Raw genomic sequence first — 122,867 nt, 5'->3', positions numbered from 1 at the left:
CTCATTTAGTCTCTTTTTCTTCCAACATTACCAAATTTCTCACCTTTGATTTCCCTTTTTCTTCACAATTGTCCTATGACTAAAATCCTCTTAATTAATCGATAGGAATACTAAAGCCATCGTGGTGGGGTTTCTGTGACACAAATTCAAATTAATCAAATAAGTTGAATCGGAAAATTGAATAATTATAAATATATAGTCAATCAAATTTACTATTTATTTTTTCGATATACATAAATTAAACACAAGTATACATATTTTTTAAATGAATAATACACATATTATATGTTTGTCGATTATTTTTAGTTTAAATGTTTTTTTTAAGGGATAATTTTGAGAAAAAAAAATGTGTGTATGTGTTCACATATGTTAGTCCAAATTGGTAACCAGCAATGCAGTCAATATCTAAGTTGAAATGTGAATGTGTAGAGAAAGAATTGGCACAGCTTGCAATGACCAAATTATGAAGCACATAGAAATTGTGCCATTTGTAGAAAAAGGAGTTAGGTGTTTTTTATTCATATTTTTCAGTATTCATATTAGAAGCTCGATTAATTCAAATCTAAAAAAGCCTATTTGGTGGGTAATACGCTCCTTATCAAGAAATTTTTTTTATTTAAAACTCAAATCGATCGAAATATACTATTAAGATAAAAAACACAACATCATTTACTATATCATATTCTTTAGTACGTGTAGCTTCATATCTTTTACATTAGTTTAGGATAACATATTCTTTGGTAAGTATAGTAATTGGCACAACTTCATATTAATTTTTTTAATTTTCTATCCAATATTCAATATCGTATCAAAAGAACTTAAATTCAAAATCTCTTTATCAAAAAAGAAAAACTCTAGTACCTCTTATATCAAAACAATGCATAGATGAATATTATTTAAATACAAATCAAAAGGACAGTTTTTTTTTTTTTAAAATAAATTAGGTAATGAATTTGAGTGTAGATTTTCAGTGGTAGTTGCACTGCCACTCTTTGACGGCACGTAATTTAATTAACTACTAACCATAGTCAACCACGTTCTCTATAAAAGTCTCCCAACTCAAAAAATATTGAAATTGGAAAAAAAAAAAAGTAATCTAAATCTTAAAATATTTTAAATTGAAATGTGTGTTCAGTATTTATCTCATAGTTGATTATTTTTTATATTTTTTTTGGATTAAAGTTAAATCGAATAGTTATAACTTTATTTATCTATCCATATATATTATAGTTGTCTTGTGCAAGGTGTTGATTCTATGAGCGTCAAAAGCAATAATAAATTTGATTTCCTGACAACAAGATAATATTAGATCAGAAGCTTACATATTTGGTTTTATTAACAACAGTATGAAAATTCAAAATATTGTGTTTTTGATAAATAAAAATATTTTATCGTAGAAATTATGAATGATCAATGCGAATATAGTAACATAAACAATCACTTTTTAAACACGTAGCTATAAACCGTGTGATGTACGAATTAATATTAGGAATAACTACATTAAATAATCTTCCATCAATGTAATAATCAATAAAAATAGTATTGATTTTTTTTTTATGTTTTATAATTATTTTATTCAATCAACCAAATACATATTATTTTATTAGTACCAAAAGAACACTATAAAGTAATTGCTATAATTCAAACACTAAAATAAGAAATTGTCAAACTACCCATAAAAGCAGGGGAAAAAGGTCTAAAGAAAGTAAAATTTCCATAATGCTCCAATTTTGAGAAAATTACAATTGGGAGTCATTATCAACTTCTATTGTTAATTTAGCTTTTAGATCCACCACAATGGGGTTTATTTAATTAATTGTTTATAATGCTTCTTTTGTTTAACCTAATAATAAGACCACCAAATATAATTATGATGGAGTATTACTATAGGCTTTAGTGGTAATGATATTATTATCTTTATGTTATATTCAACGTCGATAATAAATATAGTTATTTATATATTGGATTTTATATAAATATCACTAAAGAATTTTGCGACACTAAATGCAAAGAAATTAACTCAATTATCGCTATGTGATTTCACAATGATAGATATTACTGCGAAAATAAAATATATTACCTCTAAATATCACTTTTGTTGTACCGTTTAAGTATATATTCATATTTAATAAAAGGACTCGAGTTTAAATTCTAGAAATAAATAAATTTCAATAAAAACATTTTGCCCCAAAATGATTTTCTTCTACATAAATTCATATTATTCATATAGACTCCCAAATTTTATTTCAAACAACGAATAAAAAAGAATAAATACACTTATAAAACATATATACGTATTAGATAATGCCTCCCCCAAATACTACACTCTCTTGGATGTACAAAATCCATGAACTTATATAATTCATGTATTTTTTTATTTTTAAAAAAAAAATTAATATTCGATATCTATTTTGAGCGTTGATTAATTAAATATCGATAAAGTAATTTGTTAGATATAATATACTAGTATGATTTATTGATGCACTATCATCATATAATATAAAACATATTGCCATTTTATAATTTCATTAGTTATTGTTGAGTTAGGAAGTCAACTCACTAGCTTTGATTCTAAGATTCTTTGGTCTGCCACTGTGCTATACATGAGTTGGTGTCAACTCTATTTATTATTTTCAACATAGTGGAATATAATTTAATTACTTTTTTTTTCCTTAATTGCTTTTTTTTTTTTTTTGACAAAAAAATGCATCTTATGGAACAGTTTAAATGTTCTGTTAGATCCTAATCCATTTAGTTGGTAAGAGAGAATAATGTCAGGATTTAAAAATTTGCTAATATTGAAAAATATTTTTTACTTTTTAAATAAGTATTATTTGATGAATTTTTTTTAATTAAACTTACTTGTATTCAATTGAAATTTAAAAATATTAAGTTTATTAGTTAATAAAAATATAATATAATGAAAAAGGAAGAGGATAAACAAATTGTATTAATATTTTAGAGGTATATGAGTTAAATTTATGAGAGGTGATTTAGTAATATAATTTTTTTGTAAGAATATTTTTCTCGAAAAAAATAATAATTCTCTTGTTTTGATTGTTAATAGAAGAAGAAATTTGTAATTGTCAAAGCGCGAAGGAAAGACTTTCACTATTTGAGTCATATGCATAGAACTCACGGTGATACAAGGTTAAAATTCTCTTTTTCCATATGATATTCTCTCTGTCCGTATTTAGTTGTCCACTTTAGAAGTGACATACATATTAAGAGATCAATTATTATCGTAGGTTAGTTACAATTTTACCCTTAACTTAAAAGATTATACAGCTCCCCAAGTATAATAAATGTATTCTCTGGTTCAAAAAAGCATGCATTACAACTTATTGGTACTAGAAATTTTCTAGAATTAAATAAGAGCGTATTAGAAAAAAAATTATTGTCCTTTCTTGATTTGTTAAAATGACAAGTAAACAGGGACAAATATAAAAAGAAATATATACAAGTAAAATAGGAACAGAGAAAGTATCTCACTAATGGCTCGAGCCCCCTCGAAAGGAGGTCTGGTTCACCTTCACCCCACCCACCCCACACACACAAAAAAAAAAGTGTTAATAGCTTTCTAATATATCATTAGTATACATCTAAGGGTGATTAATTTTTATTTGTGTGGAAGATCCATTAATTTAGTCACTTGTTCCTTTGATATTTCTATTTTTAGTCCACTTAGCAAATCTAAAATACCTACTCTTAAGTTTGCATTTAATGCTTTAAAGTGATTTTATGGTAAGTTAAAGTTTTCAGCTAATATAGTAAAAGGAGTGGGTGTAAATATATATACTATCTCTTAATTGGGAAAGCAAAATATTTCCTCCATTTTAATTTTTCTCGAGCTTATATACGAAAAATAAATACTTTTATTTTAGCATATAAAGATAAATTTTATTATTTTCTTTTATTTTTATTTATCTAAGTTTGTCCACTATACATAAATGGTTATGTATTTATTATTTTTTGAAGAGTGCGTCAAACTTTTTTTTTTAAAGGAAATGACCAATCAATACAGGTTAGACGTTTGAAATCTATTGAAACGTCGAATAAATTCGAATCCATTACAAGGCTCATTCAAAAATCGAAATCTCTAAATATGAGTAAAATAATCACATCACCACATCATAATGCATATTAATATATAATAATTCAATCGTAAGACTCGTTCTAAAATTAAATAAAAACACAAAAATTCTCACCAAAATGACTTGATAAAATCTAAACTAAAGCCAATTCCCAACAATTATTATGATTTGATTAAACACGGAGATAAACAATTATAATTATTAATAAGCTAGTACCAACCAAAAGATTCTAATGGATTTTATCACCAAACGATTCTTTTTCTTGATAATTGCACAATAATTTCCTTATCATTAAGGAGATACTAATAACATGAAAGATCATATTCTATGGTTCACGAATTATTTATCGTAATTTTTTAAATATAATTATTTCAAATTATCTTTTCATAATATTTTTTTAAAAAAAAATTGACTTAGATAATTTTCTCAAATTATTTTTCAGTTAAAAAGTTTAAGGATTAAACTAAAAAAATTTAATCTTTAATAGTAATTATTCTTAAAGCTTACAAATATCTCAATAAAATTCGATCACTTTTTATTATAACATAAATAAGGGTAATTTAATCGATATTTTGTAATTTTAAAGGTAGGGAAAAGGGTCTGATATACCCCTCAACTTTGTTATTTGGAGCTGATATATCCCTCGTTATAAAAGTGGCTCATATATGCCTTTATCGTTATATAAACGGCTCACATATACCCTTGCCATTACAAAATGGCTCACATATACCCTTCATTTAACGGAAGTTAAAAAATTAGTTTTAAGTTTATATTATTACTTCTAATGTCTTTAAAAAAATTATTTAGGGGTATATATGATTCTTCTATCAAAGTTCAAGGTATATTTTAATTTTTTTTCATACATAAATTATTTTTTGACTTCTTTTATTATAATTATTTGAATTTCTTATTCTTATTTTTTTTTCTCTCATTCCTTAGTTTAAAGAAAAAGAAATTAAACTTTTTTTGTGTGTATTGTAATTTAATTTCGTATTCGAAGAAAAAATTTGGTCATCTACAATAAGTTTTACAAGAATATTAGTGAAATATAAATAAATTTGATTATCAAAATAATAATTATAAATTAGTCATTGAAACAAAAAAAAAGTAAAAAAAAAATATGTTTGACGAGGATTAAATTTACTCAAATGGGATTATATTTTTCAGGAAAAAAAAATTTAGATTAAAATTGTTTACAAATAGGAATATATATGAGTCACTTTCATAACAAGGAGTATATCAGCTCTAAATGACAAAGTTGAGGAATATATCATATCATTTTTCCTTAAAAGGTATAAGGTTAAAAATAATATGATAAATAATTTAATATGATCAACTTATTTTAAACCACTACACTGATTTAGATGATGGTTAGAGAAAACAATTTAACGACAAAAAGAAATGAGGAAAAAAAAAAAAGACATAACTTTGTCTAATTTCTGAATTGACAATGTGACGTTACATTATCAAAGAAAAAATAATTAAAAAAAATCCGACAAAGATGAGATTATTTCAAACTTTAAAAATAAATAAAAAAATTGAAGGGGACCAATTCAATATTAAAAATCATAAATTATTTGTCAAATTGACCCCACAAGTTTAGACTCTTTTCATCAGTTCGTTGACCAACAGATGCATTATGGACCCCATTATTAAATCATCTTTCAATATTTGATATTCCTAATGTACGTGCACTATCCAACATGACATAATGAACTAATCTTTAAAACTCAATAACACTTTCGACATCTATATTAAAAAATTCGATAGTTAAAAATAAAAATTCACGTTAAATCAGGCATAATTTGAAAAATAGTATTTTCGATTAAGGATACATGATAAGATTTAAATTTAAGATCTCTAGTGAAGGAAGAAACAATTTCATCTACTGTATTATATTCTTTTCGTGGAAAAGCGATGATAATTTTTATAATTCTTTTTACCTTTTTTTTTTTATGATAAAAAGAATGAAGAAAATTGTTGGAATATTAATGGCAAAGAAGTAGAATTTAAAAAAGACCCCCTTTCAATGAGGAATACGCATTTTAATTTTATTATTATTCTAATAATCGATACTTAGGTAAGTTTACTATTCCTATCCTCTTATTTAGGTAAGTTTTCAATCAATAGATCAAAATTAATTTTTTTTATTAATGAAGCGAAATACATATTTTCAAGGGTAAAATAAAGAACAATAGTTTCTGCGGTTGTTTTGTAAAATGATAAGTACTTCATTCCTTTATTCTTACTTGTCATTGTTTTATTTAATAGTTGACACTTTCATTAAGAAAATAATTATTGATATAAATATTTTATCAAATTATCTCGTATTAAATGATGTTTAGTGATTTGGAGAATAAGTATTAGGTCTTTAATAGTGATTTGGAGAATAGTATTTAATGCTAAAGTAAAATACGGAAAAATATTACTTATTGTCTTTTATTGATATGTCAAAACTCAAATGTGATAATTAAAAATAAAAATTTATTTTAATAATAAATGACAAGTAAAAATGAACGAATGAAGTATAAAAGGACATCTATGTTAAGTAAACACAACCAACATACAAATAAAAATAGAAAAACTGTTAATAAATAATATTTTACGAAATGACTAATGAATGATACATTAATATGTGGGAAGCAAAATCTTAATAAGAATAACGTTTAGCTAATTCTTTTCGCTTAATCATAAAATACTTAATTAGTAGAGGTTTGTAATTACCTCATTGACAATGTAATGTCTATCCCCCTTGTTTATATTTATCTTTGTTGAGAATTCTTTATATTTAATTATTAATTTGGTCTTGCCGTTTCCAAATTGTCTACATCTAACTAAGGTAGATTTTATTGTGCATGCTATTGACTAAAATTAGAAAGGCATAAAAACTCAATTAGTGAAAATATCACCAACCTATCCTTCGTGATTTATTTAAGGTCAAATACATAAACAGATTTTTAAATTGTTGAATTTTTATTCTTGGATATCTCAACTATGTCATTTTTCTATTGAATCATTGAACCATCGATAATTTGTTCCTTTAAAATATTGTTGGTTGATTTTGATCGGCTTTTCTATTGTAAATATCTTCAATTGTGTTCGAATTGTAATAATTTTGATTGAAGGAATGAAGACAAACCGTGTTAGTCTCATTTGTTTTCTAATTTCTAATGTGTTCAAATGACTTAAGTAAAATACGATTATTCTCGAACATTTTCATTATCAATTGGATTAATGAGTTCTGGAACAATATATTTATCCTCTATGAATACCCCTTACAAATCTGGTTCCACATCAGACAACAATGTTTGTTTAAACGAAATAAATTATGGGGTTCAATGATTTAATAAGAAAATGACGTAGTTGAGATACCTGAAAAAAAAAATCCAACAAATTTAAGAATCTGCTCATGTATTTGACCTTTATTTAATCTCTATCTTATTATATGTTAGTTTAATTTGTTGAAAGAATAATTCAAATACCAATAGAGGTAGAGTATTGTTTTGCCAGGAAAAAATGTAGTATCTTTCTTAGAATTAGTTGTGTTACTTTGTGAGATTTTACTTGGATATGTTATTGTTATTGTACTAAATTATATTTCGAAAAAGTAAAAACAGACAACTTTTCAAATTTCAAATACAACTTTCATATTATATTTGAATATTTTGTAATCTAATTCAAATATAGTGATTTTTTCTTTTTGAAAAATTGTGTCTTCTAATTTTTATTTTTTTTTAAAAAAATGAATTTATAAAAAAAGGGGTAACTAGCTTCCAAATTTAACAAAATTTTGGTTCACACAAAGCTTGTGACAATAAGATGCTGCCTTGTCCTTTTTTACCCTTAAAAAGAAATTCCTTGCTACCAACAAACTCATTTGACTTTCTCTGCACACATTTTTTATTTTATTTTATTTTTTGATCAAAAAATTTTTTTTTAAAAAAAATTCTTCTAATTTATTACCCTTTTTTTCCCGCCTTCACATGCAAACTTTACCTTTTCTTCTCATTTATTTAAATAAAATAAATAAAAAATATATTAGTCTATTAAAATTATTAATTAAAGTGTGTTTGTTTGACTACTATTCCCTAAAGTCCTTGGTGGGACTTCCCAATATTATACAAACCCCCAAAACAAACATTTGTTTTAGTAATATTTCAATAATTAATTCTCTTTTATCTTAATTTAGTAATATTCCTCGTATTTCTAAAGTTAAAAAAATTACTTGTGATCTTTAACTAAAGTACTAGTTTCAACGATTTATACATTATCATTTTATTTTTTTTATAACAATAAATTTATAATTTAATTTTACTAATATCATAGATGATATCGATTAAAAACAATATGAATTTGGACTTGACATTTGAGATTTATTATTATTATTATTTTTATAAAACAAAAAAAAAAGAAAAACCAATAGTCAGATTCAGTCACCCAAAAAACAACGATAAAGACAAAAGCACTCCATAAATGTCCCTCAATTCCCCACCTTGACCCTACTCCTCCTTTCTTTAAACTCACACATTCTCCTGTCTACATCCGTTATTCTTCCATTTTCACATACCCTTTATCGTCATTTCACCTTAAAATTTCCTACATGGCTACCTACGTGGACTCCATTTGCCAGGTCACCTCTAACTTTTTCCTAATAATAATAAAGAAAACATAAAATATATAGCCCTCTATTCTCATTTTTTTTGTTCCACTATGTAATCATCTAGGCGGAGCTCGGTGTGATGAAGACTGGTTAGAGTTGCGGTTGAGTTGAAGACGACGGTAGATGTTCTTGTGATGATGACTTTCAGATTTTGGGGATAATGATAAGTTTTGAGTTTTAGAAGTTAATTATTGACTTCGTTAATGAGTTTTAAGTCTTCCGCATTATATTCTGTCTATTATGTTTTGAAATGTTGGGATTTAGATGGGTTGGTTCGCTCACATAGTAGGATAAGTGTGAGTGCCATTCAAGCCTCATTTTTGGATCGTAACAAACTTGAACGATTTATTTATATTTAATTATGATAAAAAGTTTATAAAAAAAAAAAAGAAATATCAAACACACTCTTATATTTGATGTGAATTTCTATTAATTTTATCTTATACTATTGACAACTAACTGAGCATACGTACACTCTTTATCTCCTTATTCTCATCAATTTTACGAATGTTTTTAATATTTTTTTGATATTTTATTACTCCTATAATGTAATGACACATATTAAAGCGTATCTAAATACTTAATTAATTATCTTGAAAAAAGTTATTTTTAAAATTATTATTAATTTAGAGGCAAATCAATAATTTACGTTATGAAAATTCTGATCCGTCCCGAGAAAACAGAGGTGTCTTCATCTTCTTCTCTATTTTTTTTCAAATAATATTCGTTTTTTAACTTCGTCAGCCCGCAAAAACAGTAGTACAAAAAAAAACTACTCCTCTCTCTTTCTCTCTCTAAAACTTTGCATACATGTAATTTTCTCTCACTATATATCTCTCTCTTTCAAAAACCAAAACCCAAGAACTTAAACAATTCTTGTACCCTTTAGCTAGTTCTACAAAACCCAGATTTTTTTTTTCTTTTTGGTTTCTGGGGTTGGAATATCGGTTGTCAAAGTTTGGAACACTTTGACAGATATTGATAAATTTGTGTGTGTAGAGTTTCGGGGGTGGGGGGAGGGGAAATGAATCGAATGTGATGGGAGGGGGGTTTTCGCAGCTGTTTCCGTGTTTTAACCCGGCGGTGAACCGGGGTGAGACGGAGGTGATCTTCACCGCCGGTGAACCGCTTGATGAAACCCTCGGCCATTCCTTCTGTTATGTGAGGTCATCTGCGAGGTTTGTATCTCCCACTCACTCAGATCGATTTGTTTCACCTTCTCAGTCGTTACGGTTTGATGAACCAGCTCCTCTGAGGTCGAGGCAGCTTGGTCCATCGGAAACTGGGTTTCGTGCCATTTCTGGAGCTTCTGTCAGTGCGAACACTTCTACTCCCAGAACTGTCCTTCAACTTGACAATTTTTACGATGATGCCACTGGCTGTGATGCTGCTGGTGGTCTTGTGGGTTTTAATGGTGGTAATAATGTTAGGGGCAGTGTTGTAAATGGTTTCGAGAGTACGTCGTCGTTTAGTGCTTTGCCGCTTCAGCCGGTGCCTCGAGGTGGAGTTACCGGCGAACCGTCCGGTCCAATGGAGAGGGCCTTCTTCATGTCTGGTCCGATCGAGCGTGGGGCACTATCTGGACCGCTTGATGCTACCGCCGGCTCAGACGGCGGCGGCGTAGGTAACCGGGTTCCGTTCTCTGCTCCACTGGGTGGAGTTTATGTTAAAAAGAAGAGGAAAAAGGGCATTTCGGGAATTAAAAAAGCTTTCTACCGGAATTTCTCCGAGAAGAAACGGCCGTGGGTAGTACCGGTGAGAAACTTTGTCAGCGGAAGAAAGGACATTCCGGCCGCCGGGGACTGCACACATGATTCGGATATGGGCAGCGAATGTAATGTTCAATGGGCATTGGGTAAAGCGGGGGAGGATCGTGTGCATGTGGTTGTATCGGAAGAACACGGATGGCTATTTGTTGGAATTTATGATGGTTTTAATGGCCCTGATGCCCCGGAGTTTTTGATGAGTAATCTATACAAAGCTATGTATAAAGAATTGGAGGGTTTATTTTGGGATAGTGAAGATACTAGTAATCCGGAAGGGGCAAATCCAAGTTCAGAAAGCGAAGTGATTGCTGCGAATTCTAGCATACCTGATTCTAATTTAGTACTGGGGGCAACTAATAGCGGGGTTGGAGTAGAAGAAGGTGAAAGTGAGGTGAACTTGCAGCAGGTGGATAGAAGGCCGTCAAAGAAGGTGACTTTTGAATCAGGGGAGATAGAAGTTAGGAGGAGGAGATTGTGGGAATTTTTAGCAGAAGAGGATCCAGAAGATGGTCTTGATCTTTCGGGTTCAGATAGATTTGCATTTTCAGTAGACGATGCATTAAGTGTAAATAATGCTGGTTCGGCAGTGAATAGGAGGTCATTGCTGTTGTCGAAATTGAAACACGGTTTGTTAAGTAAGCACAAAGAGAGTAAGAAACTGTTCCCATGGAAATTTGGATTGGAATCTAAGGAGAAAGTTGAAGAGGAGGAGAATAGAGTTGAGGAGGAAAGTACTAGTAGAAATGAGAAGAGACGAAAGACGGGTCCAGTTGATCATGATTTGGTTTTGAGGGCAATGTCCAGGGCTCTTGAAGTTACTGAGTTAGCGTACCTGGATATGACAGATAGAGTTCTTGATCGATATCCGGAGCTAGCACTTATGGGGTCTTGTTTGTTGGTTGCTTTAATGAGAGACGAAGATGTGTATGTAATGAACGTAGGAGATAGTCGTGCTATTGTGGCAAAGTATGAGCCTGAGGAGGTTAGTTCTACTTCAGAATCCAAAGGTCCACGTAATGCTGGGTTGACTGTTGAGGGCATTGTTGAAGAAACAAGTGCCTGCAATGAGGAGAATAAGGTGACAAATGAGGCACCTGTTCAGGGTATGAAGCTGACTGCATTGCAATTATCCACTGATCACAGCACTAATATTGAAGAAGTAAGGTTCCTTAGTCCCTTATCAGTTACTTATGATGCTTGATTAAATGTCTGAAATTTAATGTGCAGTTGTCTTTTGAAGAAATTTGGTTGTTTTAATGTAGTGTGCGATACAATTTCACTTGGATATGTTTCCAAATAGGAACTTTGAAGGCTGGTTTGTCTTGAAGTTGCCACTGTAGAGATATATTATGCATCTCTCTGCCTTATTGTTAATCTTGTCGGTCACTAATTCTTGATCCAAGTGTAATCAACTCTTAAATGTTAGGAAGGTTTGCTGGTATAACCATCTGATAAAGACTTCTGTTGACTTATTCTTCAAGTGCTAGTCACTTTTCTTTTCCAATTAGGTACAATTAAAGTTTCTGCTAACCAACTCAACAGATTGTTTAATGAATTAGTTATTGTAAACCACATCTATCCCACTTGCCTCAAAGATATTGGCCATACCACTTGTTATTAACTGAATCAAGTGATGATCAATTTGAAGTTGTATCATACCAACTCAGCAGATTGTTCAATGAACTAGTTATCATAAACCACATTTATAGTCACTTATCTCAACGATATTTGCTATACCACTTGTTATAAATTACATCCAGTGACCTTCAATCGGAGTTCTGATCACCTTGACTTTGAGATGACCATTACTAGCGACTATTTCTGCAATTTTAGATTATGTGAATATGAGTGTCCAGTTTTATATGGCTAGAACAACTTGCTTGGTGTCAATGTAGGGGAACTTTTTTAATCTGATGCTTATGGTTGGTCTGAATTGCCTGCATAAATAGGGTGGTTTCTTGTCATGTGCTGCCTTTTGATTTATGTCATTCTAATGATAATAAATTGATATTAAAGAAGCCAGTACTTTGCATTTTGAGACCAGCTAATGCCTAGTTTACTTGGAAGAAGAAAAAGGATTTGGGAAGCTGGAAAATTAATAGTATGTGTACATTGACCATGTTAAATTCTGAACAAGAAGTCTAGATACCCTCTTGCGAATTACGAATTGGGTCATGTTTCATTTGTGCGTTTACTGATATAATCTCTATTACCGGCAATTTACTTCAAAGCAGTATGGCTATGTCTTCTGTTGATTTAAGCAATTACATTGAGAGCATAGTTTAGGATTTAGGTTTTCAATCAACTTCTTATCCTTCGAGTCTGAAGATAAACCACTATTTCAAATTTAATGAATTATTTGTGATGGCTTGTAAGCAATGTAAATTAGCTTTAGTCTCTGCAGCTCTCAATGGACGGCCATAGTGAGTTAAAGGGCTCTGCTTCAGGGTTTACTGTTGCCTTAGATTATAGAAATTACTCCTCTATCTAGAATGGAAGCAGTTTGCAGAATGTACCTTCAAGTTTTATGAACAATTTTATGGTGAATCTCTACTGATCTACTTGTGGAACAATACAAATTAACTAATATGAAAACTTAAAGCTACTAAAAAGAGTCTGAAGGACTAAAAGGAGAACTCCTGTTCAAGAAAACCAGCATGTGTTTGTGCAACTTAATTAGAGAGCATCTGTTGTACAATAGTTGTGCTTGAGCGAGATTAGTCACAGAACGGGTTACCCCCGGGAAGTCCTCATCTGCTGTACAGTGTACACAGATGGATAGACCTTTTGATGCGATCTCGTGAAAGTTGGCTTGCATGCTGATCGTGCTAAGAAAGTGATACATCATACAAGGTTTGCAGATAGGGAGCAGGATGGTATGCTTTTATAGACTCTGGTTCTTCAGGCTACCTCTCTTAGTATTATTCACATATATTCAAAAGTGAGTATGATGACTTCTCCCTTTGCCTGCCTGCTATGATGTGTATGTTTTATGTTCGACTGTGTTGTGCGATGTATATTTTATGGTTACAAGACATTAATGATGAAACTAGTCTTCTTATGCTGTTTACTATAATATTACTTGCTATTGCTTATAGCATATGTTCTTCTTCTTATATTTTAACAAGAACTGGTTCTTAAGTTGATATCTTTCTCTGATAATTTCAGGAAGTTATTAGAATCAAGAGTGAGCACCCAGATGACAGCAATTGCATTGTCAATGGTCGGGTAAAAGGTCGTTTGAAGGTCACTCGTGCCTTTGGTGCAGGCTTCCTCAAACAGGTTAGTCTTCACTTCTCATTCTTCATTCTAGCGTCTAATTCCGAAATCTTGTCCTTGGCATCAAATTTCACATTTTGGAGTCTCATTTTTGCTTAAACTTGGATACAGAATTCCCTCTTTGACATACTGCCATCTTGTGCAAACATTCATTTGTCCTGTGTTCTGTATGATACATATCTTTCTATTTTTGACTGCACTTTAATGTGGAGACTTGTATAATTTTTTGCATATTTGATGTACTTCTTTGGACGCACAATTGAAGAGCTACATACATTTTAAAACATTTTTGTTGCTAGTCCCCCTAACATTTTGAATATATGTTCGTGCAGCCTAAATTCAACGATGTATTGCTAGAAATGTTTCGGAATGTGTACATTGGCAATGATCCTTACGTTTCTTGTACACCTTCGTTGCGCCACCATAGACTCTGTCCAGGGGATCAGTTTTTGGTGCTCTCCTCAGATGGCTTATACCAAGACTTGAGCAATGAAGAGGTGGTCTCTCATGTTGAGAATTTCATGGAGAAATTTCCAGATGGGGATCCTGCTCAACACCTGATTGAGGAGCTTCTGTTCCGTGCAGCGAAGAAAGCTGGTAAGTTTTCTGTCTAGTCTTCCTGTTGGGGGTAGAGGTAAACTAGCCTTTCGTTTGGGTAATTCTCCAACCTTGCTATGCATTGGAGGTCGTGATGTTTATATCTTTCTAAGCCACTGGAGTTTTTGCTATGAGAATTTTATCTGCCAATGCAGTCTCTTAATTTTTGGTTCTCATAGACAACTATCTCTATCAATTTTTGCTCCTTATCCCATGGAGAAAAGCCCAAACTCATATCTTCTGCTTAACAATCCAGGCATAGTTAGAAAAGAAATAAATCAATTTCAGGACTGGGAAGTTCAATCCTTTTCCTTTGCACTTGGATTCTGCAACTTTTGCAGTTGTGTACTGGTCTTTTAGGTTGCGTTTTCTTAAGTGTTTAAAAAGATAGTTTGCAACTCAGTTCTTGACTTCTCGGGAAGCGTCGTTGGGCCTGTTTTTACTGAAAAAGAGTTTGATTTTTTCTTCTTTAAAACTGATTGTTAGTGATTACAAGGGATCAAGTAAACTATATTCTTGATTTTGTGTTATTAGTACACTAACTGATCTTATCCTTCCTTCCCTTCTGCTGCGAATGGTTTAGCTGTTTTTGGAAATTTAAGAAGCTTGTGTATTATATTGGCTTTTGTGTCTGTGTTTGCTATGCAGTTGTTTAGAATTCTCTTCTCCTCTGCAATTCTTTTTTGGGTTAAGGAAAGGCATGCTCCTTGCTCACATGTCATGCTATTTCAAGAGCATGCTGTTTGAAATTTCCTTCATCCTTGTCTTTTTTTTTTTTAAAAAAAATGCATGTTTTGAACATATGGCATTGTTGTAAGTTATGTGCAGCTATTTTTACGGGCTTACCATGGTTGTTTATCTTAGTCATCTTTCACGTGCACTCTTGGGTTTCTGGGACACGATCAATGACATGCTTATCTAAGCTTTCTACTAGTGTATGACTGGAATATGAAGACTACTATTTGCTTAGGCTCCGTTTTTCACAATAGTATTCTTGGTAGCTTCATTCTACTTGGTAGGATTTTATAACCAATAAAAAAGAAGTCTGTTTTTTATTGGTTATGACATGCCAGATACCTGTTCTCAAGCAGATTTAATTTCGTCTGCAGGAATGGAATTGCATGAATTGCTGGATATCCCTCAAGGAGACCGCAGGAAGTACCATGACGATGTTACTGTTATGGTGATATCTCTTGAAGGAAGAATTTGGAAGTCGTCAGGGAAATACCTCTGAGTTTTTACAACTGATGGCATCTGTGCAGCAATGATATCCATTTGTTATAATGCTGCTGCCTTTTTGATCCTGAGTTGAGATCTTGGGAGAAGTAGGGAAGCTGGGTAATCTCCCAGTTTCTTGAGAAGTGGATCATCAGGATGGGGATTTTGAGGATCATTTGAAGTCAACATAAGCACAGTGGCCTGCTTATCGTCTTGATAAACAGCCTAAACTAGTGTTACGCGCGTCTGCTACACCGTGGAAGCACTAGCAGAGAACTTACGTAGAAGAAAGAGACAGGATCTTTTATTTTTTATCTTCTTTTCTAGATTTTGCATAGAAGGATACTTTCATTCATTCAAGTTCGTTTTTTCTTCTTCTTTTTGTCCCCCCCTCATTTCTACTTTTTGTAATCACGTTGGTGGCTTAGTTACAGAGCTTTAGGCGAGAATCTATGTATTTTGGTGGTGGATTTCCACTTACAGAAGAGAGAAATGTTGTTTATATCTTTGTGTAAAGTTCATCTTACAAATGGGGCATTGGGAATGAAACACTTAGATAATAACTTCTCATAATTATTCAGTTTACCCAAAGTACAATGATCAATCAAGTTTAATTAAATCCATAATCCTAAAAGTAAAAGAGTATGATCTATGCATTTGCAGCTGCTTTTGAATGAACCCATGACACTACATCTTCACGAGTCGCGATGAAGAAACCGGCCTTCTCTTCACTCTGTTTGAAAGGAGCAGCAAACTTCTCCACATGAGAAGCAAAGGCATTTGCCAAACCCTGTGAGAACTTGTGAGTACCAGCTCCAGTGTTTGCTGATAACACTTCAGGTAAGGGCTCTTCACTCTGCACAATCTTAGCTAGTGTTCTCATCCATTCTTCAAATGCAGTTTGAGCTGCACCAACAGATAGTGCTCGGACGTTTAATCGCCATTCTTCTGGTGTCTTAGTATGTAAACCTGGGTATAGTCCATATACAGTTCCCAAGTATAGAAGCTCGTGAGCCCTCTCTGCGCGATTTCTCTTTCTGCATATATCAATTAGACAATTACAGAAGGGCCTTCTAGCATCATCTGATGTATTAGTCAGTATGGACCTGAACTCTTCTTTCACAATGTCATAGCTAGTGCTCTCATCTTCTAGCATCTTGACAAAGGTTACCAATCGTGGGTTAGCTTGTTGTAGACAAGCAAGGACCTTATCTGCATCGTCGCCCTTGCAGTAGGACACAACTGAGAGTAAGCATCCACAAAGTCTGTCATCTGGCTTGACTCCTCTCTGCACTGAGACTTCAAACACCTTAACCAAATCATCTATCCTCTGTGCTCTACCAAAGCACTGAACCAAACAAGTGCATCCCATAACGTTAAGCTCGATCCCTACTTTAGACATTTCCTCAAACAAAGCCATAGCTTTCTCTGCATTTCCAACGCTTCCATATATGTTAAGCATAGCTGTATAGCTCCAACTATCAAGTCTACAATTCTCCGACCTCCTCATATCATGAAACAACGTCTCGGCCTCTTCCTCTAACCCAAGATCTGCACACATACTCAACAATGTATTGTACAAAATGAAGTCCATAGGCCATCCGTTAGACTTCATTCTTTCCCAAAGATCCAAAGCATCTCTAGCCCACCTTGCCTTCCCATAAATCTTGATCAATGCCGTTAACGTCTTCGCATCCGGGGTAAGCCCTGAATCCACCATTTCCTCAAACAGACTCCTTGCCAAACCAGGCTTCCCAGCCTTACCCATTGCTTCTAACAATGTATTATACACAACCAAATTAGGCTGCACTTCAAGTGCCTTCATCTCTTGCAACACAAACCTAATACCATCATAATCCCCAGCTGCACCAAACACTTTAGCCAACACAGCAAAAGCAACAGGATCTGGAGTCCATCCACTAGCCCTCCCTCTCTCATACAAGCTCATCACCTCCTCAACCTTCCCCAACTGAGCATACACATCCAAAACAGCTGAATAAGTAACCTCATCAGGCATCAAACCAGTCTTATACATCCTCTCAAACCACTCAACTGCCTTATCAAAAAGATTACACCTTTTAGCACAAGTAATAATAGTAGAATAAGTAATGTTGTCCAACTCAACCCCACTATCAATCATCTCAAAAGCTAATTCCTCAATCTGGTGAAACTGCCTCCCAAACCTCAAAGACTTCATAGCAACATTATAAAAGATAGTTTCAAGAGGAAACAAATTCCTAGTCTTGATCCAATTAAAGAAAAAAAGGGTCTTTTGCCATGGCCTCAAACTATTAAGCACCAACAAAGCATTATCTCTAGTGGGTGGATGTGGGATATCTTCAAGAACAGCCAAGAAAGCATCATCAGAGAAATGAGACTCACTTAACCTCCTAGCAAAATTCTTAAGGTCTCTAATTTGAGGATTATAAGAGTAAGAAGACCTTTTCTGCCTCTGTAAAGACAAAACAGAAGGTTTAGGCCTTGTGGGGTTTACCCAAGTAGACTTTGGCTTAGAGAGAATCCTTGCTTGGTTTGGTGGGTCATCAAGAATGGTGTTGGAAAGTGGCTTTAGTTGTTCAGAAAGTGAGGGTTTTTTTCTTGAAGAATCCAAATCAAGATTTGGTTTTGGTGATTTTGAAGTGGAATTGCAAAGAACTGTGAATCTTTTAATGGACAATCTTGATGATTTGGTGGAAGAAGAAGATGAACCATAAAGAAGCTTTGTATCTGAAGTATAAGGTATGCTGCAATGGATGTCTAAACCAGTAGAGAATTTTGCAGCCATGGCCAAAGAGTTTGGATTTGGATTTGGAACTTCAATGAAAATACATCTATAAGGAATTTTGTGGATATTTTGACACCTTATCTGGATTTTTGTTGAGTCTTGGTAAAACCCCTAAAAGGACTAAAACCCTAATTACATTTTTTTTTTAAAAAAATAAAATTTGGAATTAGTAGATTGATTTTCTTATACTAAATGGGCTAGTAGTTTTTCTATTGGGCTCTAAATTAGCCTAGATGGCTGGTTTTGAGATCATCTATTAATATTTTGGCCATTTTGAAATGTAATTACAAGAAAAGAACGAGCAAAAACTACATAATTAGACACATTGCACATGTATACTACTACTATTATATGTACTATAAATAACTACGTATTACGAATTAAGAGTTTTCTATCATATATTTAGAGGGATATATATTTATATTTTTTGCAATCAGATACACTAAAATAGGGAGAAAGGTGAGTGAGATTTGTTATGTAACATGCAAATCATACTGGATACATACTAGATATATGTATTTGTATGTATCAGAGATATAAGATACATAGGAGAGTGACAAGTGAGATTTGTTATGCATTTGGATACATACAAATCCATTTAGATTGCATCTAAAACAAATTAAACCTAATTTTAACCCATGTATTCCGAGGTACATGTGTCTTGACGTATTTGGACGCACCGAAATTTGATAAGATACAAAATATTACAAACTAGAGTGTATCTAAGTAATCTATCCTAAACTAGTGAAATTTATGTAAATTTTCCCCAATTAATCAGTTTATTTGTCGAAAATCATATTTTCATACTAAAAATGACCAAGTCAGAATAGTAATTTTAGCTCATCAAGTATGTTAGCCTTTTCTTTTTTAGAAAAAAAATCACTTATTGATCCATGGATGGATTTGATTTCTTCAAATTTTGTATGATACTTTAAAAATTACTTTGACGATAATATTTTGTCACAACTCTGTTCAATATCACCACATGTATAATGAAAGTTATTAGTATTACCCACCAACTATTAATGTCGTTAATTTTTATCGAACAATCAGCGCTATCGATCATTAACCTTCTCTAATATCTTTTGTGAATATGATATTTAATTTTTTAAATAATTATAAATTATGCACATTTAGATTATAAAAAAAAAAACTATGTTAATTGTGTCCTTCCGGATCAACATTGGTAAAAAAATTTCTTAATAAAGGACAAAAAGATAATCAATCATGATCACTAAAAAAATGGCCATCATATTAATTAATTGGAAGCAACTATAAAAAGTTACATGAATGTGGTGTAATGTTGTCAATTCAAATGATTTAGATATCTCTTGATTTGACAGCCCAAGAGGTTTATTTAAATTCTTATATAATGATTTTTCTCAAAGTATTCTTAATAAAAATTATGACTCCGTCATTAATATTACGAATTGGATCATAGCTTCCTAGGATGATTACAATGAAAATCAAATGGAAACAAGAACCATTGAATTCATGAAATAATTTTATACGGACGTAGGTTTGTAGTGCAATGGTGAAACTGTCTCATTCTTAAATAGAGATTTCAAATTTAAAATTTGGATATGAAAAAAATCTTCTTGAGAGTGTCACCTTCGTATGAGCCATACAATATACAATCTAAATATAATCAAAGCACTAATATGGACTTAAAGCACCAATATGAGTTCTAAACACTGAATATAACTTTTTTAAAAAAATTGGAATGGTTTAGTGAAAATAATGGTAATATAACTACGTTTCATTTTCAAAATGTTTGACAAATCAGGTTATTAAAAAATTTTGGAATGACCTTTGTCGTTATTTTGCTAAAAGCAAAGAGCTTAGAGTCCAACATTATATTCATAATCATATGTAGTTCTTTTTTTTTGCTATTATAATGCTATAAAAATTATCGTTGCAATCTCACGTTTAAATACAAATTCAAAGAAACTAAATAATTAATTAATTAAATAACGTAATAATTAAGGAGGTGATATTTTAGTCAAAGATTTGCATAAACATGATTATTGATTCTGATGACTATATAAGGACAAAACAAATTGCCATTAGACATATCTAATTAATTAATTAATTATAATATTTTCTGATTTTTCTAAAAATTCCATGAAACGACCTCAAAATTGTGTTTATGACTAATCACATTAATTAATTTAATACGTCTTCCGTCCGGTATTATTTGTCATGGTTTCTATTTTTAGAGTCAAATTATAAAAACTTTGACTAACATTTTAAGATATATTTTTCCATCATATTAATATGCAAAAAGTTGTAAGTTATAGTACTTTTCATATAGTTTTAAAATATTGAATTAATTTAATCTAATTTAACTTTGAAAATTAGTCAAATTGATTTTCGAAAAGCACAACATAACAAATAATTTTGAACGAAGGAAAGAGAGTATATAGTATAATGAAGACCGACTTGCCGACAGGAGGCAAACATAGGTGGCCTACATGTAGGATGACGTGTAGGAGATTAGTGATCTAATTAAGTCTTTGGCATTAATAATTACACTTACACTAAACTCTAATTTCACAAGTTGAAATCATAGGGTAAAAAAGATAAACTAATTATTGGTATGATTTTTCAATGAAAGTTGATCTTTTAGATTAGAAACACAAATACAACTTTCAATATAACTTGTAAATTTTAAAAACCTTTTCTTATAATTTTCCATTCGATATTCGATACTTATATTGGAGTTTGATTAAATTTAAATTTGATACATGCACTTTCTTGGATCAGACACATTTCCACCTCATATTGGTACGTGCACATTCATGAATTAGACGTATTTTCACCTTCCAATATTTGAATTTCTTAAAAGCCAGACTCGATAAATTACATCTTAAATCTAACTCATATATTCTAATAGAAAACTTGTCTGAGCCTTAATAAAGGTGCCATAGTTCAATTCATTCACCAATGCGTGGGACAGTCGATTTATCACCTAGCAATAATATAGAGATTTTTAATTTTTTAAAAAAATGACATCTCTAGTTAGTGAAAATAAGAAAAATCAATTTGGACATTTCACATTTCAATTTGTCTACTCTAAAATGTATCCACCAAATATCTATTTAGATCTGTTTACTTATCAAATATTAGAAAATAAATTAAAAAATATTTAGTTTTTTGAGAAAAACATTTTCCTTCGTATCACACGCACCCTAATTATTTCTTAGCTCGACTCATTTATATTAATCATAAGCATTTACCAAATTGCCAACTAATAGTATGTATTTATTACAACATCATCAAAGAGTAATATAGTGTCAACATATTGGAATTTAAAATATTCCAACCACCCAATTTCTTTTAGCTAAGCACAAAAATGACAGCTGAATTTATTTTTTCCAAGGAATTAAATTGTAGCCGTTGGTTTTAGACAATAATTCCCATTTTGGCACAATGAAAATGAGACAAAAATCCAAAATGGCCGAAAGAAGGTGTAGACTTGTAAGAGAATTGAGACAAACATCGACAAGGAAATTAAAAGGCATGTGAATAATAATAATAATAATAGCCATTCTAAAATTTACAATAGATCTTATCACCTCGTCATGCGTTTGACTTATATATGCTGATAATTTTAAATTTTTTCAAAATCATAAATTCATTGTAAACTCTATGCTCGTAACAATTATTTATTTTATTTTCTAGGTTAATTGATCTCAAGACTCGACTTTTAAAAATTGTTGTATTGAAAGCAAAGTTAGATATTTAAAGTTTATAGAATTCTAAATTTTTTAAATAATTTGTGACAATTCAATATGCTAGTGATATTGTTTGTTTTGTCTATAAATTCCACACGACTTTAAAACGTGTCACTAATGGGTAAGACATGCTTACTTATATATCCAAAATGAGTAAGCAGGTCTTACCCACTAGTAACACGTTTTAAAGCCGTGCAAGCTTAAGCCCAAAGTGAACAATATCACTAGCAGACTAATCTGTTACATAATTATTGTTTTTAAATTATGTGCACATATTTTAATCAATTTCTTCAAAAATATAACACAAAATTTGATCTTAAACTATTGAATTCGTCCGAATCTAACACCCTCTACCCTACCATAGCTCCGTCCCCGTGTGCTTCTTCTACTATTGTTGATGCTTTAATATTTTGTTCCAATATGATTTGATGATCAATGACATCACTTCTATCTTGAATTGACCAAACTTTTTCTATTCTACGTTGGATCCCTCATTCACACCAAAATTTCTAATATGAAATTCCAACTCTAAAATATTTTTAGTACAATTTCAAGTGTTCCCTTCTCAATTTTTGTCCCTTGGTTAAAACCAAAAGAGTTGTCTACGTACTACACTTTTAATTTAATTTCTTTTCATTCATTCTTCCTTTTTTTTTCTTCAACTTTTTATCTCTTTAGAATAGTGGAGAAAGCACATAGTATTAAGTTCATTTAAGAAATAGTTAAAACTTGAAGAGTTTGAGGTGAAATATAGTAAATACGATATATCAACTTATGTATATGAATTATTGTAATACAATTTAAACTGTAAAATCAGTCAATAATTAATTCTTGTAAAACACAAAAATAACAAATAGAAAGAAACAAAGAGAGTATTTTAATCAAAGTTCCTATATTAAATAAATGAAAAAAATGCACGAGTATCCTTCTAGATTATGATCGAAATTTCAGAGGCACATCTTAATTAAACTAAGGTCCTATTATGCCCTGAATTTATTGTAATTTTGTGGACCTTTTTGGCTTATGTGACATCCAAATATCTCCCATGCGCTTCAATCGCGTCAGTCACGGAGTGTGCCACGTAAGACAAAAGGTGTATAAAATTACAAAAAAAAAATTAAGACAACTAATAAGACCTTAATATAGTTAAAATATATCTCTGGGATTTCGATCATAATTTGAAAATATTTGTGCATTATAATTCAAGTTTTCATTTTTTAAAAACTTCTTTCTCTTTATTTTTCATTCACGCCAGATAAATTAAACCCAACGATTTTTCCACATAATTATTGCGAGTGGAACCCAACAAATCTCTTTATTTTCCTCGCATCTCTTGTCTTGTGATATGCATGACCAAAATATTATTCTTATATTCATACAAAAAACAAAATGTCCATTGGCTAAACAATTGTAGGCCTATAGTGTCTATTTGTCTGCCTAATAAGAAGTATGTAGTAGCTAATATATTATTATTAAATTACCTCTTTTATAGTCTTTATATAATATATAAATATTATTATTAATTGTTCATGTCACATGTTTTTCATTAGGTATAGTTTACTAGTTAACTATTTAATTTCCACCTTATAGTCATCTTTAATAAAAATAAAAAATGACTAACGAGTTAATTAAAAGTGAGTGGAACAAGTAAACTTAATTTAATTAATAATGGATTACCTATAATAGTGTAAAAGATTATTGTTTGAAATCACTGAGGTCACTTCATAATTATATATATCATGTTTATAATGATTAAAAGATCGAATATACATCGTTCAAAATTTGTATACTTCTTGCCATTTATTTTACATTGATCAAAGAAATTAAACGTGAATGATACAAATAAACTTAAATTAGTTAATAGTGAATTATCTATCTATATAATTTTATTGTTTGATCATTTCATAATTATATTATATTTTTAATGGCTAAAAGAACACATGTTGTTCAAAATTTGTGTGCTTAATTCTATATAAAATTAAGTAGAAGATCTCAATACAAAGCAGCCGTCATTAGTATAACTTTTTTATTAAAAAAAAAAAGAAGAAAAGGTTGTAGACAAGAAAAATATTCGTAACTTGCCAAACTCAGTATTTATGTACTTGCCTTGTCCATATATGGAAACTGAAAAACTAATTTGTTCTTTAAATAAGTAACTTTACCAACAATTAAACGGTTTGCATAGAATATAATTTATATTAATTAATCAATAATATTTGGTTTATTTATTTCTTGGTCTGAAAAGGGTTTTATAACAATTAATACTATATCACATTAATATCATAATCTGAACTATCTTTTTGTGTGTGTTCTTTTTGGATAATGAAATAGATTAGGGGACCTTTATAAAAAGACGTGTTCAAATTATTAAATCTAACAGTTATAGGTTAGTGTTATAATTTGCCCTACATTTTTTTTAATATATTATTTGAATTCTATCATAATTGTATCTTAATTCAAAGCAGTTTTTGTTGGTACACAATGTTTTCTTTTTGAAAAAGAAAATAAAACATTTATGAATAGAAAAATGTTTTTTATACCGAACATTTGAAATTTAGTCGTTTTAAGAGTTTTTAGGAGATCTTTCTCTCAATAATTTTTAATATTTCTTTCTCATATGGAGACAAATTGATCAAATTATATTAAATTATTAAGTTTTTGATATAGATTTTGTTGATCCCAAATCATCACTAATAGTTATTATCCCCAAATTCATTTTTTTTTGTTTTTAATTTAAATAAGTTTGTGAATTTACTACTCCCTCCGTCCGGAAATGTTATTCATGTTGCGCTTATCAAAAGTCAATTTAACTAATTTTTAAAGGCAAATTAGATCATATTAATTTGATATTTTAAACAAAAAAATTAGATATTCTAAAATTATATGAAAAAACACTATAAATAACAATTTTTTTACATATTAATATGATGGAAAAATGCATCTTAAAAATGTTGGTCAAAATTTTATAGTTTGCCTCTAAAAATAGAAACCATGATAAACAATACCCAACGAAGGGAATAATTCTTAATTGAGTAATCATCTAACAAATTAACTCTCATAAGCCACCTAATACATCCCTAACTTTATATTAAAGCCTTAAGCCACCCTTTTATCTCATGCACAAAGTTAAAAACTTCCATTAATAATTGTATGTTAATCTCTCCTTCGGCTAATTAATCCTATTTAGTGTCAATTGTATGCTTATTCTTTTGATATTACTTATATTAATTTGAAATTATCATTGTATCTTAACCAATAGTACGTAGAATACAACTTGTTATAAATAGTTGGAAAAACAAATTCGTTCCATCACATCAACATTATTTTTTTCATCCAACTAAATTCGGATTCATGCCGTAAAGTTTTATTGGAGTAAAACACTCCCAAACAAAAATGATTCTGTATTCTAGCAAGCTCAAATTCGAAATTTCTGAATTATTAAGAATGAAAAATATTTATCACTTTATCACAATCCTGATCGGCAACATTATTGATTTGCTAATTCTTTTGTGGCAATTTAACATGCTAGCTAGGCCTAGGGATTTAAGGTTTCAACTTTACTATAATTGAATGTGAACCCAAAAAAAATCAAAGTAGAGTTTTCCACAAAGTTGCACTATTAAAAAAAAAGTGTGAGTAATCTCATTAAGCTCTTTAAGGACCTTTTTCTTTTTTTAACATTGGGCCATAGCATGACACAATCACTTCCATTAAACAAAGAAAAAAAGTGGTTTTGTCTATTCATGATGATGTGGAAGGTTGTAGAGTGCTTCAATACTTTGGGAAAAAGTGAACAAAATATTTGGAAGAAGACTCTACGGCACAACAAAGAAAATTCAAAAAATAAACATTTACATAACTAATAATGGTCGGTTAGTAGCTGATTTGTTGGTGAGTTATGCGAGTATTAAATTTTATATAGATAATATTACGTCAGTAGCTAGTTAGGAGATAAACTATTCACATATAAATTAATAATACATATTATTTCATCGTTATTAATTCTAACATTACATAATTTGTTACTCTTATCATTTACCAAACGACCTTTCGGAGATAAATGATAATACTTGTGCACACCTTCTATTTACACTAAATTAAATAAATTAACTTTCTGAGTCATAAATTGAAGGACAAATACTTATTCAGCACTAATGTTCACATCAAAACCATTAAGTTTACCTTAATAGAATGATTTGATTTTGTGTTAATTAATGATGATTTAGTCGCAAAAAACTATGTAGATAAACACATATGAGGCATCTATTATCCATTTGCCGCTTGATATTAAAGTGAGAATATATACATCAATTCTAAATTCAAATATAAAAATAAAGGTCTGAAAAATATCTCAATTTTGATCGAATTTATTATTATGAAATTGAACTTTTGTGAGGATCTATTACCTTCCTGAACTATTTAATAGTATATTTATAGGTATATATGTGCCTACGCGAATATTATTATTTATAATTTTGTATTATTTTTTATGTCCACATGGGCAAAATATATATCTTTAAATACAATATTAAATAGTTTAGGAAATTCTCATAAAAGTTTAATATTGCAACAATAAATTTAACCAAAATTGAGATATATTTCAGACGTTTATCCCTATTTTGTATTCATTGATTTAGTAAAAAGCCTCTCAACCTCATTATTTTTAGGCAATTATAAGATCCGCAAACAATCTATTTTCTTTCGATCATATTTTATTGAATTATATTAAATATATTATTATTATATTAATTTAATATAAATATCGAGTAAGACTAAAGTCTTTTTAACTGTCACTAGTGCTTTGCTCAGGTAGGATATAACAGTTTTCCAAGTGTGAACTGAATTCTAGTTTTTTTGTATGTGTGGGGTCATTGTTGTGGAATTTTTGGTACCTTCAGACAAGTTACAATTCTTTCGGTGTTCATATTTTTGTACTGTTGGATTCTCCATAGCCTATAAAAGCATATTCACAATCCTTTGTTATTACTCTACACAACTTCTCTTTCTTCTATAAACTAAAAATATCTCTAATTCTGGTTATCTCGTTCGTACACATCTTTCTCTTGAATACTAGTAAAAATCAAATATTTTTGAACATTTTTTTTTTCAAAGGAAGATGATCTTGTTGTTACAAGAATACATTTTGTGGAAATTTATTGTAAATCTTGAAACAAAGTTCAGTGTTGCAAAAAGTTTTTATTTTTGGATTTTCCAAATTTTCAACAGATATAGCTGTGGTACTTAACTAATATTGTGTTGAAAATCTTGTTTTTGCTCTGTTGTTGTATAGCTAGTTGTTTGTTTTGTTTTGTTTTTTTGGGAGAAAATTCTGTTACTTCATCATGGCAGGAACATCATTGCCTCCGGGATTTCGATTTCATCCTACTGATGAGGAATTAGTTGGATATTACCTGAAAAGGAAAACTGATGGACTTGAAATTGAATTGGAAGTTATTCCAGTGATTGATTTGTACAAATTTGATCCATGGGAACTTCCAGGTATATATTTGTTCAATCTTATTTTGGCTTGATACGGTCACAAAGTTTAAAAATGTAATAAATCTTGTGATGTGAAACGTGTCACGTGGAAAGTTAGAATTGTGTCTGTTTGAAGAAAATGTTGTAATCTGTTGTTTTCATTGGCACTTTGTACTAAAAAATGTGTTGATTCTGCAAAGTTTGTCGCTTTATTTGATTATCTTGTTCTGTGGGGACATATCTCTTTTCACATTTGAGAAAGTTATATGGTTACTTAAATTATCAACGAGAATTAAGAGTTTGGGGGTTCTGATATTCTGTTTTTGAATGTAGAGAAATCTTTCTTGCCTAAACGTGACCTCGAGTGGTTTTTCTTCTGTCCTCGGGACAAGAAGTATCCGAATGGGTCAAGAACTAATCGAGCAACTAAATCTGGATACTGGAAAGCCACAGGGAAAGACAGGAAAGTTGTGTGTCATCCAGCAGTTGTTGGCTATCGAAAAACATTGGTTTTCTATCGTGGAAGAGCTCCGCTTGGGGATAGAACGGATTGGGTAATGCACGAGTATCGTCTTTGTGATGATGTTACTCAGGGTACTCCTAGTTTTCAGGTAAACAGAATCTATCTTATTTCTAAAAAAGGCTCTTCTGGTTTACTAGTAAACAATAAAATGAATCATATTTCGCTCGTCTCTAGGGGCCTTTTGCACTTTGTCGTGTCATAAAGAGAAACGATGTTTCATTGAAGACGAAAGATGTTGGAGGAGTTAAGCAAGTTGGATCTAGTACAAGTACAACAAGTGGAGCATTTACCTTAGTAAACGAACCACCAAATGCTCTTTCTGATGAAACGCCAACTCAAAGTGCATACATGAGCAACGATAGCAACTACTCGACTCCTATTGCTTCTCCATATCAGACAACACAATTCGGGGATTATGAGTCTGCAATAGGGGCTAATTCTGCAAACCTCTGGATGTCCTCCGCTATGATTCTTGATTCATCTAAGGTATCTACATTATATCATTCGTAGTTCATTCAATTCTGTTTCTGTCCTGTTGTTACGTTGAGACTAACAGTCTTAACACTATTTTGTGGATGAATGTAGGAATGTCCTCAGGGACAGAATGTATCTAATTACTGTCCACAGTATGACTTCTCGAGCATGACCCCGTGGCAGCCTAGTGATCAATCTGAGTTCACATCAAATTCAACTTTCCCGAGTTTTAGAGGGGAGGTTGAACTTTCTGGTGACTTAAGTAGCTTTGGCTGCATGTCTCCTTACTCGATTCATGGAAGCTACGTGGGGTTATATGGCAACGAGGACATGACATATGAAGTTTTCAATCAGAACGATTCAAACAGGAATCCAAATCTCTTCTGAAGACGAAATGATCATAGCAAGACAATATGTTATGGTTTGAAATAACTTAAAGAGTTGTGTTCTCTGAGACAATGGTTTTTAATGTTTGTCTTAAGAGTCCTTCGATTTTACAATGTCTCTGAGTCTAGTTCGCGAAGTCAATTTTAAGCATAAACGTTTGACATTGTTACTGAAGAATGAAGTATCTAGTGATTGATCATATTTAAAGATCACACTATAGAACATGGTTTATGTTATAAGCTAATGTAGCTAAAGAAAATGTCTGTTAAAAGTATAAATTACCAGAATATCTCTTGTAAAAGTAATGTTTGAGTTGCTTTAATTTGCAAAGTTGAAATACATTGTGTTGTACCTTGAATTATTTGTCACATCTCTAATGATTGTTTTACACTAAAGTCTCTTATAAAGCAACTATTGATTGGTTAAATGTCAACATATTTAGCCAATGATTTCAACAAAATAAGTACTTTTTTAAGTACCACCAACTACGCGATAACTAACTGTACTGATAAAGTTTATAGTCTAGCGATAGCAGTAAAATGATGAATAAGAGAACACTATAAGTAACTATCAAGCAAAGGATATAAGAAAGTAGGCTAGAAACGTTGTGAGAACTTTACTAGGCTCAACTTTTGAGCTTTAACTTTTAATCTCTCCAATTATAATGTGTTCATTATGCCAAATAGCTCATCATTTGATCAATTATTCACTATCAAACTTTAGTTTAATTAGCTAGCTTTTGACCATAGATTCACTATAAGAAAGCTATAAATTACATTAGATTTTTTTGAAAAATTAGTATGAAAATTCGCAGAAAATTAAATTTCATGCTAATTTTCATACTAATCCCCAGAAAAATCCACATGTAATACACACTGTTTTTATAGTGAGATTTAGTTAAAATCACAATAAAGTGTTTTTTTTAAGTTGGTTGAAAAATAGTCTTTGAAACTTGAAGTTGTGTTTGAAATACATTTTAGGGATAAGGGTCTGAAAAATACCCCAACTTTGGCTGAATTTGTTATTGCAATACTAAACTTTCATAATGACATATTACCTCTCTGAACTATTTAATAGTGTTTTTTAAAGGTATATATGTGCCCACGTGGACACATTACTATTTATAATTTTATATTATTTTTTATGTCCATGTGGATAAATATATATGTTTAAAATACGGTATTAAATAGTCTAAGGAAGTAATAGGTCCTCATGAGAGTTAAGTATCGCAAGAACAAATTCGATCAAAATTGAGATATTTTTCAGACTCTTATCCCTACATTTTCTCTGCAAATAAATTAAAATTCTATGAATGAAACTGATATTTCATGACCAGATTTTGAAGTTTGATTAATTTTTGAAGATATATTTTCAAAAAATCACCAAATTGTTTGACCAAACAATGTGTACTATTTTATTTTATTTTTTGAATACCTACTCTTAGAAAATCTGTAGCCAAACAAAAACTAACATGATCAAATAGCTTCCTACTTTCAAAGGAAGTTTGAGCTTCAAAATGTTTTTTTTGTTCTATTGAGTTAAACATACAAGTCTTTTTTCTTCCTCAAATTAATATTACCCCAAAAAATGTGGATCAAATATACTTGAGCAATTTTCGTAATTATTATTCTTTTTTATAAATCATTTTTATTTTTATATTAATTGTTCAAAAGACGCTTAACTAATTTAAATTAGTTATAGATAGACTGATTAAAAAAAATAAAATTTCTTCTATCTTAAAAATGACGAAGTAAGGAATAACTCAAGAATATTTTATATTTAATAAATGTATACTAGAAAGTGACTATATATGTTTAATATTTCTTGCCATCAATACATATAATAGAATACTAGATGGAATAATCAAGATAACTTTGTGCACTAAATTGCTCAACGAAAACTTTCAAATTCAACTCCCATTACAAAAAAGTGAAGAATTAAAAACTGTTGCTTTTAAAGTTTTTTAAACGCAAAATTCAAAAGTAACATTTTTGTTCTTTGGTGATACAAAGGTAAAATATATCCACGATTTTTTTTTTTATGATAACTCGCAATCGCTATTTTTTGGGTACGTATAAGGTAAAATTTTCGCTCTACTCAATAGAGCGCAAACTAAATAGGCGAGGTAACACTGGACAACCCTGAAGGATAAAATACATCTCCGATCTTGCATCATGAATGCAGTACATCACTAATTTAGGAGTGTTTTCAACACTTCTCTCAGCTTTTTATTATAAGTCTCATATTCATATAAGAGTTTGAGATCGCTTGCTATGTTAGTAGAGAGGTGTTTTCAAGGCTGTTAATAGTTCAGAAATGAATCTAATAATTTGTGTCAAATTTAAAAATATTTTCGCTACTTCTCTCGCTTTTTAACTACAAATCAATAACTAGACAATACTAAATTCTAAATAATTTTGATTTCTTACAACTTTAAACTATTTTTCCGACCAATACAAAACATTTTTTTTAGTTATTGAGTGTAACAAAAAGCTCAAATCCATTTACTGAAAAAGGAGTAATTAAAGAAATGGACTATATTCTTACAAATATTCTTCTTTTCCACCCCCTAATGATACAAATATAACCCAATTAGCATAGGGACTACAAAATATGAGGTTTTTTTTTGGTTAGGGAATAATTAATTTTGCAACAATTCATTTTATTTGATTTTACTCTTTTTGGACTGTGCTTTAAACCTTAAAAAGGTTCTTTTGTCCTACTAGTATTATTATTTTTTACTACGGAAACGAAGATGTGTGCAGAAGAAGTAAATTCATAAAAAAATAATAATAATCTTTTTCGAAGTCAAAAGGGAAATTAGGTTGAAAAGTAATAATTTATAACCATTTTATAATTTACACCAATTAAACGAAACGAGAAATAATAATAAAAAAATGATTGAAAATTCATTGAAAAGTATACTTGTATGGAGTCTATTTATTTATTTTTTTATTTAAATTGATTGATTAGTAACATATAAAAAAATTAAATAGTTAGTAAAGAAAAATATTTATACAATTAAGTAATTATGAAATTAAAAAAGTAAGATTTGTTATAAAGTATTTGTATTATAGTGAATGTCTATCATGTGGAGTACTTTTTAGGATATGGTTAAAGCGTCCTCCTACTTGGGGACCAAGTTAGATTTCTCCTATAAATAGAGTGTTCCTCTTCTTGTAAATTAATTCATAAAGAGAAATAACAAGTTTTCTCTTATTTTCTCTCTAGTTTCTTCTTCTTATTTTATAGTTTTATAACACGTTATCAGCATGATTATTATATTCTTAAATATTATGAAGAAGAGGGGAAAAGTGCAAAAGAGATATTGCATAAGTTATGCTAATGTTCTTATATCTTCAAGGTATGATTTATCTTTATGTTATAATTATTTATGTAACAGATTTGGAGGTACCATCTAAAGTAAGTATTTAAAGAGACCTGTCGACTTTCTATGTTTAATTTTAATCGACTGGGAGGAGAATTTCTTAATTTATTTTAATAATTAAATAAGCACAATTTAGTGAAAGGCATGTTTTCAATCTCTACATGAGGTACGTGATCTTTTAAACTATATCTATTAACTACTAGTGTTGATTATAAGAAATCATAACTCTCAGTTTTGTGTGTAATTATAATAATAATCATATTAATGATCATCAAAAGTGATAAAATTGTAATTATTTTCTAAGGCTTGAGGCTGAGCCTCATTGTGGGTAAGACAATGAATTTAAGTTATATTGCACAAAAAGAATAAAACGATGGATTTATGTCCAATCGCACCAAGAGGGTAAGACATCAGAAGTCTTGATGCTTTGTGATGAAAGATGTTGGATTCAAGTCCCTCATTGATTTATGGCATAAGACGTTGGGTTTGAGTCTCAATGCACCATGTTGATGATATTATGATGACTAAGGGAAATAATGAGTTTTTGATAAAAATTAGTCATGAAATATATCTCGTTAAAGCAGATTCATTCCCCAAAGTGAATGTAGCAATGCATAAATGTCTAAAAGAAGACAATCGATTAAATGATGCGCATGAATATGGAATGAGGTACTAAGTTATCAAAATTTGATGTACTTAGATGATTGTGTTCCATTCATGAAGAATGAGAGCCTTTGATAAATGGTAAAAATACAGATCCATTCTTTAGAGTGAATGAGGTGATTAGCCACCATGCTAGACGTGAATTTTCTTGTAATGATTGTTAGCAAGGCAAGCTAATTGTGAGACCATCATAAACGAAAGTTGAGATTGAATTCTCTGCGTTTTAGGAACTTATACAAATATTTGTGGACCTAGTCATCCACCTAGTGGATTGTTTAGACATTTAATGGTCCTAATAAATGTTTCTTCTATATGGTCTCATGTGTGCCTATTATTATTTCGCAATTTGATGTTTCCAAAAATGTTGACATAAATAATATGTTACATGCACAATTTTCTTCAGATTAGTTCATTCAATGATGGGATCATGACTCACCTAAAGGGTGAAGTAATTGAGAAGAAATAAATCTGAAAATTACTCTTGGATTAATAAAATTGAAATTCACTCATATAATAGTAAATCAGAAATTTACTAAAGCAAAAGGCACATGACGTAGTAAACTTGGAGTTTACGAGTACTAATAATTTTATTAGTTGACATGAGTAATTTGATCATCTCAAAGATGTGCATACTGATTAATGGACATACATTGAAAAATTAGAAGATTCTTCAAGAATTCTTTACGTTGCTTGTTCTCGTGATGAAGTTGATTGGTTCAACTAAAGTTGGGACTGATCCCTAATTTCTGAAAAGTATAAAAGGTGAATTGGGCCCGTTCACCTATCATGTGACATGATAAAAGGATGCATCTATAAGATAATCACATGTGCGTTTGTTGTCAACCAGTAGTTTGACATTCACAAAATTGTTTGTGCAAAAATAATTGAGTTAAGAGCACAATTTTAAAATATGTAATCAAGACAATTTATCTTGATAATGTTGATAAATACTCAAGATGTTGTGACATTAAATGTCTGAGATAGTGAAATCATTATCTGTGAACAAAAGTAATTGTATGCATCAAACCAACAAATTATGATCAGATTTTCTTTCTATTGATTTATGACCAGGGACCAAATATTTTTCATATGATTATTTTGGTATGTAGTATATAAGCAACGAATATACAATGATGCACAAAGATAGATTCTCCAAAAGATTGAGATATATGTTAGTTTGTCTAACATAAGGGGGAGACTAGAAGCAACACAAGAGTTGTAAATACATCTATTGAATGTCTCTTAAGAATAAAGTCTATGATATGCATGAAACATGATAGACTAATCAATTCTAAATAAAATAATCCTTGAAAAAAGGGAAGGATCAAAGAATCAAAATGATCATAATAAGGATACAATGTGCTCTTGGAGAGCCTACGACAACACTTTATGAAACCTCATGAGAGGGGTAGCTACCTAAAAATAATGAAGTGATGAGATTTCAATAAGTTTTGTCGTATTGTGAATCGATACAAAATGGTATATCGCTGACGATATCTTTGATACAATAGCGCGCAATATTGTAAAAGATTATGAGGATATGAATTTTACATCTATTAAAGCATGCGTGTGTAGAAATAATTATCAAGTGAAAAGTGGAATGATGTATCTTGGTAAGTGTAAAGCTTATTTGACTTGCAATTTAGGCACTAGAAGATGTCACACATATATTATTGAATATTGTTACTTGACAAAATTGATATGAAAATATCCAATGGGTTCGAAATCTAAAGCATATACAAGTTTTTGGAAAACTTGTTTATCATCCTCATAAAGATTAAATAGATTCAAAATGCATAGAGCATATTATGCAAGTTGATGACTAGAATTGAAACTCTTGGCAATAGATTATTTGCTTAAAGAAGTTGAAGTAAGGACCTTGCAGAAATCTTTGACCCTGAATTGAAGATTTATAAAAGCAGATAGAAGAAAACATATTTCATCAAGGTTTTTCTACACTCATAAGCTCCCAAGAATGGTGATATCAAATGCAAGAGGTTTGTTCTAGTAATATTATTGTTGATTTATTCACCAAGTCTCTACCAACTACAATTTTCAAGAAGATTGGTGAACGATCTATCAATCCTGAATATACTATGAATAAGAGATCTTTTCTCTTTGCTCTACTTTTTTCTTCTAATTTTATATAGTTTCATAACAAGATTACATTAATCAATGGTCTACTTTATATATTCTAATTAATTTTCAAATGACTTTATTAGTAATACGTAGTATCGTCAATATTTCAATCTTTGTGCTTTATATGATTAAGTGTTTCAAATATATCCGCTTAGCGAATTTCGAACCACCAATTGAAAGATACAAAGGTGGTTCAAAATCGAACTGAAATTGAAAATTCGGATATAAAAAGTTACATGCATGTTAATTGATAATGAGTAATTGGTTAACAAGTTCGATAAAGATTTTGATTTTTCTTTATTATTAGGTTATCGGTTCTTAAAAATTTGAGGTTTTTTCTTAATGGGTTAACCAATAATTCGATAGTAAATTAATTATTTATTTATGTCATTCGATATATAAAGTCTTTGACTTGAGATTTTTCATACTTTTATTTTTGGTTGTCTCAAAATTCTTAGTTACTCATTCGTGTATCGGTGTTTACTTTTGAGCAAAATATAATATGTCAACTCATGCGCATGGTTCATTTGGTTTGTCACCTTGTTTCTAAGTGATCATCAATGATTTTTTTGTTAAAAATCTTAAGAACTAAAATCAATAACAATCAGCAACTAATAAATCAATGACCAATAAACAAATATTTTAATAGTTCTATAATGATTTAACAACATATATAAAAACGTTAACTAATAAGTCGAACTAGTATACTTAAAACCCTAACATAACCGACCGATACGCAACCAGATAGTAATAATTATTAAGTTCATACCAGAAATTCAACATTCAACAAAGACATATGACATATTGTTTAGGATTACAATGTTCAATCTACCATGTTGTTCAAGTCTATAGAGAGAAATAAAACATTATTTTTCTTTTTGTCTTCTTAAGATACAATTCATAAGCATGCCCGCCTCAATAGGATTGGCGAAAACCCTATTTGAGACAGTCTGAAAGATCGATACAATAACCAAAAACCAAAAGCTTCAAAAGTCTAAGGATAAGTTCCCTTTCTACCACATCCGAGCCAATAGGGAGCATAAGGGCCTACGAAGCTGCACCAAAGATTCGGATTCTTCGTTCAATTGGAACCAAACATGAGGGACATTTAGCTTGTTCATTGTTACCATAATTGTCATTGCAGTTTGCACAGATAATCTGATGAGCACAAGGTAAGAAAACAACGGAAACTTCACCTTTCTTGCAAATAACGCATCGCCTATCATTGCTAGCATCCTTCTTAGACGAAGAAACTTCCAATGTATCAAACTCATGTAACAACTTTGCAATATCTCTTTCCGGAGCCTCATTAGATGCTTTAAGCCGAGATAATTCTTGATGAAGACGTTCGAGCTCATCCTTGTACTGCTGGGACTCTATTTCAGAGCTAAGTCGCATATCCATGAGCATTCTTTTGTTAGTAGCTTTAACTTCTTCATTGAGGCGCGTCTCCTCTTTTAATAGCGATAAGGCTTCCGCCTTAGCCCTTTGCTCTTGCTTCCACATTGCCTGTCAAAAGTTGGACTTAGAAACCATTATCTAAAAGGAAGACAAAGATGGCGATTTTATCATAACATAAACAATAATAATGAGCAAAAAATTGAATGTACATTTCAATTGCTATATTATACCTTTGATAAATATTGTGATTTGTGAAGAGAATATATTAAAGAGAAGAAAGTACATCATACCTCAGCTTCCTTTTCAGTTTTCTCACTCTCAACCAATTGTTGCTTCAAATCGAAGATCATCTGTTTTTCTGCAGCGATACTGTCTTGCAACTTCTTTTTCTGTTTTTCCCAAACTTTAAGTTTCTTTAGGCACTTCTTCTCTTTCTTTAGAGCCTCCAATTGAGTAATTTCATATTCTGATGCTCTTAACTTGTAAGCCTCTATCTCTGCCCTTAATTCATCATTTTCCTTCTCAATCTTTTCCTTTATCAGGTTTCCCCTGTCAATTAGACCACTTGTTTTTTCTACGACAGTCTTCATCTTTTCACACTCATAAACGAGTCTTTCTAAGCGACTTCCTTCCTTTAACTGCTTATCATTCTTCAGTTTGCGCGTCTCTTCCATGTTCATCCGTAATATCCTCAGCTCAATTGAGTCATTGCTAACTTTATTTGCAGCCTGCATTACCGTTTGGTGCGCCCAATCTCTGCGCTCCTTCACTTGTCTTTCTAGTTCTTCTGTCTGATGGATCAAGCTCGAATTCATCTCATCCATTTCCCCGTGGACTTGCATTGAATTCTCATTGAAATTCAAATGATGGAACTTACTCGAGCTGGAACTAACCACATTTTGATTTTCCATAATGTCAGATTCATCAGATTTCGCAACTCCACCCTCAGATCTGGATATACCTTCACTAGACAAGTTCCTACAGTCCTCGGAGTATTTTCTTAATTCAGCACTAAATGTTGCGATGTTTCTCTTCAGCAATGTTTTCTTTGAAGGACTGAGATTGAACCTATTTGGAGATCCATGATCGCCAAACTCCATCTAAGAATTTAATAGCAAAAACTCAGATTTTGTTCCAAATTGAGATATAACATTTCTATATAAAACTTGATGTGCATATAATGATAATGAATTCAGTTTTTATATTAGGACTCTATTTTTTTACTCTTATTTCACAATGTTACAATTCATAAAAACCTAAAAATTGGGAGGGGGAAGGGGGGTCAACACCAACAAAATTCTAAATTATTATTGAATATTTTTAACTAAAAAATTAATTTTTTTTTGATGGATTCAAATTGAAAAGAAAGACTTACGACTTTGTAATTATCGCGCTTTCAAAATGCTGAATAGATTGACTTCAAGAGTGAGAGGAACGAGAGTGAGATGGAGAACTGTATGAGGTACGAAATTCTCAAATACAATTCCAATAGAAGGAATTGAACTAACTATTTCGATGTGGGAGAACTGTAGGAGGTACGAAATTCTCAAATACGATTCCAATGGAAGGAATTTAACTAACTTTTTCGATGTGGGAGAACTGTATGAGGTACGAAATTCTCAAATACGACTCCAATTGAAGGAATTGAACTAGCTATTCCAATGTGGGAGAACAGGTCATTCGACATAGAGATTCTGAAAATGCAAATGTTTCTAAAATGAAAGTTATATATTACCTAGTTAGGGATAGAGATGGGTTGAATTCTCAGAATCTGAAAATAATTTTAGATATATCTGAAGTGATACCTAAGTGAATATATTTAGGAGAAATTACATAATTCGACATACTTCACTATCATATATACTATTATTACATATACTTTTAAAATATTACTTATCTTACTACTAAGAATTTCCTTCCATATATTGAGAAAAATATACTTAGATACATGTACTTTTGCTGCCATATACACTAATATAGAAACAAAGGCGAGTGAGATGAGGAGGTAGACAAGCAATATTTGTTATGTATCTGAGATACGTGTGGATCGTACTAGATACACACTATATACATGAATTTGATCGATGTGATTAACATGTATTCGAGAAACTAAATACATAAGAAAGTAGCGAGACAAATGGGAGAAATGCAAGGGAGGCGAGAATGTTTGGTTATGTATCTTAGATATATGTGAATCCGTTTGGATACAATATATCTAAAACAAATTTGACCCCATATACCCTGAGATACATGTACCTGGACATATATGAATGCACCAAAAATGTAGTAAGATAAGTAATATTGCAAACTAGAGTGTATCTAAATAATTAATTTATAAACTATTGAAATTTATTTAAGTTTTCCATATATTACAAAAAATAATTTAACTTTGCTACATCTTAAACAACTATGTGCACTTTGACCTAATGTAAAAAAATGATAGGATAAATTTCTATCTAGTAAAAATTCTAACATAATTAGTGAAATCGTCGGGAACCTTCGCAATAGCTATCATAGTAAACTTAATTATGCTTCATAAGTGGGTTGTTCATGGTTATGGTTAGCAACCAAATCGAAACGCAATTCGAACCAAGTCGATTTAAAAAAACATATATTTGATTTAATTTGGTTAGGTTTGGTTTTTAAATTTTGAAAATCGATATTATTTGGTTCGTTTTTGGTTTTACTAAAAAATAACCAAATCGAACCGATAAATTAGATATATAGATTTTATAATTATTTATATATTATTCATAAATAAATTAAAAATATTTTGTTAAATTTCAATTAATGAAGTCTTTAACTTTACCATTTTCTCAAGCTCAACACTATAACCCAAGTATAACAATCTCAAATTCAAATCCATCAAAATTCATTTTAGTCTTTATTTTACTGTATTTCAGATAAAATAGTCGCATTTTCTCTTAAATGAATCACTTTGTTCGTGTAATGATAACTCTAATATTGCTTAATTGCTTGATTCAACCGACATTAGCTTTTATGTAGATTGTTCACGTACGTGTTGGGTCTATTGAGGTATGTACGTCCTAAAAAAATTATTACTTTCAAACCGAATAAATCATAGAAACTGAACCAAACCGACTATAACCAAACCAATGATTATTTTTTTTGTTTGGTTCTAGAAATTTAAAAAACCGACTAGATTGGTTTGGTTTTGGTTTTAATCAATAACCAAACCAAACCGAACCATAATTATAGTTAACATATTTACGGGTTGTAGCTACATTTTAATTGTGGGTACATTTGTATTATTCATTTAGTTTTGTATAAACTCTAAATAATGTATTTATACAATTACAAATATCAAAAGTGTAAACAGTTATACAAATTCTGAACTACACAAAAATTACACAAATTTAAATTATACAAACGTTCAAATTATACAAAATTAAAAAATTGAGCCGCATAATTATAAAAAGTAGATCCCGAATTGTAATTAAGACAAACTATAGTTATGTTAACTAATTAACTAGTATATGTTTGCTTATACGCGTAATTTCTGTTGATAAATTTTAGTCCATTAAAATTGATTTCATAGGCTGGGCCCTAAACAAATTGGGCTCCAATCCCAACAATTGTTTGGGCTGGCCCAGAATCCCACACTGAACCTTTGAGTTGTTCAGCAGCTTCTTCTTCTTCTTCCAATTTTGTAGTATCAAAATATCAGTCAAACATTGCCATTAACAAAACAGCTAAAATTCTCTGAATTAATTGTAGTTTCGAGTGCTTCAACAGTTCTCTAGCTACTCTTAGGTGCACTATTTCTTGCCATTTATTTTTTCCCAGTTTTTTTTTTTTTTGTTTTTTGGTTAATGGAAGATTCGTCTTGTTGTTATGATTTTCCAGATTTTTTGTTCTCTCTGGGGGATAAAGGGACATGGGTTTTCATATTTACAGTTATTTGTACAGTTTTATGATAAAAATTGAAAAATTTGCCGATGGTTTATTATAGCTAAGGCTCATAGATCCCTTTTAGCTGTTTCTTTTTCTGTTGTTCCTTGATTTATACTTGGAATTTCAAGATGAAATTTTCAACTTTGGACATAATTAAAAATGAATGGAGTTGTTTATCTGTACCATAGAAAAGTAGATAATCATGATTTATCAAAAAAAGTGGATAAATCATTGATTTTTGGCACTACTGTGCATGTGAATGTGTTCAATTTAAAGAATGGTAAAGAATTTGTCTTTGTTGTTGGAAAACTTGATTGTGGTGACTACGAAACGATTAAAGGTTTGGACTAATCAAAATGAAAAAAAGAAATGTTAGTAAAGCTTTGTAGCAAAAGGTTGAGCGACTTCATCATTTACTTTGAGTAACATTTGTGTGCCCAAAGATGATAGAGTACTGTCGATTTTCGTGCGAAGAGCATCTGTGTACTTATTATTGATTTGTCATTTCGTTGAGGCAAATGTGACAATTTACTCTAAACTGTGTATATTGGGGTTTATGCGAATTTCAGACTTGTTGTCTGTGTGATGTTGTTTGTGGCTATACTTTTTTGCTACTTTCATACATTTGTATTTCATATATTCTAAGTAATTTGTCATTTATTAGGTTACACATACATTTGTTTCACCTGTCTCGGGAGATTTGTTAAATTTCATCAATTGGTTTCTGCTGGAACTATATGGATCAGAAAATGAATGTATATATCTGGGACATGGATGAAACCCTCATATTACTAAAGTCATTGATAAATGGGACATATGCTGAGGCATTCAATGGATCCAAGAATGTACAGAGTGGTGTAGAAATTGGGAAGATGTGGGAGAATCATATTCTTCAGATATGTGATGATCACTTCTTTTATGAGCAGGTTAGTTAATCTTCTTATAATATATTGGACCAGAGAACTAATACACAGTCTTCATGAATCCTGCTGATCATGGACTAATGCTTGTTTAACTCTGTTATATGGATTTTCAGGTTGAAAACTGTAATATGCCATATTTAGATGTCTTGAAACAATATGATGATGGTAAAGATCTCGCTGAATATGATTTCAATAAAGATGGCTTTGGTCCGCCAAGTGATGATCTTAATAAAAAGAGATTAGCATACCGTCATCGGGCTGTAGCACAGAAGTACAAAAAGGTACTATTGTATTTTTTGTTTTGACTATTTTTAAAAGGTCCATTTTCTGATTGAAGGAGGCTAATGAATGGTGCCAGACTGAAATATCTACTCTGTTCGGTACTTGGTAGTGAAGATCATTGATATTCCACTCTGATGTTACCAACTTGATAAGCAACCATAATATTGCACCTTTTACGAGATTTTGTGTTAGTTGATGTGGTTCTCTAGTTTTTCTAATGTTCTATGTTCGTTTCATAACTAGGATAAGTGATACATAGCATGGCTACTCATAGAAAAAAGACGTTATAAATAGCATGGCTGAGTCTCTAACTTGGTTTGTTCCTAGTTTTGGCTAAAACAAGAATGCTCATGATTTTGGTGTGTGAAAGTTGCATTCAAGAAAGTTATGCATCTAGATCATATGAACCATTTATCCCTTCCATTACCTGAGGATATGTAGGTAATCTACAAAATAGCTACTCGAATTGACTAAAGAGGGAAGAGTTTTTTCTCCTTCTCAAATTAAATATTCTCGTTTCTACCGACCGGTTGTTCTGAAAAAGACATGACATTGACTGTTATTAATGTTAAGACCATACCAAGAACTTTATAGATCTTAGTACTAAGATGAAGCTTTTAGAGGTTGTATATGATCTCTATTGGTGTTGGGGTCATTAACTTCACACTGGGGCCTGGGCCATACATGATGTATCGATCGTGAAAGAAACTGCTTATGGTATTCCACTCTGCTCAACAGTCTCCCTTTTGACCAAAGGAAAATATATACTGCAGCTTAACTTTGTTACTAGAAGTTGTGCTTCTATTTGAATATTTTGAGTATAACATAACATAACTATAACAACTTTCATTTACCATTTGTTGTAGGGGTTGCATAGTATTCTTGACCAAGACATGATTAAATCGTGGAGCGAGCTTTATGACGTCACTGATAGTTATACTGACATGTGGTTCTCAGCAGGTAGGTTACTCTAGATTCTATCACTATAGTGAATCATCTTGCCGTATGGATTTTAATTTTGGACTGAGGATAGAATATCACTAATGTGGTGGACTGGCATAGAACATATTTTTTTGCTGTGTTTGTGTATTTTGGAGTGACATGTATTCATGTGTTTGTATAGGCACATAATGCTTTAAAAAAAAAAAACTGCGCCGAAGAAGTTAATTTACTATAGGTGAACTGCAGGTCCATAAATATACATCTCTTCCTAATCCGTTTTACAGATATAAATTATTGTAAAAAGCACTTTAATCAATTGCAGTGAAATAAAACTTTTGAATGCACAATTTAACAGATATACCAAACTTTGTATTCTTAAAAGCTGGAAGGACGCCTTCATTGGAAATCATCAAATAAGACCAGATAATTATAAACTACCTCAACTCAACTGAGACTTCCCAGGATACTGTCTATCCTGTTTGCCCCCTTATGTGAAGTGATCGAAAATCTATCTTCTTTCTTCTAGGTTTTCTTCAGTTATGTTAGATCCATGCATTCCTTTCGATGTACTAGAGAAGACCTCAAAAGGGATTCCAGACTCCTAGTTCTCTAGAAATCACAAATCTTAACCTATTTCTAGTATCTTGAATTTCCAAAACTTGCCCTTATTTCAATTTGAGAACTTTAGAGTCCTGTTCTTTTTCTTTTTCTTTTTCATTTCTAAAGCAATTGGGGCATCAAAAACTATAAAACTACTCTACTACTTTTCCATCCACCTTTCAGTTGTCGTGGGAGGAGGTGAGATAATATTGTTGAAGAGAAGAGGATAGAAATATATTAAGAGCAGTTGTACATTCTGATATTCTATATAAGAGTAACAAATAAATACATATAAGAAATATGTAAGTTGGCAAAATGCTAAATTTGCTAGTTAGCAACTTAGAAGTAAACGCATGAGGTTAAAATTCTAAACTAATTTCCTCTTGTTACCTTATTTCTCAAAGCAGCTCCTGCCTTTTTGCGAAGTGCATTAGTATCATTTTCATCTGCCAAATCTTTCTTTTGCCTCTTCTATTGCCTTCTGCTTGCCTTTTTTACTTTTGGCTCACTGTTTTGTTGATGTTGTAAACATACCAGCACTTAGTGCTGTTTTATCATCAATGAAATGCCACTTTCTATTTTTTAAAAAACATTTTCATATGTTGCTTCTAAAAAGAAAAATTTTAATTTGTCTTCTCTCTCTGTCTATTGTGCACACAGGAGACTCGCAAGAGAGATTTGCTTCTCTTGTTTTCTTATTTGGTACTCCCACTTGCGGTGATGTTTCCACTTTCATTTTAGTCAATGCCTTAACATTTGAGCGACTTCACCTGTCTCTGAGGGAAGGCTTATTCTTTGCCTTCTCCACTTGATAGAAATTAGTTATTTCTGCCTGAGATACTCCTCAAGGAAGAAAATAGTTATACATGCCAGAGATACTGGTTAAGGAAGTTATCAGGCAGTAAATATATCTCAGGGGGTCATAGTGGTCTCATCTCGTAGTTAATGGGTCAAACTGCGGCTTGCCCTCTTATTATTTTGATAACTTTGGATATGGACGCATATTTGGAGCCATCATTGTTAGATACAAGTTGGAAATAAGATATTCTTCTCTGAGGCCCTCAGCTTTTCTGATTACAAGCTAGTTTTTAGGCGTTGGCGGTAATTCCAGTTACTTTCTGCACTTTTTTTGTGTTAACACTTTTTGAAGTGTTTTTCTTCTATTCTGGGTTCTCTACAGAAAAATGATGATGCTTTTATGCGTAGGGTGTATGTGATTTGCTTGCTTAAATGCTCTCCTTCTCCTTCCAATGCAGCTAGGGCTTGCTTGGAACAGTGTGCAGTTGGGGATCGAGATTTAGCCTCCTCTACTGTTTCTACCAATGATGCAGGAGATACTTTAATCCAGCATGTGAATATCTTGGTGACCTCGGGATCATTGATACCCAGCTTAATTAAATGCTTGCTCTTTCGCCTGGGTGATTTATTCCCTAGCGAAAATGGTTAGTTTCTTTCGTCATTTTAATATTTAACCTTTCTGACTACTCCTAGTTTAGAATCTTGATTGAGGTATTTTGTTTTTCATTAAATTAACCTTTCACCGTTTGTGCCCTAAACAAAGTTACAATCCGTGGTCGAGTTTTATGACATATAAATTACATGAACTTTTGGAAAATAGCACTGCTGTCTCCAGCTAGTATTTTTGTGTTTAGAACTTGGCATTCTCCCTTCAGAAATAAGGGTGGTCTGCCCCATTATCCCTGAGCTTTGAAGTTACAATAGTGGATTCTCGGTGCCCAAAACAAAGAAAAAACAGCATCTCCCTTTAGGAGCTGAATACATATATGTTTAAAATAAATTATGCCTAAGCTCGCGCATATCCTGTCACAACCACTCATCTAGGTCCCCAATAGTTAATATTCATCCTCTTCCATGTTTATCAGCGTATAATAATGCAACGTGCAACTTCTGGGAGCATGCTCTTACCACATGTATCATCATTTTTTTCAGTTTACAGTTCATGGGAAGTGGGCAAGCTCCAGTGCTTTTCATGGATAAAGGAGCGGTTCAATGGGCCAAACGTGCAATTTTGTGTTATCGGAGATGGATGGGAAGAATGTGAAGCAGCAGAAAGTATGAGATGGCCATTTGTCAAAATTGACCCGCTGCCCAGCAGTTTTCATCGGTTTCCAGGCTTAACACCAAAGGATCTGGGCCACTACTTCTCCGTTGTGTATGGTAATTGTGACGAAAAAGATAACTAATATACTAGCTCCTTCTGGCAATTGATCATGTTAATAGGTAGCTTACTGAGAAACTTCAGTTCATGCATCAATAGCTTTTTCACCAACAAAGTCACTTTGACATAAACTGGTGAAGGCTCTTTATAAAAAAAAATTCATTTTTTGCAATGAGAGAATTCCTCTAAATTATGTCTGTATAGTGAACTTCTCCTTGCTTTTTTAGTCTCTTCTGTTATGGCTCAACGGCTAAGATGTATAATTCATGTATAATCTATGCATATCGGCTAGAAAAAGTAAATAATATGTCTTGCTGGCTATGCTGTAAGGTTTTGTAGGGTTGTAAATGGCCTATAAAACCAATACAATTAGGGGTCGTTTGGTGTGAGGAATATGCATAAATAGTGATGGGATAAGAAAATAATGATGTAATAAAAATTTATGTCTTGTTTGGTTGCCATGTTTGGGATAATTTATCTCACCATTTATACCATAGTGATGGGATAAGCTATCCCATAGGATAATCTTGGGATAACTTGTTTTCAACCAAGCGATTCCGTAGTCCACTGAGATTATATATAAATATTATGATAAAATATCAATAAAATCATCATGAACAAGTAAAAATGAACGGATGACATCTTTATTATCTTTTCTATTCAGGAATGCAGAAACAAGGATCAATGTAAAATCAATCACTTTCAATGAAGTGATACATAGATATTAAAAAGATCATTTTCTAATGTATGTTGATGAAATAAAATCAATCGGCTAGTCTGTTTTCGCAGATCACAATTCCAAATCTAGAGCCGATAATATTTTTGATTGATCCGATAATACCTTACTTGAATAGATATTGTTAAATTAAAATGATTTATAATCTAGTTTGTTCAACTAAAAAAAAAAAAAAGAGGAGTGTTAAATTAAAAAAAACATATAAATCATTCTATTTTGTTTTATTTTCATATCTGAATTATTACTTATTAGTTTGAGAAAAACAGCTATATATTTCAACTTTAGAAAATTTAACAATAAACTATTAATATTAACAGTGCCGTAGTCAATTTTATCAAGGGTGTTCAAACTTATAATTTTTTTTAAAAAAATAAAACGATAATTTAAATTACAAAACAAATAATCAAGTTAAACAATATCTAATTAAATATAAGAATACTTTTAATAGAATTACAAGTGTATAATTCAAAACTAACATAAAGAAAATAAACTACTATTGAACATAATTCAAAAATATTTTTATGATTGTACTCAACGAGGTTTCATATCCTGTTTTCTAATAGACTCATTAGATATAGTACGAGTTACTTTTTTTCTACATAAGACACTATACAAACGTCTAAAAACTCATCGTATATTCGGTTGCGCAAGTCATTTTTAATATACTTCATTGCTGAGAAAGCTCTTTCGACGGTTGTAGCAACAACTGGCAAAAGCAAAACAAATTTCACTAAGCGAAATATAAATAGATAAGTTAAATTTTTCGTTGTCTCTATCAATTTTCTTGAAAATTCACCAAATCCACCTAAATCAGAGAATTTTTTATCAGTATCGCTTACATCGATAATGTAATTGGTAAGTTGATTTTGAATCAATGCTTTGTTTTTTAGAAGAACGTGACAACATTTCTAATTGATTTATCGTTGTTTCTTTATTTGGTTGACTTAGGAAAGTCGAACTTTTTTTTGGTACTCTATTATAATAATTCCTCATGTCCATTGAAACTTGAACTAAAATATTAGGTTGATTATTTTGTTATAAAATAAAAGAACGAGAAAAAAAAGAGAGAATTATTGAGATTTTATTCTTAATAATATGGTGATATAATTTGGATAATTGTGTCTCCTATTTATAGAGATAAAAAACCTTATTTCATAAGATTTTTTCAAAAAATAAATTAAGAAAATCTTATTCTACAATAAAAAGGTATTAAAATTTAAGGAAATAATTCAATTTCAATTGAAAAATCCACAAGTAAATAGTATTAAATTTTAATTGAGAAAATTAATTAGTGTTAGAGGGGATTCGACCTTGGATTTTCGGAGAGATTCATGATACAATTGACCAACATACTACTAAATGTTTATGTTAAGACTAAGCATGTTTTTTTAATAATAAAATTGTCAAAAATAATTAAAGAAAAATGAAACATCCCGCGGGAAATCAAACCCGGACAAAGTGTAGGGATGCCCTAGCTATTGCCAACTCTATTGTGTCTTACTAAATTATTTTAGGAGGTCCAACTTTTATATATACCAATATTAAATTAAAATTTTACGTATACATATATATATATATATATATATATATATAATTTTTTTTTCAACAAAGACTGTCCAATTGGACACCCTGGAGCCTACGTGGCTCCGGCCCTAAATATTAATTAAAAATTAATGATCAAAGAAAAAATTAAAATTTTTTTCTTATCCTACTCCACTAGCTTATAAATATTTTTAACTTCACCCTCCCCCAACCCACTCACTCATCCCCTCTTTCCCCCTTCCTCCACAAAGTTGATATTATTTTATTTTTAAAGAATAAAAATTCTACGTCATCTTATTTAATTCTCAGCTCCTAATTTATTTATTTATTTATTTTATTTACAATTTCTCATTTTATGTTAGATATATACATATATTTTTAAAATTTCTTTTCTACCTATATATCGAATATAACATAAATAATTTTTTTATAAAAATACGTAAATTTTTTTCATACTTATATATCTAACATAAAATGAAAAAAAATTAAAAGCGAAAGGTTAGATGGAGTGGATACAATTAATTTTTTTTTAAAAAAAATATATAAGTTAGTATATAAAGAGGGTGGTTGTGGGGTGTGCGGGGGGGTGGTGGTGTTAAAAAAGTTAAATACTTTTACATTATAAAAGAAAGTGAAACAAAATAAAATAGAAAATGTGTGTAGGGGGGTGGGGGGTGAGTGCAAGTGATGGAAAAGGTTAATTAAAATAAAAGTATTTACATTTTATTTTATAGAAAATATATTATTTTCTTGAATAATGATTTGTTTATTTTAACTTTATTAATAATTTATTTAGTTTTTGTCAACGTGGTATGTTTGTTCATGTGTAGTAGGATGGGATTGTGACAATTTCTTTTAAATTAAAGAGAGAATATTGATGAGAGAGTTATAAAAAAAGAGGTGTGTTTCTCATATTTTCAATAATTTAGGTCTAAAATTAAAAAAAATAAAATAATTTAAATATGTTTTGACGAGAAAAAGTGATATGAGTTTTCCTAAGCCTTCGAGAGAATAAATTTTTCCAGTGAACAGTAAAAACTAATTTTCAGAAGCTAATGTTTTTCTCTTAAAAGTTCTTTTTATATAAAAAAAAGTACAATTAAAAATATTTTTAAAAAACTTGGTCAAATGCTCAAATTTGTTTTTAAAATGTATTGGTCAAATGCAGATTATTTTCAATGAAAAGTACTTTTATGAAAAATATTTTTCAAAATGAATTAATTTTCGAAGTTTGATCAAATATATTATTAATGAGTCCGACTTCAAAACAAATATTTACCAAAAAAATCCTTCCTAAAAGCACAAACCAATCATACCGCTTTGCCTAAATAGTCAAACTATCCCTCACCCATCACCACCATTAACCCCACCAACTTCAACTATAAAATAAAATATAAATATTCTTAAAAGTTAATCATAAATGAATGAGTTGAATTGGCGGAATAAATTATGGTAGATTTCAAGTCATGAAAATGAATTTTTCTTTGATAAGATATATATCTACACGCTTTTTTATAAATTCAAATGAATCGAATTATAAATTAGATATTAAATATTAGGTAAAAATAAAAAAAAATCATGTACGTCTAGTCTACTGAAATAATAAATAATAAATAGAAACACGATAATGTATCCTAACAATATTTTCTTAAATTGGGATATATCAAATCTAGTGACGTACTAATAAACAACTAGTTTAGCCCAAAAGGAAATATGAATATCTCAAGTACAGATTGCAATATCTGTATCTGATATAAACAAACAAATAAAAAAATAGCATTCATAAAAAAAAATGCAATAATTCGATTATTTTGACATCTTTATAAGTCTTGTTCCAATATTCAATAAATTATAATTAAGACTTATCTAATCCTAATTACATCTTTCCTCCTATGTCTTTTTCTAAAATCAAATTATAAGAACTTTGATTAACATTTTATAATGTATGTTTTGATCATATTGATATGCAAAAAGTTATGATTTATATTTTATAATACTTTTTGTATGATTTTTGAATGGTTTAGAACTAATATAATCTAATTATCTTTGAAATTAGTTAAATTAATTTTCAAAAAATGTAATTATGACAAATAAAATTGAATGGAGGAGTATTTTCTTCTTTTGCTCGTCATCTTTTGACAAATTATGAAATAATAATTTTATTTTTATTATACCCTCAACTTACTAATATTGAACTAATATTATAGAAAGTGATGTAATAATATCAATTTAAGATAATATCAATTAAATAAATTATAATTAATTGTGAACAAATAAAAATAAACTGATATAAAATCAATCGCTTTCAATGAAGTGATACATAGATATTCAAAAAAGTCATATTCTAATATATGTTGATGAAGTAAACTCAATTGATTAGTCTGTTTTCTACGGCTGGTGTTACAAATCACAATCCAAATCCAGATCATATATATTGTTAAATAACAACGATATTTATAATGTGTTTGGTCAAAAAATAATTTAAAGTGACGAGTTTTCTTAAGCGTTTTTTTAAAAAAAAGTATAGTTAAATATATTTTTTTAAAACTTGGTCAAATGCTCAAAAGTTATTTTTTAAAGTTATTGGTCAAACATAAATTATATTTCATTAAAAAATATTACTCTATATTTAAAAACGTTCTTCAAAATGAATCAAACTTTGACCAAACATATTTTGATGAATTAAACCTCAGAACAAATATTTATTGAACAAAACATATCAAAAAGAATCCTCATGTAAACACAAAATAAAAAAAATCCAACATAATATTTGATAAATTATCTTTTATCTTAATGAATAATCTTAATAACTCAATTGATAAATTGATCGACTGTTTACGTATGATGTAAACCCTAAATCTCAAACCACTATGAAAACTGGGGTGCTTCACGAAAATCATGTGTATTCCCAAAATACTTCTCTCTGAAAGCACTGACCGATATAGTGCAGTCACTCCCTAATACCAAACTAGTACTCCATCCGTCCTAGATAATTTTTTAAATATTAAAATTCAAATAAATTTAATTTTAATTTTAAATTTTTCTAATAAATTTTAAATAATTAATTGTTGTGAGTTATCTACGTAGTTTATAAATTATATAAATTTTATTTTAAAAATAATAAAAGATTTCATTTATAAATTTTTAATCAAACTTAAATTGTTTGATTCTTAAAATGAAATATGTCAGATAAGTTAGGACAGAAAACTTTGAGTAATAATTGTCATACATTCTATATTTATTTAGCTTTGTAAACTTTTCAAATTGTTTTAAAAATGTAACAGGACAAATAAAAGTGAACGGAGGAGGAAGTAGTATATAGCTATCTTTATGAATTTATAAGTGCAGTTTCATTCAAAATAAACTTCATTTTCTATTGTGGTAGCCATGGATAACGGGAGCAAGCAACTACACATCCTCTTCCTTCCTTACTTCGCCACTGGTCATATCATTCCATTAGTTAACGCCGCCAGGCTATTCGCCTCTCACGGCGGCGTCAAAGTCACCATCCTCACTACCCACCAAAACGCCTCCCTCTTCCGATCTTCTATTCACAACGACGACGACGTAATCTCTATAGAGACACTTATTTTCCCATCCACTGAAGTTGGATTGACCGAAGGGATCGAGAATTTCAGTTCCGCCTCTTCAACTGCAATCGCGGGCAAAGTATTTCACGGAATTTATCTTCTGCAGAAACCAATGGAAGATAAAATTCGTGAAATTCATCCTGATTGTATCTTCTCTGATATGTATTTCCCATGGACCGTCGATATCGCACTGGAACTCAAAATCCCGAGGCTATTGTTCAACCAATCCGGCTACATGTACAATTCCATTCTCTACAATCTTAGGGTTTACAAACCTCATGAAAAACTCATCAATGAAATGGAATCTAATAGTATTAATTTCTCGGTTCCGGGTTTACCTGATAAGATTGAGTTCAAGCTGTCGCAACTTACAGACGATCTGATTAAGCCTGCGGATGAGAAGAATGCTTATGATGAATTGCTTGATCGAATCAGAGAATCTGAGGATCGAAGCTATGGTATCGTTCACGATACTTTTTACGAGCTAGAACCTGCTTACGCTGAGTACTATCAGAAGGTGAAGAAAACCAAATGTTGGCAAATTGGTCCCATTTCCTATTTTTCTTGTGGAAAAAGAAAAGAGCTTTTTAGTTCGGCGGCGGATGAAAGTAACTCATCTGTTGTAGAGTGGTTGAACAAACAAAATCACAAATCGGTTCTCTACGTCTCTTTCGGGAGCATGGTTAGATTCCCAGAGGAGCAACTCGCTGAAATCGCAAAAGCTCTAGAAGCTTCTGCCGTCCCTTTCATTTGGGTAGTGAAGAAGGACCAATCAGCAAGAGCCACGTGGTTGCCGGAGAGTTTGTTGGATGAGAAAAAAGGTCTGATTATTAAAGGGTGGGCGCCGCAACTAACCATCTTGGACCATTCAGCGATAGGAGGATTCATGACACACTGTGGATGGAATTCGGTGCTGGAAGCCATCATCGCCGGGGTGCCGTTGGTGACGTGGCCAGTTTTTGCTGAACAATTCTACAATGAAAAGCTTGTGGAGGTTATGGGGCTAGGAGTGAAAGTAGGGGCAGAAGTCCATAACTCCAACGGAGGTGTTGAGATATCAAGTCCTGTGTTAAGGAGCGAAAAGATAAAAGAAGCCATTGAGAGGTTAATGGAAAATTCGGAAATAAGAGAGAAAGCAGAGAGTATGAGTAAGATGGCTAAAAATGCGGTGGAAGAAGGTGAATCTTCATGGAACAATCTCAGTGCTCTCATTGATGATATCAAGAATTTTACTTGTTGTTGATTGAAGATGATGGATTAACAGTTTAAAGTTTTAGTGTTTCTAATATGCATGCAAGAATGGTAGTCTATCTAATATGTACGTACTAGTTAGTACAACTTAAATAAAGACAAATACTTTTATGGTAAACTGCGGTATGTACTAGGGATCCGACTCCTCTCCATTTCTTTTCTCTTCATTTTCTCTAAGTTTTTATTTGGATTAGTGACACATGACATAGGTTAAAATTTAATTTTCAAAATAAATCTCTAACCATGATTTAATTGATATAATACATTATATATTAAGTATTAAAAATTATTATATTAATAGAACTACCTTAGCAACATATTATCTTGAACATAAATATAGGGGGAAAATTCTCTTCCTAAATTTCTTTTATACGTAAGATTTTTTTAAATTTTCTTTTGAATAATCTTTTTATCTAATTAACTGAATAGAAGTATAGAAACTATAATTAATTATCATATGTACTGGTATCACCGTATTCGTAATCTTATTATGAAATTGAAATTAGTTTGTTAAAATGGCTTGATTATCTCTTGGTAATTTATTAATCACAGATCAATATGCTTTTAACAAAAGATTACAATAAAAATATTATATAAATATATGCAGAATATTATTGTTGGTGGTTTGGGAACAATCGATTTTAAGATTATTTGGTAGAAGTATAATAGTAGTATATTTTGAGATGGTATTTAAAGAGTAAAAAAATAAAAAATTAACTGAATTATATCGATATCAAAGAGAAATCGATATGATTGGGATAATATTAGAAAGTCTTATTTTAATTATATATTATAAAATATCCAAAATAAAAATAGATGGTATAACTTTTAAAAAATAATTGATCGAACCTTACTATATTCCCTTGAAAAGTCATCTTGAAAATTCCTTAAAGAGATCGAAATGTTGAAAATTCCACCACAAATTCATGGAAAATTTCATAATGAGACCAAAATCTCAAATATTTAGTAAATTCATGAAATATTTTTAAAGAAATCAAATCCAAATTATCTTAATTAGAGAAATATGTCACTAACGGTGCTCGAATTATGAAGATCAAACTATAAAATTGTAACGACCTGTTTAGTCGTTTTGAGCAGCAGATTTTATTTTTGGAAAAACAGGCTGAGATGACGGAACCCACGACAGGTCGTCATGGGCACGACGGACCGTCGAGGGTGTCTCGTTTCAAAACACTTAGAAATTCTGAAAAATGGGTACTGAAATCGACTCTCTGAACTTCGTAACGGAATGGCAGGACGGACCGTCACAGACGTGACGGACCGTCACAGACTCTTCAGAGAATTGAGTCTCTGAACTCTGTGACGGAGCAGCAGGACGGACCGTCGCAGGCACGACGGCCCGTCACAGGCTGCGTAATCCCAGGCGGAGTCGAATTTTTTTAATGTTCTAAGGGACGTTTTTGACTATTCCGGCTTATAATTATAAAGTTAGTGATTTAATATTAACAACTCAATTACTTGGGGGCTAAAAGAGGTAACCTTGAGTAAATTAGTGGGTTATTATTGTCATCTTTTATTCTTAATTATATGCTAATTAGGGTAAAAGAAAGAGCGTTTGAATAAGAAAAAGAAAAGAACAGAAAGAGAGAGAGAGGGGGGATCGAACGAGAAAGAGGAGAAACGAGAAGAAGAACAAAGCTTTGGGAACTTGCTTGCTTGATTTCTAATCTTCGATGGAGGTAGGTTATGGTTTTTATACTATTCGTAGTTAACTCTTAATAGCGAATGATATGTGTTGGGTTGTATTGTAAAGTCTTCTATATGCTTAATTGTATTCTTGCATGAATGTGATTATATAATTGTGATGAAATAAGCATGATGAAGCTATTGAATCCCAAATCTTGAAAACCCCTTGTTAATGATGATGCCTTGGTATAAAAGAAGGCTTGATGAACTAAAGTAATGAGATTGATGATGCCTTGGTATAAAAGAAGGCTTGATGAACTAAAGTAATGAGATTGATGATGCCTTGGTATAAAAGAAGGCTTGATGAATTAATAGAATGAGATTAGTGGAGCGGGTGTCACGAACCGACACGTAGAATTAGGGGATCGAGTGTCACGAATTGACACGTAGAATTAGGGGATCGGGTGTCACGAACCGACACGTAGAATTAGGGGATCGGGTGTCACGAACCGACACGTAAAACTAGGGGATCGGAGTGTCACGTTCCGACACATAGTAGTAAGGGAGCGGAGTGTCACGTACCGACACAAGAATAAAGGTGATGAATCTTGAAAGATGCTAATATACTCAATCTAATGAACCTAATTCCCAAATGAGTATGATATGGAGGCTTGAGTCCTCATGAGTGTACTTGATGTTATTTATCAAAGATTCTTGTACATGGTGTTGCTACAGATTGAGTTTTGTAGTTGATTTATGATATTATTTGATGCATATTGCTTTCTATTTTGAGTTGGCCGATGATATCTACTCAGTACCCGTGTTTTGTACTGACCCCTACTTGTATGTTTTCTTTTTGATTATTTGTGGAGTGCAGCAAACGTGCCGTCGTCTTCAACTCAACCGCAACTCTAGCCAGTCTTCATTACTCCGGATTTCAGGGTGAGCTAATGTTTCTAGCTTGGAGTGGATCTTCTTCTTCATGTCTCGATGCCTTGAAGTTCCGGCATGGACTAGCATTTTTGTTTATTCTAGCTTTCTAGATACTCTTAGCTTTAGTAATTTGAAGTAGATGTTCTTGTGATGATGACTTTCAGATTTTGGGGATAATAATAAATGTTTGAGTTTTAGAAGTTATTTAATTTATTTTGTTAATGAGTTTTTAAGTCTTCCGCAATGTATTTAGTTCATTATGTTTGGAATGATGGGGTTAGATTGGTTGGTTCGCTCACGGATAAATGTGGGTGCCAGTCACGGCCCGATTTGGGTCGTGACAAAAATTATGTTACTTCATATTTTTTTTGTGATTGCAATTTATTTTCTGTCACTTTAAAATATACAAACAAGTGGGGACGCCTAGTGAGACCAAATTTGTCCTTCATCTCTTCTCTGTCAAATTAAATTTGCAAATCTGAAGCCGTAAAGGTGACCGCAATGAGTACTTTAAGTATCATCTTTGAGTTTCATCAAGTCTACACTCTGTCAATCCTTAAAGCATGGCATTTGTAGACATTGAAATTTATAGGACTAGACATTAAAATTTGTGGGACTCGACAAGTGTGTTTAATTTAAGTTGAGATTCTACAAGGCGTGTTCAATCTCAATTAGCATTCTTGGAGGTTACTCAACCATAAGTCTAGTTCATATATACAGGGTACTATATTCCCTTGATAAGACATCTCGAAAATCCTATAAAGAGATCGAGATCTCGAAAATTCTATAAAGAGATTGAAATCTCAAAAATTTCATAAAGAGATCGAAATCTCAAAGTATTCCATATAAAGATCGAAATCTCAAAATTCCTCAAATCTCGTATTCCATATAAAAATCGTAGTTCAAGAAATACGCCACTTATGGTCCTCATATTATAGAAATCAAGTACAAATCATCCAAGTTCGAGAAATACGTCACTAACGGCCCTTGAATCAGTAATTAAATCTCATTAGAGGAGGAACAAAATTGTACATGCAATATTTATTGATAAAATCACGTTTCTTCATATTCTATTTCTAATTGCAATTTATTTTCTGTCACTTTAAAATTTTTTGCAAACACAAATATCGACCAAAAGACGTTATTTTTCCTTTTAAAAAAACATCATCCATAAATGAAAATAGAAACTATAAATATTATGCATATCCAACTTCACTTTGAGACTACAGGATCAACAACTTATCCGTTGACCTAGTTATAAATATTTTTCAAGGGTAGATCTAAATTTTAAGGGTGCAGATTTTATTTAAATTAATAACTTTTAAAGTAGATTTATGTTTATTATTCGCATTATACCCACTAATATGTTGAAGATAGTTAACTATGAACCCATAATTAAATAAGGTGATTAGCTCTGTTATTGAAATATAGTCACGAATTCATGAAATTAAAATGAGAAAAATTGTATAAGTACAACTATCTAATTACGTTGTAGAAAATAAAAGTTTAAATCTTACCTTACACATTTTTAGTCCAAAACGCAATCCGATATACAATATACATTCGTATACCATGATATACAAACTTTCATTTTAGTCTTCTACAAAAATATTTTGAAAATTTGATATACAATATTATACACCCAATATATGAGATTATCCAAATTTACAAGAGATATTTATATACTGATATGTAATAATATACAATATTACATATATTATTATTATACAAATATGAATTTAGTCACACTTCATCCGCTAATTTCTCTAGAAAAAACAAGATGAAATTTTCTGAAATTTAACCCAAAGAAAAAATATCCAATTAAAAATTGGGATCTAAAAGTAAAAACGAAGTAGAAAAAAAGAATAGAGTAGAGGGTGGTCCCTTTGGAAATAAATATGTGCTAGCATCTATCAATACAAAGTAATGGGGCTCTCTTCTAGTGTTTGTAGCTTAGGTTTGAATAAAGTTCCATTACCCATTCCTTAGGCTATAGTCTTTCTTTTTTAGGCATTCAAACATAGAAAATTATTAGTCTGATTAATTTGAATTCGTGTCAATATAAATGTATTAAAAGATATAAAACGATCCTTATTAATCATGTAGCAGTAAATTTTAGATAATCATTTGAAAGTATAATAAGCACATGGTTAAAATGTGCGAGGTTTTTAATTTAAACTTTATCAAATTTAGCCACTAACATATTGCTATTTCTTTGCACAGTGGTTTACTATTGAAGAGTTCTCTCTAGACCACTAGGTCAAGGGTTCGAGGCTGATACACTTTTGAAAAGTAGATATATGATTTTATTACTGTAGAAATTCGATATTCGATAATAACTAAGTATTGGGTGGTTTTTCAGATGACAATGAATGATCCCATATGTATATTGAGTGTATAATATGACATCAAGTTTTTTAATATTTTGTAGAAAAATAAAATATGAAATTTATTGTATATCAAATGTTATTGTATACCGGTTATGTTTTGGGCTATATTTTTGCATTGTAAGCTAGGTAATTGTATATTTTTGAAATTTTTCCAGAATCTTTGTGTTCTTGTTTTGTAATCTAGGTGTTTGCCTCCATATTACAACGAACGAGAATTATATTTGCTTTTATACTATCTGAAAAGAAGTTAAATTTACCCCTTAATCATACTTTTTAGATATATTTTTCTCTTCATCATTTAATTTTGAGTACGTATTTTCTTTAGATGATTAACACTAATGTTCTCAAATACTATCTTATGTGGCAGTCTAAGTAGATATATTTTTATCCTAATTAAAATTTTCCATCATATTCATCCCAACTAACTCAATAAATTCATTTCCCTTGAGATGATTAAGCTCAAGTTCATCTACATTTCTTCAATGGTCTACATGTTTGTAAGTTCCTTCAGAGTCTTGCAAAATTTGGTTTAGCATTTGAATGTTGGGTGTCATTAACTGAACAAGAAAACTCGACATTATATATATATAGATAGATAGATAGATAAATCTGATGAGTGGTAAATATAATTTTTTTCCCCGAAAATACTAAGGCAATATGATCCTTTTCCGTAGTTATAAGCTTCTTTGCCTTCACTTATTAGTTAGATTTGTAGTTTTATTTAATAATCTCAAGAATGATGAGTTGTTCTTTTAATTATTATTCATCATTAAGATATCTTAGTGTATCACAACAAGATCTTTACAATTTTTGCACAAAAAATATTCATTGTAAAATATTTTACGATATTTTTTTAAAAGAACTAAATTCTTAAAATAATGTGCGTCAATTTTTATGAAAGAAACTTGATTTCATATTTATTTACGTGTAACTTTTTAAAAGGAAAAATTAGCTGTGGAAAGATCTGCTTACGGCCCATAACATAGTTGAAAATTGAAAAAATAGTAATTAGACATGATAGTTTTAATAATAATTTTGTTTAACAAAAATATTACCCCATCATTTTAATCATTACGTTTATTTTTTTATTTTTTATTTTATATTTGTACTAATAAATTTATTTAGATAACTTATCTTACAAATTTTATTATTTAGAATTATTTGTTGCTAAATAAATTCAATATAAATTAATACAATATTTGAAACATGAGTTGTTTTAACATTTATTAATTGAAAAAGCAAATATATCACCACATGACTTTTGTAATCTTAATTATTAAATGTATTATTTGTTGATATATATATATATATATATATATATATATATATATATATATATATATATATATATATATATATGTTTTCTAATTATTTGTATTATGAACAATTTATAAAGTTGCAACAAATTAAAATTACACCTTGCCATTTCTACATATAAATGTAGATGATTTATTCAATTTTACTATTTTTTAACGTCTTTTCAATTTTAAAAGTAGATAATCTATCTTTTTTAAATAGAAAATTGACGATTTCTTAAGTGATCAATTATTTACCCTCAAATAATTTAACTAAGCAAATAGAAACATGATAATAATATTGTTCTTCTACTAGTTAGTTAGAAAGCCATAAAATAAATACTGTCCGACAATTATTTACTCTAAACTAATTACATGAAATAAAAAATCTCATAATAATTGAATGGTATAATTAAAAAAAATTATAAAATTTTAATTCAAATACAAAATAAGATAAAAAGGAATGAATCAAATAATTGATAAAAGATAATCTTTATACTATTAATCCCAATGTTACTAATCTTTAATTTTTGTACTAAACTATCCCTAAATATCCCTAAATGTGTCACCAAATAATGTTTGGCCCATCGTAGCCACGTGGATAACTATGTTCAAAGGCTATAAATCGTCAAGAACGATGAGATAAATGGACCCAACATACATTGAAGTCATAGGAAAATATCTAAAATATCATTATGTTAGTTGTGAAATTATGATTATATCCTAGCTCGTCCTTAACAAACTTTATTTGTCAGTAAGGCTGTTCAAAATCGAATCAAAATTGATAAAAAATTATTGAATTATAGTATTTAATTATTGATTTAGTGGTTTTGATAATAATTTTGATTTTTTTTGTTATCGGATTATCGATTCTTAATGATTTAAAATTTTTTCTTAACGGATTAATCGATAATTCGATAGTAAATTAATTATTTATATTTATACTATTTTATATATAAAGTCCTCAACTTAGAGTTTAATTTCCTAGTTTTATTTTTGGTTGTCTCAAACACTTGATTATTCTATGATGTAAAAGTGTTTTTTTGAACAAGATGTAAGTTGTGAGTTGTGAATTGTGAATTCAAGTGCATGGTTTATTTGATTTGTCACCTTGTTTCTAAGTGATTTTCAATATTTTTTCTTTTGATTCAAATCTTAACGGTTAAACCGATAACGATCAAAAACCGATAAACCAATAACCGATAAGTCAATATTTTAATGGTTCTATAATGATTTAGCATCATTATAAACCGATAACCAATAAGCCAATCCGATAAACTTCAAAATTAAACCCAATCGATCGATACACAGCCCTATTTGTCAGTGTATTTCATTAAAATTTAATTATTTTAAATTTTTATCATTTAGAATTCTACTTCATTCAAAGAATTTTTGCATATTCAAAACTCAAATTTAAGATCTCTAATTAAGAAAGAAATGAATATGGCATATACTTATTGCACCATGTTCGCTGGTGGTCCTTAACTTCATACTTCTATATAATGGAAAATATAATTAATTTAATAATATAATATTAAAATATATCAATCATATTTATGCTTGAAAGGTAAGAAAACAAATCCAACCCAGAACATGCTTTATTAAATTCCTACCATACCTGCAAAAAGGTTCGTTGCCCATACCCCATAGTCTTTAAAGTCTTTGAGACTTAATGGACTTCTTCACATTGCTGCATAAGTATTGTCCTTTTCCTCTCTACTTCTCCACAAACTTGAAATTGTCGGTATGTTTCTAAATACATCTAGATAACAAAGCAAGTCTACTTTTAGAATCTTCTATTTTACTTCACAAACACTTCTAATATCTATTTGTGCTTTTTTTCAGTCTACGTTCAATATTTAAGTTTTTGAAATTTAACTATTTACATTAAAAAAATCTATTTCAAAAATAAAGCACTCTATATAGTCGACTTTCATTATCTAAATTTAAATTTAAAATCTCTAATTGAAAATTAACAAGTACTTAATACCTCACCGCTAGCTCATGAGTGGTCCATTTTTATCTTCAAACACCTCCCCACAACTCCAACCCACCAAAGAAGCTAAAAATCAACACTTTTCTCCACGACCTCCCCCCCCCCCCCCCCCCCACCACCACCACCACCACCCACACACACAAAATACACACAAACACCCTTTTATGTCACCTTTATGGTGAGAAGTTTGGCTTGGACCCAACGCCTATTGACCTTTTCCCAATTTCATTAATCAACATTCAACCCTTACACTTTTAAATTCATTTATATTCAAATTTAAATTTATTGTAATTTGTATACACTTTGCTTTCTATGGCAACCATATTTTTGGAATTTGTAAGAACACATACATCATTTGAGGAGACGAAATTTAATATAAACTAGCTTAAAATGCAACTAATCTCCTAATTAATTTTTTTAAAAAAAATATAAAATAGCAAACTATTTAGATTTAATTGTAATACGTAGCAAATCTGTTGTCATTCGTCTCTCCCTAAAATTCTCACTCGCCACTCTCGTTTTCTCGTTGGCAGTGTCACCATCGCCTCTCTCACTTTTATACAAATAAAAATGTATATAATGTGTTTGTGTCTGTATAAAGTGGGAGAAAATTGTATATATACATACTTTTCGTTCGCCTTTCTCTCCAAAGAATCTCGTTCACCTCTCACTTTATGCAAATACATATATATTCTTCTTACACACTTATAATTATACAAACACAGATCCTCCCCTGTCTAGTTTTCTTTTGTCTCTTTTTATACAAACATAGATTATACAATTGATTCTTTTGTATATGTATATCGAAATAGATTATACGATTGATTCTTTTGTATATGTATACCAAAATATACCTATTAATAATCATAGCAAACATAAAATTTTATATGGAACATAATTATACAAATTGTAGTCTAAACCTAATATTTACTCTTAAAAAATACAAATGATCTTTTTTTTTGGTTTATTACCATTAAAATAGGAAAATTAAAAATAATACTATTTAGAAGCTGGCCCACAGTAATTTTATTTTGTGTATTTTTTTCATATACGGATGATGCTGAATAATATTTTTAATGAGACTTCTGGACTGCTGGTATTGGTAATTGAATACACTATAATGTTTCAATTATCAAGTTTTTCCTCTCTTTTTTTTAAATTATATTTTTTATAATATAACGTATGGTTCTCGAATTTTAACTATATTTTAATTCTTCTAGCCACGGAGTTCTTGATTTCCTAGACAATAATTATTTAAAGAAAAGTTTCTATGAAGCAACCTTCTGATTTTTCAGATTGGCTAGATTCTGTGAAGTGGACCACATTCTCTTGTTGTTATCATAAAGAAAATGACTAATAAACTCCCATTCCTTGAGGGGGTGGGGGTGGGGGCAATACATATTTTTTTTATTTATGGAAATAACCAAACTCAACCTTTCTTATGTAACGAAACATCACAGTTTTGAGGAAAAAGATACTAGATATTTTTCCACTTTACAAAAACATTCTATAACTAAAAGAAATGAATTTGAAGATGTATGATGTTGCTACTTAAGTTGGGAAATTTTTCAAGTGTTGAATAGTGGGATTTACTTACAAGAGCTCTATTCCTTTTCATGCGTATCAAATAAATCAAAATTCATTAAATGTCTTAACACTCCTTTCATTAAATGTCTAACACTCCTTTGTGAATTGTGACTCATATATCTTGTGACTTTGCACATGTAGATTAAATATGTGTGCATCATATAGTTGCCCTACACTTCACTCAAAATATCTTTCTCTGTGCTTATCTTAAAATTTGTTTATCCATTAGGATTAATTAAACAAGGGGCAAGCCTGGTTTTTATGTTTCTAGTTGTCCATTCAACAGATATGATTTGATAAAGCAGAATCTAGCTAGGATGATTGAGATATAATATTCTTACCCGTGTATCGTGTATCGACTACCGCCTTTTGCTCTTTGCTGGAATTTGAACATTGATCTTATGATTTTCATCCCACATCATGCCATAAAGGGAAACAACGAAAACCACTAAGCTGTACAAACCTGTTCAAAAATCAAAATAAAGAGTTCTTCATGTATAATGTCGGTCGTATTTAAGACACTAAAAAACAATATGGGACCCCAGTACTTCTATGTATCATACACATAATGAGGTATCCTGTTGTATTTTGAACTTGTGATTGATGTGAACCTGTTATACATGTCCTAAAAAAAAGACCACCAACCTCCAAATTAGTGAGGCCACAAATTCGTATCCACCTTGTAAAGTGAATCACTACACATAGTAAGTGCGGGCATTCCCAGCTCAGAAACTAATCAAATCTCCAGTAGAACTGTTTCATTTGGTGCATCTATCTGACCACCAAAACCATAAGATACGATGTTGATAAAAGTCAATGAATGGTTACCTAACCATCATGAAAACTGGGCTGCTTGCAAATCTGTGTGCTCCCACAGAATACTACTCTTTGAGGGGGCCGATCCATAATGTCCAGTCACTTATCAAAGGCCCTACTCCAACACCATATTAGAGGAAATTTGATTAACAAAATTTGGAACTACACGTAGATACTTGGGTCCTGTCATACACTTGATAGAAAGTGCATAGCAAACATGAACAGACTGCGTTACTTGTAAGCATCTCAATGGCAGTAATCATTCATTTTAGTTTACTACAACTACCATAGTTGAAAAAAAAAAAGAAAAAAAAAGAAGGGAATGAGAAGAGGTGGAAAATGGAAAGTTGAGAGGGACAAGCACACTGGAATGACAGCACAAATTGGACCACCACCTATGAAAAGTATCACAATTCTTTCTATCCTTTGCACCCTGTTTGTTTCACCGGGTACTTTTACCTCCCATCAAGACAATTATCAAATAACTCTGTCCATAAAAACAACACTTAGACGGATAGGAAGAAACCACCTTCCTATTTATTTTTTTGTTTATGCTGGGACACCAAAGAAAACGACGCTTGAATTACGTGGCCCAATCTGAGTTGTCCAATGCCCCAGAAGAAAGGAATACCTGGCAAAAACTCATCACTCACATGCATGCAGTGAGTTGCACTAAAGGTATGAGAGAGAAAGAGAAACTAAGATAGAGAACAGGAAGGGGGCCCAAAATTTTCCCGACAAAACTGATCTTGATATACCAGCAAGAGAAATAGAAAATTCACCATAATCTAGCCAACCATAAAAGAAAATGAAAGCTACACTGCAACTTAAAAGAAAAAAAAAGTATGCAAGGGAACATGGTAAAAAACCAACTTTTAACACCACTATTTCTTCTTACTCTTTAAATCATCTATCCCCTGCATCCTCCTATCAGTCCCCACCCCAACCCCCACGCTCCCTCTCTCTTTACATCTGCATATGTAAAGGTCTGTGTCTGCCTCACTCCTAATGCTTGACTAAGCTCCTCTTATGTTTCAAATGCTCAGAGGATGAACCAGTAACAATCATGTATGAAATTGAAGTAGCAAATGCTAAATATGCTACTAGATGAATATGCAAAGTTCTTCGTTATAGCTTTCACCATTTATTCCCCTTTTTCCTAATCCTATTTTATACTTTGTACTCAAATCCATCTTTCATCACAGAAATTCCAGGTCCTTCAGTTGCTAACTCAATCATGTATAAATTTCCGTGTTTTTTTCAGGAGACAGTAAAGATGGAAGCAGCTGCTCTGTTAGAAGTTTTTGAAGCACTAGGCTTTTGAGATCTCAGGAGAGGACTACCTCTGTTAGCTTCACAATGCCAGTTCCGCTTGCTCCATATCCTACACCACCAACACCATTTACACCACCTTCTAACGGTACAACTTTTTTCCTTAACTTTTTTCTGCCTGATAATAATACATAGAAAGAAATGAAAAGGATGGTCATGCATAACAATGAGCTAAGATTAATGTTTACGGCCGGCAGATCAAAGAGTTCATATCTTAAATCTCCAGTCCTAAAATCCAAATCAAAGTTCAATTTAGCATATTTGTAGATGAAGTGTAAAAAATAAATCAAACAGTATTTATAAAATAGACCAAATCAATTAAGACAAGGTCAGGGACACCAATACTTTATTTACAGCCATGACTAGTAACTTGTTAATTGCTCAATAAATCTGAATTCAACTTCAGCTTTTTAGTGAAACAGCCCCAGGAGGATCAAGCCACTTGACAAAATAGTGCAAATAACGCCATACCAAAATTACCTTGTTTTACAATATATCTTACGAAGAAATATGGTGGTTAGCAGGTACGCAGAGCCAGCTTGTGTGCTCTGGATGCAGAAATCTTTTACTCTATCCAGTTGGAGCAACATCTGTTTGCTGTGCAGTTTGCAATGCAGTAACAGCAGTACCACCTCCGGGTATGCACGTTATTAGACAGCCTCAACATTTTGGAACTTTTTTTGTTTCGAGAATGGTAAAACAGTATTATCAATATAAGATGCCTACACAAGCTGTGTAGTCACCCAGACCAACAGTGATTACAATTGGAAGACCTAAATAGCTTTCTATGACCCTTGAAATTCTAACTCATGGCTTATTTTTGGCTTATTTTTACCATTTTAGCTTAAAACTAAGTGCTTATAAGCACTTTTTTAAGTTATCCAAACACTCCAAAAGTGCTTAAAAGTTGTTTTGGCTTAAAAGCACTCAAAATAAGTCAATCCAAACAGGTAATCTACTAGAACATCAAAAACTGATTCTGCTTCTTCTAAACCTTCTTGTTTACACCAAAATAGTAAAGAACTAAACAATTCATCTTTAACTTCTATAAGGGATTTCCTATGTCTTCAAAGCATCTCTGATTTCTTTCCTTAAATATGTCCACCAAATACATGATGGGACAATCCTCCATATCTCCTTCCGACCGGATAATCTTCCTTTCCTGTACCAGCTAACTAGAACATCAGTTAATCCTTGTGGCATCACATGCCTTTTAGATTAATGAAAATTTTTCAAAGCTGATCAGCCCATTTACAGTGTAAAAAGAGATGATTGATTGTCTAAGCTTGCTCACCACAAAAGTAACATCTGGAACATAATTGGAAACCCCTCCTGCCTAAGTTGTCCTGAGTAAGGACTGCCCCTTTAGCTAGTATCCATACAAAAGCATGGAATCTTGACTCTCCATATCAGCTTCCATGGCCAGCATTCCACTAAATTGTTCGATCTGTTCGGGTCTCTGTAAGCTGACTTGACTCAGAATATTTTTAACTCTTTATTTAAGCTCCTTAAGTTGTATTAGGCTTAAGCATCAGCCCCTTTACATGTTACGAACCTTAAACAGGCACTGAGATGGCTCAGTTGGTTTGCGGAGGCTGCCACACATTACTTATGTACATTCGTGGAGCAACAAGCGTGCAATGTTCGTGCTGTCACACAGTCAATTTAGCTATGGAAGGTAAAGTAACACTACAGCCTTTTGAATGTACGGAGATATTTCATATAATCCGCTTAGTTACACATCCTTACTGGTCAAAGTAAGAATAAAATGGTATTGTCACAGCAAATCAGGTAGCACATGTGAATTGTGGCAACTGCCACATGCTGCTGATGTACCAATACGGGGCACGATCAGTGAAATGTGCAGTTTGCAATTTTGTGACATCGGTAGGGGTAAGTATAAAATCCTCTTTAGTATTAAGCCTTCAATCTTTCATGTTGCGATCAATGATGAACCGGTATTCCGACACTTGATAAAATTCTGCAGTTCAAATACTAAATTACCAGAATTTAATCCTACTTCAACAGTAACAGTCTCATTGTTCATCTTGGAACATAGCACAGAAGATATTGAATTGTAACATTTAATAGTAGTGTGAATTTCTAATAAAATCTTATACAACTTCCCTTTTCAAAATAGAACATCAACCAGGACCTGCATATGGCATGTAGCTTATAAAAACAACCAAAAAGAATGAAAATGTGACCTGTTAAGCTTTGATTCACAAGAGCAGGACTTGACGACCAAACAAATCATTCAAAGACAGCCTGCCCTGTATTTTCTTTATGCAAGAATCATATAGTGAAGGTTAGCATAAAAACTAGTATTCTTACTGAGCCTAAGCACCTTAAACCTTCCAAGCAAATTACTTAAACGAGGCACCACAGGTTCATTCTCTTTGCTCCCTTCTCTAAAATATTCAGAATATGATATAACAAAGCTCCAATGGAGCCACTACAAACATGTTAACTTTAATGAACTACATGCCGATTGAAAAATCTTAAGCAGTTTGGTTTGCTAAAAGTATCTCCAATTTAGCACTTGGTACAAAGGCCTAAGAATGTAACAAATATAAAATGCCTGCAAAAGGTTCCTCCAAGTTAAATCAAGACAATATCCTTTGTTCAAGCAGCTTTTGTTTTCTTTTGATTTCCAATAATACATGGACCAGTATAACCTGATGCTCATAAGGGAAGTGTCATTTTCTCTTCTTCTTCCCTGAAAAGGTTACAGAAATAGCACTAGTCATAATCTCAGCGGTGATAGTAGCAATGTGCATATTAGTGCTCCTTTCTCTTACACAACTGTCTGTTATACTACAAAAGATTCAAGGCTCCATAGTATTAAGTCCAATACGTCTCTATCAAATATCAATCAATCAACTATGCCTCAATCCCAAATTAGTTCGGACTGGCTATAAGAATCCTATGTGTTCATGTGACTATCATTCCACTATATCAACATGTCAATGTGATGAAACTTAGTAAAACCTATCAGTAAAAGAAGTATGCAACAAAACCAGCAAGGATTTAGTTCCACAATTTTCTTCTCCTTCCCTCAAATCGGGTCAAGTTACACTTGTCCAAGTTGACTCCATAGTGATACGATCAGCTAAGCCTTATTTGGCCACCCCTGGAGCATCGAAGTGTAGTGTTCGGAGACCCACACTTAGTAATTATACTGTCCAACTTTGTTAAAAAAATTTATTATTGTTCAAATTACTGTATAAATCATAAAAAATTTTCTGAGGCCTTTATAGCATTCCTACTTCATTTTTCATCATACTTGACAAAATGTTCTCTGGACAATACAGGTTGCAACGAGCACAGCTGAGCAAAAGTTTAACAGCTAACTTTAAAGCTGCTGAGCCAGTGCTAGAAACTTCTACAACTAAAGTTGTCGTGTTATGTGTCAGCGGCATTTCAGCTGCATCAACTGGAGGAAATTTCTAGTTGCTACTAGTATAGAGCTATTACAGAGCTTTTTTTCCCTCGCGTATCTGTAATAGAATAAGCAGTTTTGCAGGTTGAGCCTACAAAAGGTATTGCATATAATGGTATTGCGTTTGTAAGTCTGGTTGAAAAATCCTGGATAGCAAAGACTCCTTTTCACCTACCATAATATTGTTTTCATCTTGGGATGCCATAAATACAATTTTAAAATGTCTTGACTGAAGCGATAAACAAATGGGAGATATCAACATCTCATTCCGTCATTTGGTCAAGACTTAGAAAATTGACTCTTCCAGATACAACTGTTGAATTATGAGCCCTGAATGTCAATGTCAGATATTTTAGTTTGACATAAGTAGATCAATGCCTCAACCAAACCACAAAAACTGCTGAGGGCTAAAGGAGGTACAGCTCTTAGTATTAAATAGGTAATCCAGCCTGGTTTCTCTCTGCCACTATTTCCTTTGCCAGAACCCCCAGAAAGAGGAGGGTATAATGGCCTCATTCCCTATACCCTTCTCCAGTTAAATACCCAACTTCTTTCTGTGGCATTCTCGTACTAGTGATCTGTGTTTAATCCATGCATCGCATGTTGCGCTCTTACCACTAGACGAAAGGCCGTGGGCTATAAGAGAGGAGGGTATATCTCATGTTTTCGTCCCATGAACTTAAGTAAGCATGTCAATTCAATATGCACATGTGTGAAAAAATTAGACACTTCAACCACATTGTTTAGTTTTTGTATGACTTCTCTTGCTCATATCAGTAACCACAAGCTCTGGAAACTATATTCTTTTCTTAGTAACTATAACCACAGACAATATACAGGGCATGCCCAGAACCACTGACCAATTCACCATTGCAGAAATTAGCTAACAAGGTATGTAGCCGATGGATGTTCAGTAACATTCTGTATCTGTCCAAATGAAGATATTGAAGAAAGAAATCTACTAAATACATGGTTTCCACATGAACGGGAACTTTCATTAAAATTCAGGACCAGTTAGATGAAAAAGATGCACTTGATTTTCCATCACATGATGAGATAACAAAAAAAACCTTAATTTGTTCATAATATGGTCCTTTCACATGGATGGGTGATCTAGATATTTTGTTCTCAGACAGCTACACCGTTGATTTAAAAGAGAATCAAACTCAGAAAATACCTTTACCTCAAAATGAAAATGATATGTTGACATATGATGGAATTGAAATGGTTTCTAAAAGGTTCTTTAGTTTTCCTTCAAGTAGGCTATGTATATGACCTTTTCAAAATGAGCAAAGATTAGGGTCATCTTTTCATCACTGAAAGAAGTCTTGATTGTTTAGTTTTTGCTTATTCTCATCTACTTCACGAAGTTGTCACCATCTTCCTATCGGATGAGTTATGGATCAAATTGTAGATGCAACATGGGCATATGCAATTTGGGTCACATAACTATATTCTCTATTTCCTGTTTACCTTTCTTATCCCTTCTGGATGGAAGAATAAGTACTAGTAGATCTTCCCAATTTTCCACCCTTGACATTGCAAGGTGAACTTAAAAAGAAAGAATAAATATCTTAAGTTAGTATACTATGCAATCTACAAAATCTGAGAAAAGGAAAAAGAGATACCATACAGTGGAATGTAATTCTATACTATTTCCCACATCATCTAACTACTAGCAGGATGGTGTATGGGTTACAATTTAATATGGTGCACCGGTAAGGAATCTAGCTGAACAACATAGAGTATGTCAGCCTTGAATTCATGCAGTAGAGTAATGGCCATTTTCATTACTACCCGAGGAGAATGACTGAGTCACTAGACTCACCGAACATGCTATCCTAAATGATAATTATGTTTAACTTTCTGCTGCAAATATAGTTTAGTTTCATTTAATTTTCCAGATCAAATACTATTAGACAACATGGTATTCGTAAGAAAAGGTCAGTCTTTCGCATGCATCAAAGATTACTTTACTGTTGCATAATATATGCTGTGTTCACATGAGTGGTATATTTAAGAAGTTAGTTCGCCAGTCAAAGGGAAGAGCAACATAGAGCTTCTGTGGTGAGACAATATCCAATTCCAAAAGATTTCATCCATTAATTGATCAGAATTAGAAGTTTTGCTAGAGTCCAATAATGCTCAATAACTAGAAAGTTCTCATTAGTTGAGATGAAAGTGCACCTCATGCTGATGTGATCTTCAAAACTTTAAAGTATATTAAGGCATAACAAGATTTCATCAAGAAGGCCCCTATCTGACAAGAAAAGAGAGTATAATTTTTTATTCAATATGGTAGTGGTACAAGAGAAAAGCCAATCCACAAAGGAAAAGGCACGGAAAGCATATTACACACAGATATAGCAAGAGAGGCAAGAAAATTGTACATGTTGCTTATGATTCCATATTGTCTTCTCAAATTAACTCTTGACAGGTTACTCATCTCCCATAGCTAATTCCAAGGCATAGTCATCTCTCTCCTGCAACAGGGAAGAAAAGTTAACCTTTAGGAACTTGACTTGATTATTATCCTTTCTAACATCATCAGTATCCCCTCTCCAACTGCTTTTCTAAATTAATAGGAGATTACAGGAATATAAGACTTACAATAGGTCCTCGAGCAAAATATCTCCCAAATTGAAGCCAATATACCTGAATATATCATGCTGTCAGATATCCGCGGTGGCATACTAGATCAAACTACAAGATTGTTCATATAGAATAAAGTTCATAAGGGAGTTCCAAAAATTCCTTTCGGTAACTTTTCTGTAAACCCCACCCTTTCATCTAACAAAATTTAAGCAAAGCTTCATTTCCATTGGTTAAGAAAATACTGCAGGTAATTCATTAGCTACAATTTCTTCAAAGTTCAATGAGGAAATATAAATTACATCTCATACTTGGAATACAACACTCACAACTTCAGTGCTCCACATAAAATAAAGTAGACGGAAAGGTTATTATAATAATTGAAATATGAAAAGTTTACATCTGTCAAAGAAATTATGCCGAAGCAACACATTATAAAAGAAACTGAAAGGCCAATGAACAAGCATGTATCTGCATTTTTACCCTATTGGAACTCTATATTATACTGGTATCTTGTCCTGTAGGATCAGAGTCAAGAACCTGTTTCTGCTTCTTGACTAGTCCTTAAGAGGACTACTCTTATGTATCTACCATATTTTTTTAGCATAAATTAGGGTATAGATTTGAGGCCAGGCTCAATTGACCAATGCGCAGATTGAGCAAGAATGGCATGAGATGAAACCAAAACAACTCAAAAGAGATTTTTTTTTTTAAAAAAAAAAGACCTATTGTTTATAGGCTAAAAATAGATTGGGCTAAAAGGGCCAGGCATTTTGTTAACTCCATTTTAACCAATCTCTTTCCAAAAACAGCAGCAATTTCTCTATATATGTTTGCATGATGAGTTTTGAGAACCTTCCACTTCATTTTCTTTTTTGAGAGATCTTCTTAATCAAAGGAACCATGTACGTCCTAGTTCCACGAAATCAAGGATAATTGTCTATAAGAGAAAATGAGAAAGAAGTTTAGAAAAGTAAAGAATGTGCATTACACATAATATCTTGGTGGTAGGGTGTGAGCTGCATGGATATGGCAATATTATAGCTGTTGATACAAAAGAAAAAAAACTTCTGCACTAGGCATAAGCCTGATCTGAAAATCTTGGGATGCCCTTCGGTTTGCATAATTGAAGGGTGTCATGTTGAAACCACAAAATCATAGACATAATCAGTAAGTATCCAAAGATTGTCATCAAATTTGATACCTAACACAAGCATGATACTAGTATACGGCCATATATTTCATACCCATGCTTCATAACCCAAACTGAACCCGTGAAAAGTGGGTGTGAAGTAGACCAAATAGTTTGCAAACTGCATTTGATTCACCACTTAGTTCATGATTACTTAGATGGTGATGGGTGGTTAAGTATCCGCAGTCTTTATTGCCACCCAAATTCAAACTTTTGCAATTCAAAGTTGTTACTTACCTCATCTTCATCCTGTGTTTCAACTTCAAGGTCCGATGACGGAAATCCCACACAAAGAAGCGCATAACCCTACAAATTAAAACGTACTCGGTTAATCAGGGTGAAAATAAAATAAGAATAGAATAAGACATGATAAAATAGAGATCATCACTTCACTTATATCTAGTATTCGGGATACAGGGTAAAAAACAGTTTTTTTACTTATCAGTAGGACCTCCGCGAACACCTTGTGTCCTCATATTTTAACCTTAACTAATTGCCTAATTGGTATAAATCCGATCTGAGCCTATACTCTGGCTCATAGGATTTAACAGAGTATGCCTCCCATCAAATCTCTTAAACGTCTAAAGAAAGAAGGATTAAGGATAAGACCAGTTATTTAGTCGAGGAGATAGGAGATGAGCATGGAAACTACAGCAATGCTCCAAATCATGGCCAAATACTTGCAAAACTGGCATTATTGACAAACAGACGAAAAAATTTGTGAATTTTTTTGTCATTATCACTTATACATAGTGGAATACACAGCCTGTTTGCATTAGCGGATTACAAGTAGCTGGTAAGAATCAAGTGTCGACACACACTTTTAAGTTCTAAAGTTGATTTTATACCTGAGAAGTGGCGTGTTCAGATAAAAGTATTGAACTGTTAACAAACATTGGTGTTTGGTGAATAAGAATTTTTTCTATTAAAGTGACTGAAATGTCCTAAAAAGTATTTATAAAAAGTAATACTTAAATTTGCACATGAAAAGGACGAATGGCAAAATTATAATTGAGATGGGGCTGGGTATTTTCTTTTGAGAAGGGTGTTTCGGGAAGCACGAAAGAAATAATTAAGAACAAAAGAGTAAAACACTTGGTCAAATCGAAAGTGCTTAAAAGCTGAAAAACATAACTGATGGCTTTGGCTAATTTTAGTGTATAAGCACTTGTGGTGTTTGACACGTCGATAAGCCAAAAAGTGCTTATGAGCTTATCTAAACACCCTCATAGTCACTAGCTTGAGATGGAAGTTCATAAATTCCATCTTCCAAGATCTTATGGAACAACATATTGTGATTGTTTTGTGGACAATAACATACAAACTTCATTTGCATGCTTAATCAGTTTCAAGACCATATCCCCTAATCACATCACAGATATGATGTGCATAGGAATTCATAACATTCCAAAACCTTTTGGAACAAATTCTCAACATTGTTTTGTGGACAAATAAAAAGCAGACGAGGTTTGCAGGCTTCATCAGTCTGAGACCAAGAAATCCCTGGTCATGTCATATATAAGATTTATCATTTTTGTTAATTTATCATATGTATGATCATTAAAAGAAGAAAATCACATTAAGAGGTCTAAAAAGGGAGAAACAGTTAAAGCTCCCACAAATCAATAGTCGAAAAATAAAAGCCAATAAGGATTGCATCTACAGAAACACTACATGATTTAAAATACCTTGGACTTCAACTCTGCAGATATCCCTAATGCCTCGGGTTGTCTAAGTTCCCCAGATTTAACACGAACAGCACAGCTTGTGCAACATCCTTCAACATAGTGGATTGTTAAATTAGAGAAATATAATAAAACAGAACCTTCATATGGAGAAGATCTGATGAAAAGTTAATGGTTAAAAGTTAAAGAAAAACAACCAAAGCCGAATATGTTCGACCCTAGATCGAAAAGAAGGTTCATTTGTTAGAAATAAAGAAAGAGAGCCTTAAGGTTAAAACAAACAACAAAGGAAGTGCATTGTGCTGCTTAGAGAAAATTAAGGCCTCTCCTTGTCTTGAAGTTCTTAGAGAGTGATGAGAGCTTCATTAATATGTTTAAGTGTGCAAAACCCCTGATATATACAAGTAAAGAAGTGGTGGAACATATAATCTACAATATCTTTTATAGTGTGGATATAGAAGACTTGATCCGTCCTCTCTATATACTCTTTAATGAGCTGAAATCTGTCCACGTATTCATCAATGGATTGAACTTTCTCTACTTTATTGGACATAATTCTCAATGAACTGAATTTGCTCAACCTTGTTCAAAGAATCTCCAAATGGCTGAATTATATAAATGTTCTCCACAAAAGTTTCCACCTTAAAGGGATGCGAAATAAAATTGCAGAATCATTTTGCTGATGAAATATAGCATGAGGTTGACACAGAGCTTGTTATCCACAAAACTTCTCTTCAATGTTATCTTCCAGTGAAAGAGCTTGTGTAATTCCTTGGCTTTTTACTATTCAAGGGAGTATAGCATGAGTGGATGACACAAGAAAATATAGAGGTTCATACGCCATTAGCAGATTTTATTTTATATTGGACAGGGTTCATAAGGAGCATGGATTAAGGAATAAACTGCAATATGCTTCAAAATATTTCCCCATTTCAAATCTCTAAGATGCTAAAGTACAAGAATTTTGTCCAGTTCTACTAGATATTTGAGATGAATGTTCAATTTGACATCACTTCTTTGTCAAGATTCTGGATTTCAAGATGGTAACAATTTCACACTTCCAAAAAAGAAGTCTCATTAAACCAGTTAGATCAAGCAATAGCAGCTTAAAATGTAAGAACAAATAGACAAACATATAAATAAGAAAAACAAAAGTTTGGTTATCTAATGTATATGAATCAATACCATGCCTGCAAGCGAACGGTAGCGTAATGTTCTGAGCCTCTGCAGTATGAAGTATATATTGGTCCTGCATCCAAAATTAACTCTTCATAAGCCTGTCAATATACAGATACTAATAATTAACAAAAGTGGCTGCGTCAACAAAGCACAATAAGTGCACGACTAGTGTCCTCAACATCAATTTTATCAGTTAGCCATGGCTAATTTAATTGTATATATACATCAGTTTTACTTAATCATAGTACAATTAAACATGACTGTAGTATGGTACATATACAAACACATTTTAAAACAGAAATTTAGCAGAAATGGAAAATCAATTAGGACTTAATACCTCAGGGACGAGGAATTCGTGAACGACGCCACGTTGGCGGTCGAGAACAGTGACTTTGTGAGTAGGAACTGAGGGAGAATAGCTGCTACCGTTTTGGCCTGAGACAGCGACAGCGACGGGAGTTTGAACCTTCGGTGTAGTATTCCGGCGGCATTTGACGGAATTCAAAGGGAAGTTGACGGAATTGAGAGAAAATAGTCGCCGGCCGAGTGGAGGTTTCCGGTGAAGGGAAGTGCAAGCACTACAAGGAGATTGAAGATCCATTGAGCGAGAAAGGTTCTGTTGTTTGTGTTTCAGGGTACAACTGGATAATGCTACAAGTCATTAACTAATACTCTGTTTGGATGGTTTACAAATAGTGTATACACTGTATTTTTAATTATTATTATTTTTGTATAATTAATAATTTGAAGAATAAACTTCTAAAAAAAAATAGAATACCGAGTAAAACTACAATACAATGAGACTTTTCGACTATATCTAACATGCATTTAAAACTCTTAAGCCGTATGTTTTTATAAATATATATACTTTATAAGTTGTAAAACTATTAAAATTATCTCAATTCTTCCTACAAAAAACTTGATCAATAAATTTAAGAATATCTTTGTGAAATTACTCTAAGTTTTGTTAGGACATATAAATGAAATCATAATTTGTAATAAATTTAATTTAAAATGAAGTTTTTGATTGGTCATATAATATGATTTTTTCTTTAAAAAAGGTGATACTCTCTTATAAACATAAAAATCTCACAAATTATGAAAATTGTCATTTTTCCTTTATTTGTATACAATTTTATGTACTATATGAGCAAAACATAGTTCATAAACAAGATATTATCATATCTTAAGGTGACATATTAAAAATCGCATATCTTCCTACTATATTTTTATAGATAAACTTTTGTGATTACAAACTTTAGATATATTTAATTTTACTAATATCTAATAGTTAATAATAGTAATAACCAATTATTCTTTAATATAATTATTTCACATGAGCTAGATAATTTCTTTACACGGAGCATGATTCCTTTTATGTATAATTTATAATTTAAAATGACAAGATTTATTTTTTGAAAGAAATATAAACTTACGAATAAAATTTTATATTTGAAATCCTCAATCTTATTTCTTTAAAATTTTGATATTATTTTAATAAACATAATCTCGAATTACAAGTTTTATCTCTGATTTAAATTCATAATTTCAAATTATATATCCAAACACAAGCTAAGAGCAAACATGTTTGGATTGGTGAAATGAGCTAATAATACGTCCACAAGACGCGTGAATCTTCGATTTACGAGTAGCATGTCACCTTGCACCTTCTTTAGACACATGAAATATTGTGTTTTTTTAATAAAATTTTATGATATTTATCTTTCGTTCAAATATTCTCTCTTTAGTTTGAACCTTTTTATCTCCTTTTTAAATTTTTTTGCTCAATTTTTTTTTTCCTTTTAACTCCGACTCAGCTATTTAGGTTCCTTTAAATTGATGAAGTACCACTAATAATGTATATATTTGGTTAAAAACATTGCATTCACTATATTGCAAATTCTCATCACATTTAGTGTTGGTAAATCAATAGAAGTAAGCCTAATAAACAAGAGTTCTTTTTTCTTATTTTTTGTATGAATTAAATGATATCATATATATTAAAATGAAAGTAACAGACAAAATAACAATATCACTACTATATCACAGTTCATTATCATAAATCATCTAATTCATTAAAAAATAAATAATGATATTTAAGAAAAAAAATATATATATAAAATGGTTATTGATCTCTTATATTAAGTTAATTAATATAGTAGACCAATAAAAATGAACGAATAAATATATTTATATACATGTATGATTGGCTTTTTAAAATTCTTAATACCATACCATAATAGAGACCACATGATTTTATATTGCATTGAATTTAGATTAGAAGATCAATCGAATGCTTTTTCTATTTCTTATTATGACAAACATATTTGATTATTTGTATTTTGTTTCGGTTATTTTTCAAAAGTTCAATTGAGATACTTATATCTAAGTATGTCCCCTTTTTTTTTTATCATGTATTATATAAATGTGTTAATATATTTCTAAATTAAAAAAAATAGTTTGACAATTATTGATTGAATATGAAATTTATAACATTTTTTATATCTGAGTATGTCCCCTCTTTTTTGTCATGTATTACATAAATGTGTCAATATATTTTCTAAATGAAAAAAAAAATAGTTCAACAATTACTGATCGAATATGAAATTTATAACATTTTTTATCCTGCTGAATTTAATTAAATTGTGTGTAACTACCCGCTGTGGGTAAATTTTGCCCACATATATATACAACAATATAAAGATCATACTTATATCAAACAACAAAGAACTCGGTAATTTTTATTAAATCTTAAAAATAATATTTGTATTTCTCTAAGAAATATCTATATGTATTAAATTTTAATTGGATTTTTTGCCATAATGTTGTCTATTATATATTTCCAATGTTTGTACTTAACACACTTTGAAGTAGAGCAGACAGAGAAAGCGGGGGCAAGGACATAGAAGAAAAACAAAAAAGCAGAGTTCTCCATACGACACTTGACAACTTACTCACTACACTTACGAGGCAGACCATGCTCGGAAAAGTTGCAAAGAAAGCATGCTCATCATCATCCCTACAGTGCCAATCCAACTACTGCTACGAATTTTAATTAGTCAAATGTGGGGTGTGCTTCATTGGTTTTAAGTAGCATACCTTGAATAAGATGTTCTTAGTAACTAACAGTTTAATATTCATGTATACGTTGAAAGTTTTTCTGGGTACAACTACGTTTTCTTTTATGAATGAAAGCTTGCTTGCTAGCATCAAGTTAGTTCCAACAAAGCAGAGATAAAAGAACATTGAATGCCCAAATAGAAATTCACACACCAAAGATTGGTCCTTCTGAGAGAAAGAAGCAAAAATAATGCATCTGCTAGCAATAATATAGTCAAATCTCATCTTCAAGTACGATCATCAAATCCATTCCAATTTGCCTTGATGTTCCACTCTATGTTGTATTTTGCCAGCAGTTGAGAGTGCCAGGCTTGTTATCTTAGCAGGTTTTGTGGTGTACTTCAGTTCAAACTTGGGATATTGCCTGTGGTGTTCTTCTGTTCTTGAACGTGTGTCCTCAAGGACTTCCTCGAGAAATTCGTCTGCAACATCTCCATCTTCATCAATCCTAAGTCGCTTGGCGTACCATCTCAATCCCTGTAATAAACAGCATGATTAGGTATGTGCATTGGAACTAAATAACACCAGAAAGAGGGAAGACATTGATAACATCTCAGAAAAAAAAATCACACGGAGGAAAACCCAATAACGGGAAATTAATGGGAAGATCATAAAAACAAACAAATTTCGGTCATGGAAACTGCAACGTTGAGAAGCTGTTATTTATCTCCACCGCTGAAGAATCATTATACATCCTTATTTGCAAATTAATAGAAAAGCTTGATAGATTTTTCTCAAGAAATTAACAATGTATTACCCACGTAACCAACGGGTGCACAAACTGTATGCAGTACTGAAAACCCAATAAAAAGCAGAGCTCTACCATCCAAAAGTCCAAGACCAACAAGGAATGAGCTTACGATGAGGTATTCTACCAGAAACAAGAAAATAAAACAAGAAATATAACCAGAAATCTTCATCAAAGAAGAACCCACATACAAGATAAATGAAGCTTTCATAAGCTTATGCTTCTACACCTCAAGTGAAACTAACAATAAGATGAAGCCTCACCTATATAATATAAACATCATTCCTGAACTAGAAATCAATGTCTTTCGCCAGACCACTGCACATTTTTTTTCTTACATTTTAGACAGCGATAAGTTGGTATACATAGGAACAGAGATTTAATGACAAGCCTTCAACCACACTGTGAAACAGCGACATAGAAAAGATGTGATATCACAAATGGTAAATGGAAACAGTGATCCTACATACTTATCATACGTTCATACTTCTGCTCAGTTATAGCCAGTGCCCGAAATGGCTCTGGAGAGAAGAAATTTTCCCCTTTAGTGATGATGCCTTTTATACACTGTGCTTCACACTTCACTTACCTAGAGAGACTAAATTGCATAGATTTAAGAAAATAGTGGGGCCTTTTAAGTGATTATGTGCACGAGTTAATAAAGTGTGATGGGAACCTAGAAACATGTATTTACAATCTCAAAGAAGAACCTATTCTCCTCGAAATTCCAGGAGCTTCTGAATGAGTGCATCTTCTAAAGATTTTATGCAATCGCCTAGTATAGATTATTGAAATATCAACATAAGTTATTCAATGAGGGAGTTGATAAACATAGTGGTAATAAGTCTTAATAAAGTTAAAATGGCATCAAGAAAATCTTACCTTCTTGCTTGTCAGACGCTCCTCTTTTCAGTTATTCTCAAGAATCCTCACAAAAACAAATGAAAGTTTCATTACAGGCTGTAGAGTTAGAGACAATGCTCTTAAATCCCAGCCCTATCAGGACAGCTTGCTTTCTTTCAGACAGAATAACTGATCACTGTATGCCAAGTAGAAGTGAAACTCCACTACACTTTCTCCGGAGGAACTTTTATCTACTAATTACCCCAGCTCAAAAGCCCTCGAGTCTAGACTAGAAAACCATATCCCAATTCCCTAGTAATCCTTTGTATCTAAGTCTAACACGGGAATACACTGCATGTCCTTAAACTATAAACCAACCACCAAGTAAAACTTGCATTAGCAGATAGCTAAATAGTTGATGCAATTTTCTTTCATTGACACCCCTTATATCATTCAAACACCAATGTTGAAGCAGCCTCTTTCCACATAATCAACAAACAAATGTCAAAAACAAAATTGAGAAAGCTTAGGTTTATAGGCAAATAACTTGTTTACTTATAGTTATATTGATTTATACTTGAAAATCTCCATGAAATAATTCCATTAACTGGCATAAAAAGGTCCTCCAAGGAATTTCATGAACTGACCTGAAAAGAGAATTGTGAATAACAAGTTTATTTAGTTAATTGTATGTGAGCAATTGAGGATACATTAAGTATGTCCCGGTTCACATTCAATGAATTTTCTTGCGCAATAGAGGATACATTACGTATGTTCCCAGTACACACTCAATAAATTTTCAACTCATGCTTTGAGCCCTTTTACTTGTATGAGACAAGTTTTTCTTTATACAAACATGCAACTTTTAAGATCTATTCCTTTTATTGGGAATAACTAGAACACTTGGGAATAGGAAATGAAAGGTGCATTCTCATACTGCAGTGCTCTATACATCGATGCAACAACATTGGCTGTCTTCTTTTCCCCTTTCACGGAGCTACATTTAGATGCAATTATTTTACAAGTATCATCTAGAGGCAAAAGAATGTAGTTTCCCTGGAAAGATATTACTATCCTACATGTACAGTACTGCATTACAGTCATAACTTCCTGCCAAGTGAAACCACTTCCATGTTATTTCAACACTTAGAATGGGAAGCATATAGGGGAGATTAAATGACATTGATCAAGCAAGGTGAACTTCAAGCTCCTCTATCTATCTTGGGCAAACTTTGGCGGGGGATGGATACTGAACTGGATATGCATGGATAAACTTTCAAGAGGTGGACCCATCTTTGGTCATTATCGATAAAACTTACTTTCATCCTATATTAACTGACAAATAAGGAAACTGTATTTCATCAAGAAGCCTTCCCCTCTTCTCTGAGCAAATCACCAACTCCCACATTCACACTACCGAAAGAGACTATACAACTGGACCTCCATCACACCTCTAGCATCAACAGTAGCTAGTTAACACAGTATTTGAGAATGCCGCCAATCATCAAGTTTACAGAAACCACTTCCACTATAACATGTTACTCTTATCTCTTTCCTAGAAGTCTGGCACCAATATTTGCACCTCCGTTTTACTTCGACCACCTTGCACCTACCGCCAAATGGCATCTCTTATCTACATTAACGAGTTTGATCTAATCGGAGTTTAACAGGAAACCGCACAAACCTATACCTATTTAAATACATCGCTTATTCAAGTTCAAGTTCTGCTAGCTAGTTTTCAATCAGTCACAAACATAACAAACTACATAGGTGCATCCAAGAATCAGAAAACTAATGGTGATCTTATCTTTTTCAGATATTATAATTAAAGATAACATTAATCAATTTACCGCAATTAAACAACATTCTAGAATTCGGATAAAATGGATTTGTTTACTCAGAACATATAAATTAATATCTAAAAATACAATCAAACAAATTTTGCAAACAATTAACAGAATCGAAGTCAAATTATAATATCTCCGATTATTTACCTGAACACCACCATCGCGTGAACTACAACGAACAAGGATAGGTCCGAGTTGTGCCCTCTCGACGGGGACTTGAATCGGGACACTGAAACCTCTGCGTGGAACATTTTGAGCTTGAGCTGTGGCAGCTGCTGCAGCTACATCCACTGACGACGGTGCTATATTACCATTGTTGTTATCTTCTACCCCTCTCACTTCGTGACCTTCTTCTCTTGAAAGCCCTAGAAATCCAGATAGTTTCCTAAATAAACCCATCCTTTTCTATATACAGCGACATGCATTAGCGAGAAAAATGGCGAGAACTACTGAAATACTCCCGCCGTCGGAAGCCGGAACACCGACAAATTGGGATCTTTAGGCGCCGGAGATATTGACGGAACGACGATCTCGCCGGAGAAATCGGAATCTTGACCTTGGACTAGTGATTTGTGAGGTCTAAAGTGCGGGTTACGACTTTGCTGGTACTAACAGGTGAAAAAATGAAATACTTTCTTTTTACCAAACATTTTTTAAAAAAAAATAAAATAAATTACTACTACCATTAATAAAATGAGTTAAAATTGAACATGAATATTAAAGTGTTAAAAGTGAATTAGATGGATTATTTAATTAAAATCAAATTGAATAAAAAAATAAATTACGATTGAATGTTCAATATATATACAAATATTAAATTGAATTGTAAAATGGTGATAATAACAAATCTAATAAAATTTCATAAGTGAATCATAAAGAGAACAGAACATACGTAAAATCGAAGAAATAAAAAGACTATTATTGAAAATTTATCAATTTAAATATAACAAATTCTAATATAAAAAAAATAAAAATATTACATCAATTTAGAAAGAAATCTAAATATTCATGAGGACAAATGAAGGGAGTGTTATCTTATGATTCAATTAATATATCAATTTTGGAACTATTATTTCACCTTTTATAATTTATTCATCTATTAATTACTAATTGTTAATTTTAGTATACTAATTTTAGAATTGGTAACTAAACAATGGATAAATAATATTATTTTTTAAATTAGATATAACTTGCATTTAATTAACAATAAAAATGCATAAATGGCGTAGTTGTGATCCACTAATTTTCACAAGTTAAAATTCACATTGGGTTGGAATTCTTCATAAATAATATTATGATTGTAAATTATAATATACCTACTCTAGAATCTCAATAAAATGAGAGCAAAAAAAAATGACTGCAAATTATAATCCATACAATTACATCGATTCAAATAAAAAGTTGTCCAAATTAATGTTTAATGAGTATAGAAATTCATGTAGAAATCTCACATCTAAGATTAGAGAAATCAAGGATCGTATTGATATATTGATCAATAGATAGTATTGATGATATTGATCAATATTGATATATTGATGAAAATAATATTGAGTTACAAGATTTTTATATAGAAGATAGAGTTTTAAGTTAACTATATTGAGAGTCCTAACACATTACCTGTTACTAATATAATAAGGGCAACTTTCATATATATAGCAAACACAAAATTAATATTTGTATGATATAACAAAGTTTGCATAATTGCGCTCCATAACAAATATAATAATTGTTGTTTCATTGGATTTGTTCCTTCGACATATTTCAATCCTCATCTTCCTTCTTTATCAACACTTGATAAATCAGTCAACTGAGTTGGACTTGTTCTTTTGACAATGTTCCAATCGTCAGTTTTATTTTTTCTTCAACAATGAGAACAATTTAAATTTACCTTTAGCCACCATATAAGTTTAATTTGTGTTACAAAATGCTATCTTACTTTCAACTATTTAATTCATGAGATTCAATAGTCTTGTGACATCATTAATATTCCAAAACATGCATCCAATACCTTTAATTATAATTCAATATTTTCATCATCCCAATTTAATGGTGATGTAGCTTGGTGTTATACATCAAGTCCAATTAAGTGTAGATATTAAGGTTATATGAATAGTTATTGGGTCGATAATGAGTAACAGAGGCACATTAATTAGGATTCAAATTAAATAGTGGCATAAGAATAGTATCATCAAAAATAATAATGATATGTGATTAAGAGTTGTGTAAATTGTTAAGTAAGAAGTTTGGTTCTTTCATTTTCATTATTAATCGAGCTTCTCATCCCCCCTTCTATCTATATCTGTATTTTCTAATCTTCTCCCCCTTTGATTAACTTTCTCACTTTCGTTTTAAGGACGATTAGTTGTTACTAATAGCTTGTTGTTTTCACTTCCTAAAATAATTGTGTTCTTATTGATTATAATTCACATTATTGTTGTGTTGGTAACTTGAGTTGTTACACTGGTGAAATAATGTTTCAGTTCATATATATATATATATATATATATATATATATGATAAAATTCCTTGAAAATTTTCCTCTTTATTGTTGAATATTGCATGAAAGAGGGAGTTAATATTAATAGGTTGGAATGTATAAATCTATGTAGAAATCTCATATCAAGGACTGTATTGATCTTAGTTGTAGAGTCCTAAGTTAACTATATTTAGAGTCTTAGTTGTACTATAATTATAGTCATATTATAATTCTAGACAAAATATAATTCTAATAAATATATTAGTCTCATCGTAGTGCAAAATGAACTAATTCTACAGTGTAAACTCATTGGTCAGCTTTGTTGTATCTGTTTTGACATGTTGCAATCATCAGCTTCCTTCTTCAACAAGTTGCAGACACGTTAGTCAGCTGCGTTGGACCTGTTCCTTTGACATATTCCAATCGTCAGCTTCCTTCTTCTTCAACATGGAACTCATCATAAACGATCCAAAAAAAAACTCACTTAACAAATATTAATGAAATGATGATTATCTCTTTCTTTCTCTAGACTTCATTAATTCAAATTTTACATCTTCTCTTTATTTATGGAATATTAAAGCTATATATAACTAGGGTCAATTTTTAATGATATAATTGGCGTTGATCGATGATATGTAGATCTTAGTTGTAATGGTATTTTTTTTTATGTTACATGTAAGTTTAATCATGAACCTAATTTTTCTATATTTGTATAATTTTTAAATTTTAATTATTCTTTTATCTGTGATATATAATCGTCATATTTCAATCATGCTAAACATTGATATCACAACTTTATCGCTCCCTCGCTTCTTAAATCTCAACTCAATTTTCTTAACCTACACTTTTGGCCACTTAGCTCAGACACTTCCAACTCTTGCGACATTTTTGTCAAAATATTTTAATGACCTCACTACTTAAGTATATACTTTTAGTACTGTTAGTTAATCTCATAATATAACGTTTTTTAATTAAAAAAATTACTAAAACTTTATAGAATTTGAGCTAACCAACACGATACAAAACAAGGTCTCATAGTGCTAATAATTACATTATATTATGCTCATTAAATGAATCAGTGAAATTATTTACAAAAAGCACAAACAATGAAGAAATAATTTAGAGAGCAAAATATTTTGTTCATTGATATAGTATCGTGAGATGAAATCAGCGTTTAGACATGCGATTACACGTTGATTTCATCTCATAATTCAATATCATGAGATGTGATACCATATTCTCCAAAAATCATGATATGAAATCACATAGTGATACCATATCATGATTTGATTTTGATACAAAAATTAATCCACGAGTTTATATTTTGTTAAAAACAACCTTATATTTATATCTACAAATCATTTATTTCACATGTAAATAAAAATTATAATCACATCATTACCTTTTAAAATTTATAATTCTCACCAACATATAGTCACTTTAACTCACACTTCACGATTATTGAGTAATAAAATCGTGAAGAGCCCGTGAAAGGTGTTTCATTTTTACTCGAAATTATTGATAAAACAATTACTCAAATGAAGAACAAAAAACTTTGTAATAATTTATTTTATAATTTTTTATTTATTTGATAATATTAAATAAATAATTTCCGTTATTTTAATAGTTTTAGAATTTATGAGATTTTTATGTTTGTGAGCAAATATATAACACCAAAATTGCATATTGCATGTCGAAATAAAATTTTAGTTTCATCTCATGATACTATATGATGATACCATATCACATGGCCAAATGGACTTATCAACTTAAAAGCAAGACTACCACTATGTTTGGATCATTGTTACCCACTGTATTGTACTTTATTGTTACTATACCTACAATGTTAGTTTTGATTGTTACTTAAAATGTATGGTACTGTATTATTAAATTTTGTTGTTGCATAACAATGAAAACCCCTATTTTATGGAACAACCGATTTGGTGTTTTCGCATTGTTACTTAATTTCTTTTTCCAATTATATCTTTACGTAATATTTCAAAATACTATTTTACCCTTTATCTTAATTATTTAAATCTAGTCAAACCTCATTCCCTAGAATGATTAACGATATTTTAGTAAATTTATAAATTATAATACTATACGATACAATCAAAACAAACAATTAAAATGTTACTAAACAATATCTAACAATACAGTTTAACCAAACGTTATATTTACCATACAATACAATAAAATAAAATAGACTACAATACAATATATTATAAAATAATGAATAATAATGATCCAAACAAAATATAAATAAAATTATAGTGCAGACATAAAATAATTTAGATATTTAAAATCATCATTTTAAGAGAATAAAATAATAATTAATCATATTTATTTCGGAACCCATTATAACTTTTACCGTGTAAATTCTATGAGAGGAATTCAATTTTAAAGATATTGAAGAGATCGATCGTGATTGAATCAACTGAGTCATTCGATCGATAATGGATTTACTTAAATAAATTATAAGAAAAATGGATTTACTCAAATAATTTATAAGAAAAATGGATTTACTCAAATAAATAATAAGAAGAAAGGGTTAAAAATAAAAAAAAATACCTAGTAAAGTGAGAAAAACAGATCTAATACTATATGCACTATAAAAGTTCAAAATAAAAAATTGTTAAAACCCTAAAAATTCTAAACTCTTGTTGTGTCTTCCTCTTTAGTCCAACTTCTCCTCCGCTTTTGCCCATTTTGTTGTTCAGTTCAGCCTCCCCCCACCCAACCCCCCTAGACCCCCCCACCCCCACATCACCTCACCTCTTTCCTCAGTTTATACTTTTTCTCACTTCAGTGAACAGAAACAGTAAAGAACAAAATCACAACAGCATTCTTGAAAAAAAGGGTTTTTTTTTTTGAAGAACAATTCTCTGTTTTCATGGATTCTCAAGAATCCCAAGCGGGTCACCACCAAAATCAACACCATCATCAACCCCAACACCCCCAATTTCATCACCAACAGCAACATGGTCATGGCCATGGCCATGGCCATCATCCCATGATGATGGCAAGACCACAACACCATCAGCTTCAACAGCTTCAACAGCAGCATCACCAACATCAGCAGCAAGCTAACACCTTTGGTTTACCTAACAATGTTCCAACACATAACAACAACAATTCTGCTATGATGCAACAGCTTCAGCAACACCAGCAGCAAAATTCTGGTTTTCCTTTTAATTCTGTGGTTAATACGGCTTCTGCGGCGGTGGCGGCGCCTCAACATAATCTTGATTACTCAGATGCGTCATCTCCTAGGGCTACTGGATTCAGCATTGAGCCTGCTAGGAAAAAAAGGGGCCGACCCAGGAAGTATTCACCTGATGGTAACATCGCTTTGGGTCTCTCGCCTACTCCTGTTACCCCGATTTCATCTGGGGTGCCTCCTACAGATTCCGGAAGCGGTGGCGGTGGTGATGCGGAGGGTCCTTCTTCCGAGAATCCTTCGAAAAAGGCCCGAGGAAGGCCTCCTGGCTCTGGAAAGAAACAGCTAGATGCTTTAGGTAATTGATTTACACTAGTTTTGAAATAAAAAAGCAGTCTTTTTGTGTTTCTTGAACTGTTTTCCTACAATTCAGTGATTGCAGTGAGTAATTGTTTCTTTATGGTTGACAGGTGCAGCTGGAGTTGGGTTTACACCTCATGTGATCACAGTGAATGTTGGGGAGGTAAATTTTGTGTAGTTTGTTTAATTTTCTTTTTGGAAAAAATATATTACTATGATCTTTTTCTGTAAATGTTTTACAAAACGTGCTCATTAACCTGCTGATTGTGCTCGAAAGCTTCTCTCCACATTGTTATATGTATGTTTTAGATCATGTTTCTGCATTATATACTTTAGCTTCAAATTGCTTTACTTGATATGGAAGTATTTGTTTTAGGTGAAATAGCTTACTCCCTGAATTTACGGAAAGGAAAGTTGACGCTCGGTCTCCTTTACTTTTCGTTTTGTCGCTTTGGCGGATATATACTTTAGCTTCAAATTGCTTTACTTGATACGGAAGTATTTGTTTTAGGTGAAATAGCAAACTCCCTGAATTTACGGAAAGGAAAGTGGCGCTTCGTCTCCTTTACTTCTCGTTTTGTCGCTTTGGCGGATATATACATTAGATTCAAATTGCTTTACTTGATACGGAAGTATTTGTTTTAGGTGAATTAGCTAACTCCCTGAATTTATGGAAAGGGAAGTGGCGCTTCGTCTCCTTTACTTTTCGTTTTGTCGCTTTGGCGGATATGTACTTTAGCTTCAAATTGCTTTACTTGATACGGAAGTATTTGTTTTAGGTGAAATAGCAAACTCCCTGAATTTACGGAAAGGGAAGTGGCGCGTCGTCTCCTTTACTTTTCGTTTTGTCGCTTTGGCGGATATGTACTTTAGCTTCAAATTGCTTTACTTGATACGGAAGTATTTATTTTAGGTGAAATAGCTAACTCCCTGAATTTACGGAAAGGAAAGTGGCGCTTCGTCTCCTTTACTTCTCGTTTTGTCGCTTTGGCGGATATATACTTTAGCTTCAAATTGCTTTACTTGATATGGAAGTATTTGTTTTAGGTGAAATAGCTAACTCCCTGAATTTACGGAAAGGAAAGTGGCGCTTCGTCTCCTTTACTTTTCGTTTTGTCGCTTTGGCGGATACATGTTGATAGATTGACAAGTGTTTTGAGATTCATATTAACTACTATCTTGTCGGAGTTTGTAATAACATGGGGATTGGATGTATATATGTGACTGTTGCTATGATTTAGTAGATCCTTCTGTGCGATATCATTAATCCAAAGGCTTCGAGGGATTTGTCTTGGGTTAGATTTAGGATTGGCCATGTAACTCCACATGTTGTTGGAGTCGAAGTTGAGACGTGATTATGCCCTGAAGCCAAGTGTAAAGCAAGTTGAGTGCTTGCCTCTTTTGGTTGTTCGTTGGTATTGTATAGGCACAATGACGCTAAGGCTTGCGCCTCAAGTGCCCACATAAGCTCATTATAAGAACCATGAAGGCGATGGTATGGATGTATATGTTAGTGATTATTAATAATATAGTAGAAATAATATATACGAAAACTTGCTGGTACATGAATTAACTTAAATATTTGTATTGTTACATCTAATGTGAGGAAATGATCTATGTAGGTGATATCAATTAGTTGGGATTAAGATTTATTCATGATCGTAAGTTTTTATTAGATTGTGTGTTTTCTATGGGTCTTATAGGCTGTCAGAGATGTGTGTGGCTATGTGTGACGTTGTTGATTAATATTGAGTTGTATTCTTAATTCGTTTTTTTTTGTTATATAATTCTTCAATGGTAATAAGTTTTGTTTTATTTACAAAAAAAAATATCGGAGCTTCCTTCATAAAAAAATGAAAATAAAATATTAAGAGCTCTTCTAGTGCTTTTCTATTGAAAAGGCAAGGTAAAATGTTCCTTTTTTTTTTTTGGAAATTGGTAACTTTGTAAATTGTTTTTCTTTAAATTACTCCTGTTTCACTTTATGTGACGCTATTTCTTTATATGTTTGCTCCAAAAAGAGTGTCAAAAGGTGTTCTGTTTTTGTTTTTAATTACGCTTGTTTCACTTTATGGGACACTATTTCTTTATTCGTTTGCTCCAAAAAGACTATCATATTTCTATACTAGGAAACGATTTAACTTTAAATTTCTATTTTACTGTCAAGGTGTAATTTCAGTAGGTAGCTAGCTACACAAAGGTTATGGTTTATTTAAGACCACAATTTCAAAAGTCTAATTCCATTCTTAAACCTTTTTTGTATAGTTAAATTATGTCACATATTGAAATGTAGGGATATATTATATAATATTGGACTGTAAGTTTAAATGGATGGACACGGACGGTGATGGTTCATACCGCCGATCACAAGTTGCATTAGGGTGAGGCATTGGTAGGTACCTTGTGTCTTGAAACTTGAAAGTGTCGCTGTTTGATATCTTACTTTGGTGTGAGGCATTGGTAGGTACCTGTACCTTATGGCTTGAAGGTTACTCACCGTTGAGGCATAGTAATTGTTTTCTACCATAGCTGATAGATTCTAACATTATTGCACTGCATTTGTATGAAAGCTACGCTTTCTGCTATGCCTGCTTTCCATCTCACCAATGACAACTAATTTAGAATCGGTTTATGAGAGGAAAATCTGTTTTTTTTCTCCAGCAACAGCACATACCTGATAAGAAGAAGTCAATTGAGTATTGCCTTTAACATTTAAGGTCATGCTGGTTCACAAACATGCGAATTTTCTGTCTATGAAGAGTTCCTTTTTTTTTGCGGTGGGGATATGGGAAGTTCCATTGCCAAATTCCTCTATCTGGAGATCCAGGGGAGCAACACTGACATTTTTGCTCCCTTGGTAACTTGAACCCTCAAACCTTATGGTTGATGGAGGATCTTCGCCACCAGACAATTCCCCCTTGTCAATTTTCTGACACGGGGTTGTTCATGATAGTCAATTTTCTGACATGGGGTTCCACCAGTTTTCTGACATTTAGATAAATACCTTATTTATGCTTAACCGTACCACTAATTATTTTTTTTTGGAATTAATCAACTTATATTGCATTTTATCTCATTTTGTAAATAATATTTCGTAGAGAACCTTATGTTTTGGTTTTGGAAGTAACTAGGGTTTCCAGCATGTTCTTTCAATATCATATTGGTGATTGACATTGTCTTTGACAAGTTTAAAACGACAACTGATTGGCTGGATATACTTTTCAGCATTGAAGCAAACTTTTTAATGTTTTTCTAGCTTTATCTGTACTTCTAAAAAATTGACCTCTGTAAAGTTCCCAGTCTTGTGAATTTTCAGTTGACTGTGATATGATGTGAATTTGTTTCCTGTCTTCAGGACATAGCTTCAAAGATAATGGCTTTCTCCCAGCAAGGGCCGCGTACTGTTTGTATTCTATCTGCAAATGGAGCCATCTGTAACGTCACCCTTCGCCAACCAGCAATGGGGGGTGGCACTATTAATTACGAGGTTTGTATGCATTTTCCTTGAGACTTTATCTGTAACATTATCTTAATTCACATAGTTATCGGTAATATGTCTGTGCTCTGGATTTAATCAGAGTGGTTTAATTAACATGCTTTTCCATCTTATTTACATATGGAAAAAAGACTCTTTTCGTAGCATAGTTTGGAATATTTCCTGTAATTCTGCTAAGTTGATTGTATAATTGAATCCTCTTTCAACAAATCTAAAGGGAGGCAGAAAACCACTAGGTGCTAATGATTTCTTCCCGTCTGCCAAAGCTTTGTGAGCAGAGTTATGTAATACTAAGTTTCTACCCTAATTCTCAACCTCCACTCTCCTATCAAGGTTCATGCTCATGGTGAGCTGAAGTTGTGTCATGCCATGTCTTGCCTAATCACCTCACCTCAATGCTTCTTCGACCTGCCTCTACACCTCCTCAACTCACTGCGACCAACCTCTCACACCTCCTCACCAAGGGCATCTACACAACTCTGTTCAGATGTACCAACCATCTCAGCCTCATATCCCCCATGTTAACCAACCACCATTAGGGCCACTCTACCTTGTCCCATATATTTTCAATCTTCATTTCTAATCTTATCTCTTGGTATGTCCGAAACATCTCAGCTTCATTTCCTGCTTAACCACCACTAGGGCCATTCCTACCTTGTCCCAAATATCTTCATTCCTAATCTTATCTCTCCTGGTATGTCCGAAGCATCTCAGCCTCATTTCCCGCATCTTAACCACCACAGTGGCCACTCCTACCTTGCCCAAATATCTTCATTCTAACCTTATCTCTCCTAGTATGTCCGCACATCCATCTACTCAATATTTGGTTGCTAAAATGAGCTAGCATTTTATCCTTGCCAATGATAGAAAGATAAAGGTGCATTCTATGCCATAGTGGTCTCCCTTCTGAAGGATAGTCTTTCAATTGGATCTACTCTCGTAAGTCGTTTCTCTACAGAGATTGATATCTCTCTTCCCTAAAGCATCTTTCTAATTCTCTTGATAAACTTAGGCAAACCTTTTTTAAGGAGAGAAATGACTAATTAAAATGCTAGTTAGGGGTGAGTGAAGATAACTAGGTCATCAAATCATTTAACGTGGTATCTACATCTTTAAGTCCTTGCAACATCACTTTCCAAGCTAATAGTTGGTTAGACTGTTAAAAAACAATTGGCTTAGTTTGATACAGGCTCACAAAACCTGGCCTTGGAAAGAGGAGGCTTATACTTTATGATGCGCATATGCCCTAAACTCGAGTATTTTATAATAAAAAAAACATGGTTCAGGATATTTATGTGTAAGTTCTTCTACCAGAGGCCAGAGCATACTTGTGTTTGCTAACCGTAGGTAATATTGCTTAAACAAGGTTTAGTGGGGCCGATCATTTCTTAAAGAATCATTAGTTTGAATGCAAGATGGTTTGTCCTTCGAGTTGGCTTTTTGTCTTTTGTCTCCTAGAAACTTGACCAAACATGCTATTACTCTATTGATCACATGTGAGCAATTGCATTGGTTCTTATTGTGCATGATCCTGTGGAGCTGAAATGGAACCTTAATTTCATCATTGAACGTTTCTAGAACATGGTATTTCTAACTTGTTGAGTTGGCAGTGGATGAGCTAGGTGGTTGATTCACTTGTAATGCGTATAATTATATATTTACGTATATGCTACTAATCTCATGTGCTGTACGTATTTTTTTCTTTGGTAAGTAATCTCATGATATTTAACCTATTACTTTTGAATGCAGGGCCGATATGAGATCATCTCATTGACAGGTTCCTTCATGCAGTCGGAGAATAATGGCAGCAGTGGACCAAGTGGTCTGAGTGTGTCACTGGCGGGGGCAGATGGTAGAGTAATGGGTGGTGGAGTTTCAGGAGTGCTTATGGCTGCCACACCAGTGCAGGTGCGCTCTATCTGCCTTTATAGTTTTCCTCCTCTTGTTTGAGTTCAGGATGTGTCATTAAACTGTTTTAGATTCATGACCAGGTAATTGTGGGTAGCTTCCTTGCTGAAGGGAAAAAGCCAAAGTCTAAGGTGCCATCTTCGACACCACCATCCAATATGTTGAATTTTGGTGCTCCTGCCACAGGGGAGAGCCCTCCTTCTCAAGGTGATGCCTCAAGTGACTCGTCTGAGGAAAATGGCGACAGTCCTTTCCAACATGAATCAGGACCTTATGGTAACGCTGGCCAACCAATGCATGGTATGTCAATGTATGCAAATATGGGCTGGCCAAAATCGCTGTGAAAACACTTTTTCTGTGTCGACATGAAGTTGCCAAGGGTTTTCCCCTTGCCAACGCTAACAGGGCAGAGTATAGGCGCGTTTCTTGATTTCTCAACTTGAGCTTATTTTCCTTATTTTTCTCCCCGCTTCGATCCTCCCCTCTTTCCAGTATGTAGTTAAGGTAAAATGCTATATGGCTGATTTACAGAAATCCATTTTCATGGTTTCTTTGGCACACTATGGTATTAGTATTAGTAGTAGTAGTATATGTTTAGGTGATGTTTGGTTGGATATTGTTTTACTTCCAGATGGTTAACTTTTAGGAATTATTAGATTGGATAGAAATTTCTTCTAAATGAATGGAGTATTTTCTTCACTTGCCTTGTCTAAAATTAGAAATAATTAATTATTTCCAGTTATCAACATGCCTGCTAATTATGATCTCGCGTTTATTGTGAAAAAGTTCCATCGTTACAACATGGTGTTCCTTATCTTTATTGACGAATCAAGAAGAAGATTTTGTGCTTTTTACCTATCGTCAAACCAGAGTGAGCCAATCATTAGGTCGATATCAAAATGTCTTTTATTTTATAACGTTAAGTTAGAGTTTAACCATCTTTATTCTAAGTAACACTCGGAAAAATATTCAAGTAGCACATATAGACGTGTTGTGGTCGTGGGGTTTGCCGTCCAACTGTAACATTGGCCTACACCCTTGGTTCTATCAAAGACCCACACGCCTATCCTTATACAAGTAAGACATAATACATTGTAATATAATACGCTTAAGATATAAAATTGTGTAAATTCAAAATTGGAGGGTTTAAAAGCCAAGTTAGATGATATTTTTATATATTATGCTTATAACTAAACTCTATCAGCTTATCACTCACTTCCTAGAAATATCACTAGTGTTGTATATAATCTATCGACTTTTTAAAAAAGCTAATTACACATGATTTTAATATCTCTAGATTTGACTGATTGATAGGTTTCTTAATACACTAAGGTTCATACTACATTAGTGTTACGGCATAACTTAAAGCCCGTTTGAATTAGCTGACTGAAAATAGCAATGAACTAATAATAAATAGTTTGTTATTTTGACCAAGAAGTGTTGATAATTATTTTATTAAAATGTCCTTAAAGTTATTTTAAAAAATATAAATATTTGTACAATGAAAAGAATGGACATTGAAAATGTATTCGAGAGATTTCGGAATTCTAAAGAAGAAAATATGAAGATTTAGCAACAATATTAAAAATAAAATAATAAACCATGACTAATAAATATCTATAACGAAATACTATCTGATACAATAACTCCATAGAGATTATTTCCTTATTTCACCGATCAAACGACTTAGTGATGCTTTATTTACTCTACCTAAATCTGGTAATGTTTTGTTAGGATTTGACCGACCTATTTGGCATGTTAGTTGGCTGAAATTAAGTTGGAGTAGAAGGAAAATATGTGGAATTCAAACAAACTTTGACCCATGAAATTAAGCTTATCCACTATTTTGTTATAATATATAGTTTTTTCATACACAATGCAACTCGAGTTTCTTCTAAGCAATAATTAGACTTCTTATAATTTAAGTCCAAAATTTCCAGAGTAGTACTTTATACTATTTCTTTGGAAAATGACAATTTCCCACATAATGTCATAAGATAAAAATGTTTCCTTTATAGTTAGTTGCATATGATAATCCATGTTTACAATAATAACATATTCCCACTATAATTTTACGAGTCATGTTTGAGAAAACGAAATATATAATCTCATTCTTATTTTATAAAAATAGAAAGATTATATCTGACAATCTATATATTTCCTACGATAAAATAAAAGATAGAAACATAAGATTTATCCAATATTTTTAAAAAATTCTGATCTTTTCAATTTGGACTTTATATATGTGAATTGTGTAGAATAATCTTACTATATTCTTTTAACAAATCATTTTATTTTTATAATTTTGTTGGTGCCCCCCCATCCATTCAACATGGAAATCGGCTTTGTTTGTTAAACGCGCTTTGAAATAATTGATGTGAACCTTCTATTTTCAATTCCAACTGGCTCTTATACCCCATACACGTGTTTTAATGTAACATAATAGTGATATTTCAAAGTTAATAATAGTGATATTTCAAAGTTAATGTGGATCCACCCATAAGGCTTACTGATTATTAGAAGTCTCAAATTTAAATTTTAAAAATATGAAACTTTTTAGCATAGAATATTTTATTTTAATAGATTTTATACGACACGAATTGAAATTGATCGAGTAAACATATACCACATGTCGGTAATTACGCACAAAATTGTGTAAGATAGGGACCATGACCAAGAAATATAATGTTACTATGGGAGAATTCGAGAAAAATGTGCAACCGTCGTTACCCTTTAATTAAATGTATATTAGGTGAACTAGTTCATATGCAATGGCTTGTCAAATTATATAGAAAATGTAAACCATACTTAGTAAGTTTGGTGTGATCGTGAACTCGACTGAGGAACATTATTAACAAAAAATAAAAAAGAATCGATCATTGACATATTTTATGAGATATCACCTGCTACACCAATCTTTCACCCTTATAACGAGATGGTTATAATTGAGATTCCTCCCCTTAAATCTAACGTGACAAAATCAATCCTTAAGAACATATAAAAACATTTACCCCTTATTGATTTTATTAGAGAATGAGTCAAAATTAATTAGATCAATGAATTTCGATTATTAAATTCCAAAATAATAAAAAGAAAAAAGGGGACCAAGTCACAAAAAAGGTAAACTTAGTCACAAGGGGGAAAAAAAAAAGTAGTAGTAGAATTGTCACCATATTATTTCACAAGTTTCATTGGACCTACCAATTTGTCTGTCTATCTGTCACCTTTCATATTCCTACCACTCATCATAAAGTGAAATTAAGGAAATTTTTCTTCTCACTCAAACGGCTCTCTTTCCACGAAAACAACCATTGAAAATTACACCAAACTATATCTTATACATAAAAATTTTATTAAAAAAAAAAGATGTCTATATATTCTTTGTTTTCATATGCATATCTACACTAGCCGTTGGCTGGCCAATTCAATCTTTGCTACTCTCATCAAGAACTCTTCTTCCCTTTCTTTCATTTCATTCCCAAAATACCCTCCAAAAAGGGTAAAAAAAAACATCTCATAAAAAATAAATATATAAGTGGCCATTTTTCTAGCGACGTATTATTTTTCGTGTGCTACAGTTCATGGATTGCATAGTTTTGCCCGTAGCAATCTTGACAAGGCGATGTTCGGGCCGATTACTAGGGTATAGGCCACTAGTGGAAGAAGATTATGACGATTCAAGTTATCCGGTAACTGTGCTGGTGGGAAAGGAAAAAAGGGAATTCTTGGTGGAGTCATTTGTGTTAGAAGAAAGTCCATTTAGAAGTTTGATTGAAATGGTGAGAAAAGAAGATGGAGGCAAAGTAAAAGAAAATAGAGGAAAAAAAGTGATTTATGTGGATGTTGATGCTATATTATTTGAACACATGTTGTGGTTGATGCAAAATGATTGCTCCTCTTTGTTTCAACTAAATCTCAAGGAGATCATTGATTTCTATGCTCAAGATATATAGTAGTTGAAAAGAAGAGATAATTGATTACTTATTAATCATTATGAAGTTAACAAGTTAAAGAGGTAATATATATATATATATGTATGAGTCTTTTTTTCTTTAACTTCTTCCTTTTACCCTTTGTGGTATTAGGAACTTTTTTGGGATTAATTAACATTTTTTATACTATGGGGTTCTACAAAAAAAAGTTTTAAAGGAAAATGATACTATATGGATATGTAGAAATAATTGATACTTGCAAAAAAGAATGTATACCAATTTTTAGCAATTAATTAATAGTTAGTGTACTTTAATTATTTCTCTTGTATGTAATTTCCATCTAATATAATGGTGTTTTTTTTAATCACATTCTTCGATCTGGTTGTATATTTATGCAAGTTTGATTTAATTAAAAGCAGTACTTTATGTAAAATAAGTTAAGAAATTCTACTACATCTCAAAAATATGTCTTCGTTAAATGAAGAAACTTTAAGTACTTTGAGAAACTACTTATTATTACGGGAGTAATAAAATTTTAAATAAGTTAGAATGACTATTTCTTTTTTATATGTATCTCGATTAATCTTATAGCCCACAAGAAATTCCTTTGTTTTCACACCAATTATCGAATAATTTTGTCGATCAATATTTACACAAATAAAAATAAATTACCTAATTTTTTTGACTCAATTAAAATTTAAGCATGAGATGTGAATACATAATTCCATTAATTATCATGGCGTTACTAATCTATACTTAGTTACTTACCCTAAAAATAAGTTATATTACATTTAATTAGTTGATCATTAAATTAATTATATGCAATATGTGAAATTATATTGTCTATATTATATTATTGTACTAATTAGTTGATTAAACTTTACATTTTTATTGGACTAACGATGCCTCAATTTGTTCAATTCCTTATAAACAAGTTAACAAATGTCAAATTTGCGTTGGTTAAATCAAGAAAGCCGTCCAACTATGTAGTCAAAAATTTGCAAGCACGTTAGGCTTTAATAATAGAGGCAGTCAACGACTAACTTTGTCTAAATCTCAAAGCCACTTAATTTTCTAAATAAGGTTTTTTTTGTTATCTTTTATGATTTAATCGAATTTAAGCCACATAATTTATATGTAATTATTATAAAGGTAATAAAATTAGTCAATGAAAATCTACTTCAACTCTCCCAAATTTAGATGGGTTATTGATCCTCTCATCATTTATTAGCTTAGTCTGTTTCAGCCAAATCAAGCGGATCAAAGATTAAAGATCAATTCATTTTAAGGATAATTTTAATAATATTTTTTTGTTATAATTTGTGAAACTAATATATGGGCCAGCCGGTGTAAGCAGCAGCTTGGACTTACTTATGTACTGATCCCTATTTGAATCCACAATAGTCAAGCCCATTTCTTATAATGATCCAAACTCTAATTTGATTGGGCTACTTTTGTTAATTAGTAGGGAAAGGACAGAAATCACATTTTTTAAGGTAAAATTATAGTTTGTCCCTTATAAATTTATAATTACAAAAATTCTTCAAATGATAATAATATAAGTGTTGGTACATTAATATGATACGCGAGATACATTAATCATTAAGTAAGATATATTACATTTTATAAATGATACATTAATCTGATGTATATTTTATACATGATATATTAATCTAATGCTCCAGATACATTATTTGATGAGCGAGATACATTAATTTGATGCGCTGATACATTAATAAAATGAGGATTTTGTGGATTTGCAAAACTAATAGGGGATAATTATAATAAGAGAACTTAAAGATGAGATTTTTGTCATTTATCCTTAGTATGCTGGGAAATTACGCGGATAATCAAATATACATTAGTTAATTAGTTAACAATAATTATAGTTTGAATTAATTACTACTCACAACCACTTTTTAACTATAATTATGTGTGCCTCTTTCCCCTCTTCTCTATCTCGCCATTATTCTCTCTTATACATATACGAATACAAATTATGCATATGCATATGCAATGACAGATTTACAAATATAATTTGCCTCTCTCTACTCTCTACCCCTCTCTCTCTCTCACTCGCCTCTCTCCTCCATCTCTCAATATCTCTCTCCTCTCTCCTCCCTCTTCCGTACTCGCTCGTCCGGTATACAAATGCATATGTATATCACTTATAAGATATACAATTATTTGACAGATATATACATACAATTATTTGACAGATATACATAGACAATTCGACTGATATACAAACACAATTCACCTATCTCCGTCTTCTCTCACTCGCCTCTCTCCTCCCTCTAATATGTAGCTATGGATCGTAATTAACAAATTATAGCTATGAGACCTAATTAAGTTATATTATGCATGCGTAGACATAGTACATTTAGACTCATGTATATTTCATGTGAAAAAATAAATTATAAAATCTAAACTTAATCAAAGCTTGAAATAAAGCATCCATAACTTTCTCTGCAATTATCTGCCTCATAAAATAACATGGACTTTTCAATTTCTAAAAACAATGATCCCACCAAGAATCTGAACATTATAAGCACTAAAGAAGTTGTTTTAAAATAAAAAGTATATTTTGCTTTAAGGAATCTTACCTCTGATGTTTAGGGAATTTAGTTAATTAATTAAGTGCATTAAGGATCTGGCCATTTTCATTTAAATCAATTTCTTTCACTTGTATTCGTATGATACGTACAATTTCAAATAGAGAGAATAAAGTAAAGTAGAATTCGTAGATCTTTCTTTAGCAGGAAATAGATTATTTTTAGTTATAATATAATCATTCACTTTAATAAATAGTGATTATTATAGTAAATGAAAGGAATATATAGAATGAGCATATGCCGGTCTAATGGTTATGGTGAAGTGAACTATACAGTTTGGATAACGTATTTCGTAGAGACAGATTCAAAAATTTAAAATGAATCATACGATTTAAAATGGGTTTTTGATGAAATCAAACCACAATTTTTTGGATTGGACTGTTTTTTTACTAAAACAAGGCTATATCATAATTTTTTAATTTTTTTTACCTTCACAAGATAGACGCAAGATTACGTGCTCACCAGACTCCTCGACCTTGTGTGACTACTCTTTGATATCATAGAATGGGAAATTGTACAAGTAGAATATCATGATTAACAATATGTCTAGTATTTCTTAGTTGATGTATGATAATGACTTATAATAAAGAAAAATTGAGATTTTTCTGACATTTGGGTACCATGATAAGATAGACAAGTAGAAGCTAAAGTGCATCAATCATCAGAGATTTTAAGTCAAAGTGTGACCTTGTAGTTCAAAATTATTTGTTGACACATATTGCCTCATCTCACTACATATATATGTGTGTGTGTGTGTCAGAAATCAAAGATTTTGAAGCAGAATTAAGGACAAATAAAATGAAAATTACATTGTCATGACTTTATGTTTGTGTTGGACTGGCATTTGAAAAAGGCTTCACCCATAATTCTGACCCTTTGGGTCTTAACCATCAATCTCGATTCACATGTTCACCTGCTTCAATCGCCTTCAAGTAAGGCATTAGAACATAGGCATGTGTTATGAGATCGATTTATAGTTTTTTCAATGTGAATTAAGTCGTCATTTCATAAGATGATGGCTTAATTTTTGTGGCCTAATGTAGAAGACATCAAAAAAGACCTCCCAATGCTTGTATTTTTTCGTTTTCAATAAAAAAAAAACATTATATTCTCGTATTGAACCATAATCACTAGCCTTGAATCACTTCATATAAATTCTACTGTTAATCAAAAACATCGATACACTCAAGTTTGCAACTTATATAACATGTTAGAACAAATTAAACCAAACTTGATCAAGAACACATTTCAGAAATGGGACAATTAAGATTGTCATTAACTACATAATCTTACTTCATACTTCATAATGTGATTAACTTGAAAAACACCAAGATTTAACAAAGAGGTCTTAAATTTTTTCCTTTTAAAAATAATTTCTTTTGAGGTGTTACATTTGAAAGACATGTACACTGTACTGTAAATGTATAGGTCACTCTCTTACAGTTTTGATTTGAATTCAAAATGCTTATTCTTAAAAAGATTATAAGTACTGAGGAGAGTAACATTGTTTTCAGTAATGACCAGTGGGATCAAATTCCCAAAAATTAATTAGTACATCAAGATATTCAGCTCAAACATTAATGCAAGACATGTTTAAAAAATTATTTTAAAAAAAAGACATGTTATTACTTCTAGTGTAATAAAATTCCCAGAACACCTTTCATCCAACAAGAAGAATCTCAGTATATATATATATATATATATATATATATGGCATTCCTTTTTTAATTTAATCTTTTATTAGCATATGTATTATTTTTTAATATTAGCAATAATGTTCAATCATATAGATAGTGAAGACAAATCAGCTAATTAAAATAAAAAATATACCATTAAATTACTTATATAATTAAGAAAACAAAGGCATATAAATATAATTATTATAACAACTACGCCGTTTTTTACCCTAGAGAATTAAACAAAGATGGATCAAAATATTGATTTCCCAAACCATATTTCTTTATAGAAAGTTTCCATAAAGAACATTAATTAAGATGACCAATTTCAGAATTCATAGAGTTACATGACCCCAAAATAACATACAAGACCAAAAAAAAAAAAAAAACTCAAAATCTCTAGAACAAAGATGATACACTAAAAAAAAAGATGGTACACTAATTTAGCTGACCTTTTTTGATTCAAGAATCCCCATATTTCTTCATTGATCCAAATTAGCTTCCATTCTTGATTGATCAATATGAACAAGCTCGAATTCTGTGTCTGCACTAAACTCCAAAAGGTGGGCGAAGACCTGGATTCCCCACCCAACCATCAACAGAAGCAGATCCAGGATTTAAACAGTTAGGCATATTTAACGGTAGATTAAAAAACGGAAGCCCAGGATTAGACGGGTCCGGAAAAGGGTTATTATTATTAAGAACCCCATCACCACCATCAGAACCTTGTGTATTACCATCTTCCTCTAAAGGCAATCTTTCATAAGCAACATTAGTAAAAGATGAAGCTATTACAATAACTGGTCCAGCAGCCATCAACTCACCTACCACACTTCCTCCAACAACTTGTCCTTGTCCACCACCTAAAAAAATAGTCAAACTTGTTGCCCCTGGTGGTGCTGGTGGTGGTAAAAATGAACCACTTAGTGATAAAATCTCAAATCTCCCATTTAATGTAACAACCGATGAAGAACTGTTATTGTTATTATTATTATTACCACTACTTGCTGGTTGTCTTATACTTACATTCGTAACAATTCCACTTCCACTTAATATACAGATCCCACGTTGTCTTCGTCTAGCATACGATGATATACATTCAAATACATCACATCCATTACCAATTTCAAGTATGTGAGCTCGTAACGTATTCGCACTTTCCCTAGTGATAATAACCGGGGGCTTCGGTTTATTTTTGGACCCCGGAGGGCGACCCCTTGGTCTACGACCAACTAGGTCGCCCGGTCCAGATGAATTTCCACCAACTAGATCAAACGGATTGTTGTCGTGATGGTCATCTGAAAATGGATTGTTTTTTGTATTTTCATCGTGTTCGGATTGAATTTGGAGATTGAATTCAGGGTGATGAAGTTGATGAACGTAACGAGATGCACTACTTAAATCTAGACCAGCCATAATGACCATAAAAAAGAAAAAAAAATAATTAAAAGAGTATACAACAGGAAATTTTTTTATAAAAAAAATATGTAAGGCTAGAAATTAAAATATGTTGGTGTGGGGGGGAGATTTTATATATATAAAAAAATAAGAGTAAAAAAAATGAATATTTGAAAGAGGAGAAGAGAGGAACCCTAGATTTGAGAAAAGAAAAGAGGTGGTGGGAGGATTTGGTTGAGTGATAATAATAAGAGAAAGAAGGAAGAGAGGAAGACAAATTAAAGGCTTGTTGAACAAATGCACTCTTTCTTTCTCTCACCTCTAAAAAGTTTTATATATATGCATAAAAAAATGATGGTGCTTAAAAATTATATTTTTAATCAACAAAAAAGTATTACTACTACCTGAGTTCCAAATTACCGTGGTAATAATAATATATTCAGTATAGTTATATAATTGAAATTTAAAAAGATGATATTTTCTCCTCCGTCTTAATTATGTGATTTTTTTTGGATGTTGAGATTTCAATTATTATTTTTATCGTGAACTTTTTATATATCTTTCAACCATTTTGAATTGCCAATTATTTTGACTTATATTATCTTTTTACATAATTTACAAATATATAAATATTATTTTAAAAAATGAAAAATTTCACTTTTAAATATTTTTCAAATTTAAATTTTTGAAAAATAAAAAGTACCACGAAAATTGAGATAGAGTTTACGTGGGTAACATTCCTTTACCTTGTAAAGTAGAAATGATATTTAGATAGACTCTTTTCTATAAACTTTTGTGAACTTTTGGGATTTATGGATAAAACATGTCGAGATATTCCTGTTGTTGAAAATTATGCCATTTAGCGTAATATTAGATAAGTAGAAAATTTGATCAAAATTTTAAAAATTTTATAGTAATTTTTTATTAATCTTTTTTTATTTTAATTAAAAGGTATTAAAGTTAAAAGAAAAAAAAATTAAAAAGTAAAAATAACATAGTGTGAAATATATTATTTTACTATTCTTATCAAATTTTGGCTAAATTTTCCACAAATCAAAAGGATTTTTCCATTAGAAAAATGATAATATTCCTATAAAATGTTGTCGGTTTTTTCTTACTTATTGAAAAAGTCGATTTCTATACTTCTATGGAATTTTTTTTTTACAAAATATATATTTTTTATGTTTCAATCAATCAAATTTGAAAAAATTAAGAATTATCTATAGAAAAATATAGTTTTAAAAAAATTAAAAATTTCTACACAAAAATATCGTTCATTTTTTCATAGATTAAAAGAAGGTGTCTTGTGAAAGTTGATTGAGAGTAATATATATTTCTTGGGTTTGACGAAGAAACATAATTAGTTGGTAATTTTTTCTTCTTATTAGTAGTTGGTAAATTATTTGGTTTACTGTTTGTATTAGAGTCTCGACTATATTTAAATTATGCATGATAAAATTTATGAAATTTTTATTTTTTTTATAATTAAATTTCAAACTCAAGACCTCTAATTACAAAAGAAGCATGTCATCTTGGGTAGTTGGTAAATTAAACTTGCATCTAAGCGCGTTTGAAAATAGAGACAAAATTTTGACAATGAATTACGTTCGAGGACAAGTGGATCCTTATATTAACAACCACTTTGTGCAAAGTCATTACATCTTCTCTTAAACACTCTTAATAATAGTTATATTTATGGTAATTTTACACGTAGAATTTGAGAAGAATAAAATATAATTAAATTTTATTTCTATATCTCATAAAACAAAATGACTATTTTTTAAAAAAATTCAATTATATAGTATAGATCAAACTTGTAAGAAAGTGAGCATATAAAAGTTTTTTTTAAAAAAAAATATATAACAAATAATTTTAGAAAGCATAATAAAGACATTAAAATAAATAAATAATAACAATATAAAATAATATGATATTTATAGAAAGACAAAAGGTGGAAAGATTATGGAAGTGGTTATAATATAATGAGTGAAAGAAGAACAAAGCATAGTCGTGTAATGTAAGTAAACATATATCTATCGTACTATCTTATTCTTAATTAGTTGATTCTTATTTTTCCAAAAAACGTTAGAAATTGTGTTATTATTTCTTCCTTTCTTTGTTGATAACTTGTTCTGTTGTTTTTTTTTTCCTTTTTTTGGTTAAGAATTCATCCTAGATGTGAATGTTAGGAAAAATTTTTTTATAATGAGAGTGTTTGAATTAATTTGTGCATTTTTTTTATTAAATCAAATATTATTATTTATTATATTTGTAATAAGGGTTATATCAGCTTTAGATAATAAAGTTGTGAATATAATAAGCTTTTGTTCTCTGTTATAAATAGATCTTTATTTTCACTTCTCTCTTTAAAAATTTAAGAAATAATTTATCATTTACTTCTTAATTTACTTTTATTATTAGCTATAATTATTTCTCATTACATTTTCAAAACGTTAAATTTGTTATATTCAATTAAAGATATAGTAAAATTATTGTTATACTCTCTCTGTTTATTTTTATTTGTTATGTTACACTTTTTGAAAATTAATTTAATTATTTTTAATAATAAATTAGATTATGTTAATTTAATATTTTTTTTAAAAAATTAGATATATAAAAACTATACAAATAGTACTATAAAATATACTTTTACATATTAATATGATAAATATGTACGTCTTAAATTATTAATCAAAATTATTATAATTTAATTTTAAAAAAGAAAATGTAACAATTAATTATGAATGTAGAGAGTAGTGTTTATTATAAACGAATAAAAATGGACACGAAATTGCTTTTTAGGAAGCCTATGATTTGGATATTTAAAGCAAGTTGTGTTAAAGTTGAAATGCCAATGTACTCGTTCAATTTAAGCACGGTTTATTTTGAATTGTCATGATTTTTTTCTTTAAAAGTAAATTATAAAAAATTAATTAATAATTTATGATATATTTTTTTATTATATTAATATATAAAAAAATTATAATTTATAATATTTTTTATATAATTTTAAATATTTAATTTTTTTAGAAATATTTATTAATATAATCTAATTTAATTTTAAAAATTAACTTTTAAAAATAAAAATATAACAAATAAAATTAGACGAAGAGAGTATTATACGTTTATTATAAATGAAACCTGAAGTAATTATTAATTAGCATATGTGTGGTTAGGGTTTAACATGAAGTTAATCATGGTTAAGGAGAACAAAGTTGACCAGATTTAAATGCAAAGCTGACAGAAAACGTGAAATCAGTGGGACCCAGTTATTATAATTAATTAATTAATTAATTAAAATAATAATTTGTCTAAATTAATTTTTAATGGCAAGTGGGAGATGGTGCAGCGGCTGGTGGGTCCTACTTTTGTCCTTATCCCAACACCCTGGCCGGCCATCTTTTAATTAAATTAATTAATCAGTCAAAATTTTAATCACCAAACATTTAACCCTAATCTTATGCCTTGTTTGGTTCTCCTAAAAATAAAAAAAATTCAACTCTATACTTTTTTTTCTTCAACGAACACACACTCTTTGTCTTTGGACTTTTGTGTAATTCGTGCAAAAGTGGATAATATATTTTTAAAGGAATACTGTTACAAGTTACAACAAATTAAATTAAAAAATTAAAGGTATTCAACTTAATATTTAATTGGTACATGTTATAAAAAAAATATAGATAAACGTAAAAAAATATTGTTCAGACGGAATACTAACTATTTATTATTCCTAAATTCAATATTATTATTTGATTCTTGTAATCATGAGTTCTTTTCTTTAATGTTATTCTTTAATTATAATAATAGTATTTTCCCATTAATTGTTTAGTTGATTAAATAATTACATAACGATAACGTTTCAGAAATTGGAGTGATAAGGTGAATAACATATTTATCTTACGCAAAGATATGTAATCTTTGTCCTATTCTTTTGAGGGGGATTAATAAGTTGGCCTAAAATAGCTACCACTTAATTAATTTTTAAAATTAATGATAGATTTATTTACCCAATATTTTGGTTCAACTTCTATATGGTCTTGATTTTGACACTTAGAAGTAGAATAATGCTGTAGTTTATGAAGTTTCTCATAGTGTCATCCTCTTAGAAAGGTCATGTTAATTTTTCTGTATCATTTCGATTTTATCATATGTCCTCGAAAGAACAATTACTCACACACACACATATATATATATACATACATATATATATATATATATATATAAACTAATAGATATACATCTTATTTATGAGTTATGAATTATGATTTGCTTATTTGACAGTATTATATAAGATTTGAAGATATTCTTTTAATAATTATTATAAATTATGAAACTTTTATATATATGGAAAAATTACACGTTCAAATAAAATTTTAATTTTAAATTAATATAATTTTAAATAAATTATATTCAAATAGAACTCTAAATAAGATGATCATAAGTTTCAATTGACATGATCTCACCAAAAATAATTTTAGAAAAGGGAAAAGAACAACCTGTAAGCACATTGCAAAGTTAGGAGTCTTAACTCGTAAGTGGACTGAATTATGTTTTTTTTGTTTGTTTAAAGACTTAACTAGGTCTAAAGTTGAATGTGAACAACTAGCCATATGAACCCATTATGGTACTAAAAAAAGGTTGTCTGTCATAATAGGAGGCAAACTTAGGTTTCACATATTTATATTTTTCAATTTTGAATGTAAATGTAAATAGATAGATAAAGTATTGAAACGTTTCAATAAGAGTGTTGACCATTATTGTTACATAAAGAAATTAAAATTCATGAAGTTTTCTGATTCATTGGATATTGCCCTACTTTTGAATCCTTTGTCAATTACTACTTAAAACATTACATGAATTGTTTGTTGTCTGTATTATTGAGTACTTCTTTTACTCACTCATGTTTTCCTATTAATTGAAGTCAAACATGTCCAAATCTTCCATGCTTTGACACACTCCTAAGACCTTAATAGAGTTATACAAACAAAAAATAGATTGTCTATGTATACATAGAAGGAAAACTTAAGCTTATTGACAATCAAGTTCATCTACTATTGGTTTGTGAATTGTTGCCTAAATCTTACCTCTGCTCACTATAAAATGTTCATTCGAAAGACAAAAAAATTATGTCAGATATTGTGAATTTTTCTGAAATATCAAGTTAGGTTATTTTTCTTCTACATATTTGGTGATGATTAGATTAGTAAATAAATTAATATAATGACATTCCTAACTGCCAACATACAAGCTTCATCTTACATTTGACTAAGTTTTTGTATTATAACTAAGATAGTTATTTTTGAATGATCTAAAGCTAGCTATTGCATTTGTCAATCTACTTCTTAAAATAAATTATTTTCTTTGTTTAATTTTAAAAATGGATTAAGTCAAAAAGTTTTCTCAAACATAAGTCAGACAATTGTTCTCTTCCTTGCGAAGGCCAAGTAATCAAGATATATATTGATTTTTTTCTTCATTTTTTAAATATTATTCATACAAATAATTAATAAACATTGATTAATTAGATAGAAAACTTAAATAAAAAGTACACGTAAATAGAAGAAATCTTTATTGAAAAGAATTAACATTATAAATAATTGAAGATAATAAATAAGAATATAATTGTCAAAACGGTCAGTAATTTCTTTTTTAATTGTGAATGGACTAGTAGAATCCAATACATTCTTTTCTTAATTATGAAATGGGAATTGTTTCAATTTTTTAAATTGCTTTGAATTATTTTTTTTAAATCGTTTAATGAGAATAATCTTTCCCTTCGATATAAAAACTAAAAAGTAAAACTCACGTACTACATGCTTTTTAATACTATTTTTACTTGAAGATTTGGGACAGAGAATCCAAAATGTCAAATCGAAAATTGAAAAAAAAAAAACTCATCTACTTTTGTCTTATCTTTTCTCCTAATACTATCACTTTGTCTTTATCCTTCATCTTCTCCACACTTACTAACTTTTCCCTTCGATTTTCCAAAGGACAAAGCCACATTTCCCATCATAATAATAGAAAGCAAAAAAGAGAAAAAAAAAAAGGTGATATTTTATGAAAACATTTAATTTATACGACTAAGTTTAGAATATCAGAGTAAAATTAATTAAGTTTTTCATGAATTTAATTATATAATTTTTAATTTTTTAGAAATAAATTACTCCTTCCGAAAGTTTTAAACATATTATAATTCATAATAGTTAACAATTTAAAAATTTTGAAAAAAATCATGGATCGAAACAAATATTATTAGACTCAAATAGTAATTAAGATAGAACTGTTTTATTATTCAAATGATAAGCATTTTTCACCTCAAACATTAAAAGATGTGAATTCGAGACATCGAATTATAAAGATAGCAAAACAAATGGAAGCCAGGGATACAAAAAGATAAACAAGTTTGAATTTGAATTCTTAGGCTCGACTAATTTGAATTGATCTGGTCCAAAAAGTTTCACTTACAACTTGTTTCGATGGTTGTTGATTATTGTATTATATTATTAATTTAAAATTATTATTTATTTGATTATTGTTTAAATTAAATAATATTGTATTATTAAATTCATTGTTAAGTATCAATAAAAGGTTCTCAGTGTAGATAACATCTGATTTAATGTGATCGTTTCATTATGTTATTTATTTTTCTCATTTTGTTGTTATACTTTGTACTCAACTTTTTTTTAGGTTTATTATTCTAAGTTATATTATATATAATATATTCAAATATCGTATTTATTAAATTAATATAATATAATGTTATATCATTATATACTATGATACAATACAATACAAATTAATAGATTGACTTATATTATTGATTTCAACTTAAACGTACATTATTTATCAGACGACAGAATTATATATACGCATTAAAAATATTACTGAAGAATATATTTCTTTTAAATCATAAAATGAATGATATATTTATCCTTTTATAACCAATTAAAGGATGCACGTGGGATCCCCTAGCTATGTGGCACGAGGCTTTTAATTTTGGGTCAAATACCATTTCTTGAGCCCTTAAAACTCGGGGGTCCTCTCCCCACCAACCCCTTCCTACTTCTTTTACTCTCTCATATCACGCGTGACTCATACTCTCTCTCGCGCTCCGGTCGAATGTGGAACGATGATGAGCCGATTCATTAATAGACTATGGCCAAAGTCCATACTTTTGATATAAACATTATTTTTTTGATTGTGGTAGGCGATGCACGCCTCTAGCGTGTATATTGATATTTGTGCATTCTGAATGTTGACACGTGGACTCTCTATTCGATTCGTTTTGAAATACGGAACTTAGGAGATAAGTATACAAGGACAAGTAATTTTCTCTTAGGAAAATGTCCCGTTTAGGTAGAAAGCAAAGCAAAAGAGAGAGAATTTTTTGTCTATATTCTTCTTGCTTATGGCTAATAATAATGCTTCAATTAGCTAATTAAACATATTATTTGAAGAGAAAAAAAAATATACAACAATAATCAAATAATATAGTGCCACTAAAATGTTTGAGGACCCTTGACTTTCTTGATTGATTTTGTCATTTTTGAAGATCCTCCCACCAACTCCCTCTAATTTTTCACGTCTCCATCACATCAACTAAATAAGGTAGACAAAGATGGGTGGGGTGGGAGGAGTGAGAAATATTCATAGATATTTTGTTATCGTAATGTTTATCGATATAGATAGCTGATTAAAGTTATGTACAAGAGGTCTAAAGTTTTAATTTTATTGATTTTGACTCAAAAAGTCGTCTTCGAAAATGATTGCAAGTAGTACGCAAACCATGGACAATGCAAAATTTAGGAACAAGTTGCCCATACATCTTGAGCTCAAGGTTTTATTGATCAACACTATCCCCTATGGCTATTTTTTTTGTTGATAATCATTACTTCTCTGGTTTCTTTATCATATTTTTTATTCTTTTTACATGTTTTTGAACATACATTCTTTTTAAGGAGTACGGAAACACAATTTTGATTTTTGATGATATAATCCAATGTTTTTTTTGTAGTCCCTATCTTTGCGAAATCTAGAGGTGTGCAAATTTTGGTTTAATAGTAAACTGGGTGGGGAAAAAATGTTATTTATTAGTTTATTGACATTGCATTTTGGTCTAACGATTTGAAATTATTTCGTATATATATTTATTATTTATTATCAGTTTCAACATTTATAATTTAATATAATTGATTATTTATAAAATTAATTAATGCATTTTAAATTCAAACAGGCATAGCTTTTTCTTGCAGCTATTTATTTGTTTATTATGGTTATCAAGTACTCGTTGTTTTTACTTTTAAGTTGTAATTATTGTTTCACCTATGTGGAGAATATTATTTGCGGTCAAATGCATCTTTAAGCTTCCATCTTCATTAATTATTCCCAACTTGTATTCACAGACATTTTATTTTAGAGGTTGACAAATAAAAAAATTATAAAAATAGAAGATTACTTCTCATTAATTATTTTTAAAATCGTACTTTCTTAACGAATTAAATATCATACGAGAAAATTTATACTATTGGGTTAAAATAAACATAAGGTTCGAAGACATTCTCAAAGAATTGGATATTATGGATTAACGTACTAAAAGTACAACAATGTCATTATTAACTTTAGTGCAAAACTTTAGGACTTCAAAAACAATATAGTGAACATCTTTTAATATGCTCTTAGTTAATTATAGTGTTGTTATATACAAAGCATAAAAATAAGAAAATAGTACGAATTTTTATAGTTAAGAGATAAATTGTATGTAAAAGAAAATGTAATCAACTCATTATTTCGGCAATAATAACATGTATAAATAATTAAAAAGAGCTGCTTTTATTTAATTTTTATAATTCTCCATTTAATTATAATTTAACTTAACATATAAATCATAACTGCTACTTTTTTAATGCGCACACGACTAATTCGTAAAATTCAATATAATAGCCTATATGCAAGTCCCGTAGAGCAAGTTGGGTAAAAAAGTATACAAAAATTATATTTATAACTTCTCATTTAAGAAATCATTTGTCCGATCACTAAAATCACCTTAGAAATATATCAAAAAAAAAATTTCTTATTTTTCTTTCCAAAGTGGTCACATGCAATGTAAGAAAATGTGCTAATTTGTCGTTACATACTTTGATTAAAGTACTAATATACCAACGACAAAAAAAATTGATAATCACAATTGATAACTTTATAAACACTATTCCTAATAGCAACTTGTCGTATATTGGACTTTAAAGAAGTCATTAACCATCTGTAGTTTATGATTAAAATCCGATGGACCCACAAACTTTTATAAATTATTCTTAATTGAATATTAAGTTGTTGATCGAGTTAAGTAATAATAAGTAGTAGGAATAATTAGTGCAAATCGTTTTTTTTTCTTTCTTATTTTGGTAATTCTTGAGTATAAGAGTTGGTTCAACAAAACAAAGAAAATGGATAAAGTTAGTAACCCAACTTAAACTTGATCATCTTAAAAAAAAAAAAATTGCATAACTACCCTTTCAATCTATGTTCAAAATTTTAGAGACACGTTTATACTATATAAAGATTCTATTATTCTTCTGAACTTATTTTATAAATAAATTTTTAATCCTTTTAGGCCTACGTGACACTAGTCTGAAAGAAAAAGCCAATCAGCGTTGGATCTACAAAATAGTGCCACGTAAGCTAAAAAGGGGTAGATAATTGTTAATAAAATAAGCTCAGAGTATAATAGGACATTAGTATAGTATTTGTGAGTCTCTGAAATTTTTGGCATAGGTTGAAGGAGTACTTGTGCATTATTCAATTTTATTTTTTTTGATATTATAGATGACGCAATAAAATAAACATAATTTTTTTCACTAATTCGTAAGTACATTGTTTGTATATGATCTAATAATCCTTTTTTTTTTATAATCCATCGCTAAATAAAATTACCGGTAAAGAGCAATTTTTAGATATACCAAACAAAAAATTCATATTTGTATGTAATAACAAAGTTTGCATAATTGTACTCCTTAACAAACATATAACTGTATAATTCACTATACATATACAACTGTATAATTTGCTGGCGTATTTCACTGCAATTGTATAATTCGATGGCCTATTTCCCTACAATATGTGTATAAAATTTCCTTTACATACAATTGAATTGAAGTAAAATATTTGTATATTGTATAATTATGAGTGTATATGAAGAAGTTATATGCTTTTCTCTCGCTTTATACAAAAACAGAAACACAATTTATACACTTCTGTTGTATAAAGCGAGAGAAAATTGTATTTCACTGCAATTGTATAATTCGCTGGCCTTTTTCGCTATAATATTTGTATAAAATTTGCACTTGTATACAACTGAATCGAAGTAAAATGTTTGTAAATTGTATAATTAAGTGTATAGCACAAAGATATATGTTTTTGCATTCGTATATACAATTTTTCTCTCGTTTTATACAAAACAGAAATATAATTTATACACTTCTGTTGAACAAAGCGAGAGAGGCGAGCAGAGAAAAAGTGGCGAGCGAAAATGGGAGAGTGGCGAGCGAGAGTTTTGGGAGAGAGGCGACTGACAAATTTTGACAAACATTTGCTACGGGGCACAATTAAATCAAACTGTGGTTACTCCTTTTATTTTAGGTTATTAGTTTGTTATTACATACAATTATCACGATTTATTATTTAGCTACAGAATATTATATTTGTTTCTAATTTTTGTTTAATAATGTGATGTTAATGATTAACGTAAACGTTAGACTAATATTTTATTTCACAATAATTCTTTAATTATTCATTTCCTAAAATTAAAAAAATGCCGGTTAACGAAACCAATAATAAAATTTTTTAAAATGTAATGAACACGCATACTTCAAGGTACTAAGATTTTGCAGCCACATATTATTTTCTATAAATAAACGAGTGAACAAAAATTAAAGACTCGAATATTTAAATAATTTCAATAACTCTAAGTACTTTTCTAATTAAAAAATGTCTAATCTATGTACATTTAACCTCGGATGATCTTTTATTTAGTCATATCGGTTAATCATAAGCACTTTATACACACGAAGCATAATTAATTAATGAATTACTATATTCTATTTCCTTTTGAAAAATAAAATAAAAGAAGACTTAGATCCATCGTTATTATTTATAATTCTGGCCATGTTCTTTTTTTAGTTTATTTATCAATTGATGTGGTTCTAATATTTATTAAATGTCCCTTCCCTTTTTTTTTCTTTTCTATATACAGCTTCTACATTGTGCAGTAAAATTATATATTTTTTTTATGAAAGCCACATAGTCAAAGTCAAATACTATAAAATTAAATTGATTTTATAGAAGTTGAAAATTTTGCACGATATATTAGTTTAAAAGAAAGTTTCATTATAATATTGGACAGAAATGCATCAAAAGAAAGAAAAGTAAATTGAATTAATTTTTTAATTTGTCGACCAATATCTTGACTCTAGAATTTTTTACTTATGGATATTTTTTTTAAAAATATTTTTTTAAAAGAAATGAGAAAATAAAATCATAATATATTACACCCTCCATCCTTATTTTAAACTGATACTACTGCCATCTTACTCTAAAAGTCATTATTTAACTTTTCTCCGTAGATACATAAATTATATCCAATTATACATAGTTACATAAATGATATACATGAATTATGCCTATATTATATATTTATAAGCTATTTTAAGTTGCAGTTAAATATACGAATGTCTAAATTAATTTTTTCGATCCTTTAAAAGGTACTGCTAAGAGGAAAATAAATTTATCTCTCATATATATTTCTTTTTTGAAAAAGGAATGTAAAAATTACTCTAATATATCTGGTAGTTAATTTAATTCAAAATTAATTATATCATTAGAGTCCATTAGCTACAAATTAATGTAAAGAAACAGACTAAGATATACTAATGATGCTGTTATGAATATAATTTGTTTTGCCCTATAATCTGGTATGTTTATTTTTTATTTTTTTGTAGTTGCAGAAATTACTCAAGATATTTTGTAGTATTTGTGAGCTGAAAGAAAAAGAATTTAAAATGTAGTTTCCAATCCAAGGCCCGTGGCTCGTATTGGGCCGGCCCCGAACATAAATACTAGCCCAAAAACTTAATTACCAAGAAAATGGCGTGAATTATATATCAATATATTCGATACATCGAGAGGATTTCCTAGATAATTTTTTTATTAGTTTAGAGGTGATTTTGAGTTGATCGAGATTGAATAGTCCGTGTACACTTTGTGTGTAGTTAGTGTATGCTTCTTATATAGTTAAGTTATATGCAACTTTTTGAGTGTATTATGATGTATATTTTGTAGACATTTGAACATGCAATATGAAATCATGAGATGAAATCAAAGTTTTGGATTGCAATTTTCGTTGGTTTCATCTCATGATTTCATATCTTGAGATGAAAATTCTGAATTCCCAAAAATCACGAACCACAAGTCTATATTCGGTAAAAAACAACTAGATATATAATCTGAGATTGTTTAGAGGAGATTTGAGTTGGTAAGGATTGAAAAAACCAACTCTTTGAGGAAGATGAAAATATTTATGGATCTATATACATCTCTAATACACAATTATACATTATATACACAATATTATATATTATGTATAAAATATTGATACATAGTTTATTTAATACCTTTTTTATGTAAGAAATGTGCTATTATTGGCTTGCAATTAGAGTTAGTTGAACTAAACAAATATCTTAAATTATTGCGGGGCAGCTACGTATGTGAAGAAATTGACAAGAAGTACAAAAGTTATATACAATTAGCAACTTTTATGTATTGGGCTTCAATTAAAGCCCAAATCAAATGACATATAATGTGTATATGGGTAAATAATACAAAATTTATTAGCTTAGTAGCTAATTATCTTTCTTTTTGTGAGTTTGTTATATTGTGATAATACTAACATAATTCGCAGATACACGTACATGGACGTATTAATCAGTTATGTATATAATAAAGTGTATTTAAATAAGGAATGTAACTGAAACACATGATGCGTAATTTAATGAGGAAATCACATGTGAAACAACTTTTTGGAGTATCTCACGATATCACAACTACTTAAAAATTCAAAATATTCGAATTTCTTTCAAAAAGATATTTGAAAGTCAGAAAACTTATACTTATTCTTCTCCAAAATTCTTCTGCGATAATTTCTAAACTTTTTTGATTCAACAATGTCGATTGTCATTGTGTTGCTATGAATCATGGATTTGGGATACATGTACAATTTATCAGATACAACTTACACATACTTGAGTATATGTATAGTGATAGATACATATAATAAAAAAAATACCATCAAAGTTATTGTTTGTGCCCTATTCATAAATCTTAACCTATACATGTGTATACCTTGCAAATACATAAAAAATCTACTTCAAATACACCACTAAAATCATATGTATTACATAAAAAATCACATGTATATTATCCATTTATAGTAAGATTTTTTATTGTTATCTATCGGAATTCAATACCCACATTGACGTCTGAGTAATAAATAGGTCAGGATTAATTTTGCTAACCCTAGATTTACATATTAATCCAGTCTATTAGGGAGCTATTCCTACCATTGGAATTTTTAAGAATTTATTATTCATGATTCCATAGTTGAATCGATAATATCAAGATCCAACTAATTGCGTCTATCATGTTAATTTCGTTATACTTACATATGTATCACTATTGCTTATGTCTATTCTAAATGCATTGAACTAATTTTATTGATATGTTTATATTATTAAAAATAATTTTTTTACACTAAAAGAATATTCAGTGATTTATTTTATAGACATTTTACTATACTGAGTGAGAAAAAAAATGTTCAGTGACTATTCTCAATATTTCAACGGAATTTGTTTTAAATTCTGCTTTTATCATTCAATGGAAATTGGGTAAAAAGATAATATGTTATAGCATAAATTTTTCACAGATTCGTGATGAAAAAAGCCCTCTGGTTCTATTAGTGTACAAATTCGTATTTTGTTAAAAATTAATTATAAAAACAATCACAATTTATATAGTATTGATAACGAAACTTTGGTACTTACTAGAAACTAAAGGCTAAAAAGGGAAGTACGTATTTGTGTTGAAGTAAGTAAAATACATTACACATTAAATTTGTTTAAGTCGAGGATTGTGCATATAATATAAAACATCGTGTTTTCGAAAAAAATAAATAAATTGATAATTGATTAAAAAAAATATATTTATATTTTACTAGGAAGATTAGCTAGCTGCAACCTAGAAACCTGGTAGTTATGTTGAAACGATGTAAACAAGGGTATTAAGAAGTATCTAAGTAAGATTATTGGAGTATTATTTAGTTTATTTCTCCTAGGCCAAACACTAGATTTCATCAATTAAGATAGCGATTAATTTAATCTCTTATATTATCTTTTTTTTCATTTCATCGAAATGGACAGCTAATTAAGTACGGGTTATTTTTCCGTTTTTTAATTGCTAGTACAAATATTTAATTTACAAATAATGTTATTCTTCTTATTTTCTACGAGAAAGCACACAATATGGACAATTAGGAAGCAAACAATATAAGGGATATGAAATAAGAAAGAAAAAGTTTATGATATAATTGTAGTACTTAACTACAAAGTTGTTAATACATCCATCTTTGAAATGTGTATAGCAAAATCATGCTTCCATGTAATAATTACATAAGATTTATATGTGATGAACTCAACTGAAAAATGTATAAGGGTCAGTCTTGAAGGATTTTTCATTTAGAAGATTACCTGCTCAATCAACTCGATTATATTTAGGAATGTCAAATATTCAAATTAAGTTTGATAATTTTGAGTATTTTAACATGGATAAGTTGATTGATGACAATTTTATATTTACTTATAGGTCCTTGATAAGAAAAAAATGAAGCAAAATATATGAAAAGAATAAAACATGACACTAAAAAATGGATGTTTTAAGTACGTCCATGTAACACGATAATATCAAAGCTGGTAATTTACTAGGAAGTAGTAACGATCGATTGATACCATTTCAAATCCAAAAGGCAAAAATGTGAATTTATTAATTACTTATTGCTACTTATAATCCCTTTTGGTTCTTTTAATTTATCAATTTAATCAGCAAATTAAATTTAAAATACTTTTGATTTTAGAAAACTAGAAATTGTACCTGAGGATGGTACTTTGATAGAAGATTTAGGTTCAAATCGATGTGAGATTTGCGAAGGTACATTGCGATATAGATACAATATATCTACTAGATTATTTTTAAAAAAAATATTCAGATGTTAGTCGTAACTCTTATCCTATCATGTTCAAAAAAATAAATCATTTGATGGTCCTAATTTTTGCACGTAACACCTACTGAAGTTCCTCTTATAGTTATTTTGAACTTTAAATCAAAAGGTATAAACCTCAACGAGACATCCTTCTCTGTTATAATTACTAGAGTAATCGACATCATATATTAAATGTAAATAATTCATATCCCTAACTTTACTATAAATAACATTTTCATTAGAAAGTACCAAGTGGAACAATAGAAGGAAGCATATATTTTTTAATTTTTTTTAGGGGGTGTTTCTTTATTTGACAATGAAATTGACAAATATGTATTTAAATATAATTGGTCCGTGCAAAATGAAGTAATTAATGACAGTGAAATGGCAATAGACAAATAAAGCAAAGTGAGTTGTTTCTCAAACAAGCCCCATGTATCTTGTCCTAAAAATTTAGACCAAGTCACATCATAAAATTTGTAGAGATTTCATTCCATGACAAAGACTTAATTACAATTTAATTAACATCATTTCGGTTAATCCAATAAATTCCTTTAATTTCCTCCTGGTCAAAATCGATGAGTCTAAGAGTCAAGTAAATTATTTGGGGGCGGATCTAGAATTCTGCTTATAATTTCATATGAACTTTATAGCTTTTCGTTCAAATTCGTTATATATTTTAAAGAATTTTACGGAGATCGTTATAAAAATTTGTATATTTCAAATTCTGAATCTGTCTGAACATATTGTTATGACCTTCCATTCTTTTATTGTTTAGTGTGAACTTACCCCTTGGAGAAGTAGAGAAGAAATGAAGGACGTCAAAGACCAAGTATTCTACAAATTAAAGATTAGAGTTACTAATTATTAATTAATCAAGTGCAAAAATTTATTTAATTTTCTAATCTTTGTCTTGATGACTAAGTTCCAACTATGTACTTGTAAACATTGTAGATATCTTCAGTGTAGCTAGGGTTTTTTGTCCCTATTTTCCCTCACTCATAAACCCATCCTCTATTTAACCCTTTTCATCATTTCATCCACATCATAACTCTTATCACCCTATATATAAAAATAATATTTGTGTATCATGGCTGCTGAACTTGGGATTCTGTCTTCGACTCAACTCCAAAAACTGGCTCAATCCCAAGAACAACATAGCCAACAACAATTGTCATCACTTCAACCACCATTCAATCCTGACTCTGTCACTGACTGTTGGATGTGGAACGCTAAGCAAACAACTCAGGATGACGATGATTCGTGGGAAGTTAGAGCATTTGAGGAAGACACGGGCAATGCCATGGGCACCACTTGGCCACCAAGGTCCTATACTTGCACCTTTTGTAGGAGAGAGTTCCGGTCAGCTCAAGCCCTAGGTGGACACATGAATGTTCATCGTCGCGACCGTGCTAGGCTCCACCAAGCTCCACCACAATATGCTTCAAATAGCATCCACAACCACAATCACAATCACATTTCTTCACAAAATTCTAATTCCACTTTCCTAATTCCAACTCAAGAATTTGTAACAAATGGTGGACTTTGTCTTTTATACTCCTTGCCTAACCCTAGTAACACTCATATCTTCAATAACCCCACATCAAGAAAATCTTGTACTATGAATAACAATTCATCATCTTCTAGTACTCTTAATCTCTCAATCTCACCATATCCAACAAATAACAATTTGATGTCTCCAACTACTCCATACCCTACTCCTACATCTCTAAACTTCCCAATAAATAAGCCTAATCCAAGAATTTGTAACACTAGTAATGATGATGATAATAATAATAACAACCATGATTATGGTAGCAACAAGAGGGATTCACTCATTGAAGATGAACTTGATCTCGAGCTTCGACTAGGATGGAGATCATCATCCTCAACAACAACAACAACAACAACATCTTCACCATAAACACACAAGTCGAATATCGATCATATACATGTTGTGGTTAATTAATTAATTTCCCTAGACTCAAATTTCCTTTTCTTATATATGGATTGATTAATTTGTTTTTGTGTGAATTGCAATATGCTCTATTAATTGAAGCAAATTGAGTGAATAGGCAAGAAGAAGTAGAAGAAAAGAGCAAGTTGTAAATTTAAAAGAAATGAAGGGTTAAGTATGATAATAATAAAAAAAAAGTGTCATATTTGATTAATTGATAAAAAAAAAGTAATTTGGCTAGGGTTGGAGTGCGAGCTAGACTGTAAAAAAGAGCTTTGCAGTGCAGTGTCATTTTCTAGTTTGCTCATTTCTAAAGACAACATATATTTCCGTGGGGATTATTGTATCTGTCATGTTACTACTCTTTATTGCTGCATTTATGTTGTCTCTCATCGATATATACTCTTTTCGTTATATTTTAAATGTCGTTTTAATCTTTTTTACGCCTTCATTAACACAAATAGTAAACGTTTCAAAATAAATGATGTTTTCAAGTCGGCACACTTCTTAAGCAAACTACTCATACCTAAAATATAAGATGTGTTTTTTTTTTGTACTAACTTACCTTTAATAATTACCTTTTAAATAAATATAATTTCTCTTTAGGATCATCTTTCTGCACTTAAATTGTAAATATGTTCCTGATTTATAAAGAATTCATATAGTATATTTGATTGTAAAAGTCAAAATCAGTTAAGGATAATTGATTTAGTAGGCAACATTGTTTGTTGTTTAGTCAAAATTCTAAATTTTTTTAGGTGCTAGTTGATTTAGTGGGCAGTGTGATAACTGCTTAGTCATATTCTAAGTTGTACAGTGGTAATAGCATATTGGGTAGTGTGGTATCGGCTTAAACTCGTTAAGTAATAGAGTTATTACTTAATTGTAAAATTAATAGCTTTTTCTCACTTGACAGTAACTGGATTTCACTTTTGCTTGAAGAGATTAGTGAAAATAGTTCAAAATCTTGTTAGATAGGTCGTGATTTTACTCCCTTGAGCAAGGAGGTTTCCAAGTAAATTACTTGTGTTTGTGTTCTTGTTGTTATTTACTATTCATAATTATTCTTGCTGAGTTAAAAGACTTGATCCATTGACTGATTGTGAACGTACACATTCCATTAGTTGTTATATGTGAAAATGATGAATAATTAGTTTAGGGCTTTCAAATATATATCGAACAACTTGTCAAGTTGCACGACAATAGACTATTTTGCTTTGAAAGTTAATATGCTAGTACATTCATTAACAAACCTAGGCCATCGTACGTCCTTTCACTGGTGGAGCTAGAATTTTATCTAAAAGGTATCAAAATATTAAGAAATAAAATCACGTAGAAGCTAATATATACATAAAAAATAATTCTTATTCTAACTATATAATGTAATTTTCGAACAAAGGGTATCGGTCGACACCCCTTAACGTGGCTCCGCCACTGCGTCCTCCTATTCTGCTTTTAGAGTTATGACCATCAATACAAATTAACTATGATTACGGTGGCAAAAGTAGTCTATGAAAATATGATACGTACAATTCATTAGTTTTGACGGATTAATTAATAGCTTGCTTATTTATTAATTTAGTTTATAAGTTTGACCTGTTTAATTTATCTCATTTAAAAGTTGGCTTGATTTGTAGTCCAAATTTTATCTATGCAAAATTCTATCAAAATATTTTTTAAAACACTTTTTTCTTTTACATGAGAATTCTTTTATTGAATAATTAAACGAATTATAAGAAAACAAATAAAGACATTGAAACTTATAAAAAAAGTTGGACGGGTTAGATTCCAACCTATTGTTTAATTAATCAATTTTGACTTTTACTTATTTCAATCAAGGAAATCTTTGGGCGTATCAATCGTCTAATAACTCAATTAATTCAAATTCAATTCAACCTATCAATAGCGCAGTAGTTTGTCATGAAACTAATTAGGACCATAGATATGACAAGTAGCTGAATACTATCTATTTGGCTAGCACCCACCCCTGAATGTTATCTACCTAACCCCTTGTTTAAGTGTATTCTCGTTAAAGAGATTGTTCGAAGAATGTAAGAAGATTAATATTTTAAAGAATATAATTAGTTATTATTATTATTAGTTCATTTTTGTATTGATGGATATTCGTAACTAATTATATTTTAACAAATTATGCAGTTGGTAATTGTATCATTTGTAGTTTTTATTAAAAATATGATTTTAATGTATTATATGTCTAGTTCATTAAAAAAACTATAATTCTGTGTCCAATTATGATTTTTTAAAAATAATTTTAGAACTTGTGAATATAAATTATGTTCCATTCTTTGTTTTTTTGAAGAGTGAAATGTTTTTTCTAAAATTATGGTCAAACACATATTAAAATTTATAATCAGACGCTAGTTTAAATTATATATTGAATTGTTTCCTTTTAGATTTACAGTTAAGAAAATAGTAGGTATGTACTTAAAAATAAACGGAAGAGGGTCAATATTGCCCCTGAACTATGCGAAATAGATCATTTATACCCTTCATTATATTTTGGGATCAAAAATACCCTTGCCGTTATCTTAAGAGATCACAAATACCCTCAAGAGTTAACACCTCAATTTTTTAGTAACGTGACATGACACATGGGACTAATCCCTCCACCTAAGCGTTGCCAACTGAAATTCACTACAAAAGAACTTGACTTTTAGTGGCGATAAAGTTGCCATAAAATTCCAAAATATTGCACTAAAGGTTATGAGTTATTTTTAGTGACGACTAAGGCTCCAACAACCATTCACTAGTAAAATCCATTTTTTCAACAAAAAAAATGATAATTAATTTTCGATTGCAACCTAATTTTCTAAAATAAATAACTTGCAATATCAATGTTAAAAACATCCAATATTATTACGAAAAATCATGAAAATTATTTCTCGATTCACATCTCCTACTATATAATGCATCATTGTACATTTTATACATTTACATATAACATAAAAATAAAACATACAATGTCTTCAAACTTATACTTAATCGATATCATTTATGTTTTTTAAAAACAATGAAGAAAAAAACATAAAATTAGAATTTAATGTCAAAAATTTTTAGTGACGAATTTTGGGCTTTTGTGGCGACAATAAAAAAGCCGTCTAAAAGTCTAATTCTTTTGTAGTGAATCTTAGTTGGCAATACTTAGGTGGAAAGATTAGTCCCGCGTGTCTTGCCAAGTTAATAAAAATATGAGGTATTAACTCTTGAGGGTATATGTGGTCTCTTAGGATAACAACAGGGGCATTTTTGATCCCAAAATATAATAGAGGATATAAATAATCTATTTCACATAGTTCAGAGGCAATTTTAACCATTTTCAGCAAAATAAACTTACCTAATGAATCAACTAATAGCTTAGGTGGTCCAAAAATTTC

At 30.7% G+C, this 122,867-nt stretch overlaps 13 protein-coding genes and 1 pseudogene across 26 annotated transcripts; 8 read left to right on the top strand and 6 right to left on the bottom strand.

The window, feature by feature from the left end:
* The first annotated feature begins 9,415 nt into the window (after positions 1-9,415).
* LOC101263835 (protein phosphatase 2C 29-like) lies at positions 9,416-16,116 on the top strand. The gene is made up of 4 exons (XM_004245830.5): positions 9,416-11,679; positions 13,689-13,802; positions 14,132-14,396; positions 15,506-16,116. The coding sequence occupies exons 1-4, from the start codon at positions 9,793-9,795 to the stop codon at positions 15,628-15,630; spliced, it is 2,391 nt and encodes a 796-aa protein (XP_004245878.1). The 5' UTR covers positions 9,416-9,792; the 3' UTR covers positions 15,631-16,116.
* LOC101264145 (pentatricopeptide repeat-containing protein At5g46580, chloroplastic) lies at positions 16,092-18,552 on the bottom strand. Its single transcript, XM_004245831.5, has one exon. The coding sequence runs from the start codon at positions 18,397-18,399 to the stop codon at positions 16,264-16,266; it is 2,136 nt and encodes a 711-aa protein (XP_004245879.1). The 5' UTR covers positions 18,400-18,552; the 3' UTR covers positions 16,092-16,263.
* Positions 18,553-27,052: 8,500 nt separating this feature from the next.
* LOC101264451 (NAC domain-containing protein 71-like) lies at positions 27,053-29,356 on the top strand. Its single transcript, XM_004245832.5, has 4 exons — positions 27,053-27,635; positions 27,948-28,225; positions 28,312-28,623; positions 28,723-29,356. The coding sequence occupies exons 1-4, from the start codon at positions 27,479-27,481 to the stop codon at positions 28,996-28,998; spliced, it is 1,023 nt and encodes a 340-aa protein (XP_004245880.1). The 5' UTR covers positions 27,053-27,478; the 3' UTR covers positions 28,999-29,356.
* Positions 29,357-35,933: 6,577 nt separating this feature from the next.
* LOC101264748 (MND1-interacting protein 1-like) lies at positions 35,934-38,053 on the bottom strand. Its single transcript, XM_004245833.4, has 3 exons — positions 37,965-38,053; positions 36,880-37,689; positions 35,934-36,697 (listed from the first exon to the last, which is right to left on the bottom strand). Exons 2-3 carry the CDS (start codon positions 37,687-37,689, stop codon positions 36,236-36,238), a joined length of 1,272 nt encoding a protein of 423 aa, XP_004245881.2. The 5' UTR covers positions 37,965-38,053; the 3' UTR covers positions 35,934-36,235.
* Positions 38,054-40,184: 2,131 nt separating this feature from the next.
* LOC101265052 (eyes absent homolog) lies at positions 40,185-45,620 on the top strand. The gene is made up of 6 exons (XM_004245834.5): positions 40,185-40,363; positions 41,169-41,430; positions 41,541-41,708; positions 42,576-42,669; positions 44,508-44,693; positions 45,202-45,620. Exons 2-6 carry the CDS (start codon positions 41,242-41,244, stop codon positions 45,453-45,455), a joined length of 891 nt encoding a protein of 296 aa, XP_004245882.1. The 5' UTR covers positions 40,185-40,363; positions 41,169-41,241; the 3' UTR covers positions 45,456-45,620.
* A 5,333-nt stretch (positions 45,621-50,953) lies between these two features.
* On the top strand, positions 50,954-52,665 carry GAME3 (glycoalkaloid metabolism 3). Its single transcript, NM_001247690.1, is given in 1 exon segment — positions 50,954-52,665. A coding segment is annotated over 1 exon segment (1,446 nt). The 5' UTR covers positions 50,954-51,095; the 3' UTR covers positions 52,542-52,665.
* Positions 52,666-60,307: 7,642 nt separating this feature from the next.
* LOC101266059 (ferredoxin C 2, chloroplastic) lies at positions 60,308-75,348 on the bottom strand. Of its 8 annotated transcripts, XR_011211308.1 has the most exons (9): positions 74,973-75,348; positions 74,642-74,705; positions 73,460-73,548; positions 72,009-72,077; positions 70,598-70,642; positions 70,378-70,470; positions 70,175-70,247; positions 62,739-62,860; positions 60,308-60,576 (listed from the first exon to the last, which is right to left on the bottom strand). XR_011211308.1 is itself a non-coding variant. In XM_069288567.1 (7 exons), the coding sequence occupies exons 1-6, from the start codon at positions 75,234-75,236 to the stop codon at positions 70,426-70,428; spliced, it is 576 nt and encodes a 191-aa protein (XP_069144668.1). In that variant the 5' UTR covers positions 75,237-75,348; the 3' UTR covers positions 66,912-67,264; positions 70,378-70,425. The 8 variants fall into 8 exon arrangements, 4 of the variants coding, with proteins under 4 accessions (XP_069144668.1, XP_069144666.1, XP_069144667.1 ...); XR_011211309.1 differs by lacking the exon at positions 70,175-70,247; XR_011211310.1 differs by lacking the exons at positions 60,308-60,576; positions 62,739-62,860 and adding an exon at positions 66,912-67,264.
* Positions 63,394-68,161, top strand: LOL1 (protein). Of its 7 annotated transcripts, none has more exons than XM_069288569.1 (6): positions 63,394-63,891; positions 64,478-64,633; positions 65,070-65,183; positions 66,110-66,223; positions 66,329-66,438; positions 67,860-68,161. In XM_069288569.1, exons 2-6 carry the CDS (start codon positions 64,573-64,575, stop codon positions 67,896-67,898), a joined length of 438 nt encoding a protein of 145 aa, XP_069144670.1. In that variant the 5' UTR covers positions 63,394-63,891; positions 64,478-64,572; the 3' UTR covers positions 67,899-68,161. The 7 variants fall into 7 exon arrangements, with proteins under 7 accessions (XP_069144670.1, XP_025888176.1, XP_019070801.1 ...); XM_026032391.2 differs by having other exon boundaries at positions 65,067-65,183; XM_019215256.3 differs by having other exon boundaries at positions 63,620-64,073; positions 65,067-65,183.
* A 2,399-nt stretch (positions 75,349-77,747) lies between the features above and the next one.
* Positions 77,748-81,833, bottom strand: LOC101266359 (uncharacterized). Its single transcript, XM_004245839.5, has 2 exons — positions 81,341-81,833; positions 77,748-78,232 (listed from the first exon to the last, which is right to left on the bottom strand). Exons 1-2 carry the CDS (start codon positions 81,590-81,592, stop codon positions 77,996-77,998), a joined length of 489 nt encoding a protein of 162 aa, XP_004245887.1. The 5' UTR covers positions 81,593-81,833; the 3' UTR covers positions 77,748-77,995.
* Positions 81,834-86,312: 4,479 nt separating this feature from the next.
* LOC101266661 (AT-hook motif nuclear-localized protein 10) lies at positions 86,313-93,292 on the top strand. The gene is made up of 5 exons (XM_010327252.4): positions 86,313-87,187; positions 87,300-87,352; positions 90,545-90,676; positions 92,435-92,593; positions 92,677-93,292. Exons 1-5 carry the CDS (start codon positions 86,563-86,565, stop codon positions 92,935-92,937), a joined length of 1,230 nt encoding a protein of 409 aa, XP_010325554.4. The 5' UTR covers positions 86,313-86,562; the 3' UTR covers positions 92,938-93,292.
* Positions 93,293-95,752: 2,460 nt separating this feature from the next.
* Positions 95,753-96,892, top strand: LOC101266965 (auxin-responsive protein SAUR76). The gene has a single exon (XM_004245840.5). It carries the CDS (start codon positions 96,175-96,177, stop codon positions 96,544-96,546), a length of 372 nt encoding a protein of 123 aa, XP_004245888.1. The 5' UTR covers positions 95,753-96,174; the 3' UTR covers positions 96,547-96,892.
* A 4,162-nt stretch (positions 96,893-101,054) lies between these two features.
* Positions 101,055-102,536, bottom strand: LOC101267258 (AT-hook motif nuclear-localized protein 23). Its single transcript, XM_004245841.5, has one exon. The coding sequence runs from the start codon at positions 102,239-102,241 to the stop codon at positions 101,366-101,368; it is 876 nt and encodes a 291-aa protein (XP_004245889.2). The 5' UTR covers positions 102,242-102,536; the 3' UTR covers positions 101,055-101,365.
* Positions 102,537-106,282: 3,746 nt separating this feature from the next.
* Positions 106,283-106,378, bottom strand: LOC112940002 (U6 spliceosomal RNA; annotated as a pseudogene).
* A 12,117-nt stretch (positions 106,379-118,495) lies between these two features.
* Positions 118,496-119,864, top strand: LOC101259870 (zinc finger protein 10-like). Its single transcript, XM_004246133.5, has one exon. It carries the CDS (start codon positions 118,606-118,608, stop codon positions 119,437-119,439), a length of 834 nt encoding a protein of 277 aa, XP_004246181.2. The 5' UTR covers positions 118,496-118,605; the 3' UTR covers positions 119,440-119,864.
* Positions 119,865-122,867: the final 3,003 nt, after the last annotated feature.

Source organism: Solanum lycopersicum, chromosome 8 (genome assembly GCF_036512215.1).
Source record: "Solanum lycopersicum chromosome 8, SLM_r2.1".
Lineage (NCBI taxonomy): Eukaryota > Viridiplantae > Streptophyta > Magnoliopsida > Solanales > Solanaceae > Solanum > Solanum lycopersicum.
The sequence above is the reverse complement of the archived record's forward strand: the minus strand, read 5'-3'. Positions and strand labels throughout refer to the sequence as shown.

Coding starts and splice junctions, on each gene's coding strand:
- LOC101263835 (XM_004245830.5), top strand. CDS start 9,793: ATGGGAGGGGGGTTTTCGCAGCTGTTTCCGTGTTTTAACCCGGCGGTG. Junction 13,803..14,131: donor GTGCAGGCTTCCTCAAACAG/GTTAGTCTTCAC, acceptor ATGTTCGTGCAG/CCTAAATTCAACGATGTATT. Junction 14,397..15,505: donor CCGTGCAGCGAAGAAAGCTG/GTAAGTTTTCTG, acceptor TTTCGTCTGCAG/GAATGGAATTGCATGAATTG.
- LOC101264145 (XM_004245831.5), bottom strand. CDS start 18,399: ATGGCTGCAAAATTCTCTACTGGTTTAGACATCCATTGCAGCATACCT.
- LOC101264451 (XM_004245832.5), top strand. CDS start 27,479: ATGGCAGGAACATCATTGCCTCCGGGATTTCGATTTCATCCTACTGAT. Junction 28,226..28,311: donor AGGGTACTCCTAGTTTTCAG/GTAAACAGAATC, acceptor GCTCGTCTCTAG/GGGCCTTTTGCACTTTGTCG. Junction 28,624..28,722: donor TGATTCTTGATTCATCTAAG/GTATCTACATTA, acceptor GGATGAATGTAG/GAATGTCCTCAGGGACAGAA.
- LOC101264748 (XM_004245833.4), bottom strand. CDS start 37,689: ATGGAGTTTGGCGATCATGGATCTCCAAATAGGTTCAATCTCAGTCCT. Junction 36,698..36,879: donor AAACTGAAAAGGAAGCTGAG/GTATGATGTACT, acceptor AACTTTTGACAG/GCAATGTGGAAGCAAGAGCA.
- LOC101265052 (XM_004245834.5), top strand. CDS start 41,242: ATGGATCAGAAAATGAATGTATATATCTGGGACATGGATGAAACCCTC. Junction 41,431..41,540: donor ATCACTTCTTTTATGAGCAG/GTTAGTTAATCT, acceptor ATGGATTTTCAG/GTTGAAAACTGTAATATGCC. Junction 42,670..44,507: donor TGACATGTGGTTCTCAGCAG/GTAGGTTACTCT, acceptor CTTCCAATGCAG/CTAGGGCTTGCTTGGAACAG.
- LOL1 (XM_026032391.2), top strand. CDS start 64,573: ATGCCAGTTCCGCTTGCTCCATATCCTACACCACCAACACCATTTACA. Junction 66,224..66,328: donor AGTCAATTTAGCTATGGAAG/GTAAAGTAACAC, acceptor GTATTGTCACAG/CAAATCAGGTAGCACATGTG. Junction 66,439..67,859: donor ATTTTGTGACATCGGTAGGG/GTAAGTATAAAA, acceptor TGGACAATACAG/GTTGCAACGAGCACAGCTGA.
- LOC101266059 (XM_069288567.1), bottom strand. CDS start 75,236: ATGGATCTTCAATCTCCTTGTAGTGCTTGCACTTCCCTTCACCGGAAA. Junction 74,706..74,972: donor ACGAATTCCTCGTCCCTGAG/GTATTAAGTCCT, acceptor TTTTGGATGCAG/GACCAATATATACTTCATAC. Junction 70,643..72,008: donor AAACACAGGATGAAGATGAG/GTAAGTAACAAC, acceptor TGATATATTCAG/GTATATTGGCTTCAATTTGG.
- LOC101266359 (XM_004245839.5), bottom strand. CDS start 81,592: ATGGGTTTATTTAGGAAACTATCTGGATTTCTAGGGCTTTCAAGAGAA. Junction 78,233..81,340: donor CACGCGATGGTGGTGTTCAG/GTAAATAATCGG, acceptor TGTTTATTACAG/GGATTGAGATGGTACGCCAA.
- LOC101266661 (XM_010327252.4), top strand. CDS start 86,563: ATGGATTCTCAAGAATCCCAAGCGGGTCACCACCAAAATCAACACCAT. Junction 87,353..90,544: donor TCACAGTGAATGTTGGGGAG/GTAAATTTTGTG, acceptor TCCTGTCTTCAG/GACATAGCTTCAAAGATAAT. Junction 90,677..92,434: donor GTGGCACTATTAATTACGAG/GTTTGTATGCAT, acceptor TTTTGAATGCAG/GGCCGATATGAGATCATCTC.
- LOC101266965 (XM_004245840.5), top strand. CDS start 96,175: ATGGATTGCATAGTTTTGCCCGTAGCAATCTTGACAAGGCGATGTTCG.
- LOC101267258 (XM_004245841.5), bottom strand. CDS start 102,241: ATGGTCATTATGGCTGGTCTAGATTTAAGTAGTGCATCTCGTTACGTT.
- LOC101259870 (XM_004246133.5), top strand. CDS start 118,606: ATGGCTGCTGAACTTGGGATTCTGTCTTCGACTCAACTCCAAAAACTG.